The sequence below is a fragment of the Rhinoraja longicauda genome, chromosome 11 (assembly GCF_053455715.1).
Source record: "Rhinoraja longicauda isolate Sanriku21f chromosome 11, sRhiLon1.1, whole genome shotgun sequence".
NCBI classification, from domain to species: Eukaryota; Metazoa; Chordata; class Chondrichthyes; order Rajiformes; family Arhynchobatidae; genus Rhinoraja; species Rhinoraja longicauda.
The window spans coordinates 11,685,216-11,829,394 of record NC_135963.1 but is presented as its reverse complement, the minus strand read 5'-3'; the positions used below and the strand labels follow the sequence as shown (position 1 = coordinate 11,829,394).

At 44.7% G+C, this 144,179-nt stretch overlaps 2 protein-coding genes across 2 annotated transcripts in view; both read left to right on the top strand.

The window, feature by feature from the left end:
* The window catches only part of alg14 (ALG14 UDP-N-acetylglucosaminyltransferase subunit), a 63,496-nt gene extending 22,808 nt beyond the window's left edge, over positions 1–40,688 (top strand). The window contains exons 3-4 of the mRNA XM_078408275.1: positions 2,188–2,310; positions 37,210–40,688. Coding sequence (XP_078264401.1) covers positions 2,188–2,310; positions 37,210–37,440 — 354 coding nt within the window. The 3' untranslated portion in view covers positions 37,441–40,688. The remainder of the gene's footprint in view (positions 1–2,187; positions 2,311–37,209) is intronic.
* Positions 40,689–67,868: 27,180 nt separating this feature from the next.
* LOC144598297 (calponin-3-like) lies at positions 67,869–143,566 on the top strand. The gene is made up of 7 exons (XM_078408271.1): positions 67,869–68,226; positions 123,334–123,455; positions 128,548–128,614; positions 129,636–129,773; positions 136,838–136,954; positions 138,357–138,503; positions 141,498–143,566. The coding sequence occupies exons 1-7, from the start codon at positions 68,170–68,172 to the stop codon at positions 141,849–141,851; spliced, it is 1,002 nt and encodes a 333-aa protein (XP_078264397.1). The 5' UTR covers positions 67,869–68,169; the 3' UTR covers positions 141,852–143,566.
* The last annotated feature ends 613 nt before the right edge of the window (positions 143,567–144,179 follow it).

Genomic DNA, 144,179 nt, shown 5'->3' with positions numbered 1-144,179 from the left:
TGATCAGCCATGATCACATTGAATGGCGGTGCTGGCTCAAAGAGCCGAATGGCCTCCTCCTCCACCTATTGTCTATAAGTGATAGAAGCAGAATTAGGCTATTTGGCCCATCAAGTCTACTCCGCCATTCAATCATGGTTGATCTATCTTTCCCTCCTAACCCCATTCTCCTGCTTTCTCCCCATAACCTCTGACACCCTTACTCATTAAGAATCTATCTATGGTTTAAAAATATCTAATTGACAGCCTCCACAGCCTTCTGTGGCAAAGAATTGCACAGATTCACTATCCTCTGACTCAAGAAATTCCTTCTCATCTCCTTCCTAAAGAAACGTCCTTTAATTCTGAGGCTGTGGCCTCTGGTCATAGACTATCCGACTAGTGGAAACATCCTCTCCACATCCACTCTATCCAGGCCTTTCACTATTCAATATTGACCACACATGGATAAATGAGACTAGCTTGGTTATGAGTTAGTCTGAAGAAGGGTCTTGACCCGAAACGTCACCCATTCCTTCTCTCCAGAGATGCTGCCTGTCCCTCTGAGTTGCACCAGCATTTTGTGTCTACCTTTTAGTTATGAAACCTGTCAGCATGAATGAGGGCCAGGTGTCAAGTTTCCATGCTATCTGACCCTATGGGTCTATTTCAAATATTCTTTCAAAAGATAGTAAATGTGTGACTGAATGCTGAGATGAATCTTTGCTATACATGGAGTGTTGGATGAATTGCTGTATGACAATTTACTTCACATTGTTTGGTTTAGTTTAGAGATGCAGCGCGGAAACAGGCCCTACGGCCCACCGAGTCCGGACCGACCAGCGATCCCCGCACATTAACATTATCCTCCACACACTGGGGACAATTTTACATTGATACCAAACCAATTAACCTACAAACCCATACGTCTTTGGAGTATGGGAGGAAACGGAAGATCTCAGAGAAAACATTCGCAGGTCACGGGGAGAACGTACAATGACTGTAGAGGCAGGCCCCATAGTCAGAATCGAACCTGGGTCTTTGGCACTGTAAGGCGGCAACTCTACCGCTGCGCCACCGTGCCGCCCCTAATTGTTTGAGAGTTTTGTGTGATGTAACAGTGCCAAACATTTACTCACTGTTCTGCATCATTCTACTTCCACAGGAGCAACAGAAGGTTGTGTATTTGGGCTTAAAGTAGCCACGAGGATGTCAGTGTTCCATGTATCCTGTAGCTTCACGATGACTCAATAAATTAGCTAACTCTGTGCTTGAGTAGACTATGAATCCACATCCTTTCTGTTGGTTTCACTCCAGCAGAACTGTTAATGCATCATCGCATCTTTGCATGCGATTGAACGTGGTGCAGCCGGTTGTGGAAGGAACCGTGGAGTAACGCAGTAGGCAAAGGCTGGAGACAAAGAAAAGCAACTTCACAAGTTCATGAGTTATAGGAGCAGAATTAGGCCATTTAGCTCACCGTCTACTCCACCATTCAATCATGGCTGATCCATCTACTTTGACCAGGAGTCAGCAGATCAGATAGCAAGAAAGAGACTCCGCAATGGAGCTTCAATAAAGTCATCCTTTTTTTTTGTCTCGGAATGCATCTACACTCATCGGATAGAAAATCCCAAAATGTCTGTGTCGATCACGTGATAGCACCAGGAGGTGCTCCTGGAGATACTGAGGCTATTTGTACATTCAAAGAACTGCAGATACTTGGATAGGTCGCAGATAGAGGTCTCAGGCTGTAGTCCAGAGGTTTAGAGATGAGCTTATTCAGTATTATGGTGTTGAAGGCTCAGCTGTGTTCAATGAATAGCATCCTGACATAGATGTTCTTAATGTCAAGGTGATCCCAAGCTGAATGTAGTTGAGATGGAAACTGAGTTGAGATAGGTCCTCTGGGACCTATTTTTCCTGTACACAAATGCAAGGGGTTTAGATTGTCCAGGAGACTTGGGAGTCCTGACGAGCACTGCCTGTAAAATTCCCAAAATATCAGTGTCAATTCATACTCATTATTTTTCTCCTCCAGTGCATTTCAAGCATCTTTTCTCTTTCACATTGCAATCTTAATACTATATGATAAATACTGAACTTTTTTTCTATATCTTGAATTTTTTTTGTTGTTGTTTTTATTGTGGTGTTTACAGAGTACATTAATACCATCAGCAACCTTCCCTCTTTCCGCTTGTTTTGCAGTACACCATTCATCGGATTCCACGCAGTCGTGAGGTCCGTCAGTCCTGGACATCTTCAGTGGTTTCAACATTGTACGCGCTGTTGTATTCCATCCCGCTGGTATTCCAGCTGAAACCAGACATGGTATGTATGACCAAGTGGCATCTGTGCACGTCCACACGACCTTTACAGGCCACATGTCTTGCTTCTATCTTCATCTTTCCTAGATGTGTGGAAATTTTAACATCAAACATTTTAGTTGTAGAGTTGGCCAGTTGTACAGTATGTTGATAAACTAGTGACTAGTGGGGTGCCGCGAGGCTCAGGGCTGGGACCCCGGTCATTTACAATATACACTTAACGATTTAGATGAGGGAATTAAACGTGATATCTCCAAGTTTGCGGATGACACTCAAAGCTGGGTGGCAGTGTGAGCTGTGAGGAGGATGCTATGAGGCTGCAGGTTGACTTGGATAGGTTGGGTGAGTGGGCCGATGCATGGCGGATGCAGTATAATGTGGATAAATGTGAGGTTATCCACTTTGGTGGCAAGAACAGGAAGGCAAATTGTTATCTGAATGGTGTCAGATTAGGAAAAGGGGAGATGCAACGAGACCTGGGTGTCCTTGTACACCTGGGACTTTCCATTGCCCGGTGGGGGCTTCAAAAGTCGGGAGCCTCGATCGCCTCGTGGCAGCAGTTCGACTGCCTGACCACGGGAGAAGAATGAGGAGGAGATAAGACTTTTCTTTGCCTTCCATCACAGTGAGGGTGTGCCTGGAGTAATCACTGTGATGGCTGTTTGTGTTACATTGTAATTGTGTGTCTTGTGTTCTTTATTGTTTACTGCCGGACCCTGACGTGAGAGGGCGCTGGCGCTGTTTGTTCGCCGCTTCTCCGTCAGGACAAATCTTTTGTTCGTTTGTTTGTTTTTATGTCCTGACTGTTTTGCAAAGCGTCTTTGAGTATTTTGAAAAGCGCTATATAAAATAAATTTTTATTATTATTATTATTATTACATCAGTCACTGAAGGTAAGCATGCAGGTGCAGCAGGTAGTGAAGAAAGCTAATGGCATGTTGGCCTTCATTGCAAGAGGATTTGAGTTTAAGAGCAAGGAAGTCCTACTGCAGTTGTACAGGGCCCCAATGAGACCACACCTAGAGTATTGTGTGCAGTTTTGGTCTCCTAATTTGAGGAAGGACGTTCTTGCTATTGAGGGAGTGCAGCGTAGGTTCACCAGGTTAATTCCCAGGATGGCGGGACTGACATATGAAAGAATGGGTCGACTGGGCTTGTATTCACTGGAATTTAAAAGGATGAGAGGGGATCTTATAGAACCATATAAAATTCTTAAGGGATTGGACAGGATAGATGCAGGAAAAATGTTCCCCATGTTGGGGGAGTCCAGAACCAGGGGTCACAGTTTAAGATAGGCCATTTACGACTGAGATGAGGAAAAATCTTTTCACCCAGAGAGTTGTGAATCTGTGGAGTTCTCTGCCACAGAAGGCAGTGGAGGCCTATTCACTGGATGTTTTCAAGAGAGAGCTAAATTTAGCTCTTAGGGCTAATTGAATCAAGGGATATGGGGAAAAAGCAGGAACGGGGTACTGATTTTGGATGATCAGACATGATCATATTGAATGGCGTTGCTGGCACGAAGGGCCGAATGGCCTACTGCAGCACCTATCTTCCATGTTCTAGACGCTTGTGATCTTAATGCTGGAGTAACTCAGCGGGTCAAGCAGCATCCCTGGAGAATATGGATAGGTGATGCTTCGGGTCAGAACCCTTCATTCCTTCAATCAGAAGGATCTCGATCTGAAACATCGCCTACCCATGTTCTCCTGGGATGTTGCTTGACCCACTGAGTTACTCCAGCATTTTGTGTCTTTCTTTGGTATAAACCAGCATCCTTGTTCTTACATTATCAGTATTACAGTATAGCAAAGGGGATTACAGAGGCGTGAGGCAGGAGCTGGCCAAAATTGACTGGAAGAATGCCCTAGCAGGGAAGACGGTAGAACAGCAATGGCAGGTATTCCTGGGAATAATGCAGAGGTTGCAGGATCAATTTATCCCAAAGAGGCGGAAAGACTCTAAGGGGAGTAAGAGACACCTGTGGCTGACAAGGGAAGTCAAGGACAGCATAAAAATTAAGGAGAGGAAGTATAACATACCAAAGAAGAGTGGGAAGACAGAGGATTGGGACTCTTTTAATGAGCAACAAAAGTTAACTAAAAAGGCAATACGGGGAGAAAAGATGAGGTACGAGGGTAAACTAGCCAATAATATAAAGGAGGATAGCAAAAGTTTTTTTAGGTACGTGAAGAGGAAAAAATAGTCAAGGCAAATGTGGGTCCCTTGAAGACAGAAGCAGGGGAATTTATTATGGGGAACAAAGAAATGGCAGACGAGTTAAACCGTTACGTTGGATCTGTGTTTACTGAGGAGGATACACACAATCTCCCAAATGTTCTATGGGCCGGAGAACCTAGGGTGATGGAGGAACTGAAGGAAATCCACATTAGGCAGGAAATGGTTTTGGGTAGACTGATGGGACTGAAGGCTGATAAATCCCCAGGGCCTGATGGTCTGCATCCCAGAGTACTTAAGGAGGTGGCTCTAGAAATAGTGGAAGCATTGGAGATCATTTTTCAATGTTCTATAGATTCAGGATCAGTTCCTGTGGATTGGAGGATAGCAAATGTTATCCCACTTTTTAAGAAAGGAGGGAGAAAGAAAACGGGTAATTATAGACCAGTTAGTCTGACATCAGTGGTGGGGAAGATGCTGGAGTCAATTATAAAAGACAAAATTGCTGAGCATTTGGATAGCAGTAACAGGATCATTCCGAGTCAGCATGGATTTACGAAGGGGAAATCATGCTTGACAAATCTACTGGAATTCTTTGAAACTAGGAAAATTGACAGGGGAGAGTCAGTGGATGTGGTGTACCTCGACTTTCAGAAAGCCTTCGACAAGGTCCCACATAGGAGATTAGTGGGCAAAATTAGAGGACATGGTATTGGGGGTAGGGTACTGACATGGATAGAAAATTGGTTGACAGACAGAAAGCAAAGAGTGGGGATAAATGGGTCCCTTTCGGAATGGCAGGCAGTGACCAGTGGGGTACCGCAAGGTTCGGTGCTGGGACCCCAGCTATTTACGATATACATTAATGACTTAGATGAAGGGATTAAAAGTACCATTAGCAAATTTGCAGATCATACTAAGCTAGGGGGTAGTGTGAATTGTGAGGAAGATGCTGTAATTAGCCTCCACTGCCTTCTGAGGCAGAGAATTCCACACCTTCACCACTCTCTGACTGAAAAAGTTCTTCCTCATCTCCGTTCTAAATGGCCTACCCCTTATTCTTAAACTGTGGCCCCTTGTTCTGGACTCCCCAACATTGGGAACATGTTTCCTGCCTCTAATGTGTCCAATCCCCTAATTATCTTATATGTTTCACAGCAGCGGGAAGGAAGGACCTCCTATATCTCTCCTTCACGCACTTGGGGCGAAGGAGTCTGTCACTGAAGGAGCTACTCAGTGCAGTGACAGTGTCCTGCATGGGGTGGGAGTCGTTGTCCAGCAGCGATGTTAGCCTTGCCATCATCCTCCTCTCTCCCACCACCTGCACTGAGTCGCGGGGGGCAACCCAGGACAGAGCTGGCCTTCCTGACCAGTTTGTCGAGTCTCTTCCCTTCCGCCGCTGAGATGCTGCTGCTCCAGCAGACCACTCCATAGAAGATGGCCGATGCAACCATCGTGTTGTAGAAGGTCCTTAGGGGTGCCCCCTGCACTCCAAAGGACCTGAGTCTCCTTAGCAGATAAAGTATCTCCTCAATACTGTCAGCCTTCCCTGTGGGAGCTTACTGCATAAATCCAATATTATAGTGCACAATATTAAAGTCCAGTCTGAAGAAGGATCTCGACCTGAAACGTCACCCATTCCTTCTCTCCAGAGATGCTGCCTGCCCCGCTGAATTACTCCAGCTTTTTGTGTATATCTTTTTGTGCACTTTAGTTTTAGTTTAGTTTAATTTAGTTTAGTTTAGTTCAGAGATACAATGCGGAAACAGGCCCTTTGGCCCACCGAGTCCACGCCGGCCAGCGATCACCATTCACTAACACTATCCGACACATTCTAGGGACAATTTACAACTGCACCAAGCCAATTAGCCTACAAATGTACGTCTTTGGAGTGTGTGAGGAAACCGGAGATCCCGGGGAAAACCCACGCAGGGCACGGGGAGAACGTACAAACTCCGTACAGACAAGCACCCATAGTCAAGATCGAACCTGGGTTTCCGGCACTGTTAATGTGTGTCTTTATACGTCTCTCCTTCAAAAGCCAATGCATCCCACTTTCCAGTAATCCTGTGAGAGAACACGCAAGGCTTTCTCAGGTATTGAAATATTTTAGCAAGCTTTATTTGAAAAAGATATAAAGAGTAGTTGATATTTTGATATGAGTTTTACAACCCCAAAGTGAGTTGCTTGCAATTGCTTCGGCTAGCTTGATCTAAGAAGAAGACAAAATGGCACTACTTGTGTTTGCATGCACTTAGATTCAGTTCATTGACCAGACAATAAAAATGATGACTGTTGTTAAGTGGCAGTCAATGAAGGTCTGTGGGTTACAATGCACCAATGTTTACTTTCTCTTGCCTGTGGGTTGCCAGACAGGGAGTTGCATTGATTACTTGCTGATGGGAAAAGAAAAGTCTTACAAAAGCCCCTGTAAAAAATCTACAGGATTGATAATTAAAAAGGGAAATTTAGAACTGACTAGCTATCATCTGTGCGGCACGGTGGCGCAGCGGTAGAGTTGCTGCCTTACAGTGAATGCAGCGCCGGAGACTCAGGTTCGATCCTGACTACGGGCGCCGTCTGTACGGAGTTTGTACGTTCTCCCCGTGACTTGCGTGGGTTTTCTCCGAGATCTTCGGTTTCCTCCCACACTCCAAAGACGTACAGGTATGTAGGTTAATTGACTGGGTAAGTGTAAAAATTGTCCCTAGTGTGTGTAGGATAGTGTTAATGTGCGGGGATCGCTGGGCGGCGCGGACTCGGTGGGCCGAAGGGCCTGTTTCCGCGCTGTATCTCTAAATCTAAAAAATCAACAACAAAAAATCTAAATCTCCTTGTTCAAATGATACTGATAAACCGATAGTCTGAAGAAGGGCCTCGACCCGAAACGTCACCTATCCCTTTCCTCCTGACCCACTGAGTTACTCCAACATTTTGTGTCTATCTCAGAATCAGAATCAGGATCAGAATAACCTTTATTGTCATCCAAAAAAACAAGTCTTTTGGACGAAATTCCGATACCCACAGTCCAACAATAAGAGCAATAAAAATAAGCAATAACACACACAATCACAAACCAACACAAAACACACAAAAAAAAGAAACATCCATCACAGTGAGTCTCCTCCAGTCACCTCCTTTGGTGTAAACCAGCATCTGCAGTTCTTTTCCTACACTGATAAACTCCTACACTGTGGGTTCTGTGGCTTGCTTATGTTGATGCCAACACCGCTTTCTTGATGTTTACCTATTTATGCCTGGTCTGTCATTTTGAACAGTGAATGCTCCAATTTTAGGTAATCAGTAACTAATCCACCCACACCCCCCTCCATTATCTCCGCCCACCCCCTCCTTCACACTCCCCTCCCCAGCAGTATTTGGATTTTCCCTTTTTACCAAGGAAGATAGTGTGCATTTATGCCACTTTATAATTTTATCAGCAGAAATTAGGGACAGCACAGTGGCGTAGAGGTAGAGCTGCTTCCTCACAGCGCAAGAGACCAATGTTCAGTGCTGTCTACGGATGCTGTCTACACAGAGTTTGTACATTCTCCCTGTGACCGTGTGGGTTTTCTCCGGCTGCTCCAGGTTCCTCCCACACTCCAAAGACGTGCGGGTTTGTAGGTTAATTAGCTCCAGTAAAACTTGTAAATTGTCCCTCGGGTGTAGGTTGGTGCTGGTGTATGGAGTGCTCGCTGGTCAGCACGGACTTGGTGGACCGAAGGGCCTGTTTCCGCGCTGTATCTCTAAAGTCTAAATTCCTGCTCCCTTAACTTTTCTACATCCCACTGCAGACTCTTTGTGTCATTCTCATGAGATTTCCCATCTATATTTGTCTTCATCTAAGTCCTTTCTAGGTGTCTTCATCTAAGTCCTTTTCGAGCTCTGTCAAAAGGTCTTTGATTTGAAATGTTAACTCTGCGGGAAGAACTTCTCTTCTGAGGGAAGAACTGAACTCTTCCCTCAGTTGTGGCCTGACCTGCTGCGTGTTTCCAGCGTTTTCTGTTTTTATTCTGTTTTCTGCTAATTTGTCCATCCACTCAATGCCTTTGCCCTCCACCCACCCGCCTCGTGCCATTAGCGTGTTTCCTGTGTAGTGACCTTTCATGTAGCATTTAACAGATGCCCTTTGGAACATCCATTGACTTGCCATTCATCTACCTTCCTAATTTCTGGCTGAAAGAAGATTAATGGATTAGTCAAGCACTATTTCCCTTCCACAAAACAATGTTGACTCTGCTTGATTGTATAATGATTTTCCAAATGTCTTAAAACTATTACCTTGATCACAGATTCCTGCTCTATCTAAACTACGGACATTGCACTAATTGGCTCATCGTGTCCCATATTCTGTCTCTCCGCTCTCTCTAATGGAAGCATTACATTCGTAGTTTTCCGGACATCTCTGGAATCCAAGTCATTTTGGAAAATCATAACGACTATTTCTTCTGACTGTAGCCACTTTATTTCAACACTTAGGGGACAGGTCGTCAGGTGGCATGGTGGCGCAGCGGTGGAGTTGCTGCCTTACAGCGCCAGTGGCCCAGGTTCGATCCTGACAACTGGTGCTGACTGCATGGAGTTTGTACGTTCTCCCTGTGACCATGTGGGTTTTCCCCAGGTGCTCAGGTTACCTCCCACGTTACCAAGACAGGCACGTACAGGTTTCTAGGTTAATTGGCTTCTGTAAAAATTGTTTTTAAAAATTGTCCCTGGTGTGTAGGATAGTGCTAGTGGTGATTGCTGGTTGATGGGCCAAAGGGCCTGTTTCTACGCTGTATTTCTAAAATTTAAAGTTTACCTAGACCAAGTGGACCCGCTGGGCATTGTTGTAGCACCCTCTCCTCCCCTCTCTCCCCCCTCCTCTCCCTCCCCTCCCCCTCCCTCCCCCCTCTCGCCCCCTCGCTTCCACTCCATCCCCCTCAACCCCCCTTATCCTCCCTCTCCCCCCTCCCTCCCTTGGAGATAGATTTAAACTATAAAATGTGAATAACTTTTAAAAAATAACTCCGATTTCAATGAAACTTCTTCCATTAGCACCAAAGGGACGACGGTGAGTAAGGTGGGCCTAAACTTGCCGCGCTATCGTGTACCGTTTTGCCTGTCGTTCCGTTCAGGAACAAACAAACAAGAGTTTTAGTATATAGATGTAAAATTAAAATTCGGGGAAACTTACCAGTCCATTGTCCCATTAATTTGATTGGAATTTTTCTCTGTTGCAGCATTTGTTTAAAAATTCAATGCTTATTTGGCTGCTGACTTTTATAATGTCACATTTGCCCAGTAGGAGCATACCGTACGAAAATACCAAATACACACTGGCACTTCTTTATGAGTTGCTGCCACTCTAAATTTCTCTCAGAGTTCCCAAACTGACATTAAACTGACTAGCCTCTAATTCCTCGAGGAAGTACTTCCCTTTTTGTTTTGAACGAATGTTGCTTCACTTGCAATCCTCCAGTTCTTCGACAACCACCCCTGAGGCAGGGATAGTTTTATAGCTGGCCATCTTTGCCAATTCTGTTCTTAATTCCCTCACATCTTCCAGTCCTTCTTGTCGCGTAGCTGTAAGTGTGGCTGCACACTGATTGACGGTAGGCGTCCCTTCATTGTAGAGTTTAGAGACACGGCATAGAAACAGGCCCATTCGGCCCGCTGAGTCCACACCGACCAGCGATCACTCACCCACACTAGTTCTATATATTATCTCACTTTCTCACCCACTCCCTACACACCAGGGACAATTTTACAGCGGCCAATTAACCTACAAACCCGCACGTGTTTGGGATGTGGGAAGAAACTGGAGCACCTGGAGGAAATCCATGCAGTCACAGGGTGAAGGTGCACATTCCACACAGACAACACCCGAGGTTAGGATCGAACCCAGGTCTCTGGCACTGTGAGACACAGTGTTACACCACTACACCACCAGGTTGGTTGCTCCTTTTAATGAACTTGTCACCCTATAAACTCCATGGGAGATTGAAAAGGCATCATTGGCAACTTCTAAAAATGGTGACTCGTGACCAGATTGCACAGACTCCTAATTTTCTTTTCTTGGACAGTATATTTCTTATGAAACTTGGGCTGCTGTACACAGAAATTGATATGCCGCTGTCATTTATTTTATATCATTTATATTTCAATTTCCAATCTCGAGACAAATTGCAGATGAAGGGAACGATACTGAATATAGTTTAGGCAGGATTATAGACAATAGGTGCAGGAGGAGGCCATTCGGCCCCTCGAGCCAGCACCACCATTCAATGTGATCATGGCTGATCATTCTCAATCACTACCCCGTTCCCGCCTTCTCCCCATACCCCCTGACTCCACTATCCTTAAGAGCTCTATCTTGCTCTCTCTTGAATGCATTCAGAGAATTGGCCTCCACTGCCTTCTGAGGCAGAGAATTCCACAGATTTACAACTCTCTGACTGAAAAAGTTTTTCCTCGTCTCCGTTCTAAATGGCCTACCCCTTATTCTTAAACTGTGGCCCCTTGTTCTGGACTCCCCCAACATTGGGAACATGTTTCCTGCCTCTAACGTGTCCAACCCCTTAATAATCTTATATGTTTCGATAAGATCCCCTCTCATCCTTCTAAATTCCAGTGTATACAAGCCTAGTCACTCCAGTCTTGAGGAGCATGTCAAGATATTTATTGCATTCGAGGTGCTTTGTAAATGGAAGTTGTGAACATTACACATATTTAATAATGTGATCCTGGTTACTTGTGTGGTTGTAAATGTACACTTGAGAATAATGTTGCCATTAAAGACATGTGCAACTCTGTACTCGTTGTAAAATATTGGTCTGGAAAATATCCCTTGGAGTGCTCAGGCATTACTTTCCCAAGAGTACGATTGGAAATGAGGACCACACATGTAACTAAGATCGGTTTAGATTGCAATCTGATACTCCCCCCCCTCCCCCATCCACAGACTGGGGCTTGGTTTTCGAGTCTTTACCACATTATTGTTATTTACATGTGGGCACGTTGGCAGGCTACCCGACCACAGGGAGACCCAGGAGCCAAACATATTCTCCGATTCGCAGTTGACTTCCACAGGCAGACTGAGGTCATCCTTGGAAGCTTGATATCGCAGCAATGTTTTTCTTCTCTCTCTGTGGATGGCAGCTGAAGACCTTTTTTGATGTTTTGTGAGTCCCACATGAGTAAGCCACTCGTGTTCAGACTTCTGTGACATTCCTACATGGAGACGCAATCTCCAGCTAAGTCGAGATTTCATTACTGGATTGTACTTATGTAGTTCTGAATGTAATGTTGTTATATTTCTGAAGGTTGGGGCAAATTGGTTAGCCTTTTTATTGAAGAGGAAAATTTGCACTGATGCAGCAAATCGAATGTGCTGTTGAATGGTGAATCGGTGTAAAAGAGAGGGTTGTACTTGCATGTCATTTCCCAGCTTCTTTTCAACACATCCTAAGTTTATATTTCAATTCCCAATCTCGAGATAAATTGCAGATGAAGGAAACGATACTTAATATAGTTATATCAATGTCACGTACACCAAGCTTTGTTCTGCATGCTACCTAATCAGATCAAATAATACTATACATAAATGCAATCAGGCCAAACTCAAGTACAATAGGTAGAGCAGAGGGGGAGATACAGAGTGCAGAATATTGTTCTCAGCATGGCAGAGCACCAGTTCCGTAGACAAAGTCCAATGTCCGCAATGGGGTAGAGGTGAATGGGGTAGAAGTGAATCGGACAGTACCCTGGCTTATGGAAGGACCATTGACTGAAGAGAAGAAGCTGTTCCTGAGTCTGGTGGTGCTTGCTTTCAGTCTTCTGTATCTTCTGCCTGGTGGGAGTGAGGAGAAGAAGGAATGGCCGAGGTGGGACAAGTCATTGATTATGTTGGCTGCTTTCCTAAGGCAGCAGGAAGTGCTGATGGAGTTGATAGTGGGCAGTCATTTTACTTGTGGGACAAGTTGTTGGTTATGTTGGCTGTTTTCCCAAGGCAGCGTGAAGCGCTGATGGAGTTGATAGTGGGGAGTCACTTTACTGTGGGCCTCCCACAGTAGCCACTGTGGTACTGTGGGAAATGCTGCATCCATTTTGTGCACAGCTGGCTCTCACAACTTCCCTATGCTGAATGACGAAGGATAAATATTGGGCGCCAAGCAACCCGCTCCCATTTGCAATAGTGCCATGAGGTCTTTTACATCCATCTGTCGAAGCCTTGCTTTAAATTTTCACCCAAAAGGCAGCCCATCCAACTCCATAGCCTGCCTTCAACACCACTGTGGAGTTTCAGCCTAGATCTCGCTGCTTGAGTTTCCAACGTAGGTGCTGAAATCAAAAACCTTCAACTCCAAGGAAAGTATGCCACCCACTGAATCAAAGTTGACTCGTTACAAACTTCATCTTTGGGTCATTTGTTAGATTAATATTCTTGGAGCTATAGATTGTGGAACTTGCCCACACTGACCAACATACCTCACTAGTCCCACCTGCCCACGCACGCTTGGCACATATCCCCCTAAACCTGCCTTATGTATGTACCTATCCAAATGTCTCTTAAACATTTTGATAGTACCTGCTTCAACTACCTCTTCCGGCAGTTCGTTCACTACTCCCGCCACCCTCAGAGTAAACGAAAGTTACACCTCAGGTTCCCATTAAATCTTTCCCCTTTCAACTTAAACCTGTGAGCTCTGGTCCTCGATTCCCCTACTCTGGGCAAGAGATTCTGTGCGTCTACCTGATTTATTCCTTTTTCATGGTTTTATACACCTCTATGAGATCACCCCTCATCCTCCTGCGCTCCAAGGAATAAAGTTCTAGCCTGCTCAACCTCTCCCTGTAGCTCAGGCCTCGGGTCCCGCCTACATCCTCGTAAGTCTTCTCTGCGCCCTTTCCAGCTCCACAACGTCTTTCCTATAACACGGTGACCAAAACCGAACGCAATACTCTAAATGTTGTGATTTGATTTTTTCCTTTGCGTGCTCGTGTAACCTTTATTAATCCGTTTCAGAATGAATGTTCTGTGGAATGAAAGCACAGCTGTACAAGCCCTGCCGAATGTGAACGATGGTGAATGGACCACGGACTATGCTTTAATCCGTGGGTGTCCTGAGGGCCTCGACTCTCTCTGTCCAGTGATAGCTCCTCGTCACATCCACCGCAGTACCCCACTGTTGGATAAGGAAGAGAATGCTTCCCCCCTCGTGATTGCTGGTCCTTAAATCTGCTAGAACATGCTGGTGTTGAGAGATGGGAGGAATTAACTTGGGGGGTGGGGGGGTGGGTAGTTTAACCCACTGGAACTTACAAAACCTACACACCAGCAGATGAATTAGGAGCTGTCTTAGGCCGACTCTGCCATTTGTAAAGTCCAAGCTCGTCGGGTTGTCACCTCAACTCAGAAATCGGATCTTGGCAACATTTCAACATCACGTAGTCACACTTCTTTTGTGATGCTTCTCACCACTAAGTGCGGGCCCCACATTCAGTTCCCATCACAACTCCTCGGATAACGAGGCGTCCAGTGTTACACGCAGAAGATAGACACAGAAACATAGAAAAAAACGTGCAGGAGTAGGCCATTCAGCCCTTCGAGCCAGCACCGCCATTCAATGGCGGCACGGTGGCGCAGCGGTATAGTTACCGCCTTACAGCGAATGCAGCGCCGGAGACTCGGGTTCGATCCTGACTATGGGTGCTGTCTGTACGGAGTTTGTACGTTCTCCCCGTGACCTGCGTGGGTTTTGTCCGAGATCTTCAGTTTCCTCCCACACTCCAAAGACGTACAGGTTTGTTGGTTAATTGGCTGGGCAAATGTAAAAATTGTCCCTAGTGGGTGTAGGATAGTGTTAATGTGTGGGGATCGCTGGGCGGCGCGGACCCGGTGGGCCGAAGGGGCCTGTTTCTGCGCTGTATCTTTAAAAAAAAAATCTAATGTGATCATGGCTGATCATCCAAAATCAGTACCCCTTGTTCCTGCTTTTTCCCCCATATCCCTTGATTCCGTTAGCCCTAAGAGCTATATCTCATTCTCTCTTGAAAACGTGATAGACACAAGATGCTGGAGTAACTCCATGCAGTAGGGTAGTTAGTGTGTACTATACACGTGGTGCAGAGGTGTAGTTCACCAAGACTTCCAACTCCTGCTGTCTGCGAGAATAAAAGACAACAAGCCCAGGTTTAGTCTTTATTTTCAGAGATACAACGCGGAAACAGGCCCTTCGGCCCACCATGTCTGCGATCCCCACACATTAACACTATCCTACACACACTAGGGACAATTTACATTTATACCAAGCCAATGAACCCACAAAACGGTACGTCTTTGGAGTGTGGGAGGAATCCGGAGATCTCAGAGGATACCCATGCGGTCACGGGGAGAACGTACAAACTCCGTACTGACAAGCACCCGTAGTCGGGATCGAACCCGGGTTTCTGGCGCTGTAAGTGCTGCAAGGCAGCAACTCTACCGCTGCGCCACCGTGCACTCAAGCTTTTTCAGTGCAGGTTATCATCACCAGTGACATTGCATCTCATGATCGGGATCGAACTCGAGTCTCTGGCACTGTAAGGCGGCCACTCTACCGCTGCACCACTGTGCCGCCCAGGTTCCCTGTACACTTGCATACCTTCCTGGCTTGGAAATATGTTGTTCCATCATGTACGGAGGGTGGAAGTCCTGGAGATCTTGCCAAGCAGCCCTGCGGGCATGGCTTCAACATACTGTGGCTTGTAACCAGCTTCTCAAAAGCAATTGGGATGGGAAAGAATTTGTCTTTGCGAGCAACGCCCATATCCCGTGGGAAAAGAGGCACGGTAGCGCAGCGGTAGAGTTGCTGCTTTACAGCGAATGCAGCGCCGGAGACTCAGGTTCGATCCTGACTACGGGTGCTGCACTGTAAGGAGTTTGTACGTTCTCCCCGTGACCTGCGTGGGTTTTCTCCGAGATCTTCGGTTTCCTCCCACACTCCAAAGACGTACAGGTATGTAGGTTAATTGGCTGGGCAAATGTAAAAATTGTCCCTAGTGGGTGTAGGATAGTGTTAATGTGCGGGGATCGCTGGGCGGCACGGACTTGGAGGGCCGAAAAGGCCTGTTTCCAGCTGTATAAAAGTGATATGATATGATGATATGTAAGCCTTGTGGGACCTTCATTAGGGTGCAGTTTGTCCCACAGGCGGGATTGCAGATCAGAATCGGGATTGCAAGATCTTCTCCTGTGTTGTTGACATTGCTGTGTCTACTCAATCCCCCCCCTGTGAGTGAATCGCTTAAGGGTGGGGAACGAGTTAGGGCAGCACAGTGGCCCACCTGGTAGAACTGCTGCCTCACATCGCTACAGCCCCAGGTTCGATCCCAACCTCGGGTGCTCTTTGCGCGGAGTTTGCACGATGTTCCTGTGACCACATGGGTTTCCTCCGGGTGCTCCGGTTTCCTCTCACATCCCAAAGACATGTAGGTTTGCAGGTTGGTTGGCCTCTGTGAGTTTCCCCCAGTGAGGGCAGCGCAGTGGTGCAGCGGTAGAGTTGTTGCCTTACAACGCCAGAGACATGGGTTTGATCCTGACGATGGGTGCTGTCTGAACAGAGTTTGCACGTTCTCCCTGTGACCGTGTAGGCTTTTTCCGGGTGCTCCAGTCTCCTCCCACACTCCAAAGACATGCAGGTTTGTAGATTAATCGACTTCTGTAAAATTGTAACTTGTCCCAAGTGTGTGTAGGATAGTGCTAGTGTTCGGGGCGATCGCTGCTCAGCGTGGACTCGCTGTATCTCTAAAGTAAAGTGTAGGGAGTGGATGAAAAAGTGTGATCAGTGATGGATGGTTGGTGTGGACTTGGTGGGCTGAAGGGCCTTTTTCTATGCCGTATCTCTAAACTAAAATAAGTTGCATTTGTGCAATACCTGTAATCGGTCCCAAAGTGTTTTGGGACCCAAGTGTGATCGACTAGGCTTATATTCACAAGAATTTAGACGGATGAGAGGGGATCTTATAGAAACACATTAAAATTATTAAGGGGTTGGACAGGCTAGATGCAGGAAAAATGGTCCCGGTGTTGGGGGAGTCCAGAACCAGGGGTCACAGTTTAAGAATAAGGGGTAGGTCATTTAGGACTGAGATGAGGAAAACCTTTTCAGCCAGAGAGCTATGAATATGTGGAATTCTCTGCCGCAGAAGGCAGTGCAGGCCAATTCACTGGATGTATTCAAGAGAGAATTGGATATAGCTCTTAGGGCTAACAGAATCAGGGGATATGGGGAGAAAGCAGGAATGGGGCTTTCAAAATCAGCCATGATCGTATGGCTCGAAGGGCTGAATGGTCTACTCCTGCACCTATTTTCTATGTTTTGTTGCAAATTGATTGATGGACAATGTGCTGTGCAGTCGAGACAGGGCAGTCAATTGGCGTGGAGCGAAGCCCCTGGAGCAGTGTAATCTGTGTATATATTTAGTGATGTGGGTTGAAGTGTATTAGCCAGGATGTTGGAGAGACACCTTCCTCAGCAGAGTGCCAAGGACTGAGTTGCAGCCAGCTGAGAAAACAGACAAGGCGTGTAGGAAGGTTCTGCAGATGCTGGTTTACATCGAAGATAGACACAAATTACTGGAGTAGCTCAGCAGGCCAGGCAGCATCTCTGGGAAGAAGCAATGGGTGACGTCTTGGGTCGAGACCCTTCTTCAGACTCGACTCGAAAGGCCACCCATTCCTTCCCTCCAGAGATGCTGCCTGTCCCGCTGAGTTACTCCAGAACAGACGAGGCCTCGAGATAACGACACATCTCACAGACGGTAGCCCTGACACATCTGCTTTGAGGAGTTGGGAGTGGATGGAGGGGGGAGGTTGGGTCCATGTGAAGGGAGCGGGAAAACAGTTCACCTACCAACCAACGAGGCCCGGAGTGTTGCCCGCGTTTGCATTAGAGATGAATGAGACCTGTGTGTGTGTGTGTGTGTGTGCGCTTTCACCCTGAGACAGCAGAGGACGAAGTATCTGTAGTGCGCGAGAGAGAAGTTGCTAAGCTCCGCGGGCAGCCCTGACAAATGTATCGGGGGTTGTGGAGCTGGTGACTGGTCCCTGGTGATTTGTGCTATTTAACCAGAACAGAAGTGCTGTGTTCACAGGCTGCTTGCACAGACCTCTTGGCCAGCTGCCAGCCTCAAGCCTGTAATGGGACCTGATTTTCTTCCTCTGTGGGCCCGGTGAAGAGATTGAACACGGAATCCTATTTTTTCCCACTCGGCGGCCATTAATATTTTGTTTAGGTCTTGCCCAAGAAATGGGATGTGAGTTTTCCTGCAAATGAGCAAATTCAACTCACTCCAGCAAGATTAAAGGCGAAAGGTCAGAGTATCACTTTGTGTGACTCAGGACGGGAGATATTTTGTTAAAACAAGGTCTTACAGCAATTGTGTGAGTTTGAAGTGAACTTAAGTTCATATTTTTGGTCAGTTTTGCCCCGATTCACTGCAGTTTTGGCCTGGGGGAGCCCTCTTCTGTCAATAGACCGTGGGACCGTGTGAGGAGCATTCGTTTTTGCTGCACTTGCTGGACTGCAGTTTGTTAGCTGTGAAGTTGTCAGGTTTGCTCACCCGTCAGTAATGATATCTTAGTGTAGGATGGAACTGCAGATGCTGGTTTCGGCACAAAAAGCTGGAGTAACCCCGCATCCCTGAAGAAAAGGAATAGGTGACGATTTTGGGTCGAGAGCCTCCCTCAGACGGCATCTCGCCTCCTCCTACGGCGCTCTGCTCCGGAGGTCCAGGGGTCTGGGCTCCAGCGAGAGCAGCAGTCGTAATTTAATGGCACCTCTCTGTTATCTTTGGGCCTGCTGCACTCCGCTAGCTTCCTGTGAGTGAGGTTGTTTATGTTTAAGACCGGGAGTCGAGAGCAGGAGAAGCACACGTCGATAGTCTACTGCATTCCTGTGGAGCAGAAACATCTTAAGTGTATTATAACTACCTGGGGATGCAAACCATGAATTTATAACGCCACAGAGCAAAGAATCCACAGTGTTGTTCAGTGTAAGCGGACACCATCTCCTCTGGTGATGTATCTGTTGATGTCTCCAAACAAAGATTTATTAGACTGGGGAACTGTGTCTCGAGTTTCTTCATACTTGTTTGACTTCATTTTTTTGGTTAGCTCTTTCTCTCGCTTTCCTCTTTCCTCCTCTTTCATTCTGCCCCAAGTTCATAAGTCATCGGAGCAGAATTAAGCCATTTGGCCCATCGAGTCGATTCCGCCATTCAATCATGGCTGCCCTGTCTTCCCCTCTCAACCCCACTCTTCTGCCTTCTCCCCATAATCTTTGACACCCGTACCAATCAAGAACCTGTCAATCTCCGCTTTAAAAATACCCAATGACTTGGCCTCCACAGCCTTCTGTGGCAATGACTTCCACAGATTCACCACCCTCTGACTAGAGAAATTCCTCCTCATCTCCTTTCCAAAGGTACGTCCTTTTATTCTGAGGCTGTGCCCTCTGCTCCTAGACAGTCCCACTAGTGGAAACATCCTCTCCACATCCATTCTATCCCAGGCCTTTCACTACTCGGTAAACCCCCCCTCATCCTTCTAAACTCCAGTGAGTACAGGCCCAGTGCTGTCAAATGCTCACCATATGTTAACCCAATCATCCCCCTCTCCTCTTTTTCCTCTCCCATGGCTCTCTCTTTCAGAAGATAATTAATTGTCTCGACAATTGACTTCTCACCTCCTTTGCTGTGACTTTACCCTGCTTACGATTCCCCATTCTTTTCCTTCCAAATTCCATTAATTTTCCTAAGTTGCTCTCCCGCTGCAGGTCTTTCACTTCAGGGCCTCCATTAATTTTCCTTTGAACTATTTTCTACTGTTTATTTCCTCAGTACACGTGCTTAGAATAAATCAATACCAAAGCCACCATTAAATGCTCCATTTTATAATAGGTTTTGATACAGGTGCTGACCTCACCTGCTGAGTTCATGGTAGGATGTAGGAAGTGGGTGCTCTGGGTTCCTCCCACACTCCAAAGACATACAGGTTTGTAGGTTAATCGGCTTTGTTAAAATTGTAAATTGACCCGAGTGGGTAGGATGGTGTGCGTGTGTGGGTGATGGCTCGTTGCCGCAAGCTCAGTGGGCCGTGCTGTATCTCTGAAGTCTAAGGCAAAGAGATCTAATGGGACGTATCTCCTGTATTTCCCCCTGTCACTTAGTTATAGAGTCATAGAGTGATACAGTGTGGAAACAGGCACTTCGGCTCAACTCACCCACACCGGCCAACAATGTCCCAGCTACCCTAGTCCCACATGCCTGCGTTTAGTCCATATCCCTCCAAACCTGTCCTATCCATGTACCTGTCCAACTGTTTCTTAAACGATGGGATAGTCCCAGCCTCAACTACCTCCTCTGGCAGCTTGTTCCATGCACCCACCACCCTCTGTGTGGAAAAGGTTACCCCCTCGGATTCCTATTAAATCTTTTCCCCTTCACCTTGAACCTATGTCCTCTGGTCCTCAATTCCCCATACTCTGGGTAAAAGACTCTGCATCTACCCGATCTATTGCTCTCATGATTTTGTACACCTCTATAAGATCTCCCCTCATCCTCCTGCGCTCCATGGAATAGAGACCCAGCCTACTCAACCTCTCCCTATAGCTCACACCCTCTAGTCTTGGCAACATCCTCGTAGATCTTTTCTGAACCCTTTCAAGCTTGACAATATCTTTCCTGTATCATGGTGCCCCAGAACTGAACGCAGTTCACTTGTCAGATACTGCACCCAAATAGGAACACCCAATGGAACTTGTTTTCTCTTGAACTTCCCACATAAGAACAAGACAAGGGCGAGCTTGGCAGCCCGCAGATTGTTCAGCTTTGGTGTAAGAGGACACTGTTGTCATGGTGACAAACCTATTATAGCTCCCGCAATGAGTTCCATTCACCGGAGACTTTGTAGACGGATTGAGAGCGGCTTTCGTTAATGATGTGGGGGATAGGGCCTTGCGTGGGCTGTTGAAGGTTGAGGCGAACAATGACGCTTTGATCTGGGACAAAGGCGATTGTTTTCCCCTTCCTGGTTCCCCTCCCCCCACGCCCTCCCAACTCCACACATAAAGTTGGTGCCTGGCTCTGGGATCGAGTTTCACCAGCAGTATAAGCTTCTCGAGCCTGTGCCAATGTCAGCACTCAGCATGTGAGGGGAGGCCACGATCCAAATGGTGAAAGCTGACGAACGGAAGTGGGTGTGCAACATTCGCAATCCCGGTGGGCGCAGGATCTGGGGCTAAATCCAGTCCCAGGCAACATTTTGATTCGTGACGCGTTTCGTTTAATTTAGTTTAAAGATAAAGCGCGGAAACAGGCCCTTCGGCCCACCGGGTCCGCGCCGACCAGCGATCCCCGCACATTAACACTACACTCGGGACAATTTACACTTGCACCAAGCCAATTAACCTACAAACCTGTACATCTTCTGGGCAAGACATTTTAAATGTAACCTGGTAAATCTCTTAACTGTGGTAACACAGAAGTAGACGATAAATGCATCGAGTCAGTGCTGGCTTGCATTTAGGTTTATTATTATTGTCGCGTATCAAAATACAGTGACATTTTGTTGTGGTTTGCATACTAGTCATTAGATAATACTGTACATGAATACAATCAAGCCAAATAGAGATACAACAGATAGAGTGAAAAGAAAAATATCAGAGTGTCGAATATAGTTTTTCAACTTTGTAACATAACAATTCCAGAGAATGGTTCAATTGTGCCTTATTTCACAAGTTCATAAGCGATAGGAACAAATTTAGGCCATTTGGCCCGTCAGGTTTACCCCGCCATTCAATCATGGCTGATCTATCTTCCCCTCTAACCCCATTCTCCAGCCTTCTCCCCATAACCTCAGACACTCGTACTAATCAATAATCTATCTATCTCTGCGTTAAAAATATCCATTGATGGCCTCCACAGTGTTCTGTGGCAATGAATTCCACAGATTCACCACCCTCTGACTGAAGAAATTTCTCCTCATCGTCCTTTAATTCTGAGGCTATGAATAGTTTTTTAAAAATATATTAAACATGCAGCCGCCATCATTTTTGGCGCCATTATTCAAAGTCCGAAGTCCGGTCAGCCTGCGTGCTCGGAGAATTGTCGGCAATGAGAATCTCAAAGTCCAGTTTCTGCAATGAGGTAGGTTTAATTTAGTTTATTGTCACATGTACCAAAGTAATGTGAAAAGCTTTTAGTTGGGTGCTAACTAGTCAGCGGAAAAACTGTACATGATTAAAATCGACCCATCCACAGTGTACTGATATAGGATAAGGAGAATAACATGTAATGTAAGATGGGAACGTAACGTACAGTATAGGATGGTTGGAAAATCAGGACTATATCCCAGCTTATGGAGCGGAAAAGAGGGGTAAAAGCTGCTTAGTTTAGAATGGAGATACAGGCCCTTCAGCCCACCGAGTCTGCACCAACCAGCGATCACCTGTACAATAACACTATCCTACACACACTAGGGACAATTTACATTCATACCAAGTCAATTAATCTACAAACCTGCACTTCTTTGGAGTGTGGGAGGAAAGTGAAGATCTCGGAGAAAACCCACGCTGTCACGGGGAGAACGTACAAACTCCGTACAGACGGCACCCATAGTCAGAATCGAACCCGGGTCTCTGGCGCTGTAAGGCAGTAGCTCTACCGCTACAGCACCGTACCATCTTGCCTACATAGTTTCCTAAGGACATCTCTAAAGCTGTATGCTTTCCTGCACAGAGTTTGTATGTTTTTTTTTGTTGGGGTCAAGGCACAATCGAGCATTTCAAAATGCTGAGATCACAGAATTGCACACATAAACATCTTTAAGGACGTCATGTCAAAAAAAAGCCTTCAGCTCTCCCTCACAACCAGTAAAATTGCCCTTATTCCTGTTTCCGGCACTATTCTTTATCGCTGTGTATAATTTAATATCTTAGCTTCGATAAGTTCAGGCCAGAATTTTCTCTGCACTGTATCCCTCCCCTCCCCCCCATTCCCGAACTCATCAATTTGTTAGAGCTTTTCATGCTGGTAGATCTGGACTGTTTAGACTTTTGTACAAAATAGAGGTTGTTTCCGTGTGCTGGCAGTCAAAGTTTCAGATTGGGTAGAACCGTGTGCTGGAATCTTTGTCCGTAACTAACAAGAAACAACCTCGACTTCCTCCTTCCTTTTAACGAACATGGGTTTGGAAACAACAATGTTTCTCTGTTGCAAAAAGGGAAATAATGAAACAACCACAGACGTCAGAAGAGTCACTCAAACACGTACCTCGTAGTGGCGCAGCGGTAGAGTTGCTGCCTTACAGCGCCAGAGACCCGGGTTCAATCCTGACGATAGGTGATGTCTGTACTGAGTTTGTACGTTCTCCCTGTGATGGCTTGCTTTTCTCCAGGTGCTCTGGTTTCCTCCCACACTCCAAAGACGTGCAGGTTTGTACATTAATTGGCTTCGGTAAAATTATAAGTTATAAAATTGTAAATTGTCCCTAGCGTGTAGGATAGTGCTAGTATACGGTCGGCGCAGACTCGGTGGGCTGAATGGCCTGTTTCTGCGCTGTATCTCTAAAGTCTATCTGTGTCTGCAAGACCAAGCACCAGTTTGGCATTTTTGGAAAGGGATCAGAAGTGTTAACGGAAGAAACCTCTGTTATTTGACTAACGAAAAGGAGAGGAGACCCTAACAATGTGCAAACCTATGAGCCAAATAAGACCATTCATTTCTGGACTGCTGTCTTTAATCACTGCGATCTAAACTGTCTCCCCTACTTCTTGGCAGTTCCTCCTCCACACACCTCACGCCACTGTATGTCTCTCCTTTGTCTACCTGCCACCTCTCGAATGTTCTTCCGCGTGACGTGGATGATTGTAAACCATTGTATATTTTCGACACAAAGTGCTGGAGTAATGCAGTGGGTCAGGCAGCATCCCTGGAGGACATGGATAGGTGACGTTTTGAGTCGGGACCCTTCCTCTGACTAGACATGGATCCTGACCCAAAATGTCATCTATCCGGGTCCTCCAGAGATGCTGCTTTACCAGCTGGGTCTAGTTTAGTTTAGATACAGCATGAAAACAAGCCCTTCGGCCCGCCAAGTCCACACCGACCAGCGATCACCTGTACACTAGTTGTATCTTACCAACTTGGTGCAGAAGCAAATCAACCTACAAACCTGCATATCTTTGGATTGTGGCACCTGGAGAAAACCCACCTGGCAACAGGGAGAATGTGCAACCTCAGGAATTTTCCTGCCTGTGAACATTAATCATGTATTTGATAATTCCATCCTGGGGAAAAAAGGTACTGATTGTATAAAGTTTGTGGAAACGTTGTAGGCCACCTGAGAGTGAGATCCACTATTCTTTCACTAAATCTGCCCTATTGGTCAGGGCATTAGTTTCTTGTTTCATGTTTGTTTTGAGTTAATCATTCATGTACAAATCTAATTTTAAACACTTTTCGTCAGAACAAGGTCACTGAAATGTATTGACTGAATTGAAGAAAAAGGCCAAACAGTGATTAACATCTTTACTAAGTAGCTGGCCCCCAAGACGTCCAGAGCGTTTCACAATGAATCCCACACTGTCAGAAATGCAACAGCTAATTTTCAACTCTTGGTGAAGCTCCCACAAACAGGAGTCAGATCATGGCCAGATAATCCCTTCCCCCAGTCACGCTAAATGGGCTGCACGGTGGCGCAGCGGTAGAGTTGCTGCCTTACAGCGTCATAAACCCGGGTTCGATCCTGACCACGATCCCTGTCTGTGTGGAGTTTGTACGTTCTCCCCGCGACCTGCGTAGGTTTTCCCCGGGAGCTCCGGTTTCCTCCCACACTCCAAAGGTGTACATGTTTGCAGGTTAATTGGCTTAGTAAAATTGTAAATTGTCCCTGGCATGTGTAGGATAGTGTTAGAGTATGGGGATCGCTGGTTGGTGCGGAGTCAGTGGGCCGAAGGGTCTGTGTTTCTCTAAACTGAACTCAAGTTTAAAAACCTGAGAGATAGGCTTAATTTATTGTCACGTGTACCAAGTACAGTGACTAACTGGACTGTACCCTCTTGGGGCCATTTGCAGAAGCAAATTAATTTACAGGCCTGCCACGTGCGGCGGCAGGCAGTAGATAGGACTGTTCTGTGAACTTTGCCAGAGCAAAAAACGTGGTGACACTTGTGTCCTGCACACCAGGGGCAATTTACAATTCTTACCGAAGCCAATTAACCTTGTTTCCTCTTTTAGCCTCCCACACCCCTTCCTCCCGCCAACCAAACAACAATAACAGTGAGCTTACACACCAATTCCCTCCCGAGTGTCTCCAAATATCTTTAGCTGAATGTGGCTTAAGGGACAATCTGTGTCAAGGATCTCGACCCGAAAGGTCACCTATTCCTTTTCTCCAGGGGCTGCTGCCTGACCAGCTGAGTTACTCCAGCTTTTTGTGAATGTTTACGGTTTATAGACAATAGGTGCAGGAGGAGGCCATTAGGCCCTTCAAGCCAGCACCGCCATTCAATGTGATCATGGCTGATCATTCTCAATCAGTACCCCGTTCCTGCCTTCTCCCCATACCCGCTGACTCCGCTATCCTTAAGAGCTCTATCTAGCTCTCTCTTGAATGCATTCAGAGAATTGGCCTCCACTGCCTTCTGAGGCAGAGAATTCCACAGATTCACAACTCTCTGACTGAAAAGGTTTTTCCTCATCTCAGTTCTAAATGGCCTACCCCTTATTCTTAAACTGTGACCCCTTGTTCTGGACTCCCCCAACATTGGGAACATGTTTCCTGCCTCTAACGTGTCCAATCCCTTAATAATCTTATACGTTTCGATAAGATCCCCTCTCATCCTTCTAAATTCCAGTGTATACAAGCCTAGTCGCTCCAGCCTTTCAACATATGACAGTCCCGCCATTTAAACCAGCATCTGTAGTTCCTTCCTACACAACATGTATCAGACCCCACGTGTAACTTGTCCTTGACTCCTCTGGACCTGAAAGAACAGATGTATACACAGAGAGAGGGTGTTTGAAAAGTTGTTTCGTTTTCCCGCAGGAATGGGGATGTTTGGGGAAATCTAATGGAAATTTCTAGAATTGGGAAATGTTTTTCAAAAGGTAGCTCATCTAATGCACAGGTTCATTTGTGTGTGACACAGTAACATTAATTGAAGACTCTCAGTAGAAATAAGGAAGGGGGAATAGAGATTATTTTTGCACGCTCAGGGTTATTTATATTTTATCAGTGGGTATTGAGGTTGAGACCATAACATTAATTACGTTTTGCAAGAAATGAAAGAATATAAAATAGGATGGGATTAGAGCACGCAGCTATAACTGAAGAGATCTGACCCACACAGAAGACAAGTGGCTGTCTTCTGTCCTGTTATTTGTATAATTCTTCAGGAAATACTTTTAAATAGAATCAAAAGGTACCAATTAGGTATCAAAAGGCAGCAATTCGAACCCAAGCATTTTAACCTCTAATTCTCGTTGATCAAAGTTTACTGGGGAACCAGGCACAAAATGGAACCATTAGAAATAAACATGGCTATTCATTGGTCATAAGGTCATGAAGAATAGGAGTAGTATTGGGCCATTCGGCCCATCAAGTCTACTCTGCCATTCAACCATGGTTGATCTATCTCTCCTTCCTAACCGCATTCTCCTGCCTTCCCATAACCTCTGACACCGGTCGGTGCTAATCAAGAATCTTTCTATCTCTGCCTTGAACACATCCATTGACGGCCTCCACAGCCTTCTGTGGCAAAGAATTCCACAGATTCACCACCCTCTTGGTGACCCTGCCTGTTCCACAGCAAAACTAATGGGAAACGAGATGTGTACGAAGGATCTGCAGATGCTGGTTTAATTCGAAGATTAGACACAAAGTGCTGGAATCACTCAGAGGGACAGGCAGCATCTCTGGAGAGAAGGAATGGGTGACGTTTCAGGTTGGGTTACCTTGTACTTGGCAGGCTTTGTCCCGCCCCGACCTCTCTTTACCAGCTTTCCTCTCCCTACTTCAATCAGTCTGTCCCGAAACGTCGCGCGCCCATTCCCTCCAGACATGCAGCCTGACATGCTGAGTTCCTCCAGGAATTAGTGTTTTGCTCAAGATTGATGTTTCATCTGATCTGTTGAGACACAAGGACAGACCTAAGTGCATGAAGGAGTCAGCTAACCCCCTACTTATTTTACATGAAACTCTAGTTCTGCTAGGAGACTTCATGAATCACTCGAGTTCAGCTCCTCATCTGTTTCTTAGGAATTTTCTCTGACACTTCCAGAGATACCTTTGGACTAATCCCAAACAGGTCTCATGTCAAATTAAACAGGAATGTTGCATGATACAGTGCATCTTTGCTGCAACCGCTAATTCCTAAGAGTTAGGCACAGCAGTAGTTTAGTTTAGAGATACAGCGCGGAAACAGGCCCTTCGGCCCACCGAGTCTGTGCCGACCGGCGATCCCTGCACACTGACACTATCCTACACACCCACTAGGGATAATTTACAATTATAGCAAGCCAATTAGCCTACAAACCTGTACATCTTTGGAATGTTGTAGGAAACCGGAGCACCCAAAGAAAACCCACGCAGGTCATGGAGAGAACGTATAAACTCCGTACAGACAGCACCCGTAGTCAGGATCGAACACGGATATCTGGCACTGTAAGGCAGCAGCTCTCAGGCTCCGCCACCGTGCCGACTATATTCCTGCAATTCATTCATGTAAGCCTGATAGGTGATTTGGGTGAATGAACCATCCAAACACAGACATAATGTCTGATTAATGTGGCTTAGTTGTCGATGGTCCAGGCGATCTGGAACACAAGCCAAAGCTGCCTGAAAGCTTGCAAAGTACCTGCAGGCTCCTGGACAACCTAGTATCAGATCCCAGGTCAGTCTAAAACTCTGTCCCCTTATTTCTGCTTCTGAAGTAACTCAGATCCTCTGGAACACCTCATTTCCACACAACACTAATGCAGTTCTGGAGAGAGGAGGATTCTCCTACTCTTGAGGAATCGAGAACCAGAGGACATAGGTTTAAGGTGAGAGGGGAAACGTAGAAGCATAGAAAATAGGTGCAGGAGTAGGCCATTTGGCCCTTTGAGCCAGCACCGCCATTCAATATGATCGTGGCTGATCATCCAAAATCAGTATCCCGTTCCTGCTTTCTCCCTAGATCCCTTGATTCCGTTAGCCCTAAGAGCTATATCTAACTCTCTCTTGAATATATCCAGTGAATTGGCCTCCACTGCCTTCTGTGGCAGAGAATTCCACAGATTCGCAACTCTCTGGGTGAAACAGTTTTTCCTCATCTCAGTCCTAAATGGCCTACCCCTTATTCTTAATCTGTAACCCCTAGTTCTGGACTCCCCCAACATCGGGAACATTGTTCCTGCATCTAGCCTGTCCAATCCCTTAAGAATTTTACATGTTTCTATAAAAATGATCTCTCATCCTAAATTCCAGTGAATATAAGCCCAGTCGATCCATTCTTTCATCATATGTCAGTCCCTCCATCCCAGGAATTAACCTGGTGAACCTACGCTGCACTCCCTCAAAGATTTAATAGGGACTTGTGGGGCAACTTTTTTACACAAAAGATGGTAGGTATATGGAATCATCTGCCACTGGAGGTAGTTGAGGCAGGTACTGCCACAACTTTTAAGAGTCAGACAGCTTTATGGATAGGATAGGTTTAGAGGGACATGGGCCAAATGCAGGCAGGTGGAACTAGTGTGGAAGGGGCATGTTGGTTGGCGCGTGGGCAGGTTGGGCTGAAGGGCCTGTTTCCATGCTCTATGACTATGACCTTAAATGGGGAAGTCTCGATCAGTTTGCGAAGTTGAACGTTTCAGAAATGAGTCATACGGCACTGAAACAGGGTCTTCGGCCCACTGATTCCCTACAGATGGCCAAGCATGCACTAGGAAATGGACGCTGATTTTTCTTTCCCACTCGCTGTTCAGGGAATTGCTTCAAGAGAAGACTCAGTGAACTATTAGCCTCTTCCAGTCTCTGAGAGTCTGCTGACTTCTGGAATTTCGTTCCAGCGAATCATTTTCTGCGCTCTTAATATGTTCTTCAGATGGCTCTGGAGACACAGTGACCATGTTATTGGATTAGTCTTCAGAGAGTTGATCAGTGATCTGACCACAAGTTCCAATTCTATCGTTATGCTGAGGAATTTAAACGACAGCAAGTAAATAAGTTCAGTTTAGTTTAGAGATACTGCTCCGAAACGGGCCCAGATTGTCCGCACCGACCAGCGATCCCTGCACGCTAATACTATCCTACAAACACTACCGACAATTTACCATTTTACCAAGCCAATTAACCTACAAACCTGTACGTCTTTGGAGTGTGGGAGGAAACTGAAGATCCTGGGGAAAAAACAGCGGTCACGGTGAAAACGGACAAACTCCGTACACATAGCACCTGTAGTCGGGATCGAACCCATCTCTGGTGCTGTAAGGCAGTAACTCCACCGCTGTGCCACCGTGCTGCCCCTGGAGTATCTGGAGTAAAGTATCAGGACTGGTGATCACAAAAACTACAGGCAACCCTTGAGTTACAGAGTGAACACACAAAGTGCTGGAGTAACTCAACGGGTCGGGCAGAATCTGTGGAAAGAATAGATAGGAGACCGTTCGGCTCGTGGCCCTTCTTCAGACAGACCTGAAACCGCGGCTATCCATTCCCCCCACAGATGCTGCCTGACCCGCTGAGTTACTCCAGCACTTTGTGTTTTGCTCAGGGTTCCAGCATCTGCAGTTCCATGCGTCCCCTGTGGTGGCAGAGTTCAGGCAACGGAGATTCTCCTTGCAGAGTTCACAAATAATCACAAAATAATTTGAGATCCTGAATAAAATTTGTTCTGTGGTCATTTATCTGAAAAAATATATATTTTTTTTTTCAAGTTACTTTTCTTGATGCAAGCACAGATTATTGAATTTGTGTAATGAACAATCATGATATGGACCTTTTTGTATGAACATAACCTTCCCCCACTACCCCCTACCCCCATCCCACTTGTAACACAAGGGTCTCCTGTACTAAAATGGGTGACATCTTTTTGGTTCACCAGTGTTATTCGGAAAAGGAGTCCGCTACCTTATCTAGTCTCGTTTTATGTGACACTGCCCCAATCCACTGCAAAATGGTTTAATCTTAACAGCTCTCTGAAGTGGTTCAGCAAACCAGTGCTGGGACAATTGAGCAAAAAAATACAACAGTAAAGCCGCAAACACTCAACATGACAGGCAGCGTCTGCTGAAAGAGAATCAGTCGACGTTTCAGATCCGAGAAAAAAACCACAGAGTGCTGGTGTAACTCAGCAGGTCAGGCAGCACTTCTGGAGAACACGGATAGGCGATATTTCAGATCGGGACCTCGAAAGAGACCCGATACGTCACCCATCCGTGTCCTGCAGCGCTGCTGCCCAAAGATACTAGAGGAGCAAGATGGACCACTCCGTCAAAATCGCCTATACTGAAGTGTAGTACGCAAAGGAGCGTAACGTCCGCCATTTTAGTAAGCAAAACCCGGCGTTCGCTATCCCTCTCGCAGTGTCATCAGTGTTTTGGGGGAACAGTACGTGTGATGATACCATTAAAATGCAGAATATAGCTCATCTATCAATTCACAGATTTTTGTTATTTTTCTTTAATAATGTTTCTGCATGTTTCTGCCTGCTAAAATGGCACCATGACATACTACGGTTTTTAGGGTCGAGTGGTCTATCTTGCTCTGCTCAGTTATCTTTGATGCTGCCTGACCCGCTGTGTAACTCCAGTATTTTGTTTGTAAACCGGCGGCTATTTTTCAGTAGCAGTGAAAGTGAGAGAGAGAGAGGGAGAGGGAGAGGGATGGGTAAAACAGAAAGGCTGAGGCCAAATGGGTTAAGGCAGCATTGGAAGTGCACCACTCTAGGATGGAAGATGTCCCAAGGACATAAAACTCGAGGTCAGTTTGGCTTGGCTTTAAATAGTGGCTCGTCGGCAACACAAGTATCAGGCAAGTGGACGAAAACAGGAATTGCTTTCCTTTCAATGATTCTAATCGTAAATGTTTTCACTGGAGAGTTGACTTGGTTTACAGGAAACAGCATGACTGAACTCCTCAAGCTGCCGCAGCTGTGCAGAAAGACGCAAGGGACATGAAACGGGTGCAGGCAGGGGCTCGGCCCTGAGATACGAGAGGCTGCAGATGCTGGCATCCTGAGCAAAAATACAAACTGCTGGAGGAACTCAGCGGGTCAGGCAGCATCTGTGCAGACCCTCGCCCAGACTGAAGAAGGCTTCTGACCAGAAATGTCATCTGCCTATCTCCCTCCCTCCCCAGGTACTGCCTGGCCCGCTGAGTTCCTCCAGCAAGTTAGATTCAGTCTGTCGGACTCTGAAAGCTGTCACATCAGTCAGTAAGATCACAGTTATGACCTTCCTTATTTATCAGATCGCAGCATCTGCAGCCTCTTGTGTCTCCACTTATCACCTACCAACCTCCAGCCTGCCCTCCCCCAACCTGCCTCTGACTGACTGCCCCTTTTTTTTCCTACTCCATTGAGGATATTGGACTTTGTCCATGGAGCTGATACGCGACAATACACTACAATGGCGAGACCTATATTCTGCACTCTGTAACTTCTTCCCCTTTGCTCAATCTTGGTGGCGCAGCGGTAGAGTTGCTGCCTTACAGCGCCAGAGACCTGGGCTCGATCCTGACTACGGATGCTGTCTGCACGGAGTCTGTACGTTCTCCCCGTGACTGTGTGGATTTTCCCCGGGTGCTCCGGTTTTCCCCCCACACTCCAAAGACATACAGGTTTGTAGGTTAATTGGCTTCAGTAGAGATTGTAAATCGTCCCTCGTGTGTTGGATAGTGCTAGTGTCCTGGTCAGCACTGACTCATTGGGCTGAAGATCCTGTTTCCACGCTGCATCTCCAAAGTAAAGTCAGCTATTGTACTTGAGTTTGGACTGATTATATCCATGTATGGAATATCTAATCTGGATAACTTGCAAAACAAAGTTATGCTTTGTGCCTCGCTCGGTACATGTGACAAAAATAAATCTAAACCTAAATCTTTCTCTGGTTATCACTTACTAGTAGCTGTTCCCATCTTCACACTTCCTCCCTCCCCTGGCACCTGGCTCCATCTGATCATCGTCTCCCTCCAACTCCCTCCTCACCTGATTCCACCTATTACCTACGTCACCCCTTCCTCTCACCTCCTTATACTTGTTATCTCCCTTCTACACCCTCAGTTCTAATGCAGGGAGTCTAAAATGAGAAGGAGTTTAGGGTATTTCTGCCTCTACCACTAATCCTAGAGCAAGTGGCAGTGGCAGATCCAATTACAACAGTTAAGAGGCATCACATAGTGCCATACAGCGTGGAAACAGGCCCTTTGGCCCAACTTACCCACACCGACCAACATGTCCAATCTCCCCTCATCCCACCTGCCTGCCTGCCTATGGCCCTTATCCCTCTAAACCTACCCTATCCATGTACCTGTCAAAATGTTTCTTAAACATTGCTGATGCATTTGGTTGTACTTGGATTGGAAAGGAGTGGAGGAACACAAGGCAAATTGGGGCAGACGGGATTAGCATGGATGGACGTTGTGGTCAGCATAGACGAGTTGGGCCAAAGGCCTTTCTGAGGCAGCCCCTCCTCCAGATCACCTCAGTGGTGGGGAGGTCAGTGCCCACGATGGCCCGGGCAGTGTTATGTTTGGCATGGACATTGTGGGTCGAAGGGCCTGCTCCTGTGCTATGCACTCTTGTTAGTGATGAAAACCAGCCATGTGGGAGATTGGCTAAAGGAGGGGGAATGGAAGGGGGGAAATTGTAACACTTTTCCTATTTTCTAAGGTGAAATCCAGCATTGGTTTTGTGGGTGTGGAGCAGTGAACAGTGCATGGAGAGCCATCTGAGAACAGTGAGGGAAGAGGCCAAGATAATAATTTCACTGGTGTAATGTTTTGGCATTAATAGATGAATCTTCTGTTGTTGATGTTTCTGTTCTTAATATAGATGGTGAAAGAATGTGGTAAAAATGAGCCACTGGTGACGGGAGTTTAATTTCAACATGTTACTTCATCTAACACGTTCATGACATTGGATCATTCTTTTACACTGTGACGTTTATCATTTACAATGCTCTTGTGGAATGTAACAATGCTTTCCTTGGTCAGTGATTTATTAGTTTTAATTAGATCATTACCTAGGACCTGCAGCAGGGCAAAATGTGTCAGAAGGAACTGCAGATGCTGGTTTAAACCATAAGACAGACACAAAAAGCTGGAGTAACTCAGGGGGCAAATAGACAATAGGTGCAGTAGGCCATTCGGCCCTTTGAGCCAGCACCACCATTCAATGTGATCATGGCTGATCATTCTCAATCAGTACCCCGTTCCTGCCTTCTCCCCACACCCCTGACTCCGCTATCCTTAAGAGCTCTATCTAGCTCTCTCTTGAAAGCATTCTGAGGCAGAGAATTCCACAGATTTACAACTCTCTGACTGAAAAGGTTTTTCCTCATCTCCGTTCTAAATGGCCGACCCCTTATTCTTAAACTGTGGCCCCTGGTTCTGGACTCCCCCAACATTGGGAACATGTTTCCTGCCTCTAACGTGTCCAACCCCTTAATAATCTTATATGTTTCAATAAGATCCCCTCTCATCCTTCTAAATTCCAGTGTATACAAGCCTAGTCGCTCCAGTCTTTCAACATACGACAGTCCCGCCATTCCGGGAATTAACCTAGTAAACCTACGCTGCACACCCTCAATAGCAAGAACGACGACGACTAGGGTGGGCCAGGGATGGAGAGGGAGAGAGAGGATGCAAGGGTTACTTGAAGTTAGAGAAATCAGTACTCATGCCGCTGGGATGTAAGCTGCCCCGGCTGGCTGCTGGCTAAGGAAAAATAAGCAATTTTAAAATCTTTTTGGACCTAGTCTTCCGTGCTCTTTGCTTCCTGTAATTGGCATCCCCTGAGGAGAAGGAATGGGTGACGTTTCAGGTCGAGACCCTTCTTCACGCACACCCAAAACGTCACCCATTCCTTCTCTCCAGAGATGCTGCCTGTCCCGCTGAGTTACTCCAGCTTTTTGTGTCTACCTTCGGTTTAAACCAGCGTCTGCAGTTCCTTCCCCCACACTGGCATCCCCTGCCTGGCAAGGATGTGTGCAGCTGCCAAATTTCAGGGCCTCTGCCAATCGTGTGGGCTCCTCTGCGATGTGGACGTTTTAATCAGGGAGCATTGCCTCAGTCAGGTTAACTTTGTCCTTTCCGGACGTCCATGTGAGCATTGCATCAGATATCCTAGGAGTGGGAGTACTGGAAAAACACTGTAAATCTTCCCCCACGTAAAGCCCCTTCATTGATCAAACTGCCGTGACTCAGTATCACGCCACGCACTGCCATGGTGGAGCTAATCATCTCAGTACAGCTGTCTGATTTTTAAAAATCCATACTCAACAAACTTTATTCCAAGAAGTCAAAGTTGTTTTGAAAATCCAATGTTTCCCACGCTAACCTCTGCCCTCCCACCCGTCCCCTCCCTCCCTAACGTAAGCATCTCGTCCCCTCTGTGGCACGAGGTTCCTCCACCCTCGTAGCACAAACCCTCTTTCCCTCTCCGTAATGCAAACCCTCTTCTTTCCTGTAATATGTATCCTTTCCCCCCCCCCCCCCCCCCCCCACAGCGCAATCCTCTCCCCCTCTCTCGTTCATGAACATAGAAACATAGAAAATAGGTGCAGGAGTAGGCCATTCGGCCCTTCGAGCCTGCATACCACTATTCAATATGATCATGGCTGATCATCCAACTCAGTATCCCGTACCTGCCTTCTCTCCATACTCCCTGATCCCTTTAGCCACAAGGGCCACATCTAACTCCCTCTTAAATATAGCCAATGAACTGGCCTCAACTACCTTCTGTGGCAGAGAATTCCACAGACTCACCACTCTCTGTGTGAAAAAAAACTTTCTCATCTCGGTCCTAAAAGACTTCCCCCTTATCCTTAAACTGTGACCCCTTGTTCTGGACTTTCCCAACATCGGGAACAATCTTCCTGCATCTAGCCTGTCCAACCCCTTAAGAATTTTGTAAGTTTCTATAAGATCCCCCCTCAATCTTCTAAATTCCAGCGAGTACAAGCCGAGTCTATCCAGTCTTTCTTCATATGAAAGTCCTGCCATCCCAGGAATCAATCTGGTGAACCTTCTCTGTACTCCCTCTATGGCAAGAATATCTTTCCTCAGATTAGGAGACCAAAACTGTACGCAATACTCCAGGTGTGGTCTCACCAATGCCCTGTACAACTGCAGCAGAACCTCCCTGCTCCTATACTCAAATCCCCTCGCTATGAATGCCAACATACCATTCGCTTTCTTCACTGCCTCTTCCCTTCTCAGTAAACACGAACCATCTACCCCAACTCTGTAACGTGATCCCTCATGACAAGAATCATGAGAGTAATAGATCGGGTAAACGCACACGGTCCCTTGCCCAGAGTAGGGGAGTCGAGAACCAGAAGACATAGTTTTAAGGTTGGGGAGAAAAACTATTAGGAACCTAATGGGCAACATTTTCACACAAAGGGTGATGGGTGTATGGAACGAGTTGCCGGAGGAGGTAGTTGAGGCAGCGTTTGAGAAACATTTATACAGGTACGTGGATGGGATAGGTTTAGAGGGATATGGCCCAAATGCAGGCAGGTGGGACTAGGGACATGTAGGTGGGACATGTTGGTCAATGTGGGCAAGTTAGGCCGAAAGGCTTGTTTCCATGCTGCATGACTATGACTCATCTCTGTAGAGTGAGCCCTTTTCCCCCTCTGTAGCATGAGCTATTTTCCTCCTCTCTGTAGTAAAATCCCTCCTCACCATCTCCGATTGTAGTGCAAGCCTTCTACCCACTTCTGTAGCACAAGCCCCCCTTCCTTTGTAGCCCCAGCCCTCTTTCCCCTCTGTGTAGTGCGAGCTGTCTTTCCCCTGTCCAGTGCAAGCCTTCTTCTCCTCTTCCACCCCCCACACCCTCTGGGTCTGTAGCTCAAACCATCTTCCCCCCTCTCTCTGTCTCTGTCCCTCGCCCTTGTCCAACCTCCCGCTCCAACCCTTCCTGACCGTTTTTTTCAGAAATTATGTTCCATTTGCACCCACACAGTAAGTCCATCACGGGTACTGACCTCCCCACCTTCGATCGACAGGAGTCGCTGCACTCAAAAAGGCAGCCAGCATCATCAGAGACCCACACCACCCTGGCCACACTCTCATTTCACCCCTGCCATCGGGAAGAAGGTACAGGAACCTGAAAACTGTAACGTCCAGGTTCAGGGACTTCTTCCCAACAGCCATCAGTCTATAAAAACGCTACAACCTCCAAATAAGCTCTGAACTACATAGACTTGAAGGCATTGTTTTTGTCTTTTTTTTTTATAGACTGAACTTTTTTGTTGTTTATTATGGTGTCCATGGAGTACGATGTTCACCTATCTGCTGTGCTGCTATAAGTAAGAATTTCATTGTTCTGTTATAGACAATAGACAATAGGTGCAGGAGGAGGCCATTCGCCCTTCGAGCCAGCACCGCCATTCAATGTGATCATGGCTGATCATTCTCAATCAATACCCCGTTCCTGCCTTCTCCCCATACCCCCTGACTCCGCTATCCTTAAGAGCTCTATCCAGCTCTCTCTTGAATGCATTCAGAGAATTGGAGCTGCCTTCTGAGGCAGAGAATTCCACAGATTCACAACTCTCTGACTGAAAAAGTTTTTCCTCATCTCAGTTATGGGACATATGACAATAAAACACTCTTGACTCTCAAAGACCTTGCTTCCAGCTGACTGCAAACTGTAGACATTGGTTGACTTGAAACCCTCAACTCACGCAAAGGGGAATTTAAGAAAGTAACTGCAGATGCTGGTACAAATCGAAGGTATTTATTCACAAAATGCTGGAGTAACTCAGCAGGTCAGGCAGCATCTTGGGAGAGAAGGAATGGGTGACATTTCGGGTCGAGACCCTTCTTCAGACTGATGTCAGGGGGGTGGGACAAAGGAAGGATATAGGTGGAGACAGGAAGATAGAGGGAGATCTGGGAAGGAGGAGGGGATGGGAGGGACAGAGGAACTCTCTAAAGTTGGAGAAGTCGATGTTCATACCACTGGGCTGCAAGCTGCCTAGGCGAAATATGAGGTGCTGTTCCTCCAATTTCCGGTGGGCCTCACTATGGCACTGGAGGAGGCCCATGACAGAAAGGTCAGACTGGGAATGGGAGGGGGAGTTGAAGTGCTCGGCCACCGGGAGATCAGTTTGGTCAATGCGGACCGAGCGCAGGTGTTCAGCGAAACGATCGCCGAGCCTGCGCTTGGTTTCGCCGATGTAAATAAGTTGACATCAAGAGCAGCGGATGCAATGGATGAGGTTGGAGGAGGTGCAGGTGAACCTTTGTCTCACCTGGAAAGACTGTTTGGGTCCTTGGATGGAGTTGAGGGGGGAGGTAAAGGGACAGGTGTTGCATCTCGTGCGGCACGCAAAAGGGAGTCAGGGGCTATGTGGAGAAGGCAGGAGAATGGGCCTGAGAGGGAAAGATAGATCAGCCGCGAATGAATGGTGGAGTGGACTTGCTGAGCCGAACGGCTTCATTCTGGCTCCGGGAACTGATGAAAGGTCCCATTGTGTTTCCTTGCAGGTTCTGTGTAACGGGCCGGGAACGTGCGTGCCGCTCTGTGCATCTGCCCTCTTGCTCGGGGTGGTTGGAGTGAAGAAAGTGCGGATCATCTACGTCGAGAGCATCTGCCGTGTGGGATCCTTGTCCCTTTCCGGGAAGTTACTGTACCATTTGTCGGATTACTTTTTTGTTCAGTGGCCCACACTGCAGGGGAAATACCCGAAAGCAGTTTACCTCGGTCGACTCGTTTGAATGGCAGCTTCGGACACCGTGACACTGACCGCGGTGACAGATGATGCAGGAAACAGCTGCAGTGCAGAAAAGAAGCAACGTTACAGATTCCGGGAGGAGGAGAACGTGCGCTGTAGAGTACGGCGAAGATTTATGACCGTGGATTTATCTGTCAGGCTGCAACTTGTGGTCTCAAAGTTGGTACCAGGCCAGAGAACAAAGTATTAGCCACGTACATCAGTGCAAGGGAGTCGACCACCAAATCACTGAGGTTATGACATAAAAATGCTAAATTGCTTCGTCTGTTGATTCCTTTGTTCCTCCCACTGCTAATGACCTCAAAACAAACAGTTGTGGTCAGAACTCCTCCCTCTCCATATGAGGGTTTTGTTTCTTATGAATCTCCCATTTTCATACCCCAGTGAATTTATATCGGGTCATGTATTTAATGAATTTATACTGGGTCATGCGTGATTGGAGGAGTTCATGACAGGTACAGCCTGTTAGGCCTAACAAGCCCAACCATCTCCATGGACCCAACACAACTAGTATTGATTGTGATGGTTCCAACCCGACAGTGGACTGCAATCCACTGAATATTAAAACACAGGGATGCAATGCCGAGGCGTGATACGGCGATATCTTCAGCGGAAGCTCTGCTGCAGTTCAAAAAGACAGCTCGCCACCACTGGCGGCACGGTGGCGCAGCGGTAATGAGACCCGCGTTCGATCCTGACAACGGGTGCTGCCTGTGCGGAGTTTGTACGTCCCCCCCGTGACCTGCGTGGGTTTTCCCCGAGTGCTCCGGTTTCCTCCCACAGTCCAAAGACGTACAGTTTTGTAGGTTGATTGGCTTGGTACCATTGTAAATTGTTCCCAGTGTGTGTAGGATAGCGTTAATGTTCGAGGATCGCTGGTCGGCACGGACTCGGTGTCCCGCAGCTCCGCCCTTACTCCCCCTCCCCCCATTCGTAATAAGGACAGATTCCCCCACTGTCCTCACCTTCCACCCCATCAGCCATCGCATACGGCATATAATCCTCCGGCATTTTCGCCACCTCCAAGAGGATCCCAAGGGGCTACATCTTCCCATCTCCATCCCTTTCTGCTTTCCGAAGAGACCGTTCCCTCCGCGACTCCCTGGTCAATGCATCCCTCCCCACCCAAACTATCCCCTCCCAGGCACTTTCCCCTGCAACTGCAGGAGATGCAACACCTGTCCCTTTACCTCCCCCCTCGACTCCATCCAAGTACCCCAACAGTCTTTTCAGGTGAGGCAGAGGTTCACTTGTACCTCCTCCAACCTCATCTACTGTATCCGCTGTCCTGGGTGTTAACTGTATATCGGCGAGACCAAGCGTAGGTTCAGCGATCGTTTCGTTGAACACCTCCGTTCAGTCGCCTAAACCTACCTGATCTCCCAGTTGCTCAGCACTTTAACTCCCCCTCACATACCCAATCTGACCTTTCTGTCCTGGGCCTTCTCCATTGTCAGAGTGAGGCCCAGCGCAAATTGGAGGGGCAGCACCTCATATTTTGCTTGGGTAGCTTTGAACATCTCTAACTTCAAGTAGCCCTTGCTTTCCCTCTCTCTCCATCCCCTGCCCCATTCCAGTTCTCCCACCAAACTTACTGTCTCCGACTACATTTTATCTCTGTACTATCCACTCCCCTGACATCAGTCTGAAGAAGGGTCTTGATCCGAAACGTCACCCATTCCTTCTCTCCAAAATTAAACCTTCTCAAGACCAATTAGGGGTGGACAATAAATACTTGCCCAATGCCCAAATTTTGAAAATGATTAAGTAAAAAGAAAACAATAATCTTTTGGAAGAAACAAACAAAAGTAAGAAATCTGGTTCTGTTATTGAGATCCTATGTGTGCGTTGGTTGAGAAATCTGGCTTACACTTGGCCCAGATTCAATGTGTACAGAATGCAACAATAATTTATCAGCCACAGCCAGTTTCTTTCCTTTCAGAGTTATGGTAATTGTATTGTAAATGAAATGGTGTGCAGATTCCTATCCTGACCTCGATCTGTTGTGTTTATTTTATGTCATATGTAAATGCTATTTATCTGCATTCTGAGCCGCCACTCCCGCGGACTGGAGTTTAAAGAGTGGACTCTCTTCAGTGAAAACTTCACAAAAGGAGGTTTGTCTGCGGACCTCAATTCAAGCTGGCTGCAGCTGCAGACTGCAAGTCACTTCAGTGTTTAACCGGGAATGTATTTGTATTGACGCTACTGTTCTCCTTATTGATCAACTCACTTCGATTTTATTGATTGCTACTTTATTGTCACGTGTCCTTGGTACAGTGAAATTCTTTCTTTTGCACACAATACACAAGTCTGTAAAGAGTCTCCACATAGCGGGTACCGACATAGTTACAAAAGTATTCAATACAGTCCCGATGGTCCCTCTTCTGGAATTTTTTGAGGATGTGACAAGGAACTAGGAAAATGGACAAGGGAGAGCCAGTGGATGTAGTGTACCTGGACCTTCAGAAAGCCTTTGATAGGGTCCCACATAGGAGATTAGTGGGCAAAATTAGAGCACATGGTATTGGGGGTAAGGTACTGACATGGATGGAAAATTGGTTGGCAGACAGGAAACAAAGAGTAGGGATTAACGGGTCCCTTTCAGAATGGAAGGCAATGACTAATGGGATACCGCAAGGCTCAGTGCTGGGACCGCAGCTATTTACAATATCATTAATGACTAAAGGGCCTATCCCAGTTTAGGCGATTTTAAGGCGACTGTCAAAGTCGTAGCAGATCGCCGAACTTTTCTTTTACCCGACGACGATGACCACGACAATGCTGAGTCAGGTCGAGATTACAGCGTCTTCTGAAACATCGCAAAATTCCCACGCTGTCAATGCTTCTCCGGTGTCCTAATTTTCACTGAAATCACTGAGAAGTCGGTAAGTACTTAAGAGTTTTGAACTATAACATCTTGTATGGGTTACTTAAAAACCAAGCATCACTGTCACAAGGCATAAACTGGATTTACTTCCAGTTTACTAATAGCTGTATTAAAAAAAAAAAGTGGTTAAGTGGATTTTTGTGAAAAGTGTGTGGGCATTCTTTGAAAATGTACGGGAGATGCATATCTGGTTTCTGGGTTGCATATCTGGGTTGGGAGCCCACTTTAAATGTAATGGCTGATGGCCATAAACATCGCGAAATTCCCTCGCTTACCTGACCATCAAACTGTCGCCTCCAATCTACCTGTCAAATGTCCTGACGGTAAATAAATTGGTTAAACACAAGCATTTTATGGTATTTTGAAATGACTTTACTTATTTTAATATTATGTGCGTCTAAATGCATCTAAGAGAACCTATCGAGCCTGGTGACAGCATGCGACAGCGCCCGCAATAAGCAACGATACCTGGCGACAAGCCAACTGTCGCCGAGAAATTTCACTCCGAATGATTTCTCAGCGACGCGCTGAGATCCACTACGATTCTTGGAAGACTCCTCGCGATCGTGCCCGCGACACCGGGTGAACTGTCGGCGACAGACTAGTCGCTGGCAGTCGCCTTAAAATCGCCTAAAGTGGGACAGGCCCTTTAGATGAAGGGATTAAAACTAACATTAGCAAATTTGCAGATGACACAAAGCTGGGCGGCAGTGTAAACTGTGAAGATGCTTAGAGGATGCAGGGTGACTTGGACGGGTTGGGTGAGTGGGCAGATGCCTAGCAGATGCAGTTTAATGTGGATAAATGTGAGGTTATCCACTTTGGTGGCAAGAACAGGAAGGCAGATTATTATCTGAATGGTGTCAGGTTAGGAAAAGGGGAGGTGCAACGAGACCTGAGTGTCCTTCACTGCCTGCTGTACCTGCATGCAGGTACAGCAGGCAGTGAAGAAAGCTAATGGCACGTCGACCTTCATATCAAAAGGAGTTGAGTATAGGAGCAAAGAGGTCATTCTGCAGTTGTACAGGGCCCTGGTGAGACCACACCGGGAGTCTTGTGTGCAGTTTATTGAGGGAGTGCAGCGTAAGAGTTAGATGGAGCTCTTAAAGATAGCGGAGTCAATGGATATGGGGAGGAGGCAGGAACGGGGTACTGATTGTGGATGATCAGCCATGATCACAGTGAGTGGCGGTGCTGGCTCGAAGGGCCAAATGGTCTACTCCACCTATTGTCTTCCATCTCACCCCTCCCACGCCGGGTCCCACTTTGTTTTAGAGTATTGAAGATACAGCATGGAATAAGTCCACGCCGACCAGTGATCCCCACACACTAGCACTATCCTACACAGACTAGGGACAATTTACAATTTTAAGGAAGCCAATTAACCTAGAAACCTGTACATATTTGGAGCATGGGAGGAAACCGGAGATCCCAGAGAAATCCCACGCAGGTCACGGGGAGAACGTGCAAACTCCGTACAGACAGCACCCGCGGTGAGGATAGAACCCGGGTCTCTGGCGCTGTAAAGCAGCAACTCTACCGCTGCGCTACCAGCGCCCCCCCTCCACGCCGGGTCCCTCTGTTGACTGACTTTCATTAAGTTCCTGAACAGTCTGCTTGACTAACAGGGACCATTCTAGAGGAAGCAAATTAAAATCGAATGAACTGATAAGTAATGAGAAGCTTCCCTGAAATATTGGGCATGCATTGCCAAGTTCTAAACAGAAATTCAGGAGACGAATTGTGACCATCCAATATCTCAGCCAAGCGCAAAAGGTTTTCACATGGATCTTGAGCACTGTGGCACCCTAAACCAATTAGTGCAGTTTGTATGTTATATCGGCCGACCCAAGTGATGAACATGTTCCATTTGTACAGATAGGTCGATCTTGTACAGGAATCAGTAAATACACAATGCTCCTTTGATGTGGTGACCACACTGCCATTGTAATGAATGACATCAAAAGCTCGTAGACTGATAAGAGACTAAAAATGGAGAGAGAGAGTGAGAGGAAACTCTGCCATTCGTAGGAATGAATGGATGTGCCTACGTCAGACTTGTGAATTTAATAATATTGTGGAAGATCGGTCGTGACGAAAGGCCTCTGCTCAAAATGGGAAGAGATTTGCAATTGTTTTTTTCCTGCAATTTTAAACCATTAAATGGCTTGTATATCCTCTCGTCCTAACACCTCCTCCAAATCTGGACGTCCTCAACAATAATCATCGTACCATTAGCTGCAGTGACGTTAGCTGCTGTGACTGAATTATTTGAATTTGCTTCTTAAACTTGTACATCTCCTTACCACATTGTCTGTGGTACTTGTTTAAACCTACCTCTCTGGTCAACAAGCTGTTTTTCAACTGCGAATGTGTTTCAACTTTAAAAATCAGTTTGATGGGCTTTCTGTTAAGCACTTCCTTAAAGTATATTTTAAAGGAGTAAATGTAAGGAATAATGTTCATTGTCAAATAATATTGGGATTAGAATGCAAGAGATAAAAAAAACCTGCAAAGAAAAAGCGATTGGGAAAGCATCAGTGGGAGAAAAATGGCTGTAAATCAAATTAATTGGGTGCAAAACTTTACACAAATCAGCATTACAGCAGTTCAATGCAAGGACATCAAGAGAAGCAAGAAAATTATACATGAATATGCACCAAAAAGCAAGAGAATCATACATTAATGCGAGAAAATAACTGCAGATGCTGGTACAAATCGAAGGTGTTTATTCACAAAATGCTGGAGTAACTCAGCAGGTCAGGCAGCATCTCAGGAGAGAAGGAATGGGTGACGTTTCGGGCCGAGACATTAATGCAATGCACTATTCCCTGCGCTTGGCAGGACCAAGATTCTCACAACCACAAAGTTGCTTTTGAAGTGTAATCATTGCTTTGCAAATAACAGTGATGTTTATTCCACCAAGCAAAATCTGATCTGATTTAGAATTGAAAATAAAATCCATGCACCTTTTATGCCTGCCTCGTGAGGTAATGGATCAATAAAGAACAGAAGTCAGTTCATTAACATCTCATCTGTTCATTAACATCTCATCCCATGGGCAATGCAGCATTCCCTTGGTACTAAACTGACCTAGAGTCAAGAGTGTTTTATTGTCATATGTCCCAGGCACATAATAAATTTCAAAAAAAATTCTGTGTGTGCATGTCTGTGTGTGTGCATATATATATATATATATATATGTGTGTGTGTGTGTGTGTGTGTGTAGGAAGGAACTGCAGATGTTGGTTTTCACCGAGGATAGACACATAATGCTGGAGTAACTCAAACTCTATGCCTGAAGAAGGATCTCAACCTGAAACGTCACCTATTCCTTTTCTCCAGCGATGCTGCCTGACCCGCATCTGGAGTTACTCCAGCATTTATATATTATGATTATATATTATATATAATTAAGCATATACATAGATATAATATACACACACACATAAAAACAAACAATAATAGTGCAAAAAGACAAAACCAAAGCCCCCAAGTCTAGTTCAGGGCTTATTCGGAGTTTGTAGTATTTAATAGCCCTTGGCTATAGGGAATAAGCTGTTCTGGAGTTTGTGGCCAAATCCTGGCATGGACTTGAAACCCAAACTTTTTTACCGTGAGAGAAGATTTGGACCACTGAATAACACGAATAGAAGGGAGGTTAAATATATATTCTGATCAGGGGTGAAGATCTTTGGCCAAATTCCAGAACTCCGTGGTTGATGAGAGAGAGATTCAAGGAGCCAAGCCTCAGAAGGAGGCATTGGATAAAAGTAAACCTGCTGGTGTACAAGTACCTAAAATATAGAAATAGAAACTTTAGAGTGAAGGAGTGAAGACAGACACAAAATGCTGGTGTAACTCAGCGGGACAGGCAGCATCTCTGGAGAGAAGGAATGGGTGACGTATCAGGTGGAGACCTTTCTGCTGCCTGACCGGCTGAGTTGCCCCAGCATTTTGTGTCTATTTGCAGTTTAAACCAACATCTGCAGTTCCTTCCTACACATAGAGTGTTACTAGACCAAGTGGACCCGTTGGGCCCAAACCTCTCCTGCATTGGTGCAGCACCCTCACCTCTCCCCCCCCCCCCCCCCCCCCGTCTCCCCTCACCCCCTCCCTCCTCCCTCCCCTCCCTCCTTTCCCCCCTCTCCCACTCCATCCCCCTCAACTCCCCTTATCCTCCTCTCTCCCTCCCTCCCCCTCCCTCCCTAGGAGATAGATTAAAACTTTAAAATGTGAATAACTTTTAAAATATAACACAGATTTCAATGAAACGTCTTCCATTAGCACCAAAGAGAAGGCGGTGAGTAAGGTGGGCCTAAAATTGTCGTGCTATCATGTTCCGTTTTAGCAGTAGTTCAGGAACAAACAAACGAGACTTTTAGTATATAGATGTACAGCATTTGCGACCCAATTTACAGGCAGGTTGCAGGGGTCGTGGAGAAAGGGTGATAGAGATTAACTGGAATACTTGGAGGATAAATGCTACCTTATTCATAACAAAATTTGAGGTCAGTCAAAATGCAGAAAGGAAGAAAGTTCTGAAAGCCTTTTGAAGGTAAATAATCAAAGTTCATTCATTGATAAATCAGTAACTGATTAAAGAAAGAAGTCTAAAAGATAATCTTCAAACAAAAAAGTTATTAAGATACCGAATACAGGGGGTTGTTGCAACCAAATGGGATGTAGTTCACACCGGCTTCTGAGACAGACAGTGTGCAATCTAGATATGCCTTGGGGGTTTAAAACAATGGTCTTCATTGTCACTCAGTTGAGGGAGTGTAAAAGGAGTCATGCTTTGGAGGGGAGATTGGTTTATAATTGTCACATACAGTGAAAGACTTTTTGCTATGAAGGCAACTCACCCTACATACATACAGTCTGAAGAAGGGTCTCGACCCGAAACGTCACCCATTCCTTCTCTCCTGAGATGCTGCCTGATTTGCTGAGTTACTCCAGCTTTTTGTGAAATAACTACATACATGAGTTCATCAGGTCATGCAAAAGAGAATAAGCAGAGTGCAGAATGTACTAAACCAAGACCCTCTGGTCTCTCAGAACCTAAGCTACTTTTATCAAAGGAGATCAAGGAGTGGTGTTACATTACCTGTGTGCTTTGTGGGACTTTGCTGTAGATAGATTGGCTACAGGGCTTTCTATGGTGAAGGCATTTTAATGATATTTATTTGGCTGTAGGCTGGAGGAAGGAACCACAAATGCTGGTTTACACTGAAGATGGACACAAAATGCTGGAGTGATTCAGCGGGACAGGCAACATCTCTGGAGAGAATGTTACTGATTGTATGCCTGGCTGTCACCTTTCCCTCAGCTAAAAATGAACCATTCTACATTTCATAGAAACATAGAAAATAAGTGCAGGAGTAGGCCATTCGGCCCTTCGAGCCTGCACCGCCATTCAATATGATCATGGCTGATCATCCAGCTCAGTATCCCATACCTGCCTTCGCTCCATATCCCCTGATCCCTTTAGCCACTAGGGCCACATCTAACTCCCTCTTAAATATATCCAATGAACTGGCCTCAACTACCTTCTGTGGCAGAGAATTCCACAGATTTACCACTCTCTGTGAAATAAAACTTTCTCATCTCGGTCCTAAAAGACTTCTCCCTTATCCTTAAACTGTGACCCCTTGTTCTGGACTTCCCCAACATCGGGAACAATCTTCCCGCATCTAGCCTGTCCAACCCCTTAAGAATTTTGTACGTTTCTATAAGATCCCCCCTCAATCTTCTAAATTCCAGCGAGTACAAGCCGAGTCTATCCAGTCTTTCTTCATATGAAAGTCCTGCCATCCCAGGAATCAATCTGGTGAACCTTCTCTGTACTCCCTCTATGATCAAGGTCTGCTTTGATCTGTCATTTTCACACCTTTCCGTTCCTTATCTCTCATTTCCCCCTCTCCTGACAGTCCGTAAAAGGGTCTCGGCCCGAAACGACACTCATTCCTTCTCTCCAGAGATGCTGCCCTGTCCCGCTGAGTTACTCCAACACTTTGCGTCTATCTTTGTTAACAGCTTTGTTTGTTCTGATGTTTGAAAGATAGAAAATATAATGTTACCGTTAAAACACAAAGTACGTGCTATAACACTGGGATAAGGGCTCAACCAAGAAAACCAAGCCCAAGGCCAAAGTAGAGTCTATATTACCCATACACATTTATGCTATAGGACAATAATTAACTTCATATCCAGCTTTTCATCCACCCTAGGCCACATAATACTAAGTTTCAGCCCACCGCTCTTCCCCCCTCCACCCCCCACTGGCAGATTGACCTCACCACCACTGACAATCCTCCTCTACAGTATTTGTTCCCTCCTTATCAGTGATATGCTGCGAACTGTAGTTTTATACCTGTCGCTGGACTTCACTTGACTGACTTTGGACTTTATCGTTTATATTCATCATAAAATTTAAGGTGAGAGCTAGATAACAATGGAAAAAATATATAATGGGATACTAGAGAGCAGACTATTATTGGAATAACTACCGACGTTCCAATCTGAAACCAGCCTGTATAATGGGATGAATAGTCAATAGAGGCTAAAGGCACCTCTAAGATGAATCATTTCTATTTAATAACTGATAAATTCCTCTCATATTCACGTGACTGAAGCATGAAGGAAGCAATAAAAGAATCGGGGCATATTGTACCATGTGAGCAAGTATTGCGATGAGAGCTCTGTTGTATGTGATTATGAAGTTCTCGATTAGAACGTGTGTCAAAGGTCACAGGAGAAGGCAGGAGAATGGGCTTGAGAGGGAAAAATAGTTCAGTCACGATTGAATGGTGGAGTAGACTCGATGGGCTGACTGGCCTAATTTTGCTCCTACGTCTTATGGTAATGTAGGGCGGCATAGAGGCGCAGTGGTAGAGTTGCTGCCCTACAGCGCCAGAGACCTGAATTTGATCCTGACTACGGGTGCTGTCTGTACGGAGTTTGTATGTGAAACATAGAAACATAGAAAATAGGTGCAGGAGTAGGCCATTCGGCCCTTCGAGCCTGCACCGCCATTCAATATGATCATGGCTGATCATCCAGCTCAGTAACCTGTACCTGCCTTCTCTCCATACCCCCTGATCCCTTTAGCCACAAGGGCCACATCTAACTCCCTCTTAAATATAGCCAATGAACTGGCCTCAACTACCTTCTGTGGCAGAGAATTCCACAGACTCACCACTCTCTGTGTGAAGAAATGTTTTCTCATCTCGGTCCTAAAAGACTTCCCCCTTATCCTTAAACTGTGACCCCTGGTTCTGGACTTCCCCAACATCGGGAACAATCTTCCCGCATCTAGCCTCTCCAACCCCTTAAGAATTTTATATGTTTCAATAAGATCCCCCCTCAGTCTTCTAAATTCCAGCGAGTATAAGCCTAGTCTATCCAGTCTTTCTTCATATGAAAGTCCTGCCATCCCAGGGATCAATCTGGTGAACCTTCTCTGTACTCCCTCTAAGGCTAGAATGTCTTTCCTCAGATTAGGAGACCAAAACTGTACACAATACTCCAGGTGCGGTCTCACCAAGGCCCTGTACAACTGCAGCAGAACCTCCCTGCTCCTATACTCAAATCCTCTTGCTATGAATGCTAACATACCATTCGCTTTCTTCACTGCCTGCTGCACCTGCACGCTTGCTTTCAATGACTGGTGCACCATGACACCCAGGTCACGTTGCATCTCCCCTTTTCCTAATTGGCCACCATTCAGGTAATACTCTGCTTTCCTGTTCTTGCCGCCAAAGTGGATAACCTCACATTTATCCACATTATATTGCATCTGCCATGCATTTGCCTACTCTCCTAATCTATTCAAGTCACTCTGCAGCCTCCTAGCATCCTCCTCGCAGCTAACACTGCCACCCAGCTTCGTGTCATCCGCAAACTTAGAGATATTGCATTCAATTCCCTTGTCCAAATCATTAATATATATTGTAAATAACTGGGGTCCCAGCACTGAGCCTTGCGGTACCCCACTAGTCACTGCCTGCCATTCCGAAAAGGACCCGTTTATTCCTACTCTTTGCTTCCTATCCGCCAACCAATTCTCTATCCACCTCAACACTGAACCCCCAATACCGTGTGCTTTAAGTTTGTACCCCAATCTCCTATGTGGGACCTTGTCGAAGGCCTTCTGAAAGTCCAGATATAACACATCGACTGGTTCTCCCTTATCCACTCTACTAGTTACATCCTCGAAAAATTCTATAAGATTCGTCAGGCATGATTTGCCTTTCATAAATCCATGCTGACTTTGTCCGATGATTTCACCACTTTCCAAATGTGATGCTATCACATCTTTAATAACTGACTCTAGCATTTTCCCCACTACCGATGTTAGGCTAACTGGTCTATAATTTCCCGTTTTCTCTCTCCCTCCCTTTTTAAAAAGTGGGGTTACATTAGCTACCCTCCAGTCCTCTGGAACTACTCCAAAATCTAAAGAGTTTTGAAAATTTATCACTAATGCATCCACTATTTCTGAGGCTACTTCCTTAAGCACTCTGGGATGCAGCCTATCTGGCCCTGGGGATTTATCGGCCTTTAATCCATTTAATTTACCTAACACCACTTCCCGACTAACCTGGATTTCCCTCAGTTCCTCCATCTCATTAAACCCCCGGTCCCCTGCTATTTCCAGCAGATTGTTTATGTCTTCCCTAATGAAGACAGAACCACTGCGTGGGTTTTCCCTGGATGCTCCAGTTTCTTTCCACACTCCAAAGACGTGCAGGTTTGTAGGTTACAATTGGCTTCGATAACTTGTAAATTGTCCCTGGTATAACTACCAAAGTTCCAATCTGAAACCAGCCTGTATAATGGGATGAATAGTCAATAGAGGCTAAAGGCACCTCTAAGATTAATCATTTCTATTTAATAACTGATAAATTCTTCTCATATTCACGTGACTGAAGCATGAAGGAAGCAATAAAAGAATTGGGGCATATTGTACCATGTGAGCAAGTATTGCGATGAGAGCTGTAGGGCAGCAACTCTACCACTTATTGTCCTATAGCCCTGTGTAGGGTAGCCCCTCGTGTACGGGACGATCTCTGGTCGGCGTGGACTCAGTGGGTCGAAGGGCCTGTTCCCACACTGTATCTCAAGATCAGAATATATGTTGCAATTAGAATAGTTTAGACGCTCAACATTCATTTGTTAATTTCTTGTTAGGTCTAAATTCCTCACAGGTAATCAGCGCCATCCTAAAACTAACAGAGTGGAGTGAAATACAAGCATATTAAGTAATTGTGTGTGAAAGTCGCTGATTGGAAGGCAATTGCCAGAGTTCCGTGAAGTATCACCCGATTACCTCCCCCATCTCTCGTTCGAATGTGCACACCTCACGCTGCCACTACCCGAGTGCCAAGAGTTTTGTCAAATACCATCAATACATTTTAAGTTTGAGCTTATTAAAATCTAAATAAACTGGCATAAATGGAGATTGTAAAGTACAATTTGTTCACTAAGAACTGTTAAGGTTATCATTAAATTAGCATTCATGATTAATCAATAATAATTAATCAATAATAATCAATAATAATTAATAATCATTGCCATTAACAATAATTAATCATTAATTATTGTTAATGGCAATGATTATTAATTATTATTGATTATTATTACATTAACCTATTATTACATTCTAATTTCCTAATACTTTTCAAAATAAAGAAGAGAATCGTTGTGAAATAAATTGGCTGCAGGCACATTTAGAGGAAAAAAATCATCAAAATAATAGTTTGAATATTGGTGTAACTAAACAAAGCAGGTGCTGTAGTTAAACAGAATTTAAGGAGCCATAGAATTCCACAGCATGGACACATCAACTTACCAAATCCACAACAATCATTCACAGAACAGTACAGCACAACAACACAGCTCAAGAACAGGCCCTTCACCCCAAAATCCCATACTGGTTGTATTATATTCACCTCGTCTTCCCATGAACTCTTTCCAGATTCTACCACTCGCCTACAGACTATGAGCAATTTACAGTGGTTGATTAATATACTCACCTGCACGTCTTTCATAAGATATAGGAGCAGAATTAGGCCATTTGGCCCATCAAGTCTACTCCACCGTTCAATCATGGCTGATCGATCTCTCCCTCCATTCTCCTGCCTTCTCCCCATAACCCCTGACACCCGTACCAATCAAGATTCTATCAATGTCCGCCTTAAAAATATCAATTGACTTGGCCTCCACTTCTTCAGTCTGAAGAAGGGTCTCGACCCGAAACGTCACCCATTCCTTCTCTCCTGAGATGCTGCCTGGCCTGCTGAGTTACTCCAGCATTTTGTGATGAAATAATGGCCTCCACAGCCGTCTGTGCCAATGAATTCCACAGATTCACCACCCTCTGACTAAAGAAATTCCTTTGCACCTCCTTTCTAAAGGTATGTCTTTTTATTCTGAGCTATGTATGGCCTTTGGTCCTAGACTCTCCCACTGGTGGAAACATGTTCTCCACCTTTGCACTTTGGGATGGAAACTGGAGCACTCGGAGAAAGCCCACGCAGTCACAGGAAGAATGTGCAAACTCCACACAGGGAAACAGAAACATAGAAACAGGTACAGAAGTAGGACATTCGGCCCTTCGAGCCAGCACCGCCATTCAATATGATCATGGCTGATCATTTAAAAACAGTACCCCATTCCTGCTTTTTCCCCCATATCTCTTAATCCTTTAACCCTCAGAGCTAAATCTAACTCTCTTTTGAAAACATCCAGTGAATTGGCCTCCTTTGCCTTCTGTGGCAGAGAATGCCACAGATTCACAACTCTCTGGGTGAAGAAGTTTTTCCTCCTCAGTCCTAAATAGCCTACCCCTTATTCTTAAACTGTGACCTTTGGTTCTAGACTCGCCCAACATTGGGAGCATTTTTCCTGCATCTCGCAGGCCAATCCTTTAAAAAATGTATATGTTTCTATAAGATCCCCTCTCATCCTTTTAAATTCCAGTGAATACAAGCCCAGTCGACCCATTCTTTCATATGTCAGTCCCGCCATCCTGGGAATTAACCTGGTGAACCCACGCTGCACTCCCTCAATAGCAATAATGTCCTTCCTCAAATTAGGAGACCAAAATTGCACACAATACTCCAGGTGCGGTCTCATGAGGGCCCTGTACAACTGCAGTAGGACCTCGTTGCTCCTAAACTCAAATCATCTCGCAATGAAGGCCAACATGCCATTAGCTTTCTTCACTGCCTGCTGCACCTGCATGCTTACTTTCAGTGACTGATGTACAAGGACACCCATGTCTCATTGCATCTCCCCTTCTCCTAATCTGACACCATTCAGATAATAATCTGCCTTCCTGTTCTTGCCAGTGGCAAGTCCAAGACCCTATTCTGCTGCAGCCTTCATCCGCCTTCCCAGCCGTTGTGACGCTCCAATTGTACAGTAGGATATAATGGTTGAGTTAAAGTACATTGTAAGTAATAAAACTTATGAATCATAGGTCCAGTTAAAGCAGAAATATCTAAATACTTTGGCATTTGTCAATTGTTCTGCAGTACATTAGCACCTGTATGCTGTTGGGTTCATTGTTACATCATCTAGGTGTGTGCACAGTACATTTATAGTTTTCACATTTATAAAACAGTAACTTATTGACTTTTTGAAGAAAATTAATTAACAGAAATGACCACGCGCAATCATTTACGCCCTTCAAAGGCGCCCTACTTCGGGTTTATGCTTATTAAGCAGGAAAATAAATTGAGAAAGGAAGCTATTCACTACTGTGATGTAAGATTTCCATCTACCTCAAGGTTCTGTTCTTGATCCCAATACCAAAACACAGGGAAAGGGTAATTGGAATAATAGATTGGGTTTTCCTGAAAAACATCAGGAGTGTAAGTGTGTGCAAACTTGGAAATTATGATTGGGTTCTATTGGGGCTTTATTGACTGCTGTTTTTGTGAACTTGGTCCAAAACACTACCATTTGATCTCAGTCATCTGCTTTCTGAACCTATATTAGGTAGACACAAGGAACTGCAGATGTTGGGCTTCTTGAACAAAATACAAAGTGCTGGTGAATTCAGCAGGTCAGGCAACATTACAGGTGTCAGGGGTTATGGGGAGAAGGCAGGAGAATGGGGTTAGGAGGGAGAGATAGATCAGCCATGATTGATTGGCGAAGTAGACTTGATGGGCCGAATGGTCTAATTCTGCTCCTATCACTTATGACCTTATGACCTTGTAACACCTGGGGAGGAAATGGACTGATGACATTTTAGATGAGGCCCTCGCTCGTGTCCCCTCGATACCCCGCAGCTCCACCTTTGCTCCCCCTCCCCCTAGTCGCAACAGAGACAGAGTCCTCCTAGTTCTTACCTTCCACCCCATCAGTCTTCGCATACAACACATAATCCTCCGAAATTTCCACCACCTCCAACGGGATCCCAACACGAGCCACATTTTCCCATCTCCACCCCTTCCCGCCTTCCGCGGCGACCGTTCCCTCTGCAACTCCCTGGTTAACTCATCCCTTCCCACCCAAGCCACCCCCTCCCCAGGTACCTTCCCCTGCAACCGCAAAAGATGCAACACCTGTCGCTATACCTCCTCCCTCGACTCTGTCCAGGAACCCCGACATTTCTTTCAGGTTAGGCAGAGGTTCACTTGCACCTCCTCCAACCTCATCTACTGTATCCGTTGTTCAAGATGTGGACTCTTATACATCGGCGAGACCAAACGCAGACTGGGCGATCGTTTCGGGGATCACCTTCGCTCAGCCCGCCTGAACCTACCCGATCTCCCGGTTGCTGGACACTTTAATTCTCCTTCCCATTCCTACACAGACCTTTCTGACCTCGGTCTCCTCCATTGTCAGAGTGAGGCTAAACGCAAATTGGGAAGAGCTTCTCATATTTCTCTTGGACAGCTTACAGCCCAGTGGTATGAATAGTGATTTCTCTCACTTCAGGTTGCCCCGACATTCCCTCTCCCTCTATCCCTCCACCATCCAAGTCGCACTAGCTTCTCATTTTCACCCCACAAACAGCTTACAATGGCTTGTTTCCTTGATCATCATTGCTTTTTTGCATATCTTTCATTCATTGTTCTTTATCTCTCCACATCACCAACTATATCTCTCATTTCCCTTATCTCTAACCAGTCTGAAGAAGGGTTTCGACCTGAAAAGTCACCCATTCCTTCTCTCCAAGGATGCTGCCTGTCCCGCTGAGTTACTCCAGCTATTTGTGTCTATCTTAGATGATGTTTCAGGTCAGGGCCCTTCTTCAGTCTGATCAGGGCCGTCTTAACGCATGGGCCTGATGGGCACTTGCCTGGGGGCCCATGAGCATAGGGGCCCCATGCTGATCTGTGTATGTTAAGTGACTTGCAATAAATAAATACTACTTTAAAAATGTAGGTTCAATAAGTGCTTTTTTCGCAACATTTTCGGTCACTAAGTGCTTCTCACAGCGATCTGTAAGTGCTTTTCGCAACAATGTAGCACCCTAAGTCCATCGCTAAGTGCTTTATGGTAAGTGCTTTTCGCCGGCATGACAGGGGGGGGGCTGGTAGGGAAAGGGGGGTGGGGGAGAGTAACGGTAGGGGCCCCAGTACACTGCTTTGCCCGGGGGCCCATAATGCTGTAAAAACGGCCCTGAGTCTGATGTAAGGTCCCAAACTGAAACATTGTCTGTTCATTTCCTCCACAGATGTTGCCTGGATTCACTGAGTTTTGTGTCTATCTACCTCATTGGTGACCCTCAGACCATCCTTGATTGGACTTTGTTGGCTTTACCTTGCACTAAATGTTATTCAGTAGACAATAGACAATAGACAATAGGTGCAGGAGGAGGCATTTCGGCCCTACGAGCCAGCACCGCCATTCAATGTGATCATGGCTGATCATTCTCAATCAGTACCCCGTTCCTGCCTGCTCCCCATACCTCCTGACTCTGCTATCCTTAAGAGCTCTATCTAGATCTCCCTTGAATGCATTCAGAGAATTGGCCTCCACTGCCTTCTGAGGCAGAGAATTCCACAGATTCACAACTCTCTGACTGAAAAAAAATGTCCTCATCTCAGTTCTCAATGGCCTACCCCTTATTCTTAAACTGTGGCCCCTTGTTCTGGACTCCCCCAACATTGGGAACATGTTTCCTGCCTCTAACATGTCCAACCCCTTAATAATCTTATACGTTTTGATAAGATCTCCTCTCATCCTTCTGAATTCCCTTATCATGTATCTGTACACTGCAATGTACATGATTGGAATCATGTACTGTCTTTCCGCTGACTGGGCAGCATGCAACAAAAGCCTTTCCCTGCACCTCGGTAGACATGACATTAAACTAAACTGATAAACCAATGTTTAGGTGATTTTTTTTCCTTAGGTGTGAGGGCCAGAGTTTTAAGGAGATGTCCAGGGCAAGATTTTTACACAAAAGTGAAGTGTGCGTGGAGGGCATTGCCAGGGGTGGTGGTTGAAGCAGATCCATCAGTGGCATTCAAAGGACTTTTGGATAGGCACATGGACCTACAGGGTTTGGAGGGATATGGGTTATGTGCAGGTAGATAAGTGATTGGCTTGACATCATGTTCAGCACAGACATTGTGGGCCAAAGGGCCTGTTCTTGCGCTGTACTGTTCTACATTATAGTTCTCCAATGACTCTTATCAATTTCTTCAGATGCACCATAGATGCATAACAGCTTGGCGTGGCAACTAATTTGCTCAAGACAGCAAAAAATTGCAGACCATTAGCAATGCATCACAGTCCATCATGTAAACCAGCTGCCCTCCTCACCCACACATTGCTTCCATCCTTGCTTCATGTTGCCTTGGGAAAGCAGTCAACATAAGGTCATAAGTGATAGTAGAATTAGGCCATTCCACCCATCAAGTCTACTCCGCGATTCAATCATGGCTGATCTATCTCTCCCTCCTAACCCCATTCTCCTGCCTGAGGGGTTGTTTTGGGCTCCATACCCGAGTATGGATGTGCTGGCGTTGGAGAGGGTCCAGAGGAGGTTTACCAGAATGGGGGTGAGAGGGAAAAATAGATCCAGAGCAGACTGCATGGGCCGAATGGCCTAATTTTGCTCCTATATCTTATGGTCTTACGGATGTAGAAAGTGAACCATGTATCTTATTAAACCTTTTGAACGGGACTGATTTGCTGAGACGTTTTTCTGGTCCTTTGCATCTCTACACGTGTCCAGTGTTTATTTGCTGCAGCCTCTCTCCTGAGTAAAAATGACTCAGGCATCTAAAGATAAGTGACTGTGCATTTATCACTCATGTATCTCTGGAGGACCTTTCACACACCCAAGGACGTTTTGCCTTCCATTTGCCACTAAATATTTTCTAAGCAGGCATTTCTCATAATGCAATACATTATTGCAGCAGTGATTTATACAGGGGAAGTATTGTTTGTGCATATCACCATTGATGGGACTTAACAATCTTCCTTTTCTGTGTTGATGTAACTCTTTCTGGATAGACACTTCTTTTTATAGAAACAGAGTTGCACAGGGATATATTTTGTTCATGGGCACTTCCACTGCGAATAAAACTTGTTTTTAACCAATTGAGTTACAAAGGTTTGCAGCCGAGTAAGAAACCATTCCACTCAATTCAAAATTAATTGTAGAGCTCAGTTTCAGTGTATATAAACTTCCATTTCAATGGACAGGAGTATTTTCTGAAGGGCTTTCGACTTGAAGTGTTAACTCTGTTTTTCTTCACACAGATGCGGCCTGTCTTGCTGAGTAATGCCTGGATTTTCTGGGTTTTTAATTTAGATTTCCAGCATCTGTATCTTTTTAATGTCCAAGTATTTTTGAAATTTGGCTTTGCAGCAATCAATTTACATACAAAGGTAATAACCAGATCATTTTAAATAAAAACAAAAAATGCTGGAAACGCTCAGCAGGTCGGGCAGCATCTGTGGAAAGAGAAACAGTTGACATATCAGACTGAAGATGCCTCACCAGATTATCTCCTTCTGTGGAGGAAAACAAGGCACGAACCCTTTTCATTATTGATCAAAATGATACAGTGGAATTACATGTCTTGTAGGTATTTATCCCAAATGGTTAGATCACGAAATGGTAGAGCAATTCTAATGCATAGGAACGCAAGAGACAGCAGAGAGTGGGTGACTCAGCCCGGTCCATCAAAGGCACAGCCCTCTTCACCATCGATAGCTTCTGTGTGAGAAGGTACCTCAATAAGGTGGCATCTACCATCAAGGATCGCCACCATCTAAGTCGTGTCATCTTCTCACAAGGCGGTACAGAAGCCTGAAGTTCCATACCATTAGGTTCTGGAACTGCTATGTTCCTCCATTTTTGTTTTTGCTTCCAAGATGGCGCCAGACCCAGGCGACTTTTTCTGTGCTAGCCACAGCACATCTACAAACGCATATTACAATCGTTCCACAATCTTAGATCTCTACTCCCACAGCAACATTTCTTGCTTTAACTACAACACTGGCTTTACCTTGCACTAAACGTTATTCCTTTAATACTGGAGTAACTCAGCGGGACAGGCAGCATCTCTGGAGAGAAGGAATGGGTGACTTCAGACCAGTCGGAAGTAGGGTTTCGACCCGAAACGCCACCCATTCCTTCTCTCCAGAGATGCTGCCTGTCCCGCTGAGTTACTCCAGCATTTTGTGTCGATCTTTGGTCTAAACCAGTAGCTGCAGTTCATTCCTGCACAATGTGAAAAGATCCCGCAGTGAACATTGTCTGATGCGTATTGTCCTGTAACAGAGCCAGGAATGTTCAGTTAGTACTCTAAATTGGGCCCTTATAGGACCCTAAATTGGACTCTTTAGCCCTGTTTTTGCTATGCAATGAACTGTGCTTTCTCAAAAGCCTACTGTACACTGTGTCCTACTGCGATACAGCCAGAACAGTTTTATAAAGATTGCTAGCTGCTAAAATACACTGCCTGTTAGTGTTGGCAGTGCTGTGTAATACCTCTATAAATTCCAAAGTCACTGAGGCCAGGCATTTTCACTGTAATTAAATACAGCTGGACAAGATGGAGAATTATGGACTTTGATCGGGCAACATTCCAGGCTGAGATAGGACACTAATATTAAAGATTACAAGAGACTCTGACATGGGTGTGGAATTAGCTCAATGACTCTGCCAGTTCAGTCCAAATGTGAGATATCTTTATATTATTGATCAAGACTTGAAGTCAAGTACAAAATAGGCCCAGTGAAAACTGTTTAAATGATATTTAAACTGTTGTAAAGGTATTATTTTTACATCTTGTAGCAAAAGTAAATGTTTTATATTTAATGTACATAATATGTGGGCCAGCTCTGTCTGTAGATTATTTTGCCCTATATCAGCATGTCAGGTAAACTTTATATATTTATATTGGATTCTTAGTTTGGCTTCACAAAAAACGTGCAGTTCTCATTGATTTCACCAACCTTACTACTAATCTCCACCCTGCCCTCGAATGCACTAGGACCATCTCTGACACCACTCGCTCTCCTTTCTTAATCTCTTGATGGGGGGACTGACTATCGACTGACTTCCACTACAAAACAAGGCTGTCAAGGGGTTAATGGGAGAAGGCGGGAGAATGGGGTTGAGAGGGAAAGATAGATCAGTCATGACTGTGTGGCAGAGTAGACTTGATGGGCCAAATGACCTAATCCTGCTCCTATAACTTATGAATTTATGAAGGTCACATAGCATTTGTGGAGAAACAGAGTTAATGTTTCAGATTGAAGAGCCTTCTTCTTAACTGGGGAAGATCAGATAAAGTAGGAAAAAGAACTGTAGATGCTGGTTTAAATCGCAGATAGACACAAAATGCTGGAGTAACTCAGCGGGTCAGGCAGCATCTCGGGAAAGAAGGAATGGGTGACGTTTCAGGTCTGAAGAAGGGTCTCGACCCGAAACGTCACCCATTCCTTCTCTCCCGAGATGCTGCCTGACCCGCTGAGTTACTCCAGCATTTTGTGTCTACCCAAGATCAGATAAAGTGTTTGGACCCAAAATATTATCTCTGTTTCTCTTTCCATAACTGCACTCAGACCTGTCAAGAGTTTCCAGTATTTATTGTCCTGGTAACGTTTCCCAAATCTTGCTTCAGGTTCTTTTGCCAATGGCCATAATTCTGTGATCCTCTGCTTATTTACTCCATCGAAATGCCGGGATTAAATATAATCAAAATCATCACTGGCGATTTTTTCCCCCATTCTACTACTCAGACAGTTAAACGTCAAGGGGGCTTATTTGTCACATGCACCTTATGGGAACGGGAACAATGAAATTATGACTTGCACACGTTACAAGAAAGCAACAATGAAGCAGCTTTGCTGCAGTGTTACGAGCACATTAGACTCAACAACAACAAAAATAAATATACACAAAACTATCAGTTGTTCTAAGTAGACCATGATAGGTCAAATATCAAAGTACATAGAGCAACCATAGTATTGCAAAGTCCACAGTGGTTTGGTGCTGAGGTTGGGTTGTGGTTAGGGTCATGCAGGGTGGTCCAAGAAACTTGTTCATGTTCATAAATTCTAGGAGCACAATTAGGCCATTCAGCGCATCAAGTCTTCTCTGCTATCCAATCATGGCTGATCTATCTTTCCCTCTCAGCCCCATTCTCCTGCCTTCTCCCCATAACCCCTGACATCCTTACAAATCAAGAATCTGTCACTCTCCGCCTTAAAAATATGCATTGACTAGGCCTCCACAGCTGTCTATGGCAATGAATTCCACAGATTCACCATCCTCTGACTAAAGGAAATCCTCCTCGTCTCCTTTCTAAAGGTACGTCCTTTCACTCTTAGGCTGTGGCTTCTGGTCCTGGATTCTTCCATTAGTGGGAACATCCTCTCCACATTGACTCTATCCAGACCTTTCACTATTCAGTAAGTTTCAATGAGGTCCCCCCTAATCCTTCTAAACTCCAGCGGGTACAGGCCCAGAGCCGTCAAACACTCAATGTTCTTGAACTTGGAGGTAATGGTTCTCAGGATCCTGGATCTTCTTCCCAATTGTAACAGCGAGAAGAGAACGAGGTCAGGGTGGGGAGTTTGATGATGTTAGCTGCCTTCATGAGGCAGCACTGTCTGTAAATTCTTTGACGGTCAGTAGCCGTGATGGATCAGGCAATGTCCACCTCTTTCAGAAGCCTCCTTTGTTCTTGAATGTTGGAATCACCGAACCAGGCAGTGATGCATCCAGTCAGAGTGCTCTCTGCTGCACACTTGTAGAGGTTCAATAAAATATTCAGTAGTAGAATGGGACATGCTAAATCTCCTCAGTTTTCTGAGAAGGTAAAGGCATTGGTGAGCTTCCTTTGTGCTTGCATCAATGTGCTGGGCCCAGAACAGATCTTCAGAGATGTGTAGGCTCAGGAACTTGAAGCTATTGACTCTCTCCACTGTCAAGCCACCAATGAAGGTCCACAGTCCCTCAGCTTTCCCTTCCTGAAGACATCAATCAGTTCCTTGATCTTGCTAAAGCATGATTATTGTCCTGGTTAATCTATGAACCAGATTATCAGTCTTCCTCCTGGACTCCAGCTCGTTGTTACGACGGTGTTATCAACAGTGAATTTAATGATGGCGTTGGAGCTGTGCCTCACTGTACATTGCAAGGAAGGAACTTCAGATGCTGGTTTACACCGAAGATGGACACAAAATGCTGGAGTAACTCAGTGGGACAGGCAGCATCTCTGGAGAGAAGGAATAGGTGATGCTTCGGGATGAGACCCTTTTTCAGACTGAGAATCAGGGGAGAGGGAAACTAGAGGTATGAAAAAGTTACGGAGTTCTTAATTGCAACTTAATAAACAAAATTCGTAATTTACAATCTTTTGTTTAAATTAGCACAGAATTCCACTTTCAGTGGCTGTCACATTCTGTTGAATCCAGAGATGTAAGAATTGAATTAACGGTGACTGGTTAAATGAAGGGGCAGCATATGGAAGCATTTTACTTCACTTAACATAGTTTGGTCTGGATAGAATAACAAACGTATTCTCTAATATGTTGATATTTAATATTCAAACAAATAAAAGTTGAACATGGATCAAAGAAATCTTCAAATAATTTCCAGTCACTTAGAATTGAAATAAAATGCCCTAAACACTCAACGCGACATTTGACATCTGTGGTGAGAGAAACAGAATCACCTTTTTCAGCTAATTACGTTTCTTCAGAGGAATTTTGTACGACTGCTCAACTTTGGAAGCAGACCGGAGCAAATTCCTAAACGACGTGAACATAAGCATAAACATGTTTCCCTGTTGTAGTTTGTTCAGTCTTTCCTCTCGGTATCAATGTGATCATTATTATTTTCCCTTCAGCAGAGAGAATAAATTAAATCAATCCCTTTTTTGAAACTCCCAAAAGTTGTACGGCTAGCACGCTTTTCTTGACCCGAAGAAATCATTTTTGGTTTGCTGTTTTTTATTCTCTTTCCCAGCTGGACAAAATAGTTTTCTCCTTCATTTTTTAGTTTTCTTCAACATTTTCAAAAATTACATCATGCTCACCTTTTTCAATTTTCTTATTTTTCCTACGAGAATAAACTTTATTTCCAGAGCCTTCATTTATGGGTCTAGTAATCATATTTTCCATTGCGTGATAGTTTTAAATGTAAGCGTGGAAACAACAAACCTATCAATTTGCATTGATCCACTTTTTCTTACAGTGGTAGATGAATGATTTGATTTTTTTGAACAGGCTTGTTTTATTCAGTTGACCAATTGTGATCTTACTTTGGGAATTCAATGATTATGGAGATTATGTCGACTTCAATGTGTGAAGGCTTTATTTTATTGACCTTTTTTTTACACTGAACATAGTGTTAGAGGAATGTAGAGTCTGAATAGGGAGTGAGTTGCTCATTCAATTAAATGTGCAATATGATCTATTCATATATCTCTGATTGCTAACTTTGGAATGCTGCCTTGCCCTTTCTGCGTGAACATTTAAAGCTCTTCTAAAACTACGTTTTGTTCTAGTGCTCTTCGCATCTTTCCTATATTTTTCAATAACCTACATAACGCAGCGGCAGACAAGTGGGCCCACAGAAAGGAGAGCAGCAACTTCAGCAGACCAGAGACCACACACAAATGTAACCTTTGTGACAGAGACTGTCACTCCCGCATTGGTCTCTTCAGCCACAAGCGACGTTGCTCTAGCCGAGGTTTGGAGCAAGCAGCCAACAACAATAGACAATAGGTGCAGGAGGAGGCCATTCGGCCCTTCGAGCCAGCACCGCCATTCAATGTGATCATGGCTGATCATTCACAATCAGTACCCCGTTCCTGCCTTCTCCCCATACCCCCTGACTCCGCTACCTATCTAGCTCTCTCTTGAATGCATTCAGAGAATTGGCCTCCACTGCCTTCTGAGGCAGAGAATTCCACAGATTCACAACTCTCTGACTGAAAAAGTTTTTCCTCATCTTAGTTCTAAATGGCCTACCCTTATTCTTAAACTGTGGCCCCTTGTTCTGGACTCCCCCAACATTGGGAGCATGTTTCCTGCCTCTAACGTGTCCAACCCCTTAATAATCTTGTATAAGAAGATAACTGCAGATGCTGGTACAAATCGAAGGTATTTATTCACAAAATGCTAGAGTAACTCAGCAGGTCAGGCAGCATCTCGGGAGAGAAGGAATGGGTGACGTTTTGGGTCGAGACCCTTCTTCAGACCCTTCTTCAGTCTGAAGAAGGGTCTCGACCTGAAACGTCACCCATTCCTTCTCTCCTGAGATGCTGCCTGACCCCCTTAATAATCTTATACGTTTCGATAAGATCTCCTCTCATCCTTCTAAATTCCAGTGTCGCTCCAGTCTTTCAACATATGACAGTCCCGCCATTCCGGGAATTAACCTAGTAAACCTACGCTGCACGCCCTCAATAGCAAGAATATCCTTCCTCAAATTTGGAGACCAAAACTGCACACAGTACTCCAGGTGCGGTCTCACTAGGGCCCTGTACCACTGCAGAAGGACCTCTTTGCTCCTATACTCAACTCCTCTTGTTATGAAGGCCAACATTCCATTGACTTTCTTCACTGCCTGCTGTACCTGCATGCTTCCTTTCAGTAACTGATGCACTAGGACACCCAGATCTCATTGTATGTCCCCTGTTCCTAACTTGATCCTACCCAGATCTCGTTGTACGTCCCCTCTTCCTAACTAGGGTGCATCTCCTATGGTCAGCCTTGACCGAGGCGGGCCTAAGAAGAAGATATTTAAAATCATTTTCCTAATACATTTTAAAATAAAATTCAATATATTGCCCTTATTTGTTTTAGGTACTTCACCGAAATTGCATTTTACCACAGTTTTGGTTGATTCTGGATGAACTTTTTGTCCTTTACTTGCTGGCATTTGATGCATTCCTCTACGCAACAGTTATTGTCTTCTGCCTTCTCCGGACTTAAAATACCTTACCTTTGGCAGCAAATCCACTCTGCAAAGTTGCTCACTAGCTGAAGCACTGTTTAGCAGGACACAGATCAAAAAGTTTACTTGCTAGAAATCAGAAAAATATTGGAAATACTCAACAGTATTATACTGCATACTGTATATAGAGAGAGGGAAAGCACTTTAATATTGTAGGTTGGTGACCTTCCATCATCATTCTGTTGAAGGTCATTGGCCTGAAATGTTAAACCCAGTGCCAGATGAAGCACATCCCATGGTGGCTGAAGAGCAACTTGGATTGGGAGGGGAAAGACCAAGTTATGATCTTTTCGGATCCAATATCTAATAGGATCCATGGCAATTTGTCAAATTGGATTTTAAACAAGTTTGGTGATGGGAGGCAGGAGGTGATGGGGCAATGTTGTTTTTGCAATTGGAAGCCTGTGACCAGTTGAGTACTGCAGGGTGTTGTGACTTTAGACTTTAGAGATACAGTGTGGAAACAGGCCCTTCAGCCCACCAAATCTGTGCCGACCAGCGACCGCTAGCACTATCCTACACACCAGCGACAATCTGCAGAAGCCAATTAACCTATAAACCTATACGTCTTTGGAGAGTGGGAGGCAACCAGAGCACCCAGAGAAAACCCACGTGGTCACAGGGAGAACATACAGACTCCATACAGGCAGCACCCATGGCCAGGATCAAAAACGGGTCTCCGGCACTATCAGGCAGCAGTTCTACCGCTGCACCATTGTGGTGCCTGATTAGATTTGTGGTGGGATTTTTAATGTTGTTAGATAAATTAATTATGTGAATGTGAATGTGGAAGGTAAGAACAGTAACTTAAAAGGTGACATTAAAGTTAGTGTAGTTGTTGAAAGTGTGGAGATAGGCTTTGGCTACAGAAAATATTGATGAATAGGTAAGATGTGCAGAACAATGGCAGGTGGAAATTAATCCCAAAATGTACTTTGCAAGGACTAATAAAACTAAAATATACACAATGAATGGCAGGATAACTGGAAGTACTGAGGAACATGTCTATAGACCCTGAAGGCATCAGCAAAGGCAGATAAGTTAGTTAAGAAGGCTGAACGGATATTTGAAGGCACAAGAAACTGCAGATGCTGGAATCTTCAGTAAAACACAAAGTGCTGGAGTAATTCAGCAGGTCAGGCTGCCTCTCTGGAGGACATGGATAGGCAACGTTTCGGGTTGGATTGCCTCCTCAGATTAATTGTGGTAGTTGGGGAGAGAAAGCTGGAAAATAAGTGGTAGGAGGGACAAAGTCCAGCAAGTGATAGATTGATACAGGTGAGGGCAATGTTTAATTGGCAGATAGGTGGAGAACGGCTAGAGATGAAAAAGAGACAAAAAGGTGTCAGATAAGCAGAGAAGAGAAATGAAACGTAATGCCAGAGGGAAGGACATAAGTGAAAATGCTGGATAAGTTGCACCCATCCATTTTCTCCAGAGATGCTGTCTGACTCACTGAGTTACTCCAGCATTTTGTGTCTATCTTTGGATAGTTTGGGATTCTTATCCCTGGAGCTGAGGAGGGTGGAGAGGTGCCGATGGAGGTGTACAAAATTATGAGGGGCATGGATAGAGTAGAGAGTAGGAAACAATTACTCCTATTACAGAGATATCTAAAACTAGAAGCCATAGGATTAATTTGTTGTCTTGACACCATGTTACGAAGCTCTCTATTTCCTTCCAGTATGTGACTCATGACTGATAAATGGCCTTCAAATCATGATGCACATGAAAGGGAAATTATGGTTGGGCCAAATCTGTTGGTAAATTTTGAGGTTGTGATGGGCAGAATAGTTAGGAACAAAACTGTTCATCTGATATATTTGGCCTTTCCTTTACCCTATGTTATCAAATGCTACCCGATCGATGGAATATTTCCAGCATTTTCAATTCTTATTTCAAATTTCCAACATCTTCAGTATTTTTAAATTTCAGCTCCATCACATGCTGTTTGATAATTAGCCACACAAGTTATCCTGCATGACAGCTTTCTACAGGTGCTCCGGTTTCTTCCCACATCTCAATGAAGGTCGGTGGGTTAAATGGCCATATTGCCATTTGCCCTTAGGGTAAAGATGAGTGGTAGAGTCTGAGGAGAATTGTTTGAAATGGGGCAAGTAAAGTTGGAGGTGGGTGTTTAATGATCTGTTTCTGTATCATCAATCTCTATGAAAAAATCATTCACGCTTTCATTTCCTCCCGCCTAGACTACTGCAACTCCCTATACACTGGGATCAGCCAATCTTCCCTGTCCCGCCTGCAACTGGTCCAAAACGCCGCAGCGAGACTCCTGACGGGTACCCGTAAAAGGGACCACATCACCCCGATTCTGGCCTCTCTCCACTGGCTCCCTGTACGGTACAGAATCAACTTCAAGCTCCTCCTATTCACGTATAAAGCCCTAAATGGACACTCCCCCCCCTACATCAAAAATCTTCTAACCCCCCTCTCTAACTCCAGGTCCCTCAGATCGGCCGACTTGGGGCTATTCACTATCCCGCGGTCTAGGCTTAAACTCAGGGGTGACCGCGCTTTTGCGGTTGCAGCTCCTAGACTGTGGAACAGCATCCCTCTCCCGATCAGAACTGCCCCCTCCATCGACTCCTTTAAGTCCAGGCTCAAAACATATTTCTACTCCCTAGCGTTTGAGGCTCATTGAGGAGGCGCTGTGAACTGTTTGCGTACTACTGTATGTTTTCATTTTTTTTTCTATTGGAACCTAATCAAATGTACAGCACTTTGGTCAACGTGGGTTGTTTTTAAATGTGCTATACAAATAAAATTGACTTGACTTGACTTGACTATGAAAGCTTCCTCACCATACTGTCTTCGACATTACACTCACTCAGTCCACCATTATATTTTAAGTGCATGAATTTCCAAAATATATGAGAGTTGTGGGTCATAGACATATACACTTTGGAAATGGCCCAAAGATAGACACAAAATGCTGGCGTAACTCAATGGTCCGACAGCATCTCTGGAGAAAATGGATAAGTGCCATTTCGGATCAAGACCTTTTTTTAGTCTTGTCCTGAAATTTCACCTATCCATTTTCTCCAGGGATGCCACCAGACCATTGAGTTACTCCAAGGTATCTCAACTTGCTGGAATAACACAGCGGGTCAGGCAGCATCTCTGGAGAGAAGGGATGGGTGATGTTTCGGGTCGAAACCCTTCTCCAGCATTTTGTGTCTATTGTTGGTATAAATTTGCACCTGCAATTCCTTTTTATTACCCTTTGGCCCATATTGTTCATGCCGACAAACTTGGCATGCTGGGCTAGTCCCATTTGCCTGCATTTGGCCCATATCCCACCTAGCACTTCCTCACCACACAGTATCTCTGTCCAAATGTCTTTTGAAAGTTGTGATTGTATCGCTTCCTCTGGCAGCTTGTTTCATTTACTGACTACCTGCTGAATGAAAAAGTTGTCCTTGAGTATTGTCATACAGCATGGAAACAGGCCCTTCAGCCCAACCTGCCCATGCCGACCAACATGCCCCATCCCACCTGCCTGCGTTTGGCCCATATCCCTCTTCTAAACCTGTCATATCCATGTACCTGTCGAATTGTTTCTTAAACATTATGAGGTCCCTCGTAAATCTCTCCCCTTCCACCCTTTAGTTTTTAGTATCCCCAGTCCTCGGGGAAAAGACTGTGAGCGTTCCCTTTATCAAGCCCCTCAATATTTTGTCTACTTTTGTCGATCGTGGAAATCATTTGATTTAGGAGCTGTGACATTTAAACATATGCGACTGAGAAGGCTTGTTCCGGAGTACTGTCAGGTAGAGAGAGGATACCAAAATGTATCAGAAACAAATTCCCTGATGAATAACTTTTTTTCCCCTCCTGGAATATCCTGATTTACAGAGGGGAAAAGATTATTTCCCAGTCTCTTTCCAGAAGGGGGATGGGTCTTCCTGTTCCACTTCTCTTGGGAAAGGAGCCTTGTCCCCAGGAGAGGGGCTCGCTGTCTGGAGTCTCTTCATCCCCAGAGGGTCTTATCAAACTATTGGGGGACGTGGGGGGTCACAAAGTCATTACATGTTTCTCACTACCATTGGCATTCATTGTCCCGCTGAGTTACTCCACCATTTTGTGTCTATCTTACTAAAGCCTAACAGGTCCCTTCTTCCATAACTTCCGATCCCCACAGCCGGCTGGTGGGAGGAGAGGGGGAGGGAAGGAGGAGGAGGGAGAAGGAGGGAAAGGATGAAAAGAAAAGGACGGAGAGAGGGGGAGAGGGAGGAAGAGGACGGAAAGGGAGAGGAAGGGGAAGGCAGGGAGGGGAAGAGTGAGAGGGAGGGGACGGAAAGAAGGGGGAGGGAGAGGGGGAAGGAGAGAAAGGGGGGGAAGGAGAGAAAGGGGGGAAGAGAGAGAGAGGGAGGAGGAAGGAGGGGAAAACAGAGAGGAGGAGGAGAGGGAGGGGAGGAGGGGGGAAGGAGAGGGAGGGGGGAAAGGGGAAGGAGGGAGGGGGAAGGAGAAGGGAGGGTAAAGGAGAAGGGAGGGGAAAGGAGATGGGGGGGGAGGAGAAGGAGGGGGAGGAGGAGAAGGGGGGGGGGAGGAGAAGGGAGGGGGAAGGAGAAGGAGGGGAAAGGAGAAGGGAGGGGGGGAGGAGAAGGGAGGGGAGGGAGGAGAAGGGAGGGGGGGGAGGAGAAGGGAGGGGGGGAGGAGAAGGGAGGGGGGGGAGGAGAAGGGAGGGGGGGAGGAGAAGGGAGGGGGGAGGAGAAGGGAGGGGGGAGGAGAAGGGAGGGGGAGGAGAAGGGAGGGGGGTAGGAGAAGGGAGGGGGGTAGGAGAAGGGAGGGGGAAAGGAGAAGGGAGGGGGGAGGAGAAGGGAGGGGGGGAGGAGAAGGGAGGGGGGGGAGGAGAAGGGAGGGGGAAAGGAGAAGGGAGGGGAAAGGAGAAGGGAGGGGGGGAAGGAGAAGGGAGGGGGGGAAGGAGAAGGGAGGGGGGGAAGGAGAAGGTGGGAGGGGGAAGGAGAAGGAGGGGGAGGAAGGAGAAGGTGGGAGGGGGCTTCTCGGGTGAAACAAAGGCTGCGAGTCCCATTGGCCTGGCTGTTCCTGCACTCACTGGGTAAGGCGGGTTGCTCTCGCAGTGCGTTGCCATTGTGAGCACAGTGAAGAGCAGGTTCGCCTCCAGCTCCCGCTCCCACTCCCAGCAGGAAGGTTGCAACAGAGAGAGAAAGTGTGAGAGAAAGAGTCGGGGTTTCAGCGACTTTCCACCCTTGTTGTCGGGTTCCCTTGTGTCCGACTTTTACAGACAGACTCCCAGCTCTTCCATCGTCCCCCAGTGCTGTGTGTGTGTGTGTGCGAGCAGCCAACGCAAAGAAGCAACGCAACACAACACAAGCCAACACAACACAATGACTCACTTCAACAGAGGTCCCGTGTACGGTCTGACCGCCGAAGTACGAAACAAGGTAAAAACAAAACAAACAAACAATTTTAAAATTTAAAAAAAAAAAAAAACCTCCAAAGATTTACTCCTGGAGTAATGCTGGAGTAACTCAGCGGGGCAGGCATTTCCCCCCCCCCCTCTCTGGAGAAGAGGAATGTGGACGCTTGGGGGGTCGAGACCCTTTCTGAGAAAATAGAAGAAGAGAAAACAAAAATCATGGATTGAAGCTCCTTGCCTTGTTTCTTTTGTCTGGTGTGTGGGGGTGGGGGGGGAGGGAGGGAGGTTGTGTGAAGTCAGCTTTTATGTCTCTTGTGCATGAGGTTATTCCTTTATTGTTAAAACTGCGAAAGATAACGGAGGTCCGTGTGTTTTTTTTTTGTTTTTGTTTGGTGTGTTTTTAAAGTTTTTATTTAATGGTTTTTAAAAATGTTGTGAGTTTTGGGGGCGGAGAGAGAGAGGCGCGGTGATCTTTATTTTTTTTCTCCAGGGTCGCCTGGTTTGTGGTTCCATTGTTGGAGGAGGAGGGGGGGGGGGGGGAGAGAGAGGGGGGGGGGAAGAGAGAGGGGGGGGGAGAGAGAGAGGGGGAGAGAGAGGGGGGGAGAGAGAGGGGGGGAGAGAGAGAGGGGGGGAGAGAGAGGGGGGGAGAGAGGGGGGTGAGAGAGAGAGGGGGGTGAGAGAGAGCGAGGGGGAGTGGGGAGAGAGAGGGGGGAGTGGGGGAGAGAGAGGGGGACAGAGGGACAGGGAGAAGGGGAGAGAGAGAGGGGAGAGGGGGAGGGGGACAGAGAGATAGAGGGGAGAGAGAGAGGGGAGAGGGAGGGAGAGAGAGAGGGGAGAGGGAGGGAGAGAGAGAGGGGAGGGGGAAAGAGAAAGAGGGAGGGAGGGGGAGAGAGAGGAAGGGGAGAGAGGGAGGGAGAGAGGGGGGGGGGTGAGGGAGGGAGAGAGTGAGAGTTTTTTGATGTTGAAGTGAACTCTTTGGGGAAAGGGAGTCCGACTCGGTCGACGTGTGGTTTTCCTCTCTCTATATCCTTCAGCAGAATCCCAGAGGAAGGAATTGGGAGGGGGGAGGGGGGCTGGGGAACTTTGTGGTGTAGAATCGAGCAGTGGCGCAGTTTGAATGAAGAGTTGATATTTGCAGAAAGAAGTGCCCTTCTACAAATTCTTTTTATTTTTTATCAACTCGAGCCAACATTTCTTGCAGTTTCGCGGCATTTTAATTCCGATCCAGGCGTGAATGCGGGTAGACAATAAATGTTGTTCCCTTGGGCTTGCTTTTGTCTGCCTCCAGTCTGGTAGTATCCCATTGAGTCAAGAGTGTTTCATTGTCACACGTCCCAGACGCAACAATGACATTCTTACATTGCATTTGCGATTAAATAACTGTTTTCAAACAATGTGCTCGCGAAAGACAGTAGCTGGTTGGAGATGTTTTGCTTGATTTCATTGTACCAGGAGTACCACAGCCCATTTGAGTATTTGGTGTCACAAGAGATTGTCGAAACAGAAAAATGGGTGCAGGAGTAGGCCATTCGGCCCCTCGAGCCAGCACCACCACCATTCACTGCGATCATGTCTGATCACTCGCAATCAGTACCCCGTTTCTGCTTTCCCCCCATGTTCCTTGATCCCTAAGAGCTAAATCTAAAACATCTCTTGAAAACATCCTGTGAATTGGCCTCCACTGCCTTCTGTGGCTCCAAAGAATCTTGTTTGTATGCTACATAAGAAAATAACTGCAGATGCTGGTACAAATCGAAGGTATTTATTCACAAAATGCTGGAGTAACTCAGCGGGTCAGGCAGCATCTCAGGAGAGAAGGAATGGGTGACGTTTCGGGTCGAGACCCTTCAGTTTTGTATGTTTATTCTCAACAATAAACGAATAAGTGGCAAGACAAAGTAGGCAATTAGGGATAAATATACCAGCCCCCCCCCCCCCCCCCAATTTTATTTTAAATATCTCAGAATGTAATCATTTTGAATAACAGTAATCTCCAGGATAACTACCAACTATTTCGAACCGCCCAGCAGAGATTACCAATTAATATGAGAAAGGACGGTAGTGATTTTGGATTGCGTCTCGCGTTTAATGAGAACTGTGCTTACACTTTCATAATTTGTATGTAGACGATGTGTCGGGGCTGTTGTTAAAGTCTTTTTTGTAAGGAAACTGTCCTTAATGTCCCCATTAACTTGCATAAATGAAGTTCCATTGTTCCAAGTCCAGGAAATCGACATAATTAGCCTAGTGTCTGGTGTAGGAAGGAACTGCAGATGCTGGTTAAAACCCGAAGATAAACACAAAAAAGCTGGAGTAACTCAGTGGGTCAGACATCTCCTCTGGAGAAAAGGAATAGGTGAAGTGTGATGAGCCGAATGGCCTAATCCTACTATTACTTATGAGACATCGTGTCTGATGAACGGTCTCGATGCAAAAGTCACCTATTCGTTTTTTTCCAGAGATGTTGTCTGACCAGCTTAGTTACTCCAACTTTTTGTGTCTTATCTTGGTCTAGTGACTAGTTGATCTGGTCCAAAACAGAAAATGCTGGGGAAAGCCTAGCCGGTCAGACAGCATCTGAGGAAGGAGAATAATTTCCTGGTTGTGGCCCCTTGTTGGAACTCTAGTTGGACCAGATCAACTGATACTAGACCAAGATAAGACACAAACAGCTGGAGTAACTAAGCTGGTCAGACAACATCTCTGGAGAAAAGGAATAGGTGCAGGAGTAGGCCATTCGGCCCTTCGAGCCAGGACCGCCATTCAATATGATTGTGGCTGATCATTTAATATCAGTACCCTGTTCCTGCTTTATCCCCCATATCCCTTGATTCCTATAGCCCTATGAGCTAAATCTAACTCTCTCTTGAAAACATCAAGTGAATTGGCATCCACTGCCTTCTTTGCAGAGAATTCCACAGATTCGCAACCCTCTGGGTGACAAAATGTTTCCTCATCTCAGTCCTAAATGGCCTGCCCCTTATTCTTAAACTGTGACCATGGGTTCTGGACTCCCCCAAAATCGGGAACATTTTTCCTGCATCTAGCCTGTCGAATCCTTTAAGAATTTTATATGTTTCTCTAAGATCCCCTCTCGTCCTTCTAAATTCCAGAAGAACATAAGCCCAGTCGACCCATTTTTTCCATCATATGTCAGTCCTGCCACCCTGGGAATTAACCTGATGAACCTACGCTGCATTCCCTCAATCATAACAATGTCCTTCCTCAAATTAGGAGACCAAAATTGCACTTTCATTTACGGGGTACTGATTGATAGTGATCAGCCATGATCGCATTGAATGGCGGTGCTGGCTCGAAGGGCTGAATGGCCTACTCCTGCACCTATTGTCTATTGTCTATTGTCTATAATTGATCTAATTGTTTGTTCCAAATGAGCACTTTGCTAGTTTTCTTTTGCATCACTGTTCATGTGCAAAAGCAGAGCTCTAAAATTTAAGAAAGGAAATGCTTTGTAAGCCAGCTACAATCTGAGGATGTAGCCCTATGTTTCAGTTCTATGACATTCCATCTCAGAAAAGCCATTTTGTTTCATGTGTAAGAAGTAACTGCAGATGCTGGTTTAAAATGAAGATGGACACAAAATGCTGGAGTAACTCAGCGGGCCACAGGCAGCATCTGTGGAGAGAATGAATGGGCGACGTTTCGGCTCAAGACCCTTCTTGACCTGAAGAAAGGTTTCAATCCGAAACCTCATCAATTCCTTCTCTCCAGAGATGCTGCCTGTCCCGCTGAATTACTCCAGCATTTTGTGTCTATCTCCCATTTTGTTTCATTCTATTAGTGACAAGATCTGCAAGATTTTGGCCTTTTTTCACTTGTGCAAATGCTGGTTTGCTATCGTTTTTTTTGCCATACCAAGCCTGATACCCGATTGTAATATTGTGTTGTCTTTTCAAATCTAGTTAGATGGTGAAATAGCATAGAACAAAGCAGAGAACAGCACAGTAACTGCCCTATAGCCTCCAGTATCTGTGCCAAATATTATGCCTAACTAAATTAATCCCTTCCACCCGCACGTGATCCATATCCTTTCATAGGCTGTATATTAGTATCCCTTTTCAAAAACCTCGAACACCTCTCTGAGATGGTGCTGGAAGCAGATACCAATGTTATGGACAAGGCAAACCATACAATGAAATGTTACTATTTTTTAATTTAAAAAGTCACAATTCCACTCCACTGAAAAAAATCATATAGGGATCGTTCTGTCTCAATTGTTGCAGATTCACAGGGCTATGTACCAACGAAAGGAAATAATAATCGGGAAAGATCACTTAATAGACTCAATTGTTTCAAGAGCATCGTTTTTAAGCTTGCGGTCTGACTCCTTTTGTGTCCAAGTCAAGTCAAGTCAAGTCAATTTTATTTGTATAGCACATTTAAAAACAACCCACGTTGACCAAAGTGCTGTACATTTGATTAGGTTCCAATAGAAAAAAAAAATGAAAACATACAGTAGTACGCAAACAGTTCACAGCGCCTCCTCAATGAGCCTCAAACGCTAGGGAGTAGAAATATGTTTTGAGCCTGGACTTAAAGGAGTCGATGGAGGGGGCAGTTCTGATCGGGAGAGGGATGCTGTTCCACAGTCTAGGAGCTGCAACCGCAAAAGCGCGGTCACCCCTGAGTTTAAGCCTAGACCGCGGGATAGTGAATAGCCCCAAGTCGGCCGATCTGAGGGACCTGGAGTTAGAGAGGGGGGTTAGAAGATTTAGCATTCAGATTTCAAATGTTACATCACTGTCATCGTCTGTCCTGAAAAAGGCGCAAGCTTCCGGCGACAATCAGTGGGAGCCATCACTTGTACAATAGATGATGGTGGTAGCAGAATTAGCTCAGGACACTTCCAGTTTCCAGCCCCGCGACGTGGATGCTTCTGCTATGGGGCCACCATTTTGAGTAATAAGAAAAAGCATCAAGTCATCTGGCTGAGGACTCAAAATGTAGGAGAGAATCCTACATTTTAAGTTTCCCAGTGTCTCTGTTTGAGTCCAGGGTAGTAAAGGAATATGTGCACGGATTGGCCAATCTAATAAAATGACATTTGTAAGAAGGAACCGCAGATGCTGGTTTATGCCGAAGATAGACACAAAATGCTGGAGTAACTCAGCGAGACAGGCAGCATCTCTGGAGAGAAGGAATGGGTGGCGTTTCGGGTCGAGTTCTTCAGACTGATGTCAGGGGAGAGGGAGATACATAGATAAAGAGGTAAGTGGTGAAAACTGGACAAAGGCAATGGATAACAAGGAAAATGTGGAATAGATCATTGTTAACTGGGCGAAGGTAACAACAAAGCAAACTGACATGTACTGGCTGGGAGAGAAACTAAGTGGGTTAAGAGCATTGAAAATGGGAAAACCCATTGTGGTTTAGGAAGAAAGATATACCTTGACTCGTTTAGACAGTGTTATGAGTGTTAAAAGTGTTGAAGACAGAAGCAGGGGAATTTATTATGGGGAACAAGGAAATGGCAGACGAGTTGAACCGGTACTTTGGATCTGTCTTCACTAAGGAAGATACAAACAATCTCCCAGATGTTCTGGTGGCCAGAGATCCTAGGGTGCATGCACCGGGAATGAATGAAATGTCAATTTTTTTAAATTAAAAAGTTACAATTCCACTCCACTGAAAAAAAATCATATAGGGATCGTTCTGTCTCAATTGTTGCAGATTCACAGGGCTATGTACCAACGAAATGAACTGAAGGAAATTCTCATTAGGCAGGAAATTGTGTTGGGTAGACTGATGGGACTGAAGGCTGATAAATCCCCAGGGCCTGATGGTCTCCATCCTAGGGTACTTAAGGAGGTCTAGAAATCGTGGACGCATTGGTGATCATTTTCCAATGTTCCATAGATTCAGGATCAGTTCTTGTGGATGGGAGGGTTGCTAATGTTATCCCACTTTTTAAGAAAGGAGGGAGAGAGAAAACAGGAAATTATAGACCAGTTAGTCTGACATCAGTGGTGGGGAAGATGCTGGAGTCAATTATAAAAGACGAAATTGCGAAGCATTTGGATAGCAGTAGCAGGATCGGTCCGAATCAGCATGGATTACGAAGGGGAAATCATGCTTGACTAATCGTCTGGAATTTTTTGAGGATATAACTAGGAAAATGGACGGGGAGAGCCGGTGGATGTAGTGTACCTTGACGTTCAGAAAACCTTCGACAAGGTTCCACATAGGAGATTAGTGGGCAGAATTAGAGCACATGGTATTGGGGGTAGGGTACTGACACGGATAGAAAATTGGTTGGCAGACAGAAAGCAAAGAGTGGGGATAAATGGGTCCCTTTCAGAATGGCAGGCAGTGACTAGTGGGGTACCGCAAGGCTCGGTGCTGGGACCGCAGCTATTTACAATATACATTAATGACTTGGATGAAGGGATTAAAAGTAACATTAGCAAATTTGCAGATGACACAAAGCTGGGTGGCAGTGTGAACTGTGAGGAAGATGCTATGAGGTTGCAGGGTGACTTGGACAGGTTGTATGAGTGGGCGGATGCATGGCAGATGCAGTTTAATGTGGATAAGTGTGAGGTTATCCACTTTGGTAGTAAGAATAGGAAGGCAGATTATTATCTAAATGGTGTCAAGTTAGGAAAAGGGGACGAACAACGAGATCTGGGTGTCCTAGTGCATCAGTCACTGAAAGGAAGCATGCAGGTATGTAAGGGCTAACATTACGAATGCAGCTATGTGGGTTTTATTGCAGGAGTGTAAAAGCTCCAGCTCGGATTATTCCTGGGGCATCCTGTTGTCAGCATGGAAGCGCGGTTTATGGCTGATCGTATCCTCTGATATCAGCAACTGGCCTCAAAGCTTTGAAGTGTTAAGAAGAACATCTTGCCATATGGACTGCCCTTTGTTCCCAAGAAAGAAGAGGTCACGACGGACACGGAGGTCCCGAAAGACACAAAGATTTATAGGGCATTGTAAACTTGCCATATAAGGCAGTGATGGAAAAATACTGCCACATGTATTTAGGGTCTAAAAGGTGTGTAAATGCAAGCTTTCAGGGAGAGAGACTACACTAGCTTCCTGAGCGTTTCTAAACGCTTCGGTATCTAGACTCTCTCCCACCTAGGTGAGTAGAATAAAGAGGTTAAACGAATTCGGTTGTCTGCCTGTTTTTTCTAATAGGCCACGGACTACAACAGGTACAGCAGGCAGTGAAGAAAGCCAATGGAATGTTGGCCTTCATAAGAGGAGTTGAATATAGGAGCAAAGAGGTCCTTCTGCAGTTGTACAGAGCCCTGGTGAGACCGCACCTGGAGTACTGTGTGCAGTTTTGGTCTCCAAATTTGAGGAAGGATATTCTTGCTATTTAGGGTGTACAGCGTAGGTTTACTAGGTTAATTCCCGGAATGGCGGGACTGTCGTATGTTGAAAGACTGGATCGACTAGGCTTGTATACACTGGAATCTAGAAGGATGAGAGGGGATCTTATCGAAACATATAAGATTATTAAGGGGTTGGACACGTTAGAGCAGGAAACATGTTCCCAATGTTGGGGGAGTCCAGAACCAGGGGCCACAGTTTAAGAATAAGGGGTAGGCCATTTAGAACGGAGATGAGGAAAAACGTTTTCAGTCAGGGAATCCTCTGCCTCAGAAGGTGGTGGAGGCTAATTCTCTGAGTGCTTTCAAGAGAGAGCTAGATAGAGCTCTTAAGGATAGCGGAGTCAGGGGGTATGGGGAGAAGGCAGGAACGGGGTACTGATTGGGAATGATCAGCCATGATCACATTGAATGGTGGTGCTGGCTCAAAGGGCCGAATGGCACCTATTATTTTTAAAAAAAGTATAGAATGCATTACTCAGCTTAAATGTTTTGGTAAGCACTTTTTCCATAATGAGGGAAGTTGGGAGTTTAGCACTTTGTCACAATAAGTTTACTGCTACTCCACTCCTGTACTAGAGACAGCGTTGAGATCTGTTTGTGAAATTGATACCAAATTGTGAGGATTTGATTGTATAATCTGTCTTCTTCTAATGGGCACCCAACTGTGCTTGCATCATTTCTGCTCAGCTGTTTTTGCATGGAGATTTGCATTCCTTCTGCTCTTGCATTTGCAATATGAAGAATGTAAGAAACCCCAGTGGAGCATGGTGTAGGTTTGAAGGATTAGATTTTAAGAGGCTGTGATACTTTGCAAGACTCTCAATTATGTGGTCAAATGTTACTGATGCGGTGCCAGGATTCCTCTTGAGTCGATGTAGCTGCTAGATCCAGCTGGTGTAGAAATGCACCCCTCTTCAGTGTGGTAGATGGACCCATTGTTAAACGTGCCTTTCAGGTTGCCTGGCCTCTTGCGCTTTTTAATAAATGCTGCTTTGGTTCCAGCTTGAGTTGAAATGTAATGATATCACATCAAAGAATACAGTAAAATGCAATTTTCTGTAACATTAACTATGCTGATCTAAAGTTGCGACATACAATGCCGAAACAAGCCCTTTGGCCCACCGAGTATGTGCTGACCAAAGATCCCCGGACACTTGCACTATCCAACGCACACTAGGGACAATTAAATCAACTTTTTTACCATGCCAATTAGCCTACGGGCTTGTACTACTTTGGAGTGCGGGAGGAAATCGGAAATGCCGGAAAAACCCCAAGCAGGTCACGGGAAGAACAGACAAACTCCGTACAGACAGCACCCATAGTCAGGATCGAATCCTGGTCTCTGGTGCTGTACGGCTGCAACTCTGCTGTTGCGCCACCATGCCATCCAAAACCTTGACCTAAATCCTCAGTCCTTTTGGGTGTTTGTGTTTGCGTTCATGAATGGCTTCAAATATAAGAATATTTTATAGGCTCATAACAAAACTGACAACAAATAAAAATTTAATCATCTTGAGATGTAATGGCTGGGTAGACTGGAAGAAGTTGGAGTGCTGGATTTGCGTGCTCATTATCAGATTAGTGATTACCATGTCGTAAAACTAAATTGGATTGAATAATGCCCTTATTCATAACAGCAAAAGTTATTTACCGATGCCTGCTATTTCATTCATTATTGAAAATCAAAGTATGCAAGAGACCTCTCTGAACTTTGCAGTGGAAAGAAAATCTGCTTTAATTCCAGTTGCCTTTTGAATATTTTATTCTTCTACGTCGAATGGCCAAAAGATTCAAGATTCAAGATTCAAGATAGCTTTATTTGTCATCCAATATTGGACGAAATTCAGTCACCCACAGTCCAACAATAAAAGCATTAAATAAGCATTAAAATTACACAACCCCAAAAAACCCCCAAAACACAGTCCAACAATAAAAGCATTAAATATGCATTCAAATTACAAAACCCCCAAAACACAGTCCAACAATAAAAGCATTAAATAGGCATTAAAATTACCCAACCCCAAAAACACACAAAAAAGAAACATCCATCAAAGAAACATCCATCACAGTGAGTCTCCTCCTCCAGTCCTCTCTCTCCTCACTGTGATGGAAGGCCACAATGTCTTTCCCTTCTCCTGCTGTCCTCGCCCGCAGTCAGGTTGTTGTGGTTGCAGGCCGCACCGGACGGTCCACAGCGGGCCAAGCCCAAGGCGAGTCGCAGCCGCTCCCGCAGCCTCCGAAGACGGCCGGCTCCGCCGATGATAAGTCCGATCCGGGGCGGGCGAACACGCTGCTGCTGCCGCTGTTGCTGCACGTCGGGGCGGTCGTGGCTCCCGACATTGAAGCCCCCGCCCAGCAGAGAAATATCCCGCGGCATATCTTAGGCCGCGCCGGACGTTGAAATGTCCGCGACCCAAGCCCCGCGATCCGGGGCGGGCGAACCCGCTGCCGCTGCCGGAGCTCCCGATGTCGGCATCCACGCGGCCCGAGCCTAAGGCGAGTCGCAGCCGCTCCCGCAGCCTCCGAAGACGGCCGGCTCCGGTGGTGGTAAGTCCGATCCGCGGGCTCTGCGAACCAGAGCCCTGGAGGCCGCCAGCTCCAGGAGTTGGGCCGATGGTAGGCCGCAGCAGGAACGGAGACAACACCCAGAAAACAAAGGTCGGGTCTCCGTTCGGAAGGGACACATATTTACAATGTTACAGTTCCCCCCCTCCCCCCCACATACACACATAGTACACAAACACAAAAACACCACATCACAACTACAATTAAGACAAAAAAAACAACAAAAACACAAAGACAAATGGACCGCAGGTGAGCCGCAGCTGCTAGGGCAGCGCCGCCATTTTGCATCTGAGAGATACAAAGTACTGAGCTTAGCACGGCTTCGATGCTGTCATTTCTCCAAGATAGCCGATTGCCAATATTATTTTGTTTCTAAAAAAGCTTTGAGTGAAAACTCTCTCTCTCACACACACACACACACACACACACACATGTGCATTATTCATTCTATTCTTTCTACATGCAGACAGAAACATCAAATATAGGATATCTCAAATGTAGTTAAAGAAATTAAAATTATCCTGCAACTTTGCCAGAATCTGGTTTCTTTAAAGAAAAAACAACAGGTGCGTGTTTTACTCCTTTCCATGAAATTAGAAAGCACTTAAGACAGCTGCAAATCCATTTTCATTCAATCAATTAAGAACACAATTGACTCATCTCAATTCTGATTGTTGTGTTGTGTCCTTTTGTTGGTGTTGTGTTTATTTCTCATGGCTCTATTTTTGCATCTGAGAGATACAAAGGACACTTGTATGTGAATGCCAATAATCAAGCAGCATCATTATTTGGTTGCCAGTTCTGGAAACTTGGGATCAAACAGCAGTTTGGGATAATCGCAATTAACTCCTGCGTTGCTGCCGTTAAATTGTTCAGCTGTATGTCCATCTAAGGAATGATTATGAAACCAGCTTACTGGTGCATTGGGAGTTTTCATCCATTACCCTTTCTCCAACCAAGACAAGACCCTACATGAATTACAGCAGCAAAGTGGATACAAAAGTGGACCCAGCCATGTAGTACCTGTCTCCAGCAAAAGCAAAGTGGATAAAGCATTACATCCCTGCTTTTATATTCTAGGCCTATCGAAATGAATGCAAACATTGCATTTTCCTACCGATTCAACTTGCAACCAGCACTCCCAAGTCCCTTTGTACCTCTGATTTCTGAATCCTCTCCCCATTTAGAAAATAGTCTACGCCTTTATTTCTACTACCAAAATGCATGACTACCCATTTGCTGTCAAGTCAAGTCAAGTCAATTTATTTGTATAGCACATTTAAAAACAACCCACGTTGACCAAAGTGCTGCACATCTGACTAGGAAAAAAAAAAGAAACATACAGTGGCAGGCAGCCAAACACAACGGCGCGGCCATCTTGAACAAAATGTTAATTCAATCACCCACAGTCCAACAATAAAAGCACTAAACAGGCACCCAAATTACCCAACCCCTGTGGTGTATTCCATCTGACACTTCTTTGCCCCCTTTCCCAACCTGTCCCAAGTCCTTCGGCAGACGTCCATCCTGCTTCTTCTACATTACCAGCCGCTCCACCTATTTTCATATAATCTGCAAACTTGGCCACAAAGTCATCAATTCCATCATCCCAATCATTAATATACAACGCAAAAAGTAGTGGACCCAACACTGTGGAACACCACTAGTTACCAGCAGCCAACCAGGAAAAAGGCCCTCTTTATTCCCAATCTTTGCCTTCTGCCATTCAGCCAATCTTCTGTCCATGCTGGTGTCTTCCCTCTAATCCTATATGGGCACGTAACCATGGGAGATAAGTTTTTTATTCCAGAAATCTAGGAAACTAGGCCTTTCCTGTTTTATGACATCTGCCATTAACTCATATTTTCTCTGCCTAGATTCTGCCTGATCAGTGTTATTATTCTTTCTAACTGCCCTCTTTCATCCATTAACTGGGTGGCTCTGAAAGTTTTATATCACAAATCACCAAAAACATTCCCTTGTTTTTTTCTCAACTACATTCCAATCTCTGCAACTCAGAGCAACATTTATGTTCTCATTTTCCAGGTGCAAAAAGGGAATTGACCTGAAAAGTTGACACTGTTTCTTTCTGCACAAATATAGCCTGACATGCTGAGTGTTTCCAGCATTTTCATTTTTTTTAGCCACATTTCCAGCAGTTCTGATTTTCATTTAGCATATTTTAATTCTAATGATTCCTGTGGTAATGGTTTGCTCTGCTTCTAAAAAGAGGCAACATTCAAATGAAACCTGAGGTATACCAGAAACACAAAATTAAAGTGGACAGCAAAATATAAAAAGCATGATTTTGTTATTTGGGTTTTGTTATCATCTTTCGGGCATTTACTTCACAATAAATAATGGACCAGAAGATGATGGTAGCAGTTGGATACATAGTGTGTATGGTATAAGTCGACTCAGTGCATTGAAAGAACATTGCCCAGTCTTTCAAGTTTAGTTTTGATTGGAGATAGTGTGGAAGAACTATCTTCCTTTGGCCCACTGAATACGTGCTGACCAGCGACCCCCACACATTAACACTATCCTACACTCACTAGGGACAATTTACAATTTTACCAAGTCAATTAACCTACAAACTTGCACGTCTTTGGTTAGACGTAAGTTGTATGATACAATTGTAAACCTTCCTCTCCTTCCAGTTAATATGATCCATTAAAGGTCTGAAAATCAGCTAACAAAGCCTTAGTTGAAGTAAACTCTGAGATACAGTAACTGAATAAGAAGTGATCTGTGGCGCATTTAGAAATTTGTTTTTTTTTGCATGCAGATTTCTTTTTCAGCTTTGGCTCTTGGCTGTTATTGTCCACACTTTCTGGAGGGGTGAAACTGGGTCTTTTACTCACAATCTTTTGGCCCAGACCCAATGGCTTAAAATTGGTGTGATTGGTGGCAAGGTATTGACAATTCGGGCAGTTGGGTTAATCTGTTTTTGTAAAAGATTATGTTTTCCATGATAAAGAAAACTCTTGCCTACGTGTGCCTGCTGTGATGAACTCATTCTAGACATTAGACTTTAGAGATACAGCGTGGAAACAAGCCTTTTGGCCCGCCGAGTCCGTGCCGACCAGCGATCACATCGTGCACTAGCAAAATCCTACACACTAGGGACAATTTACAGAAGCGAATGAATCTACAAACATGTACGGCTTGGGAGCGTCGGAGGAAACCGGAGAACCCGGAGAAAACCCAGGCAGTCACAGGGAGTACATAGATATTCCATCCAGATAGCAGCCGTAGTCTGGGTTTCTGGCAGCAACTCTACCGCTGAGCCACAGTGTTGCCCTTTCTAAAGTGACGATAGGTGTTTTTCTGGGAGAGGTGAAGCAAGTGAGTTGTATGCTGGGGTTGTTGTTGGAATGTGGGACTGGACATGTTGTATTCCTGCTGGATCTTTAAGCAACACATTGATATTGTTTGCTAGTCGTCCCTTTTGAAGTTTAGAATAGAACATTTTGAACACCTTAAATTGTTGATGGGCATATTGAAATTCTATCAAAGAACAGACGTTTGTATGAACTGTCGGGGAAGTAGATTCTGTCATCAGCAGAAGAGAAGAATGCCATATGGCAGAAATAATCCAGATGTCGCAGAGAAAGACTCTTTGCCTGACTTCATCCATATGGTGTACGGGTGATTAGGGGAATTTCCCTCCGGGATAAATGAAGTCGTATCCTATTAGTACGGGTGTCAGGGGTTATGGGGAGAAGGCAGGAGAATGGGGTTGAGATGGAAAGATTGATCAGCCGTGATTGAATGGTGGTGTATACTAGATGGGCCAAATGGCCTAATTCTGCTCCTATAGCTTATGAATGTATAAAAGTGATTAGTATATCAGGAATAAATGTACTAATCAGGCTGAAGAAAAATAAATTAAACTTTAAGTCCTTGAAGCAAGGTTTCATGTAACAAAACCAATACAATCACTGATTTGAACCATGGTGTACCACTCGATGGTAGCAGAGTGGAATGCCAAAGTTTTCACTCTTGAGCAGAGCCCAAGAAAATAGGAGCACGGGTAGACTATTAAGCCCCTCAAGTCTGCCCTGCATTCAACATGACCATGGCTGATCTCTACTGGTTCTCACCTCCTCTTCCATGCTAGTTCCCCTTAAGATGTTGCCCTAACCTGCTGTGAGCATGGTATTAGTTTAGTTTAGAGATACAGCGCGGAAACGGGCCCTTTGGTTCACTGAGTCCGCTCCGACCAGCGATCCCTGTGCACTAGCAGTATCCGACACGCACTCAGGCCAATTTGCAATTTTTACCACGCCAATTAGCCTACAAACCCGTACATCTTTGACGTGTGGGAGAAAACGGGAGAGAACATAAGCAGGTCACGGGGAGAATGTACGAACTCCCCACAAACAGCACCCCATAACATTGAACCCGGGTCTCTGGCACCGTCGGGCAACAACTCTACCACCGCGCCACTGTGCCATCTTAATATTGTGGGAAATAGCATTAGTGTTTCAATATTCAAAAATTTGTCTATCTCTGCCTTAAAAATATTCACCGACTTGGCCTCCACAATCCTCTGTGTCAATGTGTACCCTCTGACTAAAGAAGTTCACCCTCGCCTCCTTTCTAAAAGAGCGCCCTTTAATTCGGAAGCTGTGACCTCTGGTCCTGGACTCTCCCACCAGTGGAAACATCCTTTCCACATCCACTCTATCTATGCCAGGCAACAACAGCCTGTTTGCGTTTGAAGAAATTTGTGGGCAATTATGCAGTTGATATATTAAAGAGAAAATTGAAAGACCAAATGAACCATTGTGGAAGTTGCAGGATTTGACACGTCTGTTTCTGGCAGCATTGGTGATGTACGCAATGGAAAACAGACTGCAAACCGATTTTCTTTCTTCTGGATCTGGAATGTAAGCTTTAATGAAAGATGATTTGCAGAACCTCTGTCGTAACTGAAGGAGAAGAAGTAAGGACTTGGCACTCATTCGAGCCGTGCAATTGTTTTGATGATAAGATCAAAAATTAGGGATTGAATGTCGCCATCTTTACTCCAAGGATATGGCATTTGTGTTTGTTTCCCTTTGTGATGTATCACAAAACACTAGTAGTGTCTCCCTCCCTCCCTCCCTCCGCTATCATCCATTACAATTGTTCCACTCTTTTAAATCTCTATCAACAACAGCATTTCTTACACTAGCAAAGCTCTCTTTAGTCTTTACCCTTTATATTTGTGCCGTGGGTGGCTTGATTGTACCCATGTATAATTGTTTTTTACAGGACAGCAGGCAAAGAAATGCATTGTACAATTTTCATTGTACCTTGGGTCATGTGATAACAATAAACACGCACATCTCTCATAGAGCAGATAGGTTGAAAAATAGGTCGATATATCATAACATTTTTGATTCGCCTCTGTCCTGAATTGACGGGGCATCTTTTGGAGAGAATATTATTGCTCTTGAACAGAACTCAACATGTGATACTGTGCTAGTGCATGGAACACTGGATTGCTATCCCTGGGGCCATGGTGAAAATTTGATTCGTAGTCGATATGGTGGCGCAACGGTAGAGTTGCTGCCTTACAGCGCCAGAGACCCAGGTTCGATCCTGACAAACTGGTGCTGACTGTGCGGAGTTTGTATGTTCTCCCCGTGACCTGCGTGGGTTTTCTCCGAGGTTGGTTTCCTCCCACAATCCAAAGACGTACAGGTTTGTAGGTTAATTGGCTTGGTTTAAATGTAAAGTTGCCCCAGTGTGTGTTGGATAGTGTTAATGTGCGGGGATCGCTGGTTGGTGCGGACTTGGTGGGCCGAAGTGCCTGTTTTCGTGCTGTATCTCTAAACTAAACTAAAGCAGGTTACTTGTGGTCCTACATATTTGGATGTCGTGTTTCTTGCAGTACAGTGGTGACCATGTTTTAGATTGTATCTGGGCTGATAGTTGGCCTGGGCTGTCCAAGATATGACGTAAATGCAAGGCTATCTCACTCAGCATGGGCTTCTGCAGTTGTTTAAATAATTTGGTCTTTTATTTGGTTTTCTTTTAAAACACATGTCTGACTTTATAATAAGCTAGAGACTTGTCATAAATCACCACAAAGGAGCATTGTCAGATCTATAATGGAGGATCCGTTTGGTGTTTTGTGTTTGATATTACAAAAGAAGGACTAACTAGGAATTATCATCAGGTTACAGTCTCGGATCAGGTTTCCAGATGGTAAAATTGTTACCCTGGGTTTAAATTATAATGTAAATAATTTTGAATTGGGCACTCCCACCTATATTTCCTGTCACCCACCATTCTTGTGTCTGTGGGGTTCCGGAATTTTCCATTAATACTTTTTGCTTTGCATTGGATGCCAGAAGCAGATTGAAAGTGATAAATTCCCGTTTGTATTCTTATGCTGACTAAATTGCCATGTTGAGTAGCTTGTATTGTTTGAGGTGTGGGGAGCTTAAAACACATTTCACTGTTCAATACATTTGAATGACTGTGAAAATAATTCCTTTTGTATTCGGTTAATTTTCTTGGCACTTTTTCCTCCCGAAACTCTCTTACCACTTTATAAAAAGAAGCTTGCTCTTATCTGATAATTTGACTGAACTTCAAATTAGTTCTCTTAACCTCTGCTTTCCCTCAGCACATGTGCTAACTAACCTCAGCACATTTCCCACAGGCCAAACACCTTGATAAGTTTAAAAAATGTTAAATGTAGTAAATTAAATGCTTTGTTTTTGTTTTGATTGATTGAGGCAATGTAGAGAAAGTATATTTCTGAAAGTATGACAAGAAAGACGAAGACTAATCAGGGTTTTTATGGCATCACTAATTACTATTTGTACGTTTAAAATGACCAATATAACTGCCTGTACATACATAAGTTATAGGAGCTGAATTAGGCCATTCGGCCCATCAGGTCTACTCCACCATTCAATCAAGGCTGATCTGCCTTTCCCTCTCAACCCCATTCCCCTGCCATCTCCCCATAACCCCTGAATTCATTGGTCGTCTTAAACATTGCAAAGGGGCTTTGCCAGATTAAATAAATGTACCAGTTAATGTGTTGCAATAGTTGTGGGTTTAATGTTGGCTCATTCACTACAAGAATAGTGCGCTCTTTCATTATATATTTTTTAAATCCCCATTTCCTTATGCTCTTGAAGACTGTTCAGCTCATCGAGTCGATAGGGAGTCTCTGGGCAATCTCATTTCTCCACTCCACCCCACTAAATTATCCCTAAATTGTATTCCCATGAACTCATCCTGATTTTATTTGCGTCGATGTTGTCGTGCTGTTCTATCTATATCTCTGTGAAAACTTAAGTGAAAAAAAAAAAAGATTCTACCAACCACCTCACAATCTACAATTCGCTGGCCAATTAATCCACCGTCCTGTATGTCTTTGGGATGTGGGAGACAACTGGATCAATATGGAGAAATTGCAAGACTCAATCAGGGGTCTGACAGCAGCATCAGAGGTCAGGATTTAACCGAGGTTGCAGGAAGTGAGAGCCAGTAGTTTGACCAGCTGTGGCGCCTCACAGAAAATTGGCACATGATTTTTGAGTTTAGTTTATTGTCACGTATGCCGAGGTACAGTGAAGAACTTTTGTTGTGTGCTAACCAGCCAGCAGAAAGACTAAACCTGATTGCAATCGAGCCGTTTAGAGTGTACAGATACACGATAAAGGGAATAATGTGAATAACGAGATTAAGCCAGTAAAGTCCGTTCAAAGATCTCCTGAGGGTCTCAAAATGGATTTTTGAACATCCGTGCTGCAGTAGGTTTAACATTTTGGTTTAAAAGCACGCTTTGCACGAGTGTGAGATGATGTGGCATATTTTACAAAGAGACGGTGCTGTAAAAGTGATAATAGAACAGACAGTTCCTTGGATATATAAGGGTTACAACCCAATTACTCAATCAGCCAAGCGTCCATTTTCTACAGCTACTCGTTATCATAATGCTCTGCATACACTTGCTGTAGTTCTTTTATTTAGACAATAGACAATAGGTGCAGGAGGAGGCCATTCGGCCCTTCGAGCCAGCACTGCCATTCAATGTGATCATGGCTGATCATTCTCAATCAGTACCCTGTTCCTGCCTTCTCCCCATACCCCCTGACTCCGCTATCCTTAAGAGCTCTATCTAGCTCTCTCTTGAATGCATTCAGAGAATTGGCCTCCACTGCCTTCCAGAGAATTCCACAGATTCACAACTCTCTGACTGAAAAGGTTTTCTCCTCATCTCAGTTCTAAATGGCCTACCCCTTCTTCTTAAACTGTGGCCCCTTGTTCTGGACTCCCCCAACATTGGGAACATGTTTCCTGCCTCTAACATGTCCAACCCTTAATAATTTATTTTATTTTTTTGAATATTTACTTACCCCAACACTCGCCATAATTAAACCAATCGAATATCTACTGTATTGAGTCATTAATAAATACTGCAAAACATTTTATTGTTGTAACTATTCTGAGAAATGCTTTTTAAAAAAAATTGGAGAAATTGCATCAGGTCACATTTCTGTAAGTCAGGCCAGAAACCCTAGAAGCCCCAGTATTTGGTTTCTGTAGGGGAAATTTTGTCCTCGGATTGAGCGTAAACAGACGGCAGTAAATAGTTTTTATTTTACGCAAATTTGCTTGAAAACTCTTGGATTTGACCTTTTATTTATTGCAGCTTGGTGTCAAATTCACAGTTCAGTTCCTCAGGCTCACTAGCCAGATTGGGTCTCTTTGCAGTGAAATCGCACCGCTAGTGTGTATTTAACTTGGCATACACGACATGGAGTCTTGCAACACAGAAACGGGCCCTTCAGCCCATCAATGCAGTGTAGGAAAATAACTGCAGATGCTGATCAGTCTGAAGAAGGGTCTCGACCCGAAACATCACCCATTCCTTCTCTCCAAGATGCTGCCTGACCTGCTGAGTTACTCCAGCATTTTGTGAGCCCATCGATGCTGATCTTTTTACCCATCTACACAAATTCCATTTGTCTGGATGGGTCTATGCTCTTCTATGATTTGCTTATTCAAGTGCTTGTTCGAATGTCTCTTGGAGATGTGATGTTTGAAGCCGATTCCACCCCCTCTTCAGTGTCCCTCAGTCCCCTTTGAAGCGTGTTCCTCCCACTTTGAACCTGTGCTCTATTGTTTTTATGGGGAACATATTCGAACTAGTTTAGTTTATTATTTGTCATGTTTACCAAGGTATAGTGAAAAGCTTTTGCTTGCGTGCTCTCCAGTCAAAGAAATGACTACACACGAATGCAGTAAATCCATCTACAGTCCACAAATAAAAGATAAAGGGTACAACATTTAGTGCAAGATATAACATTGAAATCCGATTAAAGATGGCTCAAAGGTCCCCAATGAGGTAGATGGGAGGTCAGGACTGCACTCTAGCTGATGAGTGAACCGTTCAGTTTCCTGATAACGGCTGGGAAGAAACTGTCTACCACATCTGTGCCTCTGTCTTATGAATTCAGCCCAGATGGGTTTCTTTTGAAAGTTGAGTTTTTTTTTTTTAGATAAGTAGGGGGAAATAATTGAATGATTCCACGGTAGCGATTTCGCAGTTGTACTCTTGCTAACATTTCCACGTTTTGACTTCTCAAATGTATATGCTGGGGTTTTAAGTTTAGTTTGTGGAGATACAGTGTGAAAACAGGCCCTTTGGCCCACCGAGTCCACGCCGACCAGCAATCCCCGTTACAGTAGCACAAACTACACACTAGGGACCATTTATATTTTACAAGCACCTGGGGAAAATCCACGCGGTCATGGGGGGAACGTACAAACTCCGCACAGACAGCATCTGCAGTCAGGATCGAACCATGTTTTCTGGTGCTGTAAGGCAGCATCTCTACTGCTGTGCCACCGTGCCGCCCGTTTTGGATGCAGTGATGGCTGCTCCAGCACATTTGATAATCTTTGGTTCAAAGCTTTTCTGCAGCTTTGAGAGTAGAGAATGTCTCTTGCACACCTTAGATTTGCATTTCCTGGTATGGGATACACAGATAATGTTGACAACCTAAGTTCCCTTTGTTCTTGGCTATCTGATTGATGGTCATCTTTCCCAAATGTATGGCTTTGGTATGTTTAATCTTCAAATGAACAGTGTCCTATTAACCTGTGGATCAGCAGCAGCTATGAACCACGCAGTGGGCTGTTGATGGCTTCTTCTGCACTAATTAAAAACAATTGCATGTTAGTCCACTGCTAATCAGGACAGCTGGTTACAGGCTCTTTGTCTTGGACACTTGCCAGCCTTTTTGCAAGGAACCATACCAACAATACGTCTGAAGAACTCTTGAGAGTGGAAAAACTTGCTTCAGCTGTCAACCATAACCTACAAAGGTAATTCAGTCTGGAGATTGTCTTTCTATTCGTGATTTTAAAACTGCATGTAGTCTGCTGGCAACTGTGAAAGGCGGATAATTTATCCAGCGACACCTCAAAGGGCATGTGTCCATTTATGAGTCTGTTGGAAATGCATTTAAACTTCACTGTATTAAATTGCATATGTTTTATTTGTAAACTTGCAAGTCTGGTGCAGTACAAGATCTAACACAGTTTGCTTTGTTAAAGGGCGAGATGCTTTTATGATATTTAGTGTAACAGGATATGAATTGAGCTTTTTCAATTGCCATGTTCTCTCTGAAGATATTTATGTGGGCACCTCCATAATTGTTTGGGCACATTTGGCACCTTTCTCAGGGCTGCCTTTTACATTTGGACCTTGATTGTGAATCTCAGTCAGCTGTTTGAAATAAAAAAGAGTGCCACAACTTAGAAACATATAAAATAGGTGCAGGAGGAGGCCATTTGTCCCTTCGAGCCAGCACCACCATTCATTGTGATCATGGCTGATCATCCACAATGTGTAAACTGTGCCCAACTTCTCCCCATATCCCTTGATTTCGCTAGCCCCCAGAGCTCTATCTAACTCTCTCTTAAATTCATCTAGCGATTTGGCCTCCACTGCCCTCTGTGGCAGAGAATTCCACAAATTCACAACTCTGCGGAAAAAGTACCTTCTCACTTCAGTTTTAAATGGCCTCCCCTTTATTCTAAGACTGTGGCCCCTGGTTCTGGACTCGCCCAACATTGGGAACATTTTTCCTGCATTTAGCTTGTCCAGTCCCTTTATAATTTTGTATGTCTCTATAAGATCCTCACTCATCCTTCTAAACTCCAGTGAATACAAACCTAGTCTTTTCAATCTTCCCTCATATGACAGTCCCGCCATCCCAGGGATCAATCTCGTGATCCTACGTTGCACTGCCTCAATTATAAGGATGTCCTTCCTCAAATTAGGAGACCAAAACTGTACACCTCCAGATGTGGTCTTACCAGAACCCTATACAACTGCAGAAGAACCTTTTTATTCCTAACTGATCCAGTTTGTTCTTAAACATACACATTTCTTTCTAAATGACGAGAACAAATGTAGATTGAACATATTTAATTTGGGGTTCAATTCTTTTAACTAAAACTATTAAATGACTTGATTGTGAGGTTAACATCCAGTGACCAGATAAGAGATAGAGAATATGTAGAAGCAAAGAACTGCAGATGCTGGTTCATACCAAAGATAGACACAAAAGTGCCGGAGTAACTCAGCAGGTCAGGCAGCATCTCAGAAAAATGGATGGGTGGAGTTTTGGGTCGGGACCCGTCTTCAGACTGACAGTGGGGGGGGGGGAGGGAGGTGAAGAGCTAGAGGTGAGAAAAAACTAACACCAATCAGGGCCAGCCACAAATTACATGGGGTCCATTGTTGAGTTGGGAAGGTATGATCTGAAGAGAAACAATGTGGAGGAACTGGAGCTGGTAAAACGAGTGGGATGGAGGAAGAGGGCAAAGAGGAAGGGGAGGGGAGAAGTTACTTAAAATTAGTGAATTGATGAAGTTACTTGAGATGCAGAAGGAGCTTTATTATGGAAGACATGATGTTGTTTGCTTTAGTTGAAATTTTAGACATTTTTCAGCATAAGCGGGACATTTAAAAGCTGGGAATAGACATACGCTTGGAAAATAGGTGCAGGAGGAGGCCATTCGGCTGTTCGAGTCAGTGCCGCCATTCAATATGATCATGGCTGATCATCCAAAATCAGTCCCACGTTTTGGCTTTTTCCCCATATCCCTTTATTCCCTTAGCCCTAAGATCTAAATCTAACACTCTCTTGAAAACATCCAGTGAATTGGCCTCCACTGCCTTCTATGGCGGAGAATTCCACAGATTCACAACCCTCTGGGTGAAAACGTTTTCCTCATCTCAGTCCTAAATGGCCTTCCCCCTTATTCTTAAACTGTGACCCCCTGGTTCTGGACTCCCCCGACATCGGGACCATTTTTCCTGCATCTACCCTGTCCAATCCTTTAAGAATTTTATATGTTTCCATATGATCCTTCTAAGTTCCAGCGAATACAAGTCCAGTCCACCCATTCTTTCATCATATGTCAATCCCGCCATCCCGGGAATTAACCTGGTGAACCTACGCTGCACTCCCTCAATGGCAATAATCTATCAAGTGTTGAGGTTCAGAGAGTTGTTTTGTACATGTTAGCAAGGCGGATGATTTGTTTGCTTTTGTTGCACTAGCGTGTGGGGGTTGGAGCAGGGGAACGATGTGTTTGCTTCCAAGTTTCCTGCATAACTTGCTTTGGAATTGAAATGTTTACGAGATATCTGACTGGCCCAACATTTCCATTGGGCTGGTCTTTTTACTCCAGTTGGCTCCCGTTTTGGTTCCTTTATGGAACATCTTTAGTTTGTCTCGTGCTGAAGCACATAAAATACAACATCCCAAAAAACATTTTTGACGAATAAATGGCATGCGATGAGAAGAACTGCAGATACTGGTTTATACCAAAGATAGACATAAAGTGCTGGAGTAACCCAGCGGGCAGGCAGCATCCCTGGACAATATGGATAGATGATGTTTCGGATCGAGATCATCCTTCTGACATGCAAGGGTTCTGCCATAACTAAAGCGGATGAACAATTGATGAGGCTTGCTAAGTATTTATCAAAATAAAGTACACTAAGGGATAAAATGCATCCTGGCCTAACATGCACAATTTGTTTCCTGTTGATAAGAGTTTGGTAAAGAGTTTGTCTGAAAAGAATAAGGTTAGACATTCAAGCACCTGAGATAGTCCTTCTTTAGCTAAGTACTATTGGGCAGAAGGGATAGAAACATGGAAACATAGAAAATAGGTGCAGGACGAGGCCATTTGGCCCTTCGAGCCCGTACCGTCATTCATTGTGATCATGGCTGATCATCTACAAACTGTGCCTGACTTCTCTCCATAATCCCTTGATTCCACTAAGCCCCAAGAGCTCTATCTAACTCTCTTTTAAATTCATCCAGTGAATTGGCCTCCACTGCCTTCTGTGGCAGGGAATTCCACAAATTCGCATGCATCGACTTCAGAGTGTGCACAAATTTAAGTGCTTCCTGCATATTGCAACTCGAGGATTCTTCAGAGATGCAAAAGGCTGCATGCAGCCGCTGGAATATTGAGCAAAAAACAAGGGACTTAGCAGGCTAGGCAGGATCTGTGGAGGAAAATGGACAGGTGGTCAATAGTCAATAGTCAATAGTCGTTTATTTGTTACATACACATAAATGTGTAGTAAAATGAAACATTACCCGCAGTTGAACAATAAGACCAATAAGATTAATCAATAAAAATGCAATAACACATACAATCACAACTAACACCAAACAAAAAGAAACATCCATCACAGTGAGTCTCCTCCAGTCCCTCCTCACTGTGATGGAAGGCCAGAATGTCTTTTTCTCTTCCCTGCCGTCTTGTCCCGCGGTCAGGCTGTTGGAGTTGCCACGTCGGGGCAGTTGGGGCTCCCGATATTGAAGCCCCCGCTGGGCGGTGAAAAAAAATCCCGCGGCCTATTTCAGGCCGCGCCGGATGGTGAAAGGTCCGTGGCGGGCCGACCCAAGCCCCGCGATTCGGGGCGGGCGGACACGTTGCCTCTGCTGCTGCCGAAGCTCCCGATGTCGGCCCCCATCCAGGGGCCTGCGGGCTTCCGACGTCCACGCGGCCCGCGTGTTAGGTCAAGGCCCTTCAGACGGATGGAGTAGAAGGAAGAAAGCTACTAAAGGGAGGTGGGGGAAGAGGGTGGTGTAAGATTGAGATAAGCAAAACGGTGACAGAGGGCAGTGAAGTTTACTGTAGAAAATGCTGGGTTCAGTAATTTGTGCTTCACTTGAAAAGAACTAGTTAGACAATAGATAATAGACAATAGGTGCAGGAGGAGGCCATTTGACCCTTCGAGCCAGCACCGCCATTCAATGTGATCATGGCTGATCATTCTCAATCAGTACCCCGTTCCTGCCTTCTCCCCATACCCCCTGACTCCGCTATCCTTAAGAGCTCTATGCAGCTCTCTCTTGAATGCATTCAGAGAATTGGCCTCCACTGCCTTCTGAGGCAGAGAATTCCACAGATTCACAACTCTCTGACTGAAAAAGTTCCTTCTCACCTCAGTTCTAAATGGCCTACCCCTTATTCTTAAACTGTGGCCCCTTGTTCTGGACTCCCCCAACATTGGGAACATGTTTCCTGCCTCTAACGTGTCCAACCCCTTAATAATCTTATACGTTTCGATAAGATCTCCTCTCGTCCTACTGCTTTGGATCGGTGACCTTCATTCAACACTGGTCCCAACTCATTTTGTGTAGCACGGAATGTTTTGATAGGCTGAAGGCAACTTTTTTGCTCTGGTTTATTTTCACCCACATGTTTAGACCGTAATGGTGTATCCTTATTGTTATAGACAATAGACAATAGACAATAGGTGCAGGAGTAGGCCATTCAGCCCTTCGAGCCAGCACCGCCATTCAATGCGATCATGGCTGATCACTCTCAATCAGTACCCCGTTCCTGCCTTCTCCCCATACCCCCTCACTCCGCTATCCTTAAGAGCTCTGTCCAGCTCTCTCTTGAAAGCATCCAACGAACTGGCCTCCACTGCCTTCTGAGGCAGAGAATTCCACACCTTCACCACCCTCTGACTGAAAAAGTTCTTCCTCATCTCCGTTCTAAATGGCCTACCCCTTATTCTCAAACTGTGGCCCCTTGTTCTGGACTCCCCCAACATTGGGAACATGTTATCTGCCTCTAATGTGTCCAATCCCCTAATTATCTTATATGTTTCAATAAGATCCCCCCTCATCCTTCTAAATTCCAGTGTATACAAGCCCAATCGCTCCAGCCTTTCAACATACGACAGTCCCGCCATTCCGGGAATTAACCTAGTGAACCTACGCTGCACGCCCTCCATAGCAAGAATATCCTTCCTCAAATTTGGAGACCAAAACTGCACACAGTACTCCAGGTGCGGTCTCACCAGGGCCCGGTACAACTGTAGAAGGACCTCTTTGCTCCTATACTCAACTCCTCTTGTTACGAAGGCCAACATTCCATTGGCTTTCTTCACTGCCTGCTGAACCTGCATGCTTCCTTTCATTGACTGATGCACTAGGACACCCAGATCTCGTTGAACTCCCCCTCCTCCTAACTTGACACCATTCAGATAATAATCTGCCTTTCTATTCTTACTTCCAAAGTGAATAACCTCACACTTACCTACATTAAACTGCATCTGCCATGTATCCGCCCACTCACACAACCTGTCCAAGTCACCCTGCAGCCTTATTGCATCTTCCTCACAATTCACACTACCCCCCAACTTAGTATCATCTGCAAATTTGCTAATGGTACTTTTAATCCCTTCGTCTAAGTCATTAATGTATATCGTAAATAGCTGGGGTCCCAGCACCGAACCTTGCGGTACCCCACTGGTCACTGCCTGCCATTCCGAAAGGGACCCATTTATCCCCACTCTTTGCTTTCTGTCTGTCAACCAATTTTCTATCCATGTCAGTACCCTACCCCCAATACCATGTGCCCTAATTTTGCCCACTAATCTCCTATGTGGGACCTTGTCGAAGGCTTTCTGAAAGTCGAGGTACACCACATCCACTGACTCTCCCTTGTCAATTTTCCTAGTTACATCCTCAAAAAATTCCAGTAGATTTGTCAAGCATGATTTCCCCTTCGTAAATCCATGCTGACTCGGAATGATCCCGTTACTGCTATCCAAATGCTCAGCAATTTCGTCTTTTATAATTGACTCCAGCATCTTCCCCACCACTGATGTCAGACTAACTGGTCTATAATTACCCGTTTTCTCTCTCCCTCCTTTCTTAAAAAGTGGGATAACATTTGCTATCCTCCAATCCACAGGAACTGATCCTGAATCTATAGAACATTGAAAAATGATCTCCAATGCTTCCACTATTTCTAGAGCCACCTCCTTAAGTACTCTGGGATGCAGACCATCAGGCCCTGGGGATTTATCAGCCTTCAGTCCCATCAGTCTACCCAAAACCATTTCCTGCCTAATGTGGATTTCCTTCAGTTCCTCCATCACCCTAGGTTCTCCGGCCCCTAGAACATTTGGGAGATTGTGTGTATCTTCCTCAGTGAAGACAGATCCAAAGTAACGGTTTAACTCGTCTGCCATTTCTTTGTTCCCCATAATAAATTCCCCTGCTTCTGTCTTCAAGGGACCCACATTTGCCTTGACTATTTTTTTCCTCTTCACGTACCTAAAAAAACTTTTGCTATCCTCCTTTATATTATTGGCTAGTTTACCCTCGTACCTCATCTTTTCTCCCCGTATTGCCTTTTTAGTTAACTTTTGTTGCTCTTTAAAAGAGTCCCAATCCTCTGTCTTCCCACTCTTCTTTGCTATGTTATACTTCCTCTCCTTAATTTTTATGCTGTCCCTGACTTCCCTCGTCAGCCACAGGTGTCTCTTACTCCCCTTAGAGTCTTTCCACCTCTTTGGAATAAATTGATCCTGCAACCTCTGCATTATTCCCAGGAATACCTGCCATTGCTGTTCTACCGTCTTCCCTGCTAGGGCCTCCTTCCAATCAATTTTGGCCAGCTCCTGCCTCATGCCTCTGTAATCCCCTTTGCTATACTGTAATACCGACACTTCCGATTTTCCCTTCTGCCTTTCCATTTGCAGAGTAAAACTTATCATGTTGTGATCACTGCCTCCTAATGGCTCTTTTACCTCTAGTCCCCTTATCAGATCAGGATCATTACACAACACTAAATCCAGAATTGCCTTCTCCCTGGTAGGCTCCAGTACAAGCTGTTCTAAGAATCCATCTCGAAGGCACTCTACAAATTCTCTTTCCTGGGGTCCATTTCCAACCTGATTTTCCCAGTCTACCTGCATGTTGAAATCTCCCATAACCACCGTAGCATTACATTTTTGACACGCCAATTTTATCTCCTGATTCAACTTGCACCCTATGTCGAGGCTACTGTTTGGGGGCCTATAGATAACTCCCATTAGGGTCTTTTTACCCTTACAATTTCTCATTTCTATCCATACTGATTCAACATCTCCTGATTCTATGTCACCCCTTGCAAGGGAATGAATATCATTCCTTACCATCAGAGCAACCCCACCCCCTTAGCCGATGTTTTGATGTGTTTATGCTTTATTCTTCATACATATTCTTCTGTATGTTTGTGTTGTCATTTGTGAGCGGAGCACATTCCTTGTATTTGCACACTTGGCCAATAAACGTATTCATTCATTCATTCATTCAACTTGTGTTTTTAAATATGGATCACAAGAATTTATTAGAGCAGATTTGACTTTCTGGCATTTAAACATTTTTTATTGACTCTAAGGTTTGGGTCGGGCAGCGCTGAAAAGGGCTTGGGCTGTTCAAGGGAGTACGTTACCAGGCTCGGGAATAGTAGTTGATGGTGTAACACCCTCCGGCTAAGTGATCCGTGTGGGCTGCCCGGATTGTGCTCTTAAAGTCTGCGGATTCTGCCAGGAATAGAGAAGTTTATTTATGAAGGAAGATTGTTTGAGACTGGGGTTGTTTTCTTTGGAACAGAGAAGGCTGTGGGGAGATCTAACCACGTTGTATAAGGTTCGTAGGGAAAGTAGGAAGAGCCTACGTTCCCTCCGCAAAGGATAGTAGTGGAAGAGTTGGGGGGGGGAGGAATTTATTTTCCTAGATTGGAACAGGGATTTTGGACTTTGCAGCCCGAATAAGCGATGGTGCAGCAAATCCTCCTCGTATTGTTATCGGGCACAAAGGCCAGGACTAAGACTGTTATCGTATACCTATCTGTACACTGTGGACGGCTCGATTGTCTAATCACGTATTGTTTTTCCGTTGACTGGTTAGCAAACAACAAAAAGCTTTCACGAACACGTGACAATAAACGAAACTAAATTGAGATTTGTCTCAAAAGGTCTTTATGACTGGAATAGCTTTAATGGGCTGAATGGCTGCTTTCTGAACTATATATTTTGTCTTAAATGGATGCCTTTACAGAGAAGAAATTTGAAAAAGACATCATTCTCCCATTGTCGTTGGCTGTGAATATATTTGTTTAGTCTGACTCTGGAAGAAACCTTGGAGACTTGTCTTTTCCATGTGACCTTGTCAAACCATTACTTTCAAAGTTCTTGCATTGGTTTTTGGCTAAACAACATACCAAATAAAATGGTCAGATTTGTGGAACTTAAGCTGTGTCTGTGTTCCTATACATCAGTGGTCTAAAGTTGACATTTCTATAAGCCTTTCTCAACAATTCTCCTAGAATTAAAAGTTGCTGCCACGTGAGGTTTACTATTACGATTTTTTTTCCCTTCACGATTGCTTCGGGGAACGTCTTTTTTTAATCACTGTCAGGCTGAAAGACGGAAAAAAGACGGAATAAAATGGGCCCAAATCCAGAACTCCCAGGGTAAAGCAGACTAAATTTTTCCATTGTGAGCTCATGCGAAAAAAACCTTTTTGCTCAATTTCCCCTATTTAAATATTAACATTGTTGATGTGACATATTACCAGTGCCTTTCTCCAATTTGGTTATTGTCAATGACAAAAGGAGCTACTGTGAGACGTGCATATGGAAAATATAGTCTTGGAATGGTTCGTGTTCATATTCCTGAGGCATTAGTCATTGAGATGCGAATACAAGCGTTTATTACCCAAAAATCTGGCAGGCGTAAATTTCAAATTCTTTACTGAGCTGCATGACACTTCCATTATACAATGCTCAATGGCATCAAGTATCATTGACCTTAATGAAAGGTCATTTTGAACTTTAATTATTCAAGTGCCATTTTTAAAAAAAAAAGCAGTTTAAACAAAATTTCAAAACCTTTAATTTTTTTCCCTTAAACTTCCAGAATCTCCGCCTCTTGTCTTTTTGGCTAATTGATTAGATTGCAAAATGGTCCCGTTTTCAAAAGTTCATAGAAAATCCCTTTCATCTGTCAAATGTTTACTTTTTTTTACATCTGCGCAAGATCAGGATTAATTTAGTGTTTTGCTCTGTTTGAAACCCATATGGAGTATAATTAGTGTTTAATAATTTAAAGTGCGTTAAGGCGGCACAGTGGCACGGCAGTAGAGTTGCTGCCTTATAGCGCCAGAGACCTGGATTCCATCCTGACTTCAGGTGTTGTCTGTTAGGCGGCTGCATATGTGGTTTGAGCCCAAAAAAATTGCTACAAAGGGTTTCTCAACAGTTGTTTGTAGTATCAGGTGTGCTTAATAACATACCAAAGGTCTACCACAGTCTGACCACTGGAAAGGTCTAATTTTCAAGATGGCGTCCAAGATGGCCGCCAAATCCTTAAAATACCCATTACTACTTCATCATCCATCATAGACAAGTAATTTTCGTGTCTAACCCCATGTTTTGGGGACCTAGGAATCCAATTAGCAGATTTAAAATATAGTGAAGTGATTACATTACAAAGTGATTACAAATCCCATAATACCTATTTCTGAAAAATACCTTTGATCTGCACCAGATTTACAAATAGTCATTGTCACACTCTTCCTCCTGTAAAGGCTGATTATGTGGATTCTCCCAATTCTCGTCTTGACATGGTCCGCAAGCGGGCGTGAATGGTAGTCCGTATCTTCTGCAACTACACCGTCTTGTTCGGCAGGCAGTTGTGCAATTACAGTGGGCAGCACTTTTGTTGGTCCTAACTGGCACAAACCGATTGTCCTCCAGTTTCCATCCCCATTCCACCGCATTCATGTCACTCTCGTTGCCAATCCACGCCGTGATCTGGTAATACACTCTTAAGGCAATGATATTTAGTCGAGGACTCGGTAGGAGGGAGACGTTCTGGGGTAACAAATAACTTGGCGGAAACGAATTGCTTGCTGCTAAGAAGGTTGTAGCGCAAAGAAGCGTTTCCACCAAACATAAATGCCATCGCCTTGCTCCCAAGGTCCTCTATGACATTGTTTGTTTGATTTGGAAGCAGAAACGCATTGGCACAGGTCTGGATGGTCGATTCACCATTCGTATGTTTCCGAAACGCTGACTTTTTGCCAACACTAAAAATGCGCGAAGTTGTATCACATCCTGTGAAAGCGTGAATAAACAGCAGCTGAGAAGACAAATCACTACCCAGGACTTGTTTCATCTCGATGATGTCGTACACCATAGGAACTGTGGACTTGTCAGAACGAAAAAAGAGGCCCTTATCGTTTGGCGTCAGCATAGCGGAGAAGAAGAATGAGTACGTCTGTATCTTCCCCTATCAAGGTCGTGGGCTGATGTTGTGACGTCGTAATTGCAGCCTTGACAATGTCCACGTCTGCATCCCCTGATGCATTGATAACAGTGCAGCCCTTCTTCAGCAGTTTCTCAGTTACAAGATCAACAAGTCCTTGTTTGTTACAAGGTCGGGAAAGGAAATCATCCTTTCTTCCCACAAGCCATTTTGAATTGAGGTTGACGATCAGGTGGGTGTTTTCCCCGCGTCGCTGATGCGTATTGTCTTTGATGGAAGGACTTTCGCTGTAACCATCAATAACTACGGCTGCTTTACCATAATGGCGTATGGTAAAGTCGGCGTACGAGTTTGCAATGTCACCATAACTGTCACCCCTTCTCCATGGCAAGCGATGAAGCAGGGAGCCACCGTCAAGGACATAATGTTCAGTTTGTGGGATAGAATCAATCACAGTTTTGTTCGATTCCTTGCTTGAAACCTTGGCGACTGCATGTGCTAGTTGGGACTTGTCAGCTTTACCGAAGATTTCTTTGGCTTCAAATAGGGATGTAGGGAATGGGCTCATTACATCTCATTACTTGAAAGGTCTCCGTTTTTGGACACAAATAAAAATCGTTGGAACAGCAGAGCAGGATCAATGGTTTGGCCTTGGTCTGCAAGGGTTTATGCGCGGTCTTTCCGTTTGAACGAGATCCCAAAAAACTGTTTTTCCAACCATTTTTTCAACGATCTCGCGTCCAACATTCTCGAACCCATGCACATGCACATCCTTTTTGGCGAGTACACCAGTAACAATGTTTCTCAGAGATGGGTCTGAAGAGAATTGCTTCGGTAAAATTGTCCCTAGTGTGTAGGATAGGACTCGAACTGGACTTTCAGAAGGCCTTCGACAAGGTCCCACATAGGAGATTGGTGTACAAACTTAAAGCACACGGTATTGAGGGTTCAGTTTTGAGGTGGATAGAAAATTGGTTGGCGGACAGGTAGCAAAGAGTAGGAATAAACGGGTCCTTTTTGGAATGGCAGGCAGTGACTAGTGGGGTACCGCAAGGCTCAGTGCTGGGACCCCAGTTATTTACAGTGTATATTAATGATTTGGACGAGGGAATTGAATGCAACATCTCTAAGTTTGCGGATGACACGAAGCTGGGTGGCAGTGTTAGCTGCGAGGTGGATGCTAGGAGGCTGCAGAGTGACTTGGATAGATTATGTGAGTGGGCAAATGCATGGCAGATGCAATATAATGTGGATAAATGTGAGGTTATCCACTTTGGCGGCAAGAACAGGAAAGCAGAGTATTACCTGAATGGTGACCGATTGGGAGAAGGGGAGATGCAACGTGACCTGGGTGTCATGGTGCAACAGTCATTGAAAGCAAGCATGCAGGTGCAGCAGGCAGTGAAGAAAGCGAATGGTATGTTGGCATTCATAGCAAGAGGATTTGAGTTTAGGAGCAGGGAGGTTCTGCTGCAGTTGTACAGGGCCTTGGTGAGACCGCACCTGGAGTATTGTGTGCTGTTTTGGTCTCCTAACCTGAGGAAAGACGTTCTTGCCTTAGAGGGAGTACAGAGAAGGTTCACCAGATTAATCCCTGGGATGGCGGGACTTGCATATGAGGAAAGACTGGATAGACTGGGCTTGTACTCGCTGGAATTTAGAAGACTGAGGGGGGGGATCTTATAGAAACATATAAAATTCTTAAGGGGTTGGAGAGGCTAGATGCGGGAAGATTGTTCCCGATGTTGGGGGAGTCCAGAACCAGGGGTCACAGCTTAAGGATAAGGGGGAAGTCTTTTAGGACCGAGATGAGAAAACATTTCTTCACACAGAGAGTGGTGAGTCTGTGGAATTCTCTGCCACAGAAGGTAGTTGAGGCCAGTTCATTGGCTATATTTAAGAGGGAGTTAGATGTGGCCCTTTTTGCTAAAGGGATCAGGGGGTCTGGAGAGAAGGCAGGTACAGGCTACTGAGCTGGATGATCAGCCATGATCATATTGAATGGCGGTGCAGGCTCGAAGGGCCGAATGGCCTACTCCTGCACCTATTTTCTATGTTTCTATGACTTGTGTACGGGGTGATGGCTGGTCGGCATGGACTCGGTGTCCCCGAGGGGTCTGTTTTCGTGCGTTATCTCTAAAGTAAAGTCTAAAAAGTAAAGTGCGAAGGGGGATGAAAAAGGCTGTATAGTGTCTAACAACACTTTTTAAACATTTTACATTGCACCTGAGTACAAAATATAGTAACTTGGCATGACTTAGAACTTGCTTCCAAATAAGTCTGTATAATAATAATCATCAAATGTTTTCCCCTCGAACTCTGAGAGCTGCTTTTATAATTTATTTTCAGCAGCTGCTTTGAATCCTTTCTGCTCAATGTCTCCTCTTCCTCTTGAATTGTCTACCTCTTAGTGTCATCCCTGATTAATCAAGAGTAACCTCTGGCTCTCTCTTGTTACTCTGCTCACTTGATGATGATGGAAAATGCATGTGCGGTGGAAAAAACATTGCTTGGAAAAGTATTGGTATTCCAGAGGTGTTAGTAATGGGGACACAATGCAAGATGTTTATCATCCAGAAATCTATTCTTTGGCCAGCTTAGACCAGAGAGGAGATGGCATAGTGAGGGGCATAGTGAGGGAAAATTTATCGACAGTGGCTTGTAGTGAAGTCTCCATCTGAGGGACTCGTGAGGGATGGTGTTGCACATCTTAACAAGACATCTGGCTTTCCCGTTGGTAATTTGAGATTGAATGCAGTTAAAATTCTTCTGCTGTGAAGGAGTCTGGAAAATGCTAGGATCTGCAGAGAGGAAAGGTTGAAGAGCTGCAAGTTTGACAGAGGTGGGGAAATAAGTGATCCCTGCAATTGGGCCATCATTTGGGAGACGTGAAGTTATTTATTTCAGTAGAAAATAGAAGGAAACTGAAGATTTAAGCCAGCTGAACCTATCTCATCTTGAGGTTCAAGAAGTTGGCGATGTGTGATTGTGGCCACATCTGGGAGGAAATTGGGTGCAAGGACATTTTGACTAAGCTGTGATCTTTCTTTCCCCACAGATGCTGACTGACTTGCTAAGTATTTCCACTGTTATTTATATTTCAGGTTTCCATCATGTTCAATAGTTTGTTTTCAGGAGCCTCTGCTTGAGCTTGCGGAGATATTGGGTCATGTGGTCTGGAAGATTAGATTGCTTAATTACGCTACAATTCTCTTTATTGAGAATATATATTGAAATCTTGTCTGCGTTTGGAAAAGGTGAATGTAGGATGGCTTCCCGGGCTAATATGGTTTGACAATTTGTTTCCCATCTTTCGTTTCGGTGTTAGGTATACAGCATGAAACAGGCCCTTCGGCCCACCAAGTCCGCGCCGACCAATGATTGCCCGTACGCTAGTTCCATGTTATCTCAATTTCGCATTCTACAAGCTAGGGGCAATTTGCAAAAGCCAATTAACCTACAAACCTGGAATGCCTTTGGAACGTGGGAGGAAACCAGAGCACCCGGAGAAAACCCATGTGGTCACAGGGAGAACATACAAACTTCATACAGACAGCACGCATAGTCAGGATCGAACCCGGGTCTCTGGCGCTGTAAGGCAGCAACCCAACCGCTGCACCACCGTGCCGTCCTGATTATTAGAGTGGAGCGAATGGAATTTAAAAACTACTGCCGTGTTAGAATGAAGCAATATGTACCAGATGGATGGATTGACTGATAGTAGTTACATGACCCACATCATCTTCAGCGCTGTTGTGTAACATTGCTTGTGGAACTGAGAGCTCGAGAATTGTCAATCTACTTCCTTATTGATTCATTGTGGAGACCTTGACAACACTAAATTGCTAATATTAAGTGTTAAAATGCAAACAATTTAAAAGTATTTAATTTTATTGTGCTTCTAACCATTAGGCAATCTCAAGAGACGTGCAGGTAATTTAGGCAGAGTGTTCATTCTGCTTTAAGTATTGCTTTAACTTTAAATTTGCCCTGCTCTCCATCCACCTAATATAAAATATTAATGTTTTACTATAATGCAATACGGCAGATTTTTGAGTTGTAATTATCTTTGAGACTCTTGTGCAGATGTATTTAAAGTTTATGACATTGTGATGAAATTTGTTTTGCATTTATCTTGAGTTTAGTTTATTGTCACATGTACCGAGGTACAGCGAAAAGCTTCTGTTGCGTGCTAACCAGTCAGCGGAAAGACGATACGTGATTACAATCGAGCCATCCACAGTGTACAGACACATGATCAAGGGAATAACGTGAATAACGTTTAGTGCAAGGTAAAGTCCGAGCAAAGATAGTCCGAAGGTCTCCAATGATAGCTCAGCACTGCTGTCTGGTTTTTGGTAGGACATTCGCTGGTTCTGTTGCCTGGTGTCCGCTGGGAAGAAACTGTCCCTGAATCTGGAGGTGTGCGTTTTTGAATTTCTATACCCTTTGCCCGATGGGAGAAGAGGGATTGGCCAGGGTGCGACTCGTCCTTGATTATGCTGCTGTTCTTGCCGAGGCAGCGTTGTGCGTAAATGGAGTCAATGTAAGGGAGGTTGGTTTGTGTGATGAGACTTACTCTTAAAAAGTGGGATCGATTCTCGTAAAAAAACAAAACTTGCTGTTGGATTCCTGATGGCATTGATCTGTGTATTGTCCGAAGTGGAACAAACTCCAGCTGCTGCCCAAATTCCCGACTGTTTCCCCTGAGTATTGATTAGCCACAGTCACATCCTGGTTTATTCTGTTAATATCTATTGCAGGATGTAGATGATGAAAGTTTTACATCACTTATACTGGCAAGTGATGGCGTCTGTTTCAGACCGGGGGCCCCTGACTCCCATGGCTTTTACAAATAAAATACTTATTGTAAAAACACATTGTCCTTGGCAAAGGTTGTAACATAAAAGCATGATTTGGATAAAGTGAGATACACGCGCAGGATAGACCAGGTGTGGCTGTGGCTAATCAATACCCAGAGGATGCAAAATGGATGCATGTTAGATTTTTAATGACATTTAAATAAAGTCCAACACTTGTAGCAATGACGTGGTGTGAATAGGTTGGGTGTGTGTGGCCTGTTTATGATCGAGATGGAAATGTCTTTTTGATGTTTGATTCCTTGAGTTAATACCACTTTTCTGTTGTATGTTTAGATAGGTTCAGAGATACAGCACGGAAACAGGCCCTTCGGCCCACCGAAGTCCGCACCGACCAGCGATCCCCGCACATTGACACTATCCTACACACACTAGGGACAATTTACAATTATACCAAGCCAATTAACCTACAAACCTGTACGTCTTTGGACTGTGGGAGGAAACCAAAGCACCTGGAGAAAACCCACGCAGGTCACGGGGAGAATGTGCAAACTCCGGACAGAAAGCACCCTTAGTCAGGATCAAAGATACCAGAGGAACAATAGACAATATACAATAGGTGCAGGAGGAGGCCATTCGGCCCTTCGAGCCAGCACTGCCATTCAATGTGATCATGGCTGATCATTCTCAATTAGTACCCCGTTCCTGCCTTCTTCCCATACCCCCTGACTCCGCTATCCTTAAGAGCTCTATCCAGCTCTCTTGAATGAATTCAGAATGTAACAAGAGTGACCACTCCTTTGAAATCGTTTATGCTGAAGTGTAGTACGCAAAGGAGCCATTTTAGTAGGCAAAACCTGCCGTCCATTCTGCCTCTCGCAGTGTAATCAGTGTTTTGGAGGAACAGTATGTGTGATTATACCATTAAAATGCCGAATATATCTCATCTATCAATTCACAGATTTTAGTTGTTTTTCTTTTAAAATGTTTCTGCAAGTTTCTACCTACTAAAATGGCGCCTTGACGTACTACCGTTTTTAGGGTCGAGTGGTCTATCTTGTTCCTCTAGTATCTTTGGTCAGGATCGAATCCGGGTTCCTAGCACTGTGAGGCAGCAACTCTACCACCTGTGTATCTACCCGAGCAGATGTGCCACTACCTTAACTGAAATACTAGCTCTTTCACTGGAAGGGGCCAAATGGACCGTGGTTTTGATGTGCCTTTCAACAGGAGAGAGGTTAATTGGCTCGGTATGTTCAGGGGAAAAATTAGTTTGCAGAGCCATGGTATCTGTGGGATAAGGGAATGGGAGAAAAAGTCAGTGTGCAGGAAGGAACTAGTTACTGCTTTACACCGAAGATGGACACAAAATACTGGAGTAACTGAGCAGGTCAGGTAGCATCTCTGGAGAAAAGGAATATGTGATGTTTCGGGTTGAGACCCTTCTGAAGAAGTAGACGAAGAAGGGCCTTGACCCGAAACGTCACCTATTCCTTTTCTCCAGAGATGCTGCCTGACCTGCTGAGTTCAGCATTTTATGTCTACTGGAGAAAAGGTCAGTTTGCCAGGCAGGAACAGATTGGAGCCATATGTCAGCAGGAGAGTAGCAGTTCACTTCAGTCACATCATTAGGATCACATTCTCCTATGTAATCTAAATGTTATGATTTAAAATTGATGCTGAATGTTTTCACTGGTGACAAGTGCTAGTTTTTGAATAATTTGAAAAGTGGATCTACAATTGCCTGAGTAAATTTCTGGCCAAAAGCAATTTTGCATCCAATCTTAAAACCCTCTGATTGGAAACCAGACCGAGCAAATCTCTGCCATTTTTGCATCCAATGAAACATGGGGTATCAATTTTGATTAGAGCTTGCTTTTAACGCTCTACGCAAATTTAAAGTCTTATAAGCAAGAAAAACACTCATTTTTAGTAACACGTTCAACATTGATAAGCTTTCCTCTTAAGATCTTGCCTTTCATTAATGTAGTGCCTTTCAGAATTCTAAGTGCTCTAATGCCATTTTGAAATGTTATCAGAGTTGTAATGTGGGAAACATGGTAGGCAATTGTAGCAGAGCAAGTTTCCACAGTTCCAATTTAGTGACAAGATATTCATTGTTGAGTTTTTTTGGGTAGATATTTTTCCAAGGTACTAAAGATAATTTCTTTATCAGAATAATGGTGCAAAGTTATTTGTATTGTATGGCAGACTTAAAATGGATTCCTGGCTTCTGTTCTGAAGTCCTTCACCAACCGGGGCTAATACTCCTGAGGAGAGGGAATGTATTTATGTTACATTGTTCCACATGTCTGCATTGGGGCTGAGTGTGGTGCAAAGTTTGATCTGGCTGCAACAGTAATATTCTGTAAAACGCACCATCTCCACTTGTATTTAATGCAGTCCTTGCTGCTTGCACTTGATTCAGTGCTTAAAGGCAGAATCAAACAAGATATGTATTGTTTAGTTTTGATAAATTCATTCGTTATGAACCTTTTCGGATTTCATTTTTGAAGCTTTCACATGCAAAGAAAGACCAGTTTCAGCGCTTTAAACACTGTCCTTGCCTGTAGAACTGAGAGCCTTTGTTGGCATACGTGCAGACTCTTCAAACCCAGGTTTCAAGTAAATTCCTTGGCATCTATTGAATACATATGGACTTTATTGAGTCTGTGTCAAAGGTTCAATATTTTTAAGGCATGCTTGTTGCAGTGCTCTTACCTAGAAAAGGAAATGTTGATCTTATTTTTTTTTTTGGGATAACCAAGATGTTAAATATCAAAAATAAACTCCTTTTGATCTATTAAAGGGATTGTGGTTGCACTTTAATTTGAAAATGAAACTCTGATTTTAGAGTTCCGGGGAGGAAGGCATATTGTGAAGAGTTAAATGGTGTTGTGATTTGTAATTCCCAGCTGCTTTCACTGTTGTACAGCACAGGAACAGGATCTTCCGCCCACCAAGTCCACATTCTGTGCAGAGTTGGGTGGGTTGGAATTTACTGTTGTCTGGTCTATTTGTACTATGCAAGCCATCCTCAACAACATCAAGTGTGTGGGAAAGAACTGCTGATGCTGGTTTAAATCTGAAGAAGGATTTCGACCAGAAACGTCACCCATTCCTTCTCTCCAGAGATGCTGCCTGAGTCACTCCAGCATTTTGTCTCAACATCAATATGTCATTCCCTACGCATTTGTCCAGCTTCCCTTTAAACCCATGCATGCTCTTTGCCTTATCCACATTTGTGCCATTACACGTTACCTGTACCACTTCCCAGTTAAAGCAAGTTCTTAGTTCAGTATTGGGATTGTTTGTAATGTCAGGTCGTCTTGTCTGAAGATAACTAAATGAGCGAATCATCATTTGCTTCATAACAGGTATATAACAGGTATAACAGAGCTTTATTTGTCGTTCGGTACCGAAGTACCGAAGGAAACTACATAGCAGTCATAGAAAAAAAAAAGAACACAAGACACATAACCCCAACACAAACGTCCATCACAGTGACTCCAAACACTCCCTCACTGTGATGGAGGCAACAAAACTTCCCCTCTCTTCCCCACGCCCACGGACAGACAGCTCGTCCCCGACCGACCCGCACAGTCCCCGCACCGGGCGCTGAAACGTCTCGCGGCCGAACCGGGCGATGAAAGGCCCGCGACCAAGCCTTGCGCAGCTAAGTCCCGTGGTCGAGCCGCACCGGGCGGTGTTAAGTCCCGCAGCCGAGCCGCACCAGCGGTGAAAAGTCCCGCAGCCGAGCCGCGCCGGGCGGTGTTAAGTCCCGCAGCCGAGTTGCACCGGGCGGTGTTAAGCCCCGCAGCCGAGCTGCACCGGGCGGTGTTAAGCCCCGCAGCCGAGCTGCACCGGGCGATGTAAAGTCCCGCAGCCGAGTTGCACCGGGCGGTGTTAAGCCCCGCAGCCGAGTTGCACCGGGCGGTGTTAAGCCCCGCAGCCGAGCTGCACCGGGCGATGTAAGTCCAGCGGCCAAGCCGCACCGGGATGTAAAGTCCAGCGGCCAAGCCGCACCGGGATGTAAAGTCCAGCGGCCGAGCCGCACCGGGGGATGTTAGGCCAGGAAGAGAAAAGTTCTCCACACCCACCCACCCACACCCACCCCCCACACACCACCACCCCCTCCCACACATACACAACCAAAAAAAAATATATAAAAATTATCCCAACACCGACACTCAACAAAAAAAAGACGGACAGACTGCTAGTCAGCCGCTGCCGTTAGGCGCCGCCACTTAATACCTAAATTGTTCCCCCCTAACCCCTCTCCATCACCTTGTGGCCTCTTGAATGACTTGTGGCTGTGTTAACCACTGATTTGCATGGAGAAAAGCTTCTGAACACAAATCCAAAAACTTTGCCTGTAGTTATAGAGCAACAAATTCTTTAAATAATCCTTAATGTGCCATCTTCCGTGTCTAAATCCAGTGCTACAATGGCCCCAGCCAAACTAGTTTTCTCCTGATATTAACACAAAGTATTGGAGTAACTTATCGGGTCGACGGCATCTCAGGAGAAAATGGACAGGTGAACCAACCATTTTCTCCAGAGAGGCTGCCTGACCCGCTGAATTACTCTGGCATTTTGTGTCTATCTTTGGTATTAATCAGCACCTGCAGTTCCGTGTTATTACATTCCACCTGATATTTAGATTTAGAGTTACAGTGCGGAAACAGGCCCTTCGGCCCACCGAGTCCGCGCCACCCAGCGATCCCCGCACATTAACACTATCCTACACACACTAGGGACAATTACCTAGTCAATTAACCTACATACCTGCACGTCTTTGGAGTGTGGGAGGAAACCGAAGATCTTGGAGAAAACCCATGCAGGTCACGGGGAGAACGTACAAACTCCGTACAAACGGCGCCCGTAGTCGGGATCGAACCCGAGTCTCCGGCGCTGCATTCGCTGTAAGGCAGCAACTCTACCGCTGCGCCACCGTGCCGCATTGTTTGGCTGTGGATTTCTAGCTCAGTTGGGCAAGTTGTAACAAGGCATGTGCCACTCAAAGCCGATTTAGCACATTAAGGTTGTTAGTAATGGAACAAGGTTTACTCAGCCATTTTTTATTGGAATTTCTGTCAGGTGTAGTTAAGCTGGGAGCTGGACCAGGGTTATATTTTCTGATGCCTACCTCATATCTTGTGATGGGAAGCAAGTGTCTGAACATCACCCCAGACCAGAGTTGGGTCAATAGTGATACCGGGTTTACATTGTCCTTTCTCACTGTTTGCATGACCACTTGCACAACTTATGAGCTGTGGAATCTGCTGCACCAGCCTGTAACTTTTCTTCTTTGGGTTGTGGTCTTGTGAAGAGGGAGAGAGGAAGGGGGGGGGGGGGAAGGGAGAAGACATTTTATTGCCTTGAGAAGCAAAGCCAGATTTGTTAATTGAAGCCAGATTGAAGGAGATGATGTGTTTGTTAATAGTTTTGTGTTTTAACTTTGGTTATTTTGGAATTTTTATGATTTATGCCCTGGGCACTGGGAACCAGGCTGCCATCTCGTGGGAGAGAGCAAGCCAGTGTTTCTTGCAAAACACGAGACTTCAAACAACTAAGTGATTTCTGTCGAAGATTTCTGTCTGGTGGTGCTTGCTAGCAAGCTTATGTATCTTCTAACTGATGGGAGAAAGGAGATACCTCTCCTCTCCTCATTCACACCATGGACCATGGTGTGAATGTTTCTTGATTATGTTGGCTGTATTTCCAAGGCAGTGTGAAGCACAGATGGGGTGGTGGCGGCTGGTTGAAAGGACATTGCGTTCACAGCTCTGTAGTTACCTGTGGTCTTGGGCAGATGGGTAAAAAAAACATTTGAAGGAACTCAAAGCTCCCAGAACAAAACAGACTGACATCCCGTTCACCAGTGTAAACATTGAACCCCCCATGGCAGCACACACCAGATGCAATGTTTGACATCTATAAAATGTACTGTTGTTGCTCACCAAATCTACCCCTGATATCCATGGCCTCTGAACCAAGGAGCATGAAAGGCAGCAAGTTCTCCTCCAAATTGCATGCAATCCTAACCTGGAATTATATTGACATTTTTTCTCCATTACTGCCGTTAAAGCTTTGAAATGTCTTCACCAGAATGTTCTTCACCAGAGAGCTGTTGCCATCACTTTCCAGCACAATATGGAGGGCAATAAAATGCTGGTTTTGTCTTGTTACATCATGTACCAAACAAAATGGACAATGAATGGTTTCCGTTTGTCTTGTCTGTGGTCTCCTTATTAAGTTATGGATCTTGGTTGTCCTTTACTATGTGTGCTGATACTCAGTTTGTGTGCTGAATATCAGTATAATGAGCAAAACTTAATTTACTTCCTAACTGTATTTGGTATCCACAATTCTTTTTTCTCTGTTGGAATAGTTCATAGTTTCTAGGAGCAGAATTAGGTCATTCAACCCATCAAGTCTACTCTGCCATTCAATCATGGCTGAATAATCTTTCCCTCTCAACCCCGTTCTCCTGCTTTCTCCCCATAGCCCCTGACACCCTTACTAATCAAGAATCTGTCAAACTCCACCTTAAAAAAATATCCATTTTACTTGGCCTCCACAGCCATCTGTGGCAAGACGAAAGAACGCAAGAATGTTGTTTCTTCCATGTCAGCCATGGACTGGACCTATCTGGACAAAGAAACTCTCTTTGTCATTCCCTTTACTATTTCATGCACACAGATTGTACTTCAGTGCTGGATCTGCCCATGAGGATTGTCTTGCATGCTCTGTGGAGGGGCAGAGCCCTGTCTTTAGTTTTCTATATGAATGTATGAGAAGTCGCTGCCATTTACTTAATGAAGGTGAGCACCCACTGCCTTGCGTGTCTTTTAATACCTGTCTGTGGTTGCTACCGGCAGTCTTGTAAATGGTTAAAACTGTTCTAGGTTGGTTTTGCAATCCTTTACCAGTAAAGTAGCAACTGGGATATGATTTGGGTTTTGTTTGTTGGTTGGGAACAATGAACGTATTGTGTTCGGTTCTGGGCACCATGTTGCAGGAAAGATGCCAAACTGGAAAGGGTACAGAGAAGATTTACGAGGATGTTGCCAGAACTAGAGGGTCTGAGCTATAGGGAGAGGTTGAGTAGGCTGGGACTCTATTCCCTGGAGTGCAGGAAGATGAGGGTTGATGTTATAGAGGTGTATAAAATCATGAGAGGGATAGATCGGGTAGATGCACAGAATCTCTTGCAGAGTAGGTGAATCGAGGACCAGAGGATGTAGGTCAAAGGTGAAGGGGAAAAGATTTAACAGGAATCTGAGGGGTAACATTTTCCACACAAAGGTTGGTGGGCATATGGAACAAGCTTCCAGAGGAGGTAGTTGAGGCTGGGACTTCCCAACATTTAAGAAACAGTTAGACAGGTACACGGATAGGACAGGTGTGGAGGGACATGGACCAAAAGCAGGCAGGTGGGACTAGTGCAGCTGGGACGTGTTGGCTGGTGTGGGCAAGTTGGACCGAAGGGCCTGTTTCCATACTATATCACTTGATGACTAATGTCAAGAGAATTTTACATTCGTAGTTGAACTGAATGGTAGAGCTAGCCACAATGAGATGCGCTAGTAGCAAGAAAGTACTTTAAGACTTCATGGTAATGTTTGTGTGGGCCTGGAGGTTCGTAGGTAACAGACAGCAAGGTGTCGCCTGAAACAAGTGCATCTTCCATTTTTCCATTTGGTGATAAGAAAAAGGACTTTGGTGAGAGAGAAGGCTTGCATGCCTTTGGCCATTGCGATTACATATTCTATTTAGAATGTGGGCAAGGCTGGCATTTAATGCCTATCCTTAAATGCCCTTTAAGTTTGCAGCTTGCTAAGGTATTTGAGAAGACAGTTACAATGCCACAATATTGCAGTGGGTTGAAGTTGCATATTATCCAGAATGGGTAAAGATGGTCGACATAAGGAACTGTAGAAGTTGGAATCTTGTGCAAAAAACAGTGGTGGAATAACTCAGCAACTTCCCAAGAGAACATAGACAGGTGACATTTCGGTTCAGGACCCGAAAACTGCCCTATCCGTGTCCTCCAGAGATGCTGCCTGACCTGTTGAGTTACTCCTGTGTTTTTTTTTGATGAGTAACAATGGAGGGTGTCTCGAGGAACACAAGGGCGGTGCAGTGGTAGTTTTACTGCATCAGAGACCCAGGTTTGATCCTGACTACGGGTACTGAATGTACCTCCTCTCTGTGACTGCGTGGAATTTCTCCGGATGCTCCGGTTTCCTCCCACACTCACGTTGTACAGGTTTGTAAGTTAATTGGCTTTGGTAAAAATCGTAAATTGTCCCTAGTGTGTAGGATAGTGTTAGTGTATGGGGATCGCTGGCCGGCGCGGACTTGGTGGGCCAAAGTGCCTGTCTAAAATGAATCGGATGGGTTTTTAAAACAATCCAGACCCTTAATGATTGGGCTGCAAACCATAAGCCACAATGCTGAGTAATAATGTCCAACGTAAGCCTAACAAATGACTGGATTTTAAGTTCCATGGTTGCTGTGATAGGATTTGAACTCTTCCCTCTGAATACTTGGTCCAAGTCCCTGGGTTAGTAGTCTGGCAATTTAACTAATGCCCTTGATATATTTACAATTCTTATTGCTGCATTCCCATTGTTAACAATACATGCCCTTGGTAATGGAACCTGCTCTTATTATACTTCCAATGGAAGGAAGTGCAGCTGCCGGTCCATCCTGAAGATGGACACAAAGTGCTGGAGTAACTCAGCGGGTCAGGCAACATCTCTTGAGTTACTCCAGAGTTAGAGTTAGCAATACTTGCCATTGCTAACCGTGGCTATTTGCAAACCTGTTATTCCTAATTAAGAGTTTCAACCTCATAATAAATCAGCATTCGTTACAGAAATAATTTGTTCATACTGCTTTACCATTTGTGTGAAATCTTACTCGGCTGGTGAAATCAAACCTTGAATATCTTTTTTCTGCATCTTTCTGAAGAGAATCCATTGGTGTTTTTTGTTGTTGTTTTTATGTTGTCAAACTGCCAGTGCTACTTATTGGTTCAAGTACTTAGTTTATCCTTCCGTAGTAGCAGCAAGTTGGCCAGGAGCACGTTACCTCTTTATAAACTGTAAACGGACCCGTGGTAACTAACTAACGTTTTGAGCAATCCTGTTTTACGATGCTTAAAATCTTTAATTTCCAAAGGGTCTTTGTGCGCACTGAGATAACACTGAAGGAAGCAACTCCTAATTCTTAACATTTGCTGAAAATATGTTGTACTAAGCTGTGATTTTGTTTTTATACTTTTAAAATTCCTGGTGTTAAATGGCCCTTTTGCTGAACATGTGTGCAGATCCAGTGTGAATTGACGTAAAACTTAGCAGAATAATTAAAACGAGCTGATGTTGTGAAGTCCCTTCAAGAATGTAGTGATCTATCGAATATTTTTGTTGGGTCTAGACCAAATGCCTGACCATACCATTTATCATCTTTGCTTCTGCAGCTTTTATAGTCTCTGTAAAAGAATTGTTGCTTCAGCAAATTCCTTTGTATCCTCCTTGCAAACATCAGTTGAGTGTGTTGTGGTTCAAACTGGATGGTTCTACCAATTTGCTATGTAATAAATCAGGATTTTCCTGCTTGTTTTAGTTGAAAAAGCTGTTAAACTGCAGGGCTTTAGAAAGCTGTTAAACTGAAGGGCTCGATACCCGTCGTGTGGTATGTCAGTGGTTCAAAGTGTTTTTTAAAGAAAAATCTGAAATTGATAAGTATGGGTCTCGCAATATACGGAAAGAGTCTGGAGTTTGAGGTGGAGCATGAAATGCATTTGTGGGTTTAGTTTTAATGTGTTTAAATGTCCAGTTGGTCGCAGCAAGGAGGATGAATCTTAGAAACATAGAAAATAGGTGAAGGAGTAGGCCATTCGGCCCTTCGAGCCAGCACCGCCCATTCAACATGAACACGGCTGACCATCCAAAATCAGTACTCCATTCCTGCATTCTCCCCATAATCTTCTTGATTAGTAAAGGTGTTGGGAGTGATGGGGAGATGGCAGGAGAATGGGGCTGAGAGGGAAAGATAGATCAACCGTGATTGAATGGCAGAGTAGACTTGATGGGCTGAATGGCCTAATTCTGCTCCTATAACTTATGAACTTATGAATCGCTATTTCTGCACGACACTGATTTCTGGTAGTGGGAAAATAAGAGTGGGTAAATTGTACACCAAGCGAAGAATACTTAATGGGCCATGAACTTTCCCTGAATTTTCTCTTACTCTTACTAGAACTAATTTAGATCCAAGCGCAGTAATTCTGCAGAAACGAGGAACTGCAGATGCTGGTTGACAAAATCAGACACAAAGTGCTGGAGGAACTCAGCGCATCAGGCAGCTTTGCTGGAGAACATGGATAGGTGAAGTTTTGGGTTGGGACTCTTCAGTATCCATGTACTGTATTCCACAGACCCATCCATCCATGTCCATATGCTGTGATGAACTCTGTTGGGGAGTATTTGGAGTAGAATGGAAGTGATTTAGTTAAAGATTAAACTACTGCAATTTTGGAAAAATTGGGCAAAGAGGCACGTGTTTGGGATCAGAAAAGATGAAGGTGGAAATGTCCAGCATAAAGTGGCTTACAGAGGAGCCACCAAATATATGGGCTGATGCCTTGCAGTGCTTGTGAAGAAAATGCAAGTGGGACACTCGTTTCTGCCTGCACATGGATTGATATGATCCAGGTTTAGTTATTTTAACCATAATGATCTTTCAAAGTAACTGGAAAAACTACAGGCTTATTTTAATACGCATGGGAAATGTGCTGAGACATCAGACAGAGGGTGACTGGTGAGAGTGGCGAACAAGTGCAGAGAACCAGGGAGAACTACTAAATCAGCGGCGGGCGAGCCGTTAACATGCCGTTCTGGAGCATTTTGAGATGAATCTAGATAGCTGTGTGGTAATACAAAGTGTGGTAATACAAAGATCCTGCCATGAATATATTTGTAAGTATTCACTGACTTGGGAGTTCATGGGGATTACAGCAACAAAGATTTTAGAGGTCACTGGCTGCTGTAGACCCGTTGGGTCCAAACCTCTCTTGCATTGGTGTAGCACCCTCCCCTCACCCACTCCATCCCCCCTGAACATCAACGAGCCCTAACTGCGCACGCGCGGATCCGGCGGCCATCTTGCGTAAGTATTAGCTCAACGGGCCCCAACTGCGCAGCCACGTTGGGTTCCCATTGTGACATCGATCACAGAGGTATTACTACGCAGGCACAGCTGACGGGCAGGTCAAGTGGAAGAGGGATTTATCAAGGTTTAAAAAGTGATTTTTAAAGTTTGAAAAGGGAAAAACTTTTAAAATATAACAATCATTTGAACCGCAGGCCAATAGTGAGTAAGGTGGGCCTAAAATTGTTGCACTATCGTGGCTGTATTTCGGGAACAAATATATCCACAAACCCACATATAATTATATCCACAAACCCACATATATACAAGATGGGAGATATATATATATATCAGAAGTGGAAATGGGCCCTATGATCCACTGAGCCTGCATTGGAAAAGTACCCATTTACTTCTGCACTCTGGTATTTTTCTCATCACTGTACCTGTTGTACTTGTATATGGCTTGATTGTACTCGTATATAGTATAATCTGAATTGATTGATTGATTGGATAGCGCACAAAAGCTGTTCACTGTATCTTGAAACACGTGACAATAATGAATGAATACCGACCGATACCAACATTAATCCTATTTTATTCTCCCCACATTACCATCAATTTGCCCCTGGATTTTGCTATTCATCTGCTCGCTTGGAGTCGCCATAGTAATAAATTAACCCATCGAACTGCACGTCTTTGGGATTTGAGAGGAAACCGGATCTGAAACTCAAAAGGAAGCCCAAGTGGTCACAGGGAGAATATGAAACTCTGCACAGACAGCATCGAAGGCCAGGATGAAATCCCGGAATAGTGAGCCCACAGCTGTGGCTATTATGTAGCCGCTCTAAGGTTGTCAGGAGACTAGACATTGTGAAGAGCATAAGGGAATTGTGGTTTGAACAATGAGCCTTGCAACTGAAAACCCAGACCTGCTCTTGACATTGAAGTTCTGCTTAGTTTGTGTCGTAAATTGATTCCAGTAAATCGCTCTACTTATTGCTGAAGTATTTGAGCATTCATTATTTTAGTCTGGTTTCTATCCTTTGAAATGATCTTTGTTATACCTCCACCGTGACAATGTGAACACTGGTATGTTTCATCGGTTGCATAAAACTCATGGGATTATTTTTCCCCCCTGCTTCACAGTTCTGGTTTGGCAATTGAGCTGTTTAATCATTGTCGTCATCAGGCTGTCAAAAGACTTGCATTTTGTTGCCTGTATTTAATACTGTATAGACACAAAAAGCTGGAGTAACTCAGCGGGACAGGCAGCATCTCTGGAGAGAAGGAATGGGTGACGTTTTGGGTCGAGACCCTTCCCTGTAATGGTGAATATCAAAAGGAAATTTGCAGTGCTTGGGGTACTTGTCAACGGGTCATGCAGGGTGGAAACGAACCTTCAGCCCAATTTGTCCATGCTGATCAAGATGCTCTGTCTAACTTTTACCTGTGCCCCTTTTACCTGTGCTTGGCCCATATCCTCATCCAAATCCTGGGACATGACAATGGATGACTAGATATGGACAACTATTAACCTGCATTTATAAGAAATTCCCCTTTACAGACACCTCACCTTTTATGCGTGCTTGATTTGTGCGTTTTTAGAATAACACGCTTATCTAATTACTGCCGAAGTTTAATTTACGTGCTCCTGATTTCGGGATAGTGTGCTCAAATTTTTGCCTAGCAGCATAATTGCCTGTGGTGCCTGGCATATGTTTAACTTATGCACTCTTTGATTTCAAAGGTCTTTTATTGTCACGTGTACCAATTAAGGTACTGATATTCGTATTACCATACAGCCATACTAAACAAAAAGCAACAAGACACACAATTACATAAAAGTTAACATAAACATCCACCACAGCGGATTCCCCACATTCCTCGCTATGATGGAAGGCAATAAAGTCTAATCATCTTCCCTCATTTTCCTCATTTACACCCTGTTTTTCAAGTATGTAACCCCAGCATAAAATGCGAGGTGCCTGTACAACAAATAAGTAAAAGTTAAAACGTACGTACTTCATGGGACAAAAAAAATAGTATCACCATGAATTGTGCATCATTTCCTTGTGTACTGCCAGTCAGTTTGCAGTTCTGTCTGATCCTATTTCCCTCTAAATTTGTACCATCCATCATAAGTGAGAGGTTTGCCTTAGTAAATTGATCTATTGTTAAGCTTCATGTCATGTTACACAGTGTTCAATGTGTATTGATTTCGCTATGAATGTTTTGGATCAAGAATATAGCAGGAATGGTTCCCTTGCCAATGACTAATACAGGGGCTACCGAGGTACTAATGATCTTCCTCATGGAAATCCTCCCATATACCTTGTCCCATAGTCTCCCATGCACATATAAAACATTTTTCAAGCTCATGATAATAAGAGGTTTCATACTGACTGGATACAATACCTTTTCCATTAATTTAATTATAGGTTGTGTTAGGGTGATTTTTCAATGGAAGGGTGGCATGGTGACGCAGTGGTAGAATTGCTGCCTTACAGCGCCATGGATCCAGGTTCGGTCCTGATCGCAGGTGCTGTCTGTACGGAGTTTGTGTGTTCTCCCTGCGACCATGTGGTTTTTATACAGGTGCTCCAGTTCACTCGCACATTCCACAGACATGCAGGTTTGTAGGTTAATTGGCTTCCATAAATTGTCCCCTGTGCGTAGGATAAAACTAGTTTACGGGTGAATTCTCTGCCTCAGAAGGCAGTGGAGGCCAATTCTCTGAATGCATTCAAGGGAGAGCTAGATAGAGCTCTTAAGGATAGTGGAGTCAGGGGGTATGGGGAGAAGGCAGGAACGGGGTACTGATTGAGAATGATCAGCCATGATCACATTGAATGGTGGTGCTGGCTCGAAGGGCCGAATGGCCTCCTCCTGCACCTATTGTGATCACTGGTGAGGACTCGGTGGGCTGAAGGGCCCATTTCCCACTACAAATCTCTAAAACTAAATGAAAGAATTCTAGCAAATGTAAGTAGAGGGATACGATGTGGGTTTCTATAGAAAATAATTGTTTTGAACTTGCAGGGAAACCAGTTTGCAGATAGTTCTCAGGTATAGAACGAGAGAAACTCGGGGACTATCTGCATCCGGTTTTACTGAAAGATTTGCGTCTTCTTGATGCACTCTGTGTTTTTAAAGCATTTCAGTATCAGATCATGGTCATGCCCAACTTCTACCAACACATCACGTGTGTCACCAGGGGGGAAAGAACTTTGGACCACTGCTACATGCCGTTCAGGAAAGGCTACAAGGCCGTTTCTCTCCCTCCTTTTGGAAAATCTGACCACACTGCCATTTTCCTGCTGCCGGAGTATAAACAACGGATAGTACGGGAAGCGACAGTGACGAGGGACGTAAAGCGGTGGTCTGACCATTCAGAGGCCATGCTGCAAGATGCACTGAGCGAAGTCGACTGGAACATGTTCCAAGCAAGTTCCAGAGGCGTAAATGAGTTTGCGGAAGCGGTTACGGACTTCATTGCCACAATAGCCGATACCATCATCCCCACGGTAAGGGTCAGTATCTTCCCTAACCAAAAACCCTGGGTGGACAGGTCTATTTGCGTGGCCTTGAATGCTCGCACCGCTGCTTACAACTCTGGCCTGGCATCCGGCGACATGGCGGAAGGCACTGAAGGATGCAAAAAGGAGGTACCGGGACAAGATGGAGTCACAGATGGAGCAGCAGGACACCAGGCGCCTTTGGCAGGGGCTACGGACAATAACTAGCTACAGGTCCAGCACCCCCTCAACCGGAAGTGCCGGCTCCTCCTTAGCTGATGACCTGAACTCTTTTTATGCACGGTTTGAGCACACGTTCTCGGTGTCCGAGCATGAGGTGAGGTGGGCTCTGACGCGTGTGAACACGAGGAAAGCTAGAGGCCCAGATGGTATATCTGGGCGAGTGCTAAAGTCTTGTGCTACTCAGCTTGCTCCAGTGCTCACCACAATATTCAACCTATCCTTGGCCAATTCCGTGGTCCCTGCATGCTTCAAAAGATCCATCATTGTACCGGTGCCAAAGAATGCCTCTCCAGCGTGTTTAAATGACTACCGACCGGTGGCCCTCACCTCGGTTGTCATGAAATGCTTTGAGAGGCTAGTCAAGAAGCACATCTGTGCCCTCCTTCCTCGCAACATGGTCCCACTACAGTTCGCATACCGTCCGAACAGGTCCACGGATGATGCGGTCTCCCAGGTTCTACACACCGCTCTCTCTCATCTGGACAACCAGGGGGGCTATGTGAGGATGCTGTTTATTGACTTTAGTTCAGCATTCAACACAATAGTCCCCAGCAGACTGGTTGAGAAGCTGCTGGAACTGGGGCTTAGCACCCCTCTGTATGCCTGGGTCCTGGACTTTCTCACCGCCAGGCCCCAAGTGGTCAGGATGGGGGAACACACATCTAGCTCCCTCACCCTGAACATAGGATCCCCCCAGGGTTGTGTCCTTAGACCCCTACTGTACTCCCTGTACACACATGACTGTGGGGCCAGGTTCAGCTCAAACTCCATCATCAAGTTTGCTGATGACACTGTGGTGGTGGGCCGGATCTCCAACAACGATGAGAAGGCCTACCGGGAGGAGGTGGCTGATCTGGCACTCTGGTGTCAGGACAATAGCCTCCTCTTGAATGTCACTAAAACGAAGGAGCTGATTGTGGACTTCAGAAGGGCTAAACATCCAAGGACGTACACGCCACTGGAGATAAATGGGTCTACTATGGATAGGGTGAGCAGTTTTAAATACTTGGGAGTCCGCATCACAGAGGATCTGACGTGGGCAACGCACATTGCCGCACTGGTGGGTAAGGCAAAGCAGCGCCTTTACCACCTTAGACAACTGAGGAAATTCAGAGTGTCTCGGAGGATCCTTCATTGCTTCTACTCTGGGGCTGTAGAGAGTATCCTGTCCGGCAACATTACAGTCTGGTTTGGGAACAGCTCTGCCCAGGACAGGATGGCCCTGCAGAGAGTAGTGCGTTCGGCAGAACGCACCATGGGAACTACACTCGTCCCCCTGCAGGACCTATACATCAGGAGGTGCAGATCCAGAGCAAGCAAGATCATGAGGGACCCCTGCCACCCCAGTAACGGACTGTTCCAGATGCTACGGTCAGGCAAACGCCTCCGCTGTCATGCTGTGAAAACGGAGAGGATGAGACGGAGTTTCTTCCCACAGGCCATCAGGACTGTCAACTTTTATAACCCCAGAGACTAAATTTTAGTATATATACTATATATAGTATATAGTAACTTATTAACTTTATTTATATGCTGTAACTGTAATTCTTTTTTGTGCACAATCCGCAGGCATTGACACTTTCATTTCACTGCACATCGTGTATGTGTATGTGACAAATAAATTTGACTTGACTTGACTTGACTTGAGATGCATAAACATTTATTTTAATTAGTCGTTCAATGATCCGTGGCCTCTACAGATGTTTTGTGTCACTTCAGCTAAAGAACTATTTAAAAGCTGCTGAATACAGCATATTTTGGCCTGGACAGTGACTCAAGTGTGTTTTTATTGATTCAATTATAAAAATGTATGGAGTGGTAGTATTTGTGAGGGAGCAGTCTATTGAACCGGATCATGACAAGTTCAAGGCTAAACACGGTGTTCAAAAGGGCTAAAGGGTTTTACCTTGGGCCGTTTCATCCATTGTTTCTTTACATTTGTGTCATTTACAGTTTGATGTTGTATTGACTTATATTATCGAGCTTACTTTCCCTCTTAGACCCTTATGTTTCTGGGTATAAGCTTGTGTGTATTGGTTTTGGTTCTATCATTGTCACGTGTACTGAGAGGCAGTGGAAAACCTTTTGTGTACTGTGTAGGCAAATAATACCATACGCAAGTGTATTGGGTAGTGCAAAAGAGAAAATAAGCAAGAGTTCAAAACATAGGTTTACAGTTACGGAGAAAGTGCAGATTTAAGTCAAGTCAAGTCAAGTCAATTTATTTGTATAGCACATTTAAAAACAACCCACGTTGACCAAAGTGCTGCACATCTGACCAGGAAAAAAAAGAAACATACAGTGGCAGGCAGCCAAACACAACGGCGCGGCCATCTTGAACAAAATGTTAATTCAATCACCCACAGTCCAACAATAAAAGCACTAAACAGGCACCCAAAATTACCCAACCCCAAAAACCCCCCAAAACACAGTCCAACAATAAAAGCATTAAATAGGCATTCAAATCACACACCCCAAAACCCCCAAAAACACAGTCCAACAATAAAAGCATCAAACAGGCACTCAAACCACCCAACCCCAAAAACACACAAAAAAAGAAACATCCATCAAAGAAACATCCATCACAGTGAGTCTCCTCCAGTCCTCTCTCTCCTCACTGTGATGGAAGGCCACAATGTCTTTCCCTTCTCCCGCTGTGCCTCGCCCGCAGTCAGGTTGTTGTGGTTGCAGGCCGCGCCGGACGGTCCACAGCGGGCCAAGCCCAAGGCGCGTCGCGTCGCAGCCGCTCCCGCAGCCTCCGAAGACGGCCGGCTCCGCCGATGATAAGTCCGATCCGGGGCGGGCGAACACGCTGCTGCCGCTGTTGTTGCATGTCGGGGCGGTCGTGGCTCCCGACATTGAAGCCCCCGCCCAGCAGAGAAATATCCCGCGGCCATCCTAGGCCGCGCCGGACGGTGAAATGTCCGCGCCCCATGCCCCGCGATCCGGGGCGGGCGAACACGCTGCCGCTGCCGGAGCTCCCGATGTCGGCATCCACGCGGCCCGAGCCTAAGGCGAGTCGCAGCTGCTCCCGCAGCCTCCGAAGACGGCCGGCTCCGGTGGTGGTAAGTCCGATCCGCGGGCTCTGCGAACCAGAGCCCTGGAGGCCGACAGCTCCAGGAGTTGGGCCGATGGTAGGCTGCAGCTGGAACGGAGACACGGCCCAGAAAACAAAGGTCGGGTCTCCGTTCTGAAGGGACACATATTTACAGTGTTAGTTTCCCCCTCCCCCCCACATACACACATAGTACACAAACACAAAAACACCACATCACAACTACAATTAAGACAAAAAAAACCAACAAAAACACAAAGACAAATGGACCGCAGGTGAGCGGCAGCTGCTAGGGCAGTGCCGCCATTTTAGTTGGAACGAGGCAGATTGGAAGATAGGGTTTTATCCGTGACATTTGAGGGGCCTGTTCAAGAGTCCAATAACATCAGAGAAGAATTGTTTCATGAAACTGGTGGTACAACATGCTTTCAGTTTATTATTGGCACGTGTACAGCTTTTGTTGCGTGCTGTCCAGTCAGTGAAAAAACTATACATGATTGCAATCAAATTGTCCACAGTGTACAGATACAGGATAAAGGGAATAACGTTTAGTGCAAGGTAAAGTCCAATTAAAGATATTCCAAGGGTCTTCAATGAGGTAGATAGTAGGTCAGGACTGCTCTTTGGTTCTGCTAGGATGGTTCAGTTCCCTGATATTAGCTGTGAAGAAACTGTCCATGAATCTGCAGGTATGTGTTTTCACAATTCTGTAACTCTTGCCTGATGGGAGAGGGGAGAAGAGGGAGTGACCAGGGTGAGACTCATCCTTGAATATGCTGGTGGAGCTTGCCGAGGAAGCATGAAGTGTAGCTTTTGTTTTCTGCATGACTGGATAGGGGAAACTAGGGAGTGCCCGAGATAATGCTGGCTGCTTTCCTGGGGCAGTGGAGTTGATTGGCGGAGGCTGGTTTGAGGCTGTTTGTGGGCAGAGCAGTTGCCAGACTGAGTTGTGATGTTCAACGATAGAAATATAGACATTGGTACGAGTATTTTGGGACATGCTGAGTTTCCTTAGTCTTCTGCGGGCGTAAGGACACTCTGAGGCACATAGGACATATTGGTGGTCAGCTGAAGGTTGGCAACAGGGTTATGCATGAATAAAGGAATAGAGAGACTTGACAAAATGGATTCCCTCTCCACATATGCTTCCTGATCTGGGCATTTCCACAAATTTCATGTTTTACATTTTGACATGAAAGGGTTCTGTGAAAACTCAAGACTGAGAGAACTGCTCTGGATAATATCTGCTCTTTGTATTGAAAACAAGAAAAGCAGCATCCACGAGGACTAGCTAGGCTCCACATGTATTAGTCAAGGGCAGGGTTTAAACACACGAGGGAAGATTGTTGCAATGGAGTAGTCATGCACTTAGTTTGAAATTTAATCCAAAGTTTGTACCTTTTTTTAATTTCTAACAGTATTGAAGTATTTAACAATGATTTGAAAGTGGTAGCTTTCGGTAAACAACTGTTAAGATCATTAATGCCAAGGTTCCTCAGACACTACCTAACCGTGTCTAAATAGCTTTGGATTCTTTTCAGAGCTTTAATCACCAAACCTAGACTGAGTATATCCGATTAAAAGGCTTTGTGCAAGTTAGTCTTGTCATTCTTTCACCATGAGTAAAGTAATGAAGGTAATAAAATGCAATTCTCTGTAGGATGAAGCCTGAAGTATTGCAGTAAGCTCATTTTTCAGGATGTAGGATGACAGAGTCATCATTCTCAGTGCGTTTGAGATGCAGACTCAATTATTTAATAATGTGTGTAAATCATGGTTTGGTTTCCTTCCAGATTCTTCAGAAGTATGACCCTCAGAAGGAGGAGGAATTGAGAATCTGGATTGAAGAAGTCACAGGCAAGCGCCTGGGTGAGAACTTTCAAATCAGCCTTAAGGACGGTATCGTTCTGTGCATGTAAGTAGCTGTGAGTCCTTGTTTGATTGATACTCTTGATAACTTTCTGTTCTACAAATCTTGTGCTTCACATTTTTCAGTCTAGCCTTCCCTCAATTTGGCAATACCATTCCCAAATAAATCGCCATCAAAGGACTTGCTTTATCCGGTGTCTTTTGTGACCTTGGATGGCCTGAAGTCTTTGCTGGCCACTAAAGTACTTTATCAAGTGTAACAGGACCAGGCATTTATTCAGGCATTTGTTGATACATGGTAAGAAATATTGCTGCAAATGTGCCAGGCGATGACTATCTCCAACAGGAAATTCTACCCACCTATCTTTGACATTCGGGGCATTGCCATTTGATGTCAAGTCAAGTCAAGTCAATTTTATTTGTATAGCACATTTAAAAACAACGGTCTCCCATGTTCCAATGGTCATCGTGGACAAGAAGGCAGACTGGGCTAGCCACAAATACTGAATATCCTGCAAAATGTAATTCACCTGGAACCCCAAGTCATTTCCATCATAAACATAGAAAATAGGTGCAGGAGTAGGTCATTCGGCCCTTCGAGCCTGCACTGCCATTCAATATGATCATGGCTGATCATCCAACTCAGTATCCTGTACCTGCCTTCTCTCCATACCCCCTGATCCCTTTAGCCACAAGGGCCACATCTAACTCCCTCTTAAATATAGCCAATGAACTGGCCTCAACTACCTTCTGTGGCAGAGAATTCCACAGATTCACCACTCTCTGTGTGAAAAAAAACGTTCTCATCTCGGTCCTAAAAAACTTCCCCCTTATCCTTAAACTGTGACCCCTTGTTCTGGACTTCCCCAACATCGGGAACAATCTTCCTGCATCTAGCCTGTCCAACCCCTTAAGAATTGTGTAAGTTTCTATAAGATCCCCCCTCATTCTTCTAAATTCCAGCGAGTACAAGCCGAGTCTATCCAGTCTTTCTTCATATGCAAGTCCTGCCAATTCAATTCATGACTGTGATGGAGTACTCTCTACTTACCTGGATTAGTGTATGTCCAACAATGAGCTTGACTGCCAACAGACCACAGCAGCCTACATGCCTGGCACTGCTTCCACTGCCATAAACATTTATTCCTTCCACTATGTCAAAAATTGGCTGTACGATGTACACTCTACCTCAGCTACTGTGTTTGCACCTCCCAAACCTGTGACCTCTGCCACCAAGAGGAGAATACCATCACCCGCTGACTTGGGGAAATATTGCCATCTCTTCACTGGGTCTTGAGCCTGGTGCTCTCTGCTGTTGGAAGTACCCTTTCCAGAAGGACTATCGCAGTTTATTATCGTCCACTGCCAACTTAAGGCAATGAGCGACGCAAGCCAAAGATGTGCCTCAGCAATGTTTTGTGCTAGTTCCCACATAGGCAAATTCCTACAAAATGGCATCCTACTAGTCCATGAGGAAGTGAATGACATTCAAAACATGAGGGACAGATTCTTCAAAGATTCTAGTATTAAAAATGAGGGGGGGGGGGGGTAAGTTGCAAATATTCAAACTAAAATAACATAACGGGCAGCATCAGTACTTGCATGCTTGGTAAAATTCCTGTTTAATAACCAGCACTATAAATTCTGACCTGATATATAGGCCTTTTTTTAAATACATTTTGGTTTCACCATGCAGAAATTACAAGTGTGTTTATACATAGTCCCCCCATTTCAGGGCACCATAATGTTTGGGACACATGGCTTCACAGGTATTTGTAATTGCTCAGGTATGTTTAATTGCCTCCTTTATGCAGGTATAAGAGAGCTCTCAGCACCTAGTCTTTCCTCCAGTCTTTCCATCACCTTTGGAAACTTTTATTGCTGTTTATCAACATGAGGACCAAAGTTGTGCAAATGAAAGTCAAAGAAACTATTATGAGACTGAGAAACAAGAATAAAACTGTTAGAGACATTAGCCAAACCTTAGGCTTGCCAAAATCATCTGTTTGGAACATCATTAAGAAGAAAGAGAGCACTGGTGAGCTTACTAATCGCAAAGGGACTGGCAGGGCAAGGAACACCTCCACAGCTGATGACAGAATTATTCTCTCTCTATATTAAAGAAAAAAACCCAAACACAATAGACAATAGGTGCAGGAGTAGGCCCTTCGGCCCTTCAAGCCAGCACCACCATTCAATGTGATCATGGCTGATCATTCTCAATCAGTACCCCGTTCCTGCCTTCTCCCCATTCCCCCTGACTCCGCTATCCTTGAGCTCTATCTAGTTCTCTCTTGAATGCATTCAGAGAATTGGCCTCCACTGCCTTCTGAGGCAGTGAATTCCACAGATTTACAACTCTCTTGACTGAAAAGGTTTTTCCTCATCTCCGTTCTAAATGGCCTACCCCTTATTCTTAAACTGTGGCCCCTGGTTCTGGACTCCCCCAACATTGGGAACAGGTTTCCTGCCTCTAACGTGTCCAACCCCTTAATAATCTTAAGTTTCGATAAGATCCCCTCTCATCCTTCTAAATTCCAATGTGTACAAGCCTAGCCGCTCCAGTCTGACACCTATCCGACAGATCAGAAACACTCTTCAGGAGTCAGGTGTAGATTTGTTAATGACAACTGTCCGCAGAAGACTTCATGAACAGAAAGGCAGAGGCTACACTGCAAGATGCAAACCACTGGTTGGCTGCAAAGATAGAATGGCCAGGTTACAGTTTGCCAAGAAGTACTTAAAAGAGCAACCACAGTTCTGGAAAAAAGGTCTTGTGGATAGATGAGATGAAGATTAATTGAAATCAGAGTGATGGCCAGAGCAAAGTATGGTGGAGAGAAGGAACTGCCCAAGATCAAAAGCATGCCACCTCATCTGTGAAACACGGTGGTGGGGGTTATGGGCTAGGCACGTATAGCTGCTGAAGGTACTGGCTCACTGATTTTCATTGATGATACAACTGCTGGTAGTAGCATAATGAATTCTGAAGTGTGTAGACACATCCTATCTGCTCAGGTTCAAACAGATGCCTCGAAACTCATTGGCAGGCGGTTCATTCTACAGCAAGACAATGATCCCAAACATACTGCTGGAGCAACAAAGGGGTTTTTCAAAGCTAAAAAATGGTTAATTCTTGAGTGGCCAAGTCAATCACCCGATCTGAACCCAATTGAGCATGCTTTTTATATGCTGAAGAGAAAACTGAAGGGGGCTAGCCCCCAAAACAAGCATAAGCTAAAGATGGCTGCAATACGGGCATGGCAGAGCCAGAGAAGACACACAGCAACTGGTGATGACCATGAATCATGAATCGCAGACTTCAAGCAATCATTGCATGCAAAGGATATGCAACAAAATACTAAACATGACTACTTTCATTTACATGACATTGCTGTGTCCCAAACATTATGGTGCCCTGAAATGGGGGGACTATGTATAAACACTGCTGTAATTTCTACATGGTGAAATCAAAATGTGTAAAAATGGCCTTTATTAAAATCTGCCAATGTGCACTTTAACCACGTGTGATTTTTTTTCTATTACAAAACTCAAATTGTGGAGTACAGAGGCAAATAAATAAATGATGGGTCTTTGTCCCAATCATTTTGGAAGGCACTGTAAGTTAAGATTTGCTTCTCTAAACCTGAGATTCCAAAGCCCTCTTGTGGTTACGCATGACTGTGCATCAATCAGCATTTCATCCACAAATCTTTTATCACGGGCTGTGGTAACTGACTATTCTGATAAGGCACGGGATTTTCACAACACTTTTTATGGCATTCCTCTGTCAGTAGTCCAGTTGGAACTCCTAATTTGTGTAGTGAAGTGAATTACAGCTCTGGGGATTTTGTTATTTCCTGCCATAAAAGGCATACTTGAATGTTAGCTTATAGCTTCATTGGGAGTACTCTTGCCTTTGTGTAGTTGGGTTCAAAGTTTTTTTTTCCAGAGTCTGAAATGCAAATCTAGTCTGACACAGCTGTAAAGAAACCGTGTTAAGTAACCACTGCAGAGTTGGAAGTGGCAACTTTTGGATGAGATGTTACTGTGACCCAATCTGCCCTCTCTTCTGGAAGGGAAGGACGGCATGACATTGTTTCATCCTGGCCAATTTTCATTCCCCATTTCACATCGCCAAGGTACGATGGCTTTGAAATGTTGCGCTTTGCTTGTCTGGGGACCTTGCTGTACCGCATTACCACAGTTAAGACGGCTTCCAAAGTTCCTGTAAAGTGCCCCCGAGTGTAGTGAAAAAGATGTGGTAGGTGGGAAAGAAATGGGCCAAATGCCATCTCAGAAGTTCAGATGGAAAACGTTTTTTTAAGTCTTAGTTTTTACCCCCACAAAGGGCTTCGTGCAGATATCGCCCTAAACTGCGGTCTGGAATGGATTTTTTGCCAGGAAGTCCAGAGCTGATGAATGTAAGAGTTTATTGTCTGTGAAGTTGGCTTGGACTATGTTCTAGTGCTCAAAGAAGCCATCGTGACATCCAAATTTATTGATGTTTCAATTCCCTCGGTTGAAACTATATGAATCTATATAGTTCTTTACGGGCAAATAAAAAGTTGAGATGATATTTTAATACTTCTGAACAAAACAACTGTGTAATTGAGTAATCCCATCCATGGAGACTGGATGGTAACTTTCTCGAAGGCCCCTTTTGACTGTTTTCTTTGCAGTCTGCTTGTTAAATTAACTCATCCAACAAGTCGTGCAAACGGGAGCTTGACTAATGAAACTTGGAACCTTCAAGTTCCATAGGGATCTCCGTAAACATGACTGAACGACAGATGGCCGAGGTTGTTAGTCCAGCTTTGACTTTTAATCAATGATGATTAGTAGCTTGTTTTGTACAAGAGGCCAATCCAGAGATGTTAAAAAAAAATTAAAGATAACTGCCAGCTTCTAAAGTTGATTGATGGCAGTATTTAATCTAATTGACGCATTTTAATAAAAGCTGTGATCACTTGTGTAGTTTACTTTCCTGCAGAAATAGTATTTTGCAATGTAATATTTGATGTTAAATTGAAATGATGACATTTCAATGCGTAAAATGTCGTTATGGACCTTTTGCAGCTTCTTAAAAGTCTAAGTCGAGAAGCCATTCTACTAATGTCTGATCATTATTTTTTCAGGCTCATGAACAAGCTACAACCTGATTCTATCAGGAAAGTTAACGATTCCAAATTAAATTGGCACCAGGTAAGAATACCTAGTTATAGAAAATTAAAACGGATGATAGGGTAGATTGTCTCACTTTTTTCCCCACAGGTTAACAAAAATGAGTTCAATTGTCACGTACCGAGGTACAGTGACATTTATTGTATGCATACAATTAAGTAAGATCATACTGTACATGAGCACAATCATACCCAAGTACGTGTAAGAATAGTAGCTTCCGCTGAGGCGGTACACACGACCTCTGTGGGGCCTCCTGCTTGGCTCCCGATCCACGCGATACCCTGGCTGATGCAGGGCCTCCAGGGGCCCACTCCACCAACACCGACCCACGTCCCCTCCCCTCGCCTCTCACAGCCCGCGTGCGCTGGAGTCCCTCCTGCAACCGACCACGCAACCCCCAGAAGCTCCTCCGGGGACATTGGGCACGTCGGTAGAGTTGCTGCTTTACAGCGCCAGGGACCCGGGTTCAATCCCGACTACGGGTGCTGTCTGTACAGAGTTTGTACATTCTCCCTGTGACCTGTGTCACGGGGTTTTCTCCAGGATGTCCAGTTTTCTCCCACTCTCCAAATGCTTACATGTTTGTAGGTTAATTGGCTTGGTATAAATGTAAATTGTCTCTAGGGTGTGTTGGGTAGCTATGTCTAGTTTTGAGAGAAACAGAGCGCGGAAACAGGCTCTTCGGCCCACCGTGTCCGCACCGACCAGCGATCCCCACACATCCATACTGTCCCACACACACACACTGGACAATTTACAATGAAAACCAAGCCAATTTACCTGCAAACCTGTGCACTTTTGGAGTGTGCGAGAAAACTGGAGATCCCAGAGAAAATCCACGCAGGTCACGAGAAGAACTGTTGTGGGAGGAATTTAATCTTCCCAGTTGTGTTTGCCTAAAGACCGTGGTCATTTGGTGTCGTTCACTGTCCCATTTTCAAAGAGCCAGGAAGAGTAACTGTCCTCTTCCTAAAAATGCACTTCACTCAGAAGTATGTAATTTACTGTACATCACTTAACTGCTTGGTTTATCTGTCTTCAGCTGGAGAATATCGGTAACTTTATTAAAGCCATACAGTGTTACGGGATGAGACAACATGACATTTTTGAAGCAAATGACCTTTTTGAAAATGGGAACCTGACTCAAGTACAGACAACACTTTTGGCCCTTGCAAGCCTGGTAAGTATGAATTTCCTCTCCAAAGTTGTGAATTTCCTCTCCAGAGTTGTTTGATAATAAACTACCAATATAATTATATGGGTGACGTTTTGGGTCGAGACCCTTCTTCAGGCATTCCTTCTCTCCTGAGATGCTGCCTGACCCGCTGAGTTACTCCAGCATTTTGTGTCTATCTTCTATTGGGGTGAAGTTGTGGGTCTCGACCCGAAATGTCACCCGTTCCTTCTCTCCAGAGATGCTACCTGTCCTGCTGAGTTACTCTAGCATTTTGTGTCTATCTTCGATTTAAACCAGCATCTGCAGTTCCTTCCTACACATTTTGTCTACTCCACTACGAAACCTCCTCAAGGTATGCATTCAAAGAGAGCTAGATAGAGCTCTTAAGGATAGCGGAGTCAGGGGGTATGGGGAGAAGGCAGGAACGGGGTACTGATTGAGAATGATCAGCCATGATCACATTGAACGGCGGTGCTGGCTCGAAGGGCCGAATGGCCTCTTCCTGCACCTATTGTCTATTGTCTACTTTGAAGAAGTTCTCCTCTCTCCGACGAGAGTCCAGCAACATCCTCCCTCACTGCTCTGTCCCGCTGAGTTACTCCAGCATTTTGTGTCTTTCCCCGATATTGTGAAGCATCTTGGACTTCTATTATGTATCTCAGTACAGGTTCAAGCATACTTTGATTCATTTGACTCTTGTCACTAGCCTCAGAAGTGTGGCGTGGGTCGGTGTAGACAAGTTGGCCGAAGGGCCTGTTTCCACACTGACTGACTGAGAGGTCAATCGCTTCTCCGACCCGAAACGTCACCCATTCCTTCTCTCCCGAGATGCTGCCTGACCTGCTGAGTTACTCCAGCATTTTGTGAATAAAAACCTTCGATTTGTACCAGCATCTGCAGTTATCTTCTTATACTCCAGGATTTTAGATCCGCATTGTACAAGGTGTTGTCTTCTGGACATTGCATTGCATCTGGTTTACCTGGTCAAGTGGATGTGTATTCTATTGGGGCGTAGGAAAATAACTGCAGATGCTGGTTCAAATCGAAGGTAGACACAAAATGCTGGAGTAACTCAGCGGGTCAGGCAGCATCTCAGGAGAGAAGGAATGGGTGACGTTTTGGGTCGAGACCCTTCTTCAGACATGCCTTCTCTCCTGAGATGCTGCCTGGCCCGCTGAGTTACTCCAGCATTTTGTGTCTATCTTCTATTGGGGTGAAGTCGTGGGTGTGTACGAGACACATTTTTCTGGCTGGTGCTTATTCCCCCAACCAACCATGAAAAATGAGTGTGGGATTTAGTTATTTTTATTAGCGCTGCTTCCAAAAAAATTAATCCATTGGGTGGGACAGAGGTGCAATATGAATGCTGAACCTGTGGGTAATTCAAGGCAACAATGTACAGAAGGAAGTGCTGTGAAGCCTACCTCATTTTATTGACTGCCCTGCAAAAATGTTTGAACCTCCTGCACAGAAGACCAGACGATGCATTGAGTTTAGCACTGCATTCTAGTCATACAGTATGGCAACAGGCCCTTCAGCCCAACTCGTCCATTCTGACTAAGGTGCCCATCCATGCTACTCGTGTTTAAATGACTAGTATCCCTCTAAACCTGTCCTATCCATGTACCTTTGCAAATGTTATTGCACCTGCCACAACACTTCCTCTGGCAGCTTATTTCACCCTGCGTATCGAAGGTATTTATTCACAAAATGCTGGAGTAACTCAGCAGGTCAGGCAGCATCTCGGGAGAGAAGGAATGGGTGACGTTTCGGGTCGAGACCCTTCTTCAGACTGATGTCAGGGGGGCGGGACAAAGGAAGGATATAGGTGGAGACAGGAAGATAGAGGGAGATCTGGGAAGGAGGAGGGGAAGAGAGGGACAGAGGAACTATCTAAAGTTGGAGAAGTCGATGTTCATACTACTGGGCGAAATATGAGGTGCTGTTCCTCCAATTTCCGGTGGCCTCACTATGGCACTGGAGGAGGCCCATGACAGAAAGGTCAGACTGGGAATGGGAGGGGGAAGTTGGAGTGCTCGGCCACCAGGAGATCAGTTTGGTTAATGCGGACCGAGCGCAGGTGTTCAGCGAAGCGATCGCCGAGCCTGCGTTTGGTTTCGCCGATGTAAATAAGTTGACATCTAGAGCAGTGGATGCAATAGATGAGGTTGGAGGAGGTGCAGGTGAACCTATTAAATCTTTCCTCTCTCACCTTAAACCTATGACCTACAGTCTGAGAGAAGTGTGCATTCACCCTTTCCATGCCCTATTTTCTTCACAACCTTAATGGCAACAGCATCCCTGGCATAAAAAACGACTACTTGCTTTCTTCCAAGACTAATCTTGCGGGATAGAGCTTTTGGAAGTTATTATAAGTGATTGAGCCTCCCCACTGAAAACAATGCCTGCGGAGTGTATTCTTCTATAATCCATTTGTGGAAGTAATCTTTACCACACTTGAATTTCCTGTTCGTTGCAAAACATATTTCAGAACCTTGAAGGCTCCTATTGTGAATGCTGTTACTCGGCAGAATTTGACTCTGCCTTGAAAGATTAAAATGAATGGAGGCTGTATCTGCTACTAAAGTACTGAAACTCGCACCGTCACAAATCAATCACTCTGGTTTAAATAAACAATGTTATAGACTGTCTGCTCCTCACAGAACGAGCATTCACTGTGTTTCATCAGTTGACTTTGTTCTCTGCTGATTCCCCTCTCCCTCAACTTGGCTGCTTACTTTCCATTTGTGCTACCACCATAATACCAATAAGGAGAACGTAAAAAATCAAACTGTAAAACAGTCTTGGGACAGAGCGTACCTGCTCGTTGGAAAAGTAACATAGCAACACATTAACCCAAAAGAATCTGCTTTCCTTTTGGGGTGAGAAATCAGAGAAGGCAGTGGAGGCCAATTCACTGGATGTATTCAAGAGAGAGTTAGATATAGCTCTTTGGGGTAACTGACTCGAGGGATATGGGGAGAAAGCAGGAACGTAGTACTGATTTTGGATGATCAGCCACGATCATATTGAATGGCGGTGCTGGCTCGAAGGGCCGAATGGCCTACTTCTACACCTATTTTCTACTTTTTTTATGTAAAGATTTGATGCTTTCCATTTTGTTTTGTCCTGCCCTTGGGATTGACAATGTCTTCACACTGCGCGTCTGCCTGCCATCTTAGTGTTTGGGGGCAAGGTATCCAAGAATATTCAACATTTGGGAAGGATAGGCAAAAAAGGGAAAGGAGGTGCGATGGCATAATTGGTGAAGGATGATGTCGGTGCAATATTGAGAAAAGATATTGGTTCCAAAAATGAAGAGGTGCAATCAGTTTGGATGGAGCAAAGAAGCACAAAAGAGGGAAAGACCTTTGTGTGAGTTCTCCAAAGGCCTCTATATAATAATGGTGCTGTCATTAAATTTAAGATGCAGCAAGGGTACTATAGTAATCATGAGTGACTTTATCACTGTATATTGTGAAGGGTATAATCGGCCCATCTATTTTCTTTTGATGCTGAAATTAACCCCATTCAAATTCGTATTCTAAAAAATTCCAGCATTCTAAGTGTGTTTTTACACGGTGGCGCAACGGTAGAGTTGCTGCTTTACAGCGAATGCAGCGCCGGAGACTCAGGTTAGATCCTGACTACGGGTGCTGTACTGTAAGGAGTTTGTACGTTCTCCCCGTGACCTGCGTGGGTTTTCTCCGAGATCTTCGGTTTCCTCCCACACTCCAAAGACGTACAGGTATGTAGGTTAATTTGACTGGGTAAATGTTTAAAAAAATTGTCCCTAGTGTGTTGAGATAGTGTTAATGTGCGGGGATTGCTGGGCGGCGCGGACTTGGTGGGCCGAAAAGGCCTGTTTCCGCGCTGTATCTGAAATATGAAAATAAATATGAAAATAAGACTCAGATGAGGACAGATTTCTTCACTTTGGTGGTGGACCTGTGGTATTCGCTGCCATAGACTGTTGCTGAGGTTAAGTCTCTGAATTATTTTTTAAATGGAGGTAGATGAATTTCTGGAACAAAAAAGAACAGGAGATACAAGAGAGAACAGGAGTATGGTATTGAGATAGAGGATCTGTCTTGGTTGGGTTGAATGGTGCAGCATTGAAGGAACAAGCGACCGGCTGCTATTTTTGCATTTCCATTCAGTTACTTCAAAGGCCTTTTTAATGCTGAATTTTGACCTTGGGGGCGAATTTTTCCATTTCTGAACCAGTGTTTATGCTTGAGTAAAGCTTTGGATAAAATGGATACAAAACAATTCCCCTCAGATGGATCAGATGTAGATGGTTATTAGCTGTTATGAGTTGCTTTGTAATGTGATACTTGGAAATATTAACTAAATGATGGCTGAATCCAATAGATTATACAAGAAGACATTTTTGTGGTCCCAAAAGTATTCACCTCTTATGAGCCAAGGCAAACTGAAAACTTTAAGATATTTCTAGGAAGTTAGTCATATTGGTGAAAAGTAGGGAACTTGTGTTTCACAGAGATCAGTGCGGCAATCACTGTTTGTCTTTTAGATAATACTCTAATATAAAATCGTTCAAAGACATAGATTTTGGGGCAGTGTTAATAACGATGAGGCTAATGAATGTCATTAAATGTTAGACAGACACTTTTAACTGAAAGGGCTTGGTAAATAAGTCAAATGAATTTAGTGAAATGAATTAGTGAAATTGTTGAGTTTTGTTCAAAAGCATTAGCATTCTCCCTGGAATAGTCGAAATGCTGTGGGGAAAATTAAAGGATAGAATTTCATAAATTTAAAAGCAACAATTTCTTAATTGGGGAAGTGCACATAGGGCCCTCTTCACATTGTAGCCCGTTATAGTTTGTTACAATCAATGGGTGCCCATGTGGTTAGTCTGTGACTTTAGCTTGGTATTGCCTCTTAGTATCGCTGCTGGTTTTGCGAAGGTCGTAATTGGATTTCTTGCAAGAGGCCATGACAAGTGTTCTGGTTGAGGAACACGGATTGATTACTTTGGCACAAAGTTCTCTACACGATTTAAATCCTTCAGTGTGAACCAGTTCACCGACTTAAACCAGTCGATAAGGGGATCTTATCGAAACGTATAAGATTATTAAGGGGTTGGACACATTAGAGGCAGGAAACATGTTCCCAATGTTGGGGGAGTCCAGAACCAGGGGCCACAGTTTAAGAATAAGGGGTAGGCCATTTAGAACAGAGATGAGGAAAAACTTTTTCAGTCAGAGAGTTGTGAATCTGTGGAATTCTCTGCCTCAGAGGGCAGTGGAGGCCAATTCTCTGAATACATTCAAGAGAGAGCTAGATAGAGCTCTTAAGGATAGCAGAGTCAGGGGGTATGGGGAGAAAGCAGGAACGGGGTACTGATTGAGAATGATCAGCCATGATCACATTGAATGGCGGTGCTGGCTCGAAGGGCCGAATGGCCTCCTCCTGCACCTATTGTCTATTGTCTTGGAGCTCCTCTGTTTCCTCAGATCACCACTGTCCAACTCTCAGTACCAGATCCTTGCATTTGGGTTTCTGCTTGTAGGCAGAGAGTAGGAGCACAGTCCGAAGGTCAAATGTTCCAAATTGTGGGTGGGGGGTGGAGTGGTAGGTTGTCTTTGAGGCTTAAGAGCGCAGCTGGAGAGATCCAAAACATTGTTTCATCAAACCAATACAAACAAGGTTAGCTCTGTGTACCAGGAGTGGCATTTACAGTTCCTTGGGGAACCGATTGATTTTCAGGATACGTTTCATTTTTCTCTTTTGACTTTGGTCTCCATGTTCTGAATGTAGTTTACTCCAAGTCTTTGTAAATTGCTTCTTGTTATTTGAACAGAAATTGCTACCCGAGTTGTTAGTTTCTGTCACGTTGTAAGTGATAGGAGTAGAATTAGGCCATTCGTCCCATCAAGTCTACTCTGTCATTCAATCATGGCTGATCTATCTCTCCCTCCTAACCCCATTCTCCTGCCTTCTCCCTATAACCCACGACATCCGTACTAATTAGGAATCTATCTCTGCATTAAAAATATCCATTGACTTGGCCTTCTGTGACAATGAATTCCACAGATTCTCCACCCGCTGGCTAAAGAAATTCCTCCTCATCTCCTTCCTAATGGAAAGTCCTTTAATTCTGTGGCTCTGATCTCTGGTCCTAGACTCTCCCACTAGTGAAAACATCCTCTCCGCACCCACTCTACCTAAGCCTGGTGTGCTAATATTCCTGTGTTAGAAACATAGAAAATAGGTGCAGGGTGAGGCCATTCGGCCCTTCGAGCCAGCATCGCCATTCATTGTGTTCGTGGCTGATCATCCACAATCAGTAACCTGTGCCCAACTTCTCCTCATATCCCTTGATTCCACTAGCCCCCAGAGCTCTATCTCTTAAATTCATCCACTGATTCTGCCCTCTGTGGCAGAGAATTTCACAAATTCACAACTCTCTGGGTGAAAAAGTTCCTTCTCACCTCAGTTTTAAATGGCCTCCCCTTTATTCGATGACTGTGGCCCCTGGTTCTGGACTCCCCCAACATTGGGAACGTTTTTCCTGCATCTAAGGTATTTATTCACAAAATGCTGGAGTAACTCAGCAGGTCAGGCAGCATCTCGGGAGAGAAGGAATGGGTGACGTTTCGGGTCGAGACCCTTGTTCAGTCTGAAGAAGGGTCTCGACCCGAAACGTCACCCATTCCTTCTCTCCCGAGATGCTGCCTGACCTGCTGAGTTACTCCAGCATTTTGTGAATAAATACCTTCGATTTGTACCAGCATCTGCAGTTATTTTCTTTCCTGCATCTAGCTTGTCCAGTCCCTTTATAATTTTATATTTCTCCATAAGATCCCCTCTCATCCTTCTAAATTCCAGTGAATACAAGCCTAGTCTTTTCAATCTTTCCTCATATGTCAGTCCCGCCATCCCAGGGATCAATCTCGTGAACCTACACTGCACTGCCTCTATTACAAGGATGTCCTTCCTCAAATTAGGAGGCCAAAACTGTACACAATACTCCAGATGTGGTCTTACCAGGGCCTGATACAACCGCATGTTGATGTACTTCATTTATTTTTATTCAGGCAAAAACTAAAGGCTTTCACACAAGAATGGATATTGGTGTTAAATATGCAGAAAAGCAAGTGAGGCACTTCAAGGAAGACAAGCTGAAGGCTGGACAAAGTGTAATTGGACTTCAGGTACTCATTAATGATGTTCCATGACTTTACAAATAGTTACATAATGTAAGGTTCCTTCTTGATTCCTAACCTTGATTTAAATTGGAACATGTCGTTCTGCATTCGTAATTTGGACAAAAGGTAAATTTCTATCTTCTGCATTTTTTTTAGTTTTCCCAAGGTGTTCAACCTTGACTGCAAGGAGTAAGATTCCAATTTTGCCAAGAATGAAACTGCCTTTAGCTGGCAAAGAATGAGTCTTGGCTATGTTGTGTATTGACATATTGCAGGATCCAATAGGGTAGACCTTGGATAGACACAAAAGTGCACCCCTCCCCTGACATCAGTCTGAAGAAGGGGATCGACCCGAAACATTACCCGTTCCTTCTCTCCAGAGATGCTGCCTGTCCCACTGAGTTTCTCCAGCATTTTGTGTCTATCTTCGGAGTAACTCTGCAGATCAGGCTGCCTGATCCGCTGAGTTACTCCAGCACTTCGTGTCTACCTTCGGTGTAAACCAGCATCTGCAGTTCCTTCCCACACAGACTAGACCTCTGGCTTCTTGGCCTTATGGACATTGAGTTCCTTTAGCCTTGTATTGTTTTTATAATACATTGATTCCTGAGGTGTGTGAAGCCTGGCGATGAATCTTGTTTGTTCCTTGTAGAAACAAGGAACTGCAGATACTGGTGTGTCAAGGAAGGTGACAAAATGCTGGTGTAACTCAGCAGGTCAGCCAACATCATCCCTGGAGAACATGCCTGACCCGCTGAGTGAAGATGGTGATGTTCTCTATGGATGCTGCCTGACCCGCTGAGTTACTCCAGCACTTGATCTCTTTTGCTTGTTCCTGTTGACTACTATGCAGAGTTACAATCCAGTGACTTTATCTTTTCTGTGTGGTTGTATCAAGTCTTTTGAAGTCACCAGTGAGTGGTATGTATCATCAGTTGGTTATGATGTGCATGTGTCAGAGAGCCAGGGAACTAGAAACAAGGTTTTGTATTTATCACCAACCTTTTTTCTTTTGTATCCAAAGATAAACAGACTTGCTTGTTTTATTTCTTATCAACCAAAAATCTTTATCATTGTAAATTATTAGAAATTTTGTTTCTCTTCGTGACACTGATATTTTGCCATTTCGTTTGGTGACCTTGACTTAACTCATGGGGAACATTTTCTTTATTTCCGTCACTTTCCCAATCCTCCTCTGGTTTGTTGCTCTTTGGGTGTTGGTCATCCTTGTACCCTTTACAAGTGAGCTTTACTAAAATCGGCCTTGGGTGTAAGTGTTCGTAGCCTTAGGGCACATTAATACCCATGTTGTGCAACTTGAAAATCGATGGGACTCATTTGCACTGAGGTGACTGGCCTCCACTTTACTCTTGAAGCACCATGTATTCAAATATCCTTGTTCTTTCAGATGGGAACCAACAAATGTGCCAGCCAAGCAGGTATGACTGCCTACGGCACCAGAAGACATCTTTATGATCCAAAGACTCGCACCGAGAAGCCATACGATCAAACAACCATAAGCCTTCAGATGGGAACAAACAAAGGTGCAAGTCAGGTAATCATAGCAAATTTCCCTGGCTATTTTATTACAGTGCAATAAAAACTATTTTTTCTCCAGCTGAAACAGGATTCCCCCAGTTACATTCATTCTGTCATCAGTCTGAAGAAGGGTCTCGACCCGAAACGTCACCCATTCCTTCTCTCCAGAGATGCTGCCTGACCCGCTGAGTTACTCCAGCATTTTGTGATACCTTCATTCTATCATCATTACTTGCTACTTTGCTAAAAAGTACATAAGAGAAGCAAGATTGGGCCACTCTGTACCATGTTTACCATTTAGTGATATTGTGGGTGATCTTTTACCCTTTTGTCCTTTCCTGTAGTAGCATTGTTATCCTTAATTCATTGTGTTCATGTCCATTAGAGCTTGATGGTTCTGTCCATCCTGCTCTAAGGATTATGTGCTCTGCTCCCTTGTATTCTTTTATTTTGAGGGGACAGGATGCAACTGTTAGTTTCTACAGCCAAGCAGAACCCAGCTGACCTGATGTGTTCATTGAACCGACTTGTAGGACGTATGTGGGGGAAAAGCTGGTGGGTCCCTGCCTCCTGACTGTTGTAGAGATCTCCGGCCCAACCGAACGATCAAACAGGAGTTTCTGAGTAGGCACGACAAGTGGATGGTTTAGTGCTCTCTGCTTTGCTGACTGGTCTGGAATGCGAGACAGTTTGGGTTAATGGGGCGGTCGGTGCACATCAGGATAGTGAGGAGTTGGTAAACTTCCTGCACAGTTTAGTCGGGCAGATTCTGAGCATCGGGCTTCAAGCTTTGCCCACGTTTACAGCGCTAATTGTCGAGTGGCAAAAAACCTTGAGAGGAAGCCGGATTTGAGCTGCCAAGCAGCAGAAGATGACACAAAGGCTATTGTTAATGAGATAGACAATAGACAATAGGTGCAGGAGGAGGCCCTTCGGGCCAGCACCGCCATTCAATGTGATCATGGCTGATCATTCTCAATCAGTACCCCGTTCCTGCCTTCTCCCCATACCCCCTGACTCCGCTATCCTTAAGAGCTCTATCTAGCTCTCTCTTGAATGCATTCAGAGGATTGGCCTCCACTGCCTTCTGAGGCAGAGAATTCCACAGATTCACAACTCTCTGACTGAAAATGTTTTTCCTCGTCTCAGTTCTAAATGGCCTACCCCTTATTCTTAAACTGTGGCCCCTTGTTCTGGACTCCCCCAACATTGGGAACATGTTTCCTGCCTCTAACGTGTCAAACGTGCCCCTCTAAAGGGGGATCTTATTGAAACATATAAAATTCTTAAGGGGTTGGAGAGGCTAGATGCGGGAAGATTGTTCCCAATGTTGGAGTCAAGAACCAGGGGTCACAGCTTAAGGATAAGGGGGAAGTCTTTTAGGACCAAGATGCGAAAACATTTCTTCACACAGAGAGTGGTGAGTCTGTGGAATTCTCTGCCACAGAAGGTAGTTGAGGCCAGTTCATTGGCTATATTTAAGAGGGAGTTAGATGTGGCCCTTGTGGCTAAAGGGATCAGGGGGTATGGAGAGAAGGCAGGTACAGGTTACTGAGCTTGATGATCAGCCATGATCATATTGAATGGCGGTGCAGGCTCGAAGGGCTGAATGGCCTACTCCTGCACCTATTTTCTATGTTTCTATGTTTCTAACCCCTTAATAATCTTATACGTTTCGATAAGATCTCCTCTCATCCTTCTAAATTCCAGTGTATACAAGCCTAGTCGCTCCAGAGATGTTTCAGTGGATGATTTTTTGACATTAGTATTCTAATATAGAATCCCTCCCCAACAGATTAAAGCCATTCTTAATGGGGTTTTTTAATCCATGTGATGGTCTTCTTGCAAATAAAAATCTTGTCCGTATGATTATTGATGGGGGATAGAATGAATTCCACTTTTCACATTTTTAAATCAAAACCTTTGAAGGGCAAGCTGTGCAATACATCAGAAACTAAGAATAACATGGATTGGACATTCGATGAATAGATTTATAAAAGATACCCCTGTTTTCACCGATCATTTTACTTTTTAGGAAATCCTTGCCTTCGATGTGCATAGTTTAGCAGCAGATGTGATGTGGAAGGGTCTTGCCTAGAGATTTTAGTTGACGTCTCTTTGGCATGGTCTGTCTCCATCTGTACTTGAGTAAATAGTTGATCAGTTCGATGAATGGTGCTCTTGCTCAGGATGGTCTTTTCAATTTTGGTATTCCTTCTTCATGCTTCTCACTCTCTAACAACCTCTGACTGTTGGTGAATACAGATTCCTATTTTCAAGGATTGACCTTTCGAGATTGGATTTTTTTTTGTTGCCAAGTTGGTCCCTTCAAATGGCGGCCTATTCAGACTGTGCCAGGTTGGCCTTTGGTCATCACACTTACCGGGCCTCGGCAGCACTCTAGATCCTGTTGTATTGTATCCAACCCAAACCCCCTACAGAAACAGTTAATCTGTGCAAACAAAACCTCTGTACCCAGGGTAGAGTGGGATGGCCAACTGCTTTTGTCAAAACTAGTGATAGACAAAAAGCAGGTTCGGCAAATGCCCTTTGAACATCGTGTTACCAACATAATACTGAGCAATATATGCCCCTCAAACTGCGGAGCATCCTGGACAATACAGATTACACCCTCCACAACACACTGGTCAACCTGAGGAGCACCTTCAGCAACAGACTAGTTCCACCAAGATGCAGGAGATGATGCCACAGGAGATCCTTATACCCTGGGGCTATCAAACTGTACAACTCCTCCCCCTTCTGTCATGGGGCAGACCGACTGAGACTGGCCCCTTCTCCCTCCACAATCTTTGCACATCCCCAATCCTTTCCACTCCTCACTTCAATCTCATGTTTCATGTAGTTTGTGCTTTTATGACTGTTGCAGATCAATTTCCCTCCTGGGATAAATAAAGTTCTATTGTTTTAGTCTGGGGATTTTGGCCAAACATTTAATTTTGGTATTAAAGTCCTAGTTGCGTGAATCATTCTTCTCTCCTGCTCTGTCTAGGCTGGTATGACAGCCCCGGGTACCAGAAGACACATCTATGACCAAAAGGCGTCAACAGAGAAATGCGACACCTCCACAATATCGTTGCAGATGGGCACGAATAAAGGAGCCTCCCAAACGGGAATGACTGTCTACGGCCTGGGACGACAAGTGTACGACTCCAAGTACTGTGCCACCCCAACTGAGCCCCTCATTCACAATGGAAGCCAGGGAACAAATGGCTCAGAGTACAGTGATGGAGATTACCAAGGTGACTATGCAGGTGAATATCCAGACGAATACCCTGCAGGGTATCAGGATGAGTACCAAGGAGAATACCGCGGTGAATACACCGATCAGGGTGTTGATTATTAATGACCAGTATTACCAACTAGCTAGACAGCTTTTGATTTTGCTACAGTCTTCCATGAATTTTAAAAGGCCCTAAAGATTGGATTCCTGGCTTTTCTGTGCACAGCTAATCCATGAATCAGTATTTTGCTGTCTTGCTTTTCTAGTTTTCTTGCCACGTGCTGGTAACAGTAATCACCACTTTTAAGTACTGGAGATAATTGATTTCCACTAGAAGGAAAAAAAATTAAATCAATATTCAGAAATCATACCTAGCACCTTCCCGCTTTAAGATTTTGTGAATTGGTTTTATTTACCACCGACATACATGTTTTATTGAATTTTGGGAGGATTTGACATATTACTACATTAGGATTTCCTTTAAACAGTGCAACATATTTGTTGCACAAAGTTGCTGCCTATTATGACAAATGTGGCAAATGTTAGGTGCTGAAACCAATGTAATTGTGCATTTACAGTTAGTCAGTTGTCATATCCTTTAGTCTTATAATTTTTCTAATTTTCATAATCTAAATTAATGGGACTAATGCCGTTTCAAATACACAACCTTGAGTAAACGCAAAGCCAAGATAAAACTCTTGTCCACCAAGATGGACGATGCCCCATATAAGATTGAAAATGGACCGTTACAGCTTAAAATGTTTTTTAAAAGTGCCGTTTAACACACCTGTGATACTGAGATAAAAGCAAATGTACAGGGCACCTACCTTAAACGGTTAACCATGCCTTAGAAACATAGAAAATAGGTGCAGGAGTAGGCCATTTGGCCCTTCGAGCCTGCACCGCCATTCAATATGATCATGGCTGATCATTCAACTCAGTATCCTGTACCTGCCTTCTCTCCATACCCCCTGATCCCTTTAGCCACAAGGGCCACATCTAACTCCCTCTTAAATATAGCCAATGAACTGGCCTCAACTACCTTCTGTGGCAGAGAATTCCACAGATTCATCACTCTCTGTGTGAAAAAAAACGTTCTCATCTCAGTCCTAAAAGACTTCCCCCTTATCCTTAAACTGTGACCCCTTGTTCTGGACTTCCCCAACATCGGGAACAATCTTCCTGCATCTAGCCTGTCCAACCCCTTAAGAATTGTGTAAGTTTCTATAAGATTCCCCTCAATCTTCTAAATTCCAGCGAGTACAAGCCGAGTCTATCCAGTCTTTCTTCATATGAAAGTCCTGCCATCCCAGGAATCAATCTGGTGAACCTTCTCTGTACTCCCTCTATGGCAAGAATGTCTTTCCTCGGATTAGGAGACCAAAACTGCACGCAATACTCCAGGTGTGGTCTCACCAATGCCCTGTACAACTGCAGCAGAACCTCCACTTCACATCCTAGAATGCCAACAACAAACTAGTTATGCAATATGTAGGATCATTTTAACATTTTCCATTATTAAATGACGCATTATTGGGGCGTTGTGTGTATGAAGAGGCCAGAACTCATGATTGAAAAACCGAACTTGTTCCTTTCACTACATTAACCAAATGAAATGGGCAAAGCAATTTGCAAATTTAGGTGATTGGAATAAATATCTGTACTAAAAAGGGACTTTGCAAATGCTGTACGCTTTTTCATTTTTACTATAGATTAAATGTATTTTACTTATGTGCCATATTTTATCCATGTAGGAATTCTCTCCTTGTTTTTGTATTTATTGCCATTTTCTTTGGCATAAGTCTTTGTGTATGGTCCATTTTTGTGAATAAAAAAATTACTATAGAAACAACTTAACTGTACAAATAATTGTCCATTCCTTGCTTGTTTTTTTTTTTTCACTTTACCTTCTGAAAACCATTGGAACACATCTGAATGCTCCATTAGTTCAAGTTGTTTTATATTTGACGCACACAAGTAAATGATCTATTTTGCTACAAGTTCCAGCTTCCTTAACCATGAAGCTGGTTTTCACAGTGCTTTATGCTTCTCTGTAACATCTTCCATTGAAACTTATTTAAGATCTTCAGTCTGTGTGGCTTTACTACACTCAATAAATAGTCATCACTGCAGGCAGTTGATCGAGTATTAGAATTGCCTAGTTCCGATACAAATGGGAAGGTTGGGTTGTTTAGAAGTGTCCTTTTTAATTTCCTAGTTAGTATGAAGGTTCATTCATCTGAAAAGTTGATCCAATGTACTCTCCACAGATGCTGCTTGACCTGCTGAATATTTCCAGTATTCTGTAAAAATTGTTAGCTTAATTTGTAGAATTTAATTTGTACTGTAGGGGTTGTATTGTTAAGCAGCATTTGCTCTGCATGATGCATTTTGAGTGAGGGGAATAAGATCAGAGGTTGGCATAGAATCATATACAAGGATTTCCCTTTC

Excerpts from the sequence above, each read along its gene's own strand:
- LOC144598297 (XM_078408271.1), top strand. The coding sequence starts at position 68,170 with ATGACTCACTTCAACAGAGGTCCCGTGTACGGTCTGACCGCCGAAGTA. Across the intron at positions 128,615-129,635 it reads CCAAATTAAATTGGCACCAG|CTGGAGAATATCGGTAACTT; the intron begins GTAAGAATACCT and ends ATCTGTCTTCAG. Across the intron at positions 129,774-136,837 it reads TTTTGGCCCTTGCAAGCCTG|GCAAAAACTAAAGGCTTTCA; the intron begins GTAAGTATGAAT and ends ATTTTTATTCAG.